The 141015-nt window shown below is 47.9% G+C and overlaps 4 protein-coding genes across 8 annotated transcripts; 3 read left to right on the top strand and 1 right to left on the bottom strand.

Annotated features, from left to right (window-relative positions):
• The first annotated feature begins 46560 nt into the window (after positions 1-46560).
• Positions 46561-63923, top strand: IMPDH1 (inosine monophosphate dehydrogenase 1). Of its 2 annotated transcripts, XM_019959036.2 has the most exons (16): positions 46561-46804; positions 51167-51265; positions 53417-53465; positions 56191-56292; positions 56437-56511; positions 56776-56982; positions 57134-57221; positions 58035-58234; positions 58852-58942; positions 59193-59288; positions 60614-60757; positions 60851-60995; positions 61546-61689; positions 61818-61901; positions 62455-62471; positions 63159-63923. In XM_019959036.2, exons 1-16 carry the CDS (start codon positions 46635-46637, stop codon positions 63260-63262), a joined length of 1815 nt encoding a protein of 604 aa, XP_019814595.2. In that variant the 5' UTR covers positions 46561-46634; the 3' UTR covers positions 63263-63923. The 2 variants fall into 2 exon arrangements, with proteins under 2 accessions (XP_019814595.2, XP_019814596.2); XM_019959037.2 differs by lacking the exon at positions 62455-62471 and having other exon boundaries at positions 46562-46804.
• LOC109557600 (uncharacterized) lies at positions 60176-68289 on the bottom strand. 4 transcript variants are annotated; one of them, XM_070788105.1, is made up of 4 exons: positions 67522-68289; positions 66308-66773; positions 65631-65781; positions 64234-64366 (listed from the first exon to the last, which is right to left on the bottom strand). In XM_070788105.1, exons 1-3 carry the CDS (start codon positions 67882-67884, stop codon positions 65675-65677), a joined length of 936 nt encoding a protein of 311 aa, XP_070644206.1. In that variant the 5' UTR covers positions 67885-68289; the 3' UTR covers positions 64234-64366; positions 65631-65674. The 4 variants fall into 4 exon arrangements, with proteins under 4 accessions (XP_070644204.1, XP_019814597.1, XP_070644206.1 ...); XM_070788103.1 differs by lacking the exon at positions 65631-65781 and having other exon boundaries at positions 60176-64366; positions 67522-68285; XM_070788104.1 differs by having other exon boundaries at positions 64260-65781.
• Positions 68290-86642: 18353 nt separating this feature from the next.
• On the top strand, positions 86643-96735 carry PRRT4 (proline rich transmembrane protein 4). The gene is made up of 5 exons (XM_070788102.1): positions 86643-86907; positions 88118-88821; positions 88908-89012; positions 89900-90019; positions 94355-96735. Exons 2-5 carry the CDS (start codon positions 88170-88172, stop codon positions 96178-96180), a joined length of 2703 nt encoding a protein of 900 aa, XP_070644203.1. The 5' UTR covers positions 86643-86907; positions 88118-88169; the 3' UTR covers positions 96181-96735.
• A 5062-nt stretch (positions 96736-101797) lies between these two features.
• RBM28 (RNA binding motif protein 28) lies at positions 101798-134153 on the top strand. Its single transcript, XM_019959035.2, has 19 exons — positions 101798-102030; positions 105523-105681; positions 105978-106072; positions 106502-106577; positions 106992-107084; positions 107859-107930; positions 108567-108732; positions 108901-109043; positions 113537-113609; positions 115749-115858; positions 118444-118517; positions 119520-119655; positions 120671-120735; positions 122461-122619; positions 125977-126126; positions 126447-126521; positions 128946-129202; positions 129767-129866; positions 132324-134153. Exons 1-19 carry the CDS (start codon positions 101913-101915, stop codon positions 132456-132458), a joined length of 2256 nt encoding a protein of 751 aa, XP_019814594.1. The 5' UTR covers positions 101798-101912; the 3' UTR covers positions 132459-134153.
• Positions 134154-141015: the final 6862 nt, after the last annotated feature.

Below are 141015 nucleotides of genomic sequence, written 5' to 3'. Positions count from 1 at the left end.
TTGTGCCTGAGCTGTTTCATTTTTTTTTTTTTAAAGAACAGCTGCTCAGCTATTGGTTCTATATATTTGTATTTTTGTGCAGCGGCATTTTAACAACGATCATTTCTGGGTAATATGGTTATGAGCTTTATTAATTTATAAATTAATTGCTTGTGCAACATTGTGACAACGACACAATAAGGGGAAAACAGCCAAGTGAGTTTGGATGGGGAAGAGGGTAAAGAGCCCTGGCAGCTGTCGGGAGTGGGAGGGCCACGGCAAGGCAGAGCTTCTTCGTCCTTATCTGGGCCTGGGATCTTACCCTGAGTCTGCTTCTGGTACTAACTACCACTGATCTGGGGCAAGTCGCTTCTCCAGGCCTCAGTTTCCCGTTCTGTGGAATGCAGGGCTGATAGACATGAACCATCTCTCTGCCTTGCTACCTCAGAGGTTTGTAGTTCCAGAACCTGCACTTAGAGGCTACAGCCTAGACAGTGTGTGTGTGTGTGTGTGTGTCTGCGTGTGTCTGTGTGTATGAGAGAGAGAGTCTTAAAGGCAAAATAGTCCTCTGTCTCCAGTCTCCACTTGGGAAATGCTGGATGAATCATGCAGAGAAAAAACAGTATTTAAAACTATATGGGCCAGAAACCTCCCTGGCTGTCCACTGGTTAAGACTCCAAGTTTCCACTGTAAGAGGCATAGGTTTGATCCCTGGTCAGACATGCTGCACTGCCGGGAGAAAAAAAAATACACAAAACATATATGGGCAATGTAAGTTAACTGTGAAAAATTTATATATATTGAGGTCCTGGTAGGATATACTGTTAAATGCTAACAGTAACATTATTTTTCACTAGGCAGACCCTTTTATCCATTAGTCACAACAGGCACAGTGCCTGGGACCTATAGACTATATAAAAACTCAAAAATATTTCAGATGGGTGGTTTGCTGGCTGTGCTCGACCTGTGACCAGCTGTGGGTTTCAGCTCTGTGGAAAAAACAAAGCCAGCCTGGGAGGTGCGTGTCCTTGGACTGGACTCACACTGAACAAAAAGGAAAGAAATGTTCTCACACTCTTTAATGAAAGCTCTCACCCTTTCAGCCTGTGAGAGAAGAATAGTTTAAACCTCTTTCTTTGAAGATGTTATCCCCTTAATGCGACCTGAAACTCACTAAAACTTGCTATGGAGTATGTTACGGTTAAGCATCTCCTCAGGAAGTGTTCTGTGGATCTCCAGGAGATTACAATATCGTACAGAAGTGTACTGACAATTTATTTTCGCCCCAGGCATTTTAAAAGTGTTAGTCACTCAGTTGTGTCCTACTGTTTGCTACACCATGGACTATAGCCCACCAGGCTCCTCTGCCCATGGAATTCTCCAGGCAAGAGTACTGGAGTGGGTAGCCATTCCCTTCTTCCCTGGTGGCTCAGACGGTAAAGAATCTGCCTGCAGTGCAGGAGACCAGGGTTTGATCTCTGGATTAGGAAGATCCCCTGGAGAAGTCTTCTTGCCTGGAGACTTCCATGGACAGAAGAGCCTGATGGGCTACAGTCCATGGGGTCACAAAGAGTCGGGCACAACTTAAGTGACCTTAGCATGCAAGCGTTTTACTGTTAGGCTTTTAGTGGCTGGCCATTGAAGAGCAAACTTTATGCTTCTTGAAAACAGTGTCCTTGTCAAGTTTATAACCTTGAAAATAAATCTTCAGATAAGTTTAGGCAAGTGGTGGGGAGCTATCTTCCCAACACATCTAAGAGCTCCATTAAAAAAATAACATTCAGATATGGAAAACACTATATATTGGCTTCAAAAAAATTTTAAGGCAAATTAAGATGACTAAACATTTAATCAAAAGTCTCCAAAATATAATATTATCTCAGCTAGACAATTTCATCTCAACTTGATAACTGTTGATGTGGGCTATGGGTGCATTTTAAGTGATGAGGTCATTGTGTGGAAGGCATGTTGACAGTCTGTGGAAGATCTGTGGGTGGAAGATAGATTATGGATTCATTTTATAATCCCCTACAGTTTCCAATTTTCTACTATAAGCATATATTGTAATAATAATAATAATTCAGTGAATGTTTTGAAAAAGCATGTTAGTGAAAAAGTTTAGGAAAAGTTTAGGATGAAGAACCTATGTTTCCTCATCTCAATAAAAGCTTGTGGATGGCCTAGTCCTTTCTTCTGTAGGTAATCAGAATCAAAGAGGAAACACTCAAAGCATGTATTTAAGAACGTTTGGTCTTTCTGGGCTCTCTACCAAATTATGTCCATCCAAGAGTCTGGGATAAATCTGAGTATTGACTTGGCTCTCTCCTTCCTTCACAGAATCCTAAAATGATTAAATGTGAAAACTTAGATGAAATCTTTTCCTCTCCTGTCCTCTTGGCTCGTGAGCAGAGTGGGCTTCTTGAGAACAGGGAAGACCAGGCCAGCTGTGACCGAGCCAGGCATGGAGTGAGCTTCCTCTCACCTGACAAGTGGCTGTGGGAGCTACAGGAGGGAGCAGGTATCCTGCCGTCTTACCAGTGAGGTGGCAGTTGGCACAGAGAGCTTGGGAGGCAGTGGGGTTCTCCTGGTTTCTGTGCTGTTTTCGTTCATAGTTACAATACCACTTCCCCCTCTTCTTATACGCACATGCCCCATATTCACATGTATGTGCACATGTGGGCATATTCTCCCCCTTCCTGGCTGGCTGGTACCTTTCCCCCAGACGCAGATGCCCAGCTATTTCGGCTGCCAGCCGACTAACTCCTCGGCTCTGCTCCAAGTCGGCTATTGAAGAGGGTGGGAGCTGCCCTGCTGCCTCGTATCCCAGCTAAGCTGGGGAATACGTCCAGCCAGAATCCGCGTCCCTCTCTTCTCCTCAACGTTATGGCCCAGTCCCTCCTGAGCCTGCCCCCCACTGTCCCCTGGCCTGACGGATCCTGAAAAGCAACTAAAACTACTCCCTATCTCAGGCTCCCAGCTCTCTCTTTGGCTCTGGAAACCTCATCAGACCCCAACACCTGTTTTTTGTTTTTTTTTTTGCATATTCAAGTATTGCTTACTGATGTCATAGCATCCAATGTTTATGCTTCTTAATTGATAAGCATAAGCATGTTCTGTCTAAAAATTTCTTGTACTGTTCCTAAAAATTATCACAAATATTTTACTTATTCATTTATTTCTTCTGTTAGATTGTAACCACTTTGAGGGAAAGAGTTATTTTAAGACTTAAAGAGGATATATCATCTCCTTCATCTATGCCTTGTATAAACCAGATACTCAGGGGTTATCTGTTGATCAGTCTCCTATCATGTGGAAGCACTAAAGGTCAGTAAGTCTCCTGAGCCCACCAAACCCTTTAGCTAAACTGAACCTGTACTCTCTGCCCATCCCACTCACATCACCAAACAGGCTCAGCCCCTCTTGGCCAGAGCAATCTCTTTCTTCTTCCAGCCTCAGGGTCTTCACCAATAAAACAAATGGACTGAGCTCTGTAACGTTCCTTTCAGCTGATTACATTCTATAATGGAGTGTTTTTAAGAGGTCCTGGTGCCTCCTGTTCCCAGGCTTCTGGAATGAATTCATAGCTGTCCCCTGCCTCTTCTCTCTCTGCTAAACAGAAGAAGTCAAGGAGAAAGAAGAGGAGAGGGATGTGGACAAACTCCTTTCATAGTAAAGGAACAAAGCAGCTTTGGGACTTGCTCAAAATGGGGGCTACGCAAAATAATAAGCTTGGTGCATGGCAGGATGTAGAATACAGGGTGCTGTGAGTGTGCATACCAAATGGGTGTGTGTACATCAGGGCAAGCGTGTGCACACTAGGAACCTTTGCACTGTCAGGGGTTCCAAGCCTGTGGATATCACTGTTGGTGTGACTTCTGGTGCCCAGAGTGCTTGGGCTAGCTTTCACAGCGTCTTTGTGCTGGTCACTTAATCAGGGGGCATGCGACTGTTGGTGTTTCTGTGCACCTGACCCTGTGTGCTGGGCTTATCACTGCAGGAAGTTGAGGTTCTTTAGCTGGATTAGTGGATCACCGAATAATAGTGGACACAGCCTGAAGCTCCATTACTTCTTCCAAGCCAGGAAAGGAGGGAAGTCCCCACAAGCTCCAGGGGTCAGCACACCTGAACAGCCCCTTCCCACAAAGGGGATGTATTGTGAAAATCATCCTTATCGAAGGGCAAAAATGAAAGTCGTTCCAGGATCTGGGCCTGGAAGCAAGCTCAGTAATCAACCCTGTAGCTGCTAAGCCCCAGAGTCATATAACCTCACCTGGTTTCTCATAAGGAAAAGGCATTTTCACATGCCAGACATGTTACTGCTATCATCAGAGCCCAAGTTTCAATAGCTCCCAAAGCTGGTGTCCTGTGACCTGTCAGGGCAGGACAGACCTGGCCCTGCTCCCCTCGAGCACTCTCCCCAGGACTGCTGTCCACCTGCTAGAGTTGAATTTCCTCCCCAGAGGGTAACCTCACCCTCCAACTCCTTTCCAGTAGAAAGCCACATTCCTGCTTCCAAATACTTCTGATTTTTTTGGCTTCCTTCACCAACTTGGGACATCCGATCACCCTGTCGGGCCACAGAGCACTTCCTCTCCTGTCCTCTCGCTTGTCTGAAAGAGGTCTCACTCAGCCCCTCCGCGAAACGTTATGCATTTTCTTATCAATTCCCTCTCCTCACCTTCCTGAGGGGCGGTGTCTTATAAAATTAAAGGTGCTAAGTTCCAGGAGAGGCATCGTTCCAGTAGCTCCAAGCCAACTATTCATTCATTCGGTGTTGTCATTTTTCTATTAAAGATTTCCTATTTTTGGTATCAGTTTTCCAAATTATTGACATATTAAGAATATACTGAGCCTTCCTTGACCTATTGAGCCCTTTCTTATTGTATTTATGAACTATTTCCCTATCTGCTCGCTTTTAATTTTGTTTATGATTATTTTTCTCCTTTTTACACCCATTTATTCAGAACTGTTTATTAAATGTCACTAGAAATTAACATCAGGTGAAGCATTTGGGAGACAACTTAGGACTCTTTCTCCTTCCTACTCCCAATTAATCAAATTACAGATCTAGAAGTTTGATAGTATAGCCATACTTTTAGTTGATAAGATTCTGATTTTCTTTAAGGTTTATCACTTAAACCTATATATACAGCTCACTTATATATAGCTCTATATATAAGGTCACATATATATTAGCTATATATATAGCTCACTATATCAGTAATATAAATAGCTCACTTATATCAGTAATAAAAATATATTAGTAATAAAATGTATTAGTAATATATTAATATATTAGCAATATAGTAATTACTAATATAGTAATACATTAGTAATATAATAAAATATATTAGTAATAAAAATTTCAAATTAACTTAAAAGATAAAATATGTATTATGTAGCCAATATTAGTAAAACTCATGTGAAATTGACATATAAAGGCGTATTAATTGACTTCCATTTTTAAAATCACAGTGAAGAGTGCTTTCTTTCCTCTCTACAAAAGTCCACTTAGGGACTAAAAACATGACAGCCAGTAGCTCAGGACGGTAGAATCCGAGCTGGGCAGCTGGGGGGCATCTTGGGATGAGCATCACAAGCTCCATCAGTCTGTTATCCTCACTGTCCCTCCATGAAGATACACAACAGGAGCGGATTTCTCATGTGGATGTTTCAGGGTTAAGAACAGTAGCCTCCAAGACAACTGGACTTGAGTTGCAGCTCAGCTTCATGACTGAGGGACTGGATGACCGTGGACAAGCTCCTTAATCTTTCTGAGGCTCAGTTTTCTCAATGGGAATAATGATACCTACCATCATAGGACTGTTTTGCAGATTAAATGTAATTATGTAGGCAAAGCATTTTCTACAGTGTTTGGCTCAACTGACGTTAGTTATATTTTGTTATTTTTGTCCTTATGTTGTGTGCCTAAGGTGGTATTGGGTGCTGGGGACGCAGCAATGAACAAGACAGAGTCCCTGGGACACCTCCCCGCCCTGCCCCCACCCCCAGTCCAGTGGTTAAGACTCTGCACTTCCATTGCAGGGGCACAGGTTTGATCTCTGGTCAGGAAACAGAGATGCCACTCAGTGCAGCCAAAAAAAATAAATAAATAAAAAACATTTAAAACCTACAGGGTCCCTGCCCCTCACCACTCCCAGGGATCTAATACCCTGATTCAACTCCCGCTGCCACACTTGATCAAATGAGACTTGAGTTTTCCAGCACCAAATTCAACCTCCATTATATGCATGGCCTTCATCCCTTCCTGCACTGCCTTGTTGAGAAAAGTAACTTTAAATCAAGTAAAATCTTAGATTATAAATTCTTTGAGGGCAAAAATTTAACCTACTTATTCCACTAAATAGCACAACAATATATGTTTGGAAAAAATGAATTGTAATCATCCCTTACATATACAGAGGACTGTTAGTTGTGAAAGCACTTTCATACTTATTTCATTCTGGATAATAACTGGGTGAGTTAGAGAAACAGATGACATTAGAAAAAATTTCAAGGTATATTGGGTCATGAGGTAAGGGATGGGAACAATTTCATGATAGAATAATTTCAAATTATTTCAACAAAATAATCTTAGAAGTTGCAGTGCCTAGAAAAGCCTATAAACCAGAATTCAATTAGAAATCTCTTTGTTTAACTTTTTGTTATGTAAAATTTTTATCATACACAGAAGTCCATCTAGTCAACAGAGGTCCATCTAGTCAAAGCATGGTTTTTCCAGTAGTCAACAAAGGTCTGTCTAGTTAAAGCTATGGTTTTTCCAGGAGTCATGTATGAATGTGAGAGTTGGACTATAAAGAAAGCTGAGTGCCAAAGAATTAATGCTTTTGAACTGTGGTGTTGGAGAAGACTCTTGAGAGTCCCTTGGACTGCAAGGAGATCCAACCAGTCAATCCTAAAGGAAATCAGTCCTGAACATTCATTGGAAGGACTCATGCTGAAGCTGAAGCTCCAATACTTTGGCCACCTGATGCGATGAACCGACTCATTTCAAGCAACCCTGAGGCTGGGAAAGACTGAAGGCAGGAGAAGAAGGCAACGACAGAGGATGAGATGGTTGGATGGCATCACCGACGCGATAGACATGAGTTTGAATAGGCTTCGGGAGTTGGTGATGGACAGGGAAGCCTGACATGCTGCAGTCCATGGGGTCACAAAGAGTCGGACATGACTGAGTGACAGATCTGAGCTGAACTGAAGAGCAGAAGAGCCTCCATGTGTCCAGCACTCAAGGGCTTCCCTGGTGGCTCAGATGGTAAAGAATCCGCCTGCAGTGCAGGAGATGCAGGTTCGATCCCTGGATTGGGAAGATCCCCTGGAGAAGGAAATGGTAGCCCACTTCAACATTCTTGCCTGGAGAATTCCATGGACAAAGGGGCCTGGCGAGGTATGGTCCATGGGGTTGAGGAATCCAACACAACTGAGTGACTAACACTTTCACTTTCACAGGACGTTTATACTTTTTAATATTGTAAACAAAGTTGCAATGAATATCTTTATGACTTTGTACACTTGCTCAATTATTTCCTTAAGAGTAAATCCTAAGAGTGAAAAGAAGAGATCATACCTCTTTCAGGTTCTTGTTACATACTGTTCAACAGCCCTCCCGTCCACACTTCATGAAAGTGTCTGTGTTCTAATATTCCACGCACACACAATCCAAATGGTATTATATCCATTTGCAAATGATGGAAATGGGAGTGGGGAACCAGAATCCCTTCTGAGACAGGTAGGGCTGGTATCTCAACAGAGGATTGAGGTGACTCAGATTAAAGAACATGGTCCTCAGTGAGTCAGGGGTGAGGCTGAGTCTGGTTGTGAAAGGTTGTTGTTGAATCACGTGAATACACCAGGATTCTTGGCCCCCGGAGGAGAAGAATTCAAGCCGGGGCCAGAGACGAGGCTTGATCGCTCAGAGCTTTTGTGTAATAAAGTTTTATTAAAGTATAAAGGAGATAGAGAAAGCTTCTGACATAGGCATCAGAAGGGGGCAGAAAGAGTACCCCCCTGCTAGTCTTCAGCTGGATGTTATATAGTCACTAGCAGTCTGTTAATGAAAGAAAGGAATGTCTTAAAATTCAGAATGGCACCAGGCCCCTCACCCATAAGATGCATTTTGGGATAATCTTGGCACCAAATGGTTTATCCTGGGCCATAAAACGATTAACTTGAATCTTGAAGAAGAGCAGACCACCATACAAATAGTTTCATTTACATAGATTAGGGGAACAATATCTGAGTATAACATACTGGTTTGTCAAGTAGGTTCTGGGCCAAGAGGCGGAACCGACTTGGAGACAGAGTTTGGGGTAAAGGCATAGTATATTAGCATAGCTTAAGACAAACATTTCCATAAGAAAAAGGCATTGGTTATCTCTAGGCTCGAGAATAGCTAACTTCAAGCGAAACCGGGTGTCATTATGGCAACACAGTATTTTAAGAGAAACCTCCCTTTAAATTTGTATAGAGAAGGAAAAAATATTGCTAGTTTGTTTCCTCCTGCCACTTAAGAGAGATAAAAATGTCTGACACTTGCAGGCTATTTCCTCCATTTGGAGACCCCTGGCCTTCCTGCTTGTTACCCTCTCAGTTGCACTATCTTCTGCCATTTCCTGGGTGCACGACCTTTGCTGGTGGTCATATGTGTGTGTGGTCGGGGAACGCCCAGGGCAGAAACTGAGCCAGTGAGTCAGAACCTCTATGAAGGGTTGTGGTTAGGGCTTGGCACTCTCATTGCCAGGACCTGAGTTCAGTCCCTGGTTGGGAACTAAGATACCACGAGCCAAGACAAAAAACAAAAAACACCTCTAGGAAGTCACTGTCAGTCCTCCAGAGATTTTGGGCAATGTTAATTCTAGTAATGGCAGAAAATAAATTAGTTTGGTATTGTGGGTTGAATTGTGTCACTCCAAAATATATGCTGAAAAAAAAATTTTTTTGTTGAAGTCATAACCACTGGGACATATGACTGTAACCTTATTTGGAAATAGGCTCTTTGAAGATGTAACCAAATAAAGATGAGGTTGTACTGAAGTAGGGTAGGCCCTACTCCAATATGACTGTGTCCTTTATAACTCAAGGAAAATTTGTATGCAGACAGACTGAGGGAAGATGGTCATGTGAAGATGGAGGCAGAGATTAGAATGATGCTACCACAAGTCAAGGGAAGCATGGGGCTACTGGAGCTGGAAGAGGCACAGAGGTCTTCTCAGAGTCTTCAGAGTCAGCCTGGCCCTGCTGACATTTATAGACTTCTGGCCTCCAGAACTGTGAGAGATGAAATTTCTGTTGTTTTAAGTCACCCAGTTTGTGGTACTTTGCTAAGCAGCCCAGGACACTAATACTGATGGGGTGGAGTGGTGTGTATACAGGGAATGAAAAGGATTCTAACAAGAACTGACATCATTTACAAAGCTGCAGGAATTTGGCAGATTAACTCATTTTAGGATACCAGAAAGCTATGCTGGATCCTGGGGAAGGGGATGGGAAGAAGACAGTGGGGGTGAAGGGAGGTGGATGGTGCTATGGGACTCAAGGCTTGTAGGGGTTGAGGATATCTGAGGTGAGACCAGAGATGAGGGGAGAGACAAGCTCCAGGGGAAGGCACAGGCCTTATAAGTGAAGTTTCCCATCATTATTACCCAAGGAGTAACTCTGGGAACAGGCCACACTTCTGGATTCCCCAAAGGCAATTTCCCAGGTTTCTCACATCAAGGATTCCTGCAACTGTCTTTCATCTATGAATTCACATTTTGATTTTGTGTCCTCCTGAAAATTTGCCAATCAGAGATTCTGATTAACAAGTGAGAATTAATAATTATTTATTCATTCACTTCAACATTTACTGTATGCCAGGTTTGTGCTACTAGATGAAATGCATTCTCTATTCTTAAGCAGCTTAAACTTAAATAACTCAAGTCAAAATTAAATCACCTGACATTACAGTTAGCATAGGAACCCTAATGAGAGGGAGTGTATGGGTTATATCAGAAGTTTTAAAACATTAAAAATAGCCCTGGGGCCCTTTTTAGTGTGGATAAAGCTGATTTCTTAATTCCAAAAGGTGAAGAGAGAGAAAATTTCCCCCCTAACCTTGCGACCCCTACACAGAGATCACAGACCCTATAATACAAATAAACTAAAAGCAAGATCTGTGCCATTTCTAATAGACCTTCAGATCCAGAGGCAATAAAACTAAAACAAAAAAAGAGGATAACAATCATTGACAAGGATTTGGAGAAATAGGAACCTTCATAAACTGCTGGTGGGAATGTAAATGATGTTGCTTCTTTGGAAAAAGTTTGCTTGTTCCTCAAGAAATTAAGTATAATTGCTGTATACCTGAAACTGATACAACATTCTTAACTATACTGTAATAAAAACAAATATACAGAGTACATCATGAGAAATGCTGGGCTGGAAGAAGCACAAGTTGGAATCAAGATTGCCGGGAGAAATATCAATAACCTCAGATATGCAGATGACACCACCCTTATGGCAGAAAATGAAGAGGAAATAAAAAGCCTTTTGATGAAAGTGAAAGAGGAGAGTGAAAAAGTTGGCTTAAAGCTCAACATTCAGAAAACGAAGATCATGGCATCTGGTCCCATCACTTCATGGGAAATAGATGGGGAAACAGTGGAAACAGTGTCAGACTTTATTTTTTGGGGGCTCCAAAATCACTGCAGATGGTAACTGCAGCCATGAAATTAAAAGACGCTTACTCCTTGGAAGAAAAGTTATGACCAACCTAGATAGCATATTGAAAAGCAGAGACATTACCTTGCGAACAAAGGTCCGTCTAGTCAAGGCTATGGTTTTTCCTGTGGTCATGTATGAATGTGAAAGTTGGACTGTGAAGAAGGCTGAGCGCCGAAGAATTGATGCTTTTGAACTGTGGTGTTGGAGAAGACTCTTGAGAATCCCTTGGACTGCAAGGAGATCCAACCAGTCCATTCTGAAGGAGATTAGCCCTGGGATTTCTTTGGAGGGAATGATGCTGAAGCTGAAACTCCAGTACTTTGGCCACCTCATGCGAAGAGTTCCAATTCATTGGAAAAGACTGATGCTGGGAGGGATTGGGGGCAGGAGGAAAAGGGGACGACAGAGGATGAGAGGGCTGGATGTCATCACCGACTCGATGGATGTGAGTTTGAGTGAACTCCAAGAGTTTGTGATGGACAGGGAGGCCTGGCATGCTGTGATTCATGGGGTCGCAAAGAGTCAGATACAACTGAGTGACTGAACTGAACTGAACTGAATAAAAACAAAACAAAATAGAGCTACTATATGATCCAGCATTAGTATACTTAAAGAGGTGAATTTAATTGTATGTAGTTGTACCTCAATAATAACAACAAAAAAAAAAGGTTTCCAGCCCATCTCTGGGCTCTATCCATGCATCTCCCATCTCCAAAAGAAACCACTTTCAACAGTCTCTTATGCATTCTTCCCCAAAGACCTAGCTATCTATAGATGTATAGATACATAGATTTGCAGGGGTATAATTTAAAGCTTCTATATCTTCACTTTCACTTTTCACTTTCATGCATTGGAGAAGAAAATGGCAACCCACTCCAGTGTTCTTGCCTGGAGAATCCCAGGGATGGGGGAGCCTGGTGGGCTGCCGTCTATGGGGTCGCACAGACATGACTGAAGCGCCTTAGCAGCAGCAGCAGCAGCATAAGGGAATATTATTCTGGATATTTCATATATAAATGAATCATGCAATAGATGATCTTTTGTGTTTGCCTTTTATTTAGCATAATGTCTTCAAGGTTCATCCATGCTATAGCATGTATCAGAATTTCATGTTTTTTAACTGAAATATAATTGATGTACATACAATATTATATGTTACAGATGTACAATATAGTTATTCACAATTTTTAAAGATTGGGATTTCGTTTCTTTTTATGTCCAAATAATTTCCATTGTACAGATATAGCACATTTTGCTCATTCATTTGTCAGTTGATGGACATTTGGGTTGTTTCTATTCTTTGGCTGTTGTGAATGACGCCGATATGAATATTTGTGTACAAGTTTTTATATGGACATGTGTTTTCAGTTCTCTTGAGTGTATAACTAAGAGTGGTAACTCTGTTTGATAGTTAGTTGGAACGGCCAAAATGTTTTCCGAAGTGGCTGCATCATTTTACAGCCCCACTAGCAACGTATAAGGACTCTAGTTTCTCCACATTTTTGGCAAAACTATTTATTGTCTTTCTTATTTCTGCTGTCCTACTGTCTGAAGTGGTATCACATCATGGTTTTGATTTCCCCAGCAGCAGCAGCAGCAGCAGCAGTGACTAATGATGTTGAGTGTCTTTTCATATGTATATTGGCTATTTGTATATCTTTTTCTGAAAAATGTCCATGGAACTCCTTTACCCATTGAATATATTCAACTTGTAAGTTGAATATGAGTTCTTTTATTTATTGGTTGTGCTGCACTAAATGAGGGATCTTAGTTCTCTGATCAGGGATGGAGCCTGGGCCCTCAGCAGTGAGAGCGCAGAGTCCTAGCCACTGGACTACCAGGGAATTCCCTAGATTTTTTTTTTTTAATTTGAGCCTTACTTGTTCAAACTTTCTATGTGGGAATCCTATATAGCCTGGGGTGAGGGGGAACTCCTCCAGAGAAGCTTTGTAAAAAGCTCCTTCAAAGAACCAACAATCCATTCCTAATTTTTGTTGATGTTCCCTCTTGCATTTTCCCAGACCACATATAGTATACATTCCATTCTCAAATTCACAGAATCATAAATTCTCACTGGAAACTGTTTACTCAAGTCAAGAAAGCAGGTAGAGACAAACACTTATCACTGACCCTCCCTTTGCTGATTTCTCCAGGCCCGCCCTCCCTGAAGAGTGTAGCCTCGAGGGTCCTGCTCTATGCTAGGTTTTGATTATCAAGACTGGTCAGCACCCTCAGGACAGCCGTGGCTCTAGGGACAAACACTTAAACAACAGCACTGGTTTTCAGGCTTCTCTTTGTTCTTTGCTTTGCATGTTTGTTTGTCTTTTGCCCCTGTAGACTTCCCTGTCTTTATTTTCTCTTTTTCTTCAAGCTGTGCTGTGCATGTAAAAGAATGCTTGCTATGTTTTAGGTGTCTTGTTTTGGGAAGATTGTCCCGTTATCTAGCTGTTACCTCACCTGACATAGAACTTCAAGGGAGAAAAGCGCACACATTGACAAACCACGTGATTTCCAGTGTTCACTGCCGCACCAAAGCCTTTTATGGATCCATTTGCTCCAGAAGATTAGCTAATCAGATAATGGATTCCTTGCTGCTATTAGATATCGAATGTATGACCTTTCTGGGTAACCTAAAACTTTGACCCACTAGAATGCATCACCCTTAAGAAGGGGTTGAAGACATGAAAACAGTGCTGAATCTTTCGAGTAGTCAGGAGGAGAGAGGTTGGAGACAAAAGTTTTTCTGAGACCCTTAAATCAATCACCCTCTACCTAATTCTCTGACATGGGGCTTTAGGGGAAGATGTGTGAAACATGATGTCTGTTGCACAAGTGCTCAATAAACACTTGCTGACTGAATGCTGAATGTGTAACTGAGTCATTGTGTCACAAGACAGCTCCGATTTTCTGTAGTCAACTTCCCTCTATTGAGGTGACAAATTCCCCAGGCTAGTGTTAGAGAATGAGTCTGTTAAAATGTTGATATCCAGAAATGAAGTACACTGGGGTGGTATGCAACAGATTGTCATTTCAGATTAGTCAAAGAAAGTTTCTTGTACAGGATGTACTTGGGTTGAACGGTGAAAGAAAAAGGTGGGCTGCTCCAAAGCTTACCTATGAATTATGAATGGTAAATCTGATAATTATGAAACATCTGCTATGTACCATCACTATTCTAAGTTCTCTCCATGTATCAATTTATGTAATCATCCCAACAACACTAAGAGCTGGGTATTACCATAATTCTATTTTATAGATGAGGAGCTGAAGCACAAAGAACTTAAGTAACTCTTAAGTAAGAGAGTTACTTACTTAAGAGAGCTGGAATTTAAACCCAACAGCGTAGCCCATGAATTCCTGTGCTAACCTCTTACGCCATAGCGCCTCAGTGGGAACCTAGATTGTATCACACAGAGCACGTGTTATTCCACAAAACATGTCCTGGGAAGCCTCAGAAGCTTGCCTGTGCTTGTGTAAACTCTTGGAATGACCTATTCTCTCTTTATCTGGTGAACTCATTCATCTCTCCAGACTCAGCTTAGATGTTTGGTGCCTCCAGAAACTGACTCAAGATTAGACAATGGTAGCAAGGACAAATGGGAGGGAAAAAATCTATAGTCTATGATTAAAAAGCCAAATACTGGGACTTCCTTGGTGGTCCAGTGGTTAAGATTCCAAGCTTCCATTGCAGGGGGCACAGGTTCGATCCCAGGTCAGGGAAGATCCCACATGCAGTGCAACATGGCCAAGAAGTTTTTCAGATCAGATCAGATCGGTCGTTCAGTCATGTCCGACTCTCTGCGACGCCATGAATCGCAGCACGCCAGGCCTCCCTGTCCATCACCAACTCCCGGAGTTCACTCAGACTCAAGTCCATCAAGTCAGTGATGCCATCCAACCATCTCATCCTCTGTCGTCCCCTTCTCCTCTTGCCCCCAATCCCTCCCAGCATCAGAGTCTTTTCCAATGAGTCAACTCTTCGCATCAGGTGGCCAAAGTACTGGAGTTTCAGCTTTAGCATCATTCCTTCCAAAGAAATCCCAGGGCTAATCTCCTTCAGAATGGACTGGTTGGATCTCCTTGCAGTCCAAAGGACTCTCAAGAGTCTTCTCCAACACCACAGTTCAAAAGCATCAATTCTTCGGCGCTCAACTTTCTTCACAGTCCAACTCTCACATCCATACATGACCACAGGAAAAACCATAGCCTTGACTAGACGAAACTTTTTTGGCAAAGTAATATCTCTGCTTTTCAATATGCTATCTAGGTTGGTCATAACTTTCCTTCCAAGGAGTAAGCATCTTTTAATTTCATGGCTGCAGTCACCATCTGCAGTGATTTTGGAGCCCAGAAAAATAAAGTCTGACACTGTTTCCACTGTTTCCCCATCCATTTCCCATGAAGTGATGGGACCGGATGCCATGATCTTCGTTTTCTGAATGTTGAGCTTTAAGCCAACTTTTTCACTCTCCACTTTCACTTCCATCAAGAGGCTTTTTAGTTCCTCTTCACTTTCTGCCATAAGGGTGGTGTCATCTGCATATCTGAGGTTATTGATATTTCTCCCGGCAATCTTGATTCCAGCTTGTGCTTCTTCCAGTCCAGCATTTCTCATGATGTACTCTGCATAGAAGTTAAATAAGCAGGGTGACAATATACAGCCTTGATGAACTCCTTTTCCTGTTTGGAACCAGTCTGTTGTTCCATGTCCAGTTCTAGCTGTTGCTTCCTGACCTGCATCTAGATTTCTCAAGAGGCAGGTCAGGTGGTCTGGTATTCCCATGTCTTTCAGAATCTTACACAGTTTATTGTGATCCACACAGTCAAAGGCTTTGGCATAGTCAATAAAGCAGAAATAGATGTTTTTCTGGAACTCTCTTGCTTTTTCCACGATCCAGTGGATGTTGGCAATTTGATCTCTGGTCCCTCTGCCTTTTCTAAAACCAGCTTGAACATCTGGAAGTTCACGGTTCACATATTGCTGAAGCCTGGCTTAGAGAATTTTGAGCATTCCTTTACTAGCGTGTGAGATGAGTGCAATTGTGCTGTAGTTTGAGCATTCTTTGGCATTGCCTTTCTTTGGGATTGGAATGAAAACTGACCTTTTCCAGTTCTGTGGCCACTGCTGAGTTTTCCAAATTTGCTGGCATATTGAGTGCAGCACTTTGACAGCATCATGTTTCAGGATTTGAAATAGCTCAACTGGAATTCCATCACCTCCACTAGCTTTGTTCATAGTGATGCTTTCTAAGGCCCACTTGACTTCACATTCCAGGATGTCTGGCTCTAGGTCAGTGATCACACCATCGTGATTATCTGGGTCATGAAGATCTTTTTTGTACAGTTCTTCTGTGTATTCTTGCCATCTCTTCTTAATATCTTCTGCTTCTGTTAGGTCCATACCATTTCTGTCCTTCCTCGAGCCCATCTTTGTATGAAATGTTCCTTTGGTATCTCTAATTTTCTTGAAGAGATCTCTAGTCTTTCCCATTCTGTTGTTTTCCTCTATTTCTTTGCATTGATCACTGAAGAAGGCTTTCTTATCTCTTCTTGCTATTCTTTGGAACTCTGCATTCACATGCTTATATCTTTCCTTTTCTCCTTTGCTTTTTGCTTCTCTTCTTTTCACAGCTATTTGTAAGGCCTCCCCAGACAGCCATTTTGCTTTTTTGCATTTCTTTTCCATGGGGATGGTCTTGATCCCTGTCTCCTATACAATGTCACCAACCTCATTCTATGGTTCATCAGCCTCTCTATCTATCAGATCTAGGCCCTTAAGTCTATTTCTCACTTCCACTGTGTAATCATAAGGGATTTGATTTAGGTCATACCTGAATGGTCTAGTGGTTTTCCCTACTTTCTTCAATTTCAGTCTGAATTTGGCAATAAGGAGTTCATGATCTGAGCCACAGTCAGCTCCTGGTCTTGTTTGGTTGACTGTATAGAGCTTCTCCGTCTTTGACTGCAAAGAATATAATCAATCTGATTTCAGTGTTGACCATCTGGTGATGTCCATGTGTAGAGTCTTCTCTTGTGTTGTTGGAAGAGGGTGATTGCTATGACCAGGACATTTTCTTGGCAAAACTCTGTTAGCCTTTGCCCTGCTTCATTGTATATTCCAAGGCCAAATTTGCCTGTTACTCCAGGTGTTTCTTGACTTCCTACTGGGCGGGTCATGGTGGAGAGATCTGACAGAATGTGGTCCACTGGAGAAGGGAATGGCAAACCACTTCAGTGTTCTTGCCTTGAGAACCCCATGAACAATACGAAAAGGCAAAATGATAGGATACTGAAAGAGAAACTCCCCAGGTCAGTAGGTGCCCAATATGCTACTGGAGATCAGTGGAGAAGTAACTCCAGAAAAAATGAAGGGATGGAGCCAAAGCAAAAAGAATACCCAGCTATGGATGTGACTGGTGATAGAAGCAAGGTCCGATGCTGTAAAGAGCAATATTGCATAGGAACCTGGAATGTCAGGTCCATGAATCAAGGCAAATTGGAAGTGGTCAAACAAGAGATGGCAAGAGTGAATGTCAACATTCTAGGAATCAGCAAACTGAAATGGACTGGAATGGGTGAATTTAACTTGACCATTATATCTGCTACTTCGGGCAGGAATCCCTCAGAAGAAATGGAGTGGCCATCATGGTCAACAAAAGAGTCCAAAATGCAGTACTTGGATGCAATCTCAAAAACGACAGAATGATCTCTGTTTGTTTTCAAGGCAAACCATTCAATATCACGTAATCCAAGTCTATGCCCCAACCAGTAACACTGAAGAAGCTGAAGTTGAATGGTTCTATGAAGACCTACAAGACCTTTTAGAACTAACACCCAAAAAAGATGTCCTTTTCATTATAGGGGACTGGAATGCAAAAGTAGAAAGAAGTTTTTAAAAAATATCAAAATCAACTAATTATTATAATCTGATTATAGGCTGATTATTATGCTGCCAACATGGAGACATCTATGTTGCCTCTTGGCCTGTAGATCTGGGGGACTGGGCTGAGATCTTGTGTGTGTATGTGGGGGGTTGGGTGGGTGGTGGGGGTGGCAGGTAGGAGGATTGGTTGTTTTAAGAATTTTAGGAAGGGCTCTTTGCATCCTATTCCCTAGCTTGCCTTTAATTAGGACTGTTTTTGTTCCTGAACCAAACTTGGGCTCCCTTGGCTGTCTGCGGTAAAGCTAACCTACTGACACCAGTTGTGGTAAAGGAAAGTGCAGCATTTATCACAGGGCACTAAGCAAAGAATTCAGGGCAGCCAGTGCTTGACAGACTTCCCCAAGGCTTCAGGGAAAGGTTTTTAAAGACAGTGCGAGGGAGGTGGCTTGTGGGATGCGTGATCACCTTATGCACATTCTTCTGATTAGTTGGTGGTGAGGTAATCAGGAGTCAATATCATCGGCCTTCTGATTCCAACTGGTCTGGGGTCTATGTGCTTGCGAGGGGCATACAAAGAACTTCTTAAAACAGTTCTAATGACAAGGCTCAGAACATTACCTATTGTCCTTGAGAAGGAACTTAAAGGACCTTGACTTTATTGTGCTTGACTGTTTTCCTTTCTGCATTTTCTTACTTCTCTGGTTAAATTTATTCTCAGACTAAAGTTTTTCTACAGATGAAAGGTAGGTGCAAGACATGGTGGGGGGCATGGTGGGGTTGGGGGGGGCAGTTCCTGCTCCAGGAAGGCCCCATAGGGCCCTGCTCAGTTACATTTCATCTGAGAAAGAAACTGAAGTGGCTGGTGGGAAGCACGCTGCAGTCGACTTAATGGGATGTGGCGGCCATACAAAACCTGCCTGCCCAAATATGTCTTTCTTCTGTGTGAAACCTCTACACTTTGGGGCTTCCCTGATGGTTCAGATGGTAAAGAGTTCGTCTGCATTGCAGGAGGTGTGGGCTCAATCCCCGAGTCAGGAAGATCCCCTGGAGAAGAGAATGGCAACCCACTCCAGTATCCTTACCTGAGAAATCCCATGGACAAAGGAGCCTGGTGGGCTATAGTCCATGGGGTTTTCCAAGAATCAGAAATGACTTAGCAACTAAACAACACAACACTTGAGTTGGTACAATGTGCTAGGCACCATGTTAAGTGTGTTTCCACGTTTGTCTCATTTAATCCTTATAGCAATCCCAAGAATGAGAATTATTACACATTTTGCAGATGAGAACAACTGGCCTCTGAGAAATAACAGACATTCACCTTGGTGGGCTCAAAAAATGGCAAAGTCAGGACTCAAGTCCAGGTCAGGATGCTAGAACCCATACTCATTGATGTTTTAATTGCTCTGGCATGCAGAATTTTTTTAGATGTGGCATGTGTGATCTAGTTCCCCCTGAGATCAGTTCCCAGACCAGGGATGAAACCCAGGCTCCTTGCTTTGCAAGCATATAACCTTAACCACTGGACCTCCAAGGAAGTTCCTAGAATCTATACTCTTAACTATTTCTTACACTTCCTGTGTAGATAGCCTTTCCTACTGCTTCTTGAGAGTGAAAGGGGCTCTCAGGGGCAACAATGACTTTACTAGCAAAGTCCTGATGAGGGAAATAGCACTTTTCAGCGCATGGTATGCTTGAAGGATACCAACTTTGTCCCAGGAGAGAAGGGAAATCTAAGCAGAGTCTCTGATTTGCTGGGGTCAAAGAGTCCCTTCTCTGGCCAGACAGTGCCAGCTTCCGACAATCCGAGGGGCCCAGGACTGCACGCTCGCCCGGCCTGCTCCTGGCTCCCCTCCAGCAGGCTGGTGCTGGAGCTTTCCCAAGGCTGTCTGTCCTTCTGCCCGTTCACCAACCAGGGGCCAAGGGGCACACCGCCGGGGGCTGTCCAACGCCAGAGGAAGGGAGTGGGCAAACACCTGCTGGCCAGCCGAGCCAAGTCTCGAGGGGCTGGATCCGCTCTCCCCTCAAAGCTGACTCAGCTGGAAACTGCTCTGGGCCACCCTCACCTTTACTCTGGAGCAGGGAGAGGCCCATGGCCAAGCCAACAAACCGACCGCAGGGACCAGTATTCCTGCTCGCTGGGCGGGGCTCGGTGGGAGAGTTTGGAAGTGACTTGGGGGCACCAGGCCTGCGGGGACTCCAGGGCACCTCAGAGGCCACCCTCTTCCAGGTCTTAGTAGAGGGGTTTGTCTGTGAGGTCCTTGGGGTCCTGTCTCAGACTTTGTCTCATGTGGAGGGGCCTCCAGCAGGCAGTGGTCCCAGAATTCCATAAGGCAGCTGCTCCACCTTCCCGAGATTGACCACAGAGCTACCCATGTCCTGGGAAGCGCCCCAAACCTGGGCGGGCCAGAATCGTAAACCTCCCTTTGGGTCGCAGACTCCTGTCCTGTGTCCAGCACACCACCCTCTCCCCACCCTCTCACCACGCCCCCCCCCCCCCCCCCCCCCCCCGCCACACACACACACATATCAGAGGAGTCAGGCTGCCTGCGGCAGCTGTCTGTCTGCACTCTTCAGGGCTCTGGCTGCAACAGGGACTGCGAGGGCAGGAAGGAGGTGAAAGGTCTCCCTAAGCCTCCACCTGCACTCATGAGGTCACCAAAGCTGGATTAGGCAGGGAGATCCAGAGTGACTGAGTCTTTCCAAAAGCTGGGAAGGGAGCAGGTCATGCCCTGGTTACAAACACGTCAAGACCTGAGCAGTCAGGTCTGACGCTTTGAGTGGCTTCTCAGAAGCACTCTCTCCTTGGGGATAGTATCTATCATGACTGATCTTGCTTTTATATATATATAAGATGGTGTGTTTTGGGTACTGGGAGTCCCAGGGTAGGTGGTGGGCATCATGATTAGCCTGGGACATCATGCCCAGAAGTGGCCACGTGGACGTGAAATAGCAAGCATGTTGAGACTGGCTGTGCTGACAACACCCACCCTAACCTTCTGTCTTGCACAACCTGGAAACTCCAAAGGTTTAAGAGAATAAGCCAAACCCTGTCCTCAGCTGTGGTCAGAAGGCTGGTGTCCAGCCCTCAGCCATCCTTGTAAATATCACCTTTGCCACCTTTCCTACTGTTTACGCTTCTGATAGAGCAGTGAGATACCTCCAGGCCTCTCAAGGTCAGAATGGGTTCAGTGCCTCTTAGCTTTGTCCCCTCACTTCTGACTCATTGCCTCTGGAAGCTGAAGGGTGAATAAATACAAGCCCTGGCTAAGGCTGAAACTTCTCATCAGGGCTGCCAGCATCCAGAGCATGTCCATAGCTAGGACACATGAGAATCAAGACTCAAACCAGGCTTGCCATCAATGTAGGATGCCAGCCTGGGGTCATGAGTGTCTTCAGAAGGTGGTATCCAGATGTGGCAAGATAGGGAAGGTCAATATGGGGCTCCTACTGTCATGGTATGTAGATTTCCTTACTCATACACAGACACACACACATCCCACATCAGCAAAGACTCTTTTCGTGTGGTGGGAGTCCAGCAGATAGTTGTTAGATGAAAAAATTTCCCTGAGCTTTGGACTCAAAAAGAGTCAAAAGTAGGTCATAAACAAGTGCAACTCTTTGCGCGATTGGAGGCAACTAATTCTCACTGTGAAGCTTCCCAGGTGACTCAGTGGTAAAGAATGAATGCACCTGCCAATGCAGGAGACGCAAGAGGCACAGATTCAATTCCTGGGTCAAGAAGATCCCTTGGAGAAGAAAATGGCAATCCACTCCATTTTTCATTGCCTTGGAAATCCCATGGACAGAGGAGCCTGGCAGGCTACAGTCCATGGGGTCGCAAAGGAGTCAGACACGACTGAGCACACACACAATTCCCACTATGCTTTTCCATCACTGGACCTTATCCTTAGTGTTCCTGCTTCCTCTACCTGGAATGTTCCCCATTTTTTACTCGGCTATTTCCTTTTCATCCTTTTAGTTTCAGTCTAGATCTCACGTCTTCCAGGGAATCTTTACTGATTCTTTGAGTCTGGATTCTGTCCCTCTTATGTGCCCCATCTGCCTCTACTTCCTTCCTGTATTAGCATCTACCACATGGGATTTGTAATTACCTGTTTCCTAGCCTGTGTCCCTCCTTAGACCATGAGCCTTGAGGGCAGTGACTGCACCTTGTTCATGCCCATGCCCCTGTGCTTAGCATACAGTAGATGCTCACTAGATATGTATGAGAGGAATGTCTTAGGGACACTGATTCTTCTTCCACTTCCTCCCCAGAAGCTGACCTGAAGTTCAACCACCTGCCTAGTGAGACATAAGATTTAACCTCTTACACAGAGAGGTCTATTGTATAAAAAGTCTTCAAGCCCAAAGAAATCATATCTAAAGTTAGAAGCTCAGGTATCTTGGCTGGTGTAGCAGTTTCCTCCTGCAAATGATAACACATAGGGGAGGTGGCCATCTGTTCTGGGGCTGACACAGCTAAGAACCAATGTCTGGGAGAGTGTACATGTGTGTTGAGTTGAAATGGAAGACATTTTTATATCCTGAGCAGCCCTTTGATCCAGCATCATGTACCGTGATATATGGGACAACTGCAGAGGAGGGTGGTGTGGGTCTGAGTCTACACAACACCATGGAGCCGGCAGAGATTTTCCATAGCAGTAGTTATCCATGGACAATGGACGGAGAAAGGGGAGTGAGCTCAAGAAAACTAAGGGGACTTCCCTGGTGGTTCAGTGGTTAAGAGTCTGCCTTCCAATGCAGAAGACTGGGGTTCAGTCCCTGCTCAGGGAACTAAGATCCCACATGCCCTGGGGCAGCTAAGCCCGTGTGCCCCAACTACCGAGCCCATGCTCTCTAGAGCCTGTTTGCCGAAACTAGAGAAAGCCCACAAGCCGCAACAAAGACCCAGCACGGTGGAAAAAAAAGTAAGAACTTTATTTGCTTCATTGTTTTATTAGTTTAGTTTGTGCTGACTTAATTGCCAAGATGCTGTGATTATAGGTATACATGCACGCATACATTAATACAGTGTACTTGAGGTTGACAATTGGGTACAGACAAGTGGTTAAATACATGTGTGGGTTCACACCTCTGTGGACACTGGTGTGTCCCTCTGCCTCCGGGTCTGTCGTGAAAGTGAGGAGGGGAGAAAGGAAAAGAACACTTATTGGGTACCTGCTCTATACCAGATGCTTTACAATGTTTGTCTTTAATCCTCACAACTCTGTAGTGTGGATGTTGCAATCTCCATTTCACAGATGAGGAAACTGGGACTCAGGACCTTTGGTAACTTGCCAAAGCACATTGATATAACTTGTGTTCCCAATGCTGCTGCTGCTAAGTTGCTTCAGTAGTGTCCAACTCTGTGCGACCCCATAGACAGCAGCCCACCAGGCTCCCCCGTCCCTGGGATTCTCCAGGCAAGAACACTGGAGTGGGTTGCCATTTCCTTCTCCAATGCGTGAAAGTGAAAAGTGAAAGTGAAGTCGCTCAGTCATGTCTGACTCTTTGAGACCCCATGGACTGCAGCCTACCAGGCTCCTCCGTCCATGGGATTCTCCAGGCAAGTTCCCAATAACAATGTTTACTTTGTGTCTGTGCTACTGTTTCCAACACAGGACACAGAAGTAAAGCAGGACTGAGTCCAGTTAAGGAGAAACATTAAGCGATCAGACTCTGGGTCGGTTCAGACTGAATCCGTTCAAATCCTACCTCTGTGTCTTCACTGTGTAACTTGACATTAGAGTGGATGCCCTGGGTGCATCAGCGCCTTTTTTTCAAAAACGTTACAAATTTCCCTTTACTAAGCAGTCAAGTCCAAACAACTTAATATTATGTTTGAATAGTATAGCCATTTGAGAAAAACAGTGTATATAAGTTGAAAGAGAAAATATATTAACTCATTCTTAAATCACCACAGTTACTAATGGGGTATCTGTTGACTGTTGGGCCTTGCATTGCTTCTCTGTGAAATGAGTGAACATCACTAGATTCATTTCCTGTTCCACATTAATTTCATGTTGAAAAATCCAGTTTTGCAAAAAAAAAAAAAAAATGACATCATTGGAAGGAATGTAGCACCATCTACTGTGAGAATGGTGAACTGCCTGAACTAATAATTCACAGGATGCCTGACTGAGGTCAGGTTCTATTGGATCCTTGAAATTTTTCAAACATCCTGTGGAATCTCACTGTGGCAACTTAGAGCACTGTGGCATATAGTCTTTGCAAAATTGTGGTATTAGGGGCTATCCAAGGTCAGTTGGACAATTGACTTATTTTTTTCTATGCTTTGATCTCCTGTAACATGGGGAATGACATCTAGCTGATGGGATTGTAATGAGGTATTTTTGTACTATTTGTTTTTCTTTATTTGGCAGTGCCGGTCTAGTTGTGGCACACAGGATCTTCGATCTTCGTTGCTGCGTGTGGGGTCTCTGGCTGTGGCATGCGGGATCTAGTTTTCTGACCAGGGATCGAACCCAGGCTCTCTGCCTTGGGAGTGTGGAGTCTTAGCCACTAGACCAGCAGGGAAGTCCCCGTTATGCTGTTTAAATGAGGTGTTTGTAATGCACCTATACAATGGGACTTGACATTCTACTTTGGAGTCACCTGGGAGAGTCAATAAAACTCATGGTTTCCTGGAACCCTACCCACAGAATCTGATGTATTTGGTTGGGGTGGGGCCCAACATGTGAGTTAATTTTTAAATACCCCAGGAGATTTTAAAATTTAGCCAAAGCTGAGAATCACTGACCTAGAACATAGTAAACAGGCTCTTTTAAAAATAAAAGTAGGTAATTCTCTGGTGGTCCAGTGGTTAAAACTCAGTGTGTCCACTGCAGGGGGCCTTGGTTCGAATCCTGGTTGGGGAACTAAGATCCCTCAAACCTTGTGATGTGGCCACACACACACACACACACAAAAGGTAGTATTCTTATTATGGTTAGGCAGAAAGAAGAGAAACCTAGGTATTCAAAGGCCTGAATTCTAGAACTTCTTTCCCATTTAGAGTCTGTGTGTTTTTGGGCAAATTACTTGCTATCTCTTAACCTCTATTCTTCCATGTAAAATGATGAAAACTTTTGTCCAGCGTTAATTCACAGGGTTATTATGATGTGTGAAGTAATGTGTGTGAAAGTGCTCTTTAAAGTGTACAATGCATATCAATGTGAGGCATTGTGGGGATGTGGAACATGTGATCTCTTTCCTCAATGAGTAACAAAACTCCAGGACTCTTGAGGGCCACTGCCCTCTGCTGGTCTGTGCACCATGGTGTTAGTCATTCAGTTGTGTCCGACTCTTTGGGACCCCATGGACTGTAGCCTGCCAGACTCCTCTGTCCATGGGATTTCCTAGGCAAGGATACTGGAGTGGGTTGCCGTTCCCTTCTCCAGGGTATCTTCCTGACCCAGGGATTGAACCCTGGTCTCCTGCACTGCAGGCAGATTCTTTACTGTCTCAATTCAGTTCAGTTCGGTTGCTCAGTCATGTCCTACTCTTTGCGACCACGTGGTCTGCAGCACGCCAGGCCTCCCTGTCCATCTCCAACTCCCAGAGCTTGCTCAAACTCATGTCCATCAAGTTGGTGATGCCATCCAACCATCTCATCCTCTGTCATCCCCTTTTCCTCCTGCCTTCAATCTTTCCCAGCATCAGGGTCTTTTCCAATGAGTCAGTTCTTTGCATCAGGTGGCCAAAGTATTGGAGTTTCAGCTTCAGCATCAGTCCTTCCAATGAATATTCAGGACTGATTTCCTTTAGGATTGACTGGTTGGATCTCCTTGCAGTCCAAGGGACTCTCAAAATTCTTCTCCAACACCACAGTTCAAAAGCATTAATTCTTCGGCGCTCAGCTTTATTGAGCGCCAACTCAATATAGTCCAACTATATTGTGAGAGTTTATAGTCCAATTCTCACATCCATACATGACTACTGGAAAAGCCATAGCCTTGACTAGATGGACCTTTGTTGGCAAAGTTATATCTCTGCTTTTTAATATCCTATCTAGGTTTGTCATAGCTTTTCTTGCAAGGAGCAAACATGTTTTAATTTCATGGCTGCAATCACCATCTGCAGTGATTTTAGAGCTCAAGAAAATAAAGGCTGTCACAGTTTCCATTGTTTCCCCATCTATTTGGCATGAAGTGATGGGACTGGATGCCATGATCTTAGTTTTTTGGATGTTGAGTTTTAAGCCAGCTTCTTCACTCTCCTCTTTCACCTTCATCAAGAGGCTTTTTAGTTCCTCTTTACTTTCTGCCATAAGGGTGGTGTCATCTGCATATCTGAGGTTATTGATATTTCTCCCATCAATATTGATTCCAGCTTGTGCTTCATCCAACCTGGCATTTCGCATGATATACTTAGCATATAAATTAGATAAGCATGTGACAATATACAGCTTTGACGTACTCCTTTTCCTATTTGGAACCAGTCCATTGTTCCATGTCCGCTTCTACCTGTTGCTTCTTGACCTGCATACAGATTTCTCAGGAGGTAGGTCAGATGGTCTGGTATTCCCATCTCTTTAAGAGTTTTCCACAGTTTGTTGTGATCCACACAGTCAAAGGCTTTGGCATAGTCAATAAAGCAAAAGTACATATTTTTCTGGAGTTTTCTTGCCTTTTTGATGATCCAGCGATGTTGGCAATTTGATCTCTGGTTCCTCTGCCTTTTCTAAATCCAGCTTGACCATCTGGAAATCCAGCTCAGATCACACAATGTTGAAGCCTGGCTTGGAGAATTTTGAGCATTACTTTGCTAGCATGTGAGAAGAGTGCAATTGTATGGTAGTTTGAGCATTCTTTGGCATTGCCTTTCTTTGGGATTGGAATGAAAACTGACCTTTTCCAGTCCTGTGGCCACTGCTGAGTTTTCCAAGTTTACTGTCTAGGCATGGTCAGAAGCTGAGACAGAGTGAGTCGGTAGTTACCAATGCAAACATATAAATGCAGTTGATTGTGGTTAAAAGGAAAAACAAACAAACAAACAAAACAAAACACTGAAAATAGAAAGAATTAGAATTGATTTAGGGAAATATATCATCAAGGACCAAGGTGATACTCAATTCAAATTGCATTTTGGGAATTATGCTTAATAAGGAGTCTATCCAGAGCTTTAGAAGGGGTCTTTATAAGATGTGTGCTATTTGAGAGGGAGGCTGGGCTGCCCTCTGAGGAGATGGGAGACCAGCTTCTGCTTGTGGAACAGGAGCAGCTGTCAAGGTGTTTAATGGCTGGTGATTTTTCTTCAAGATTATTTCACAAAATCAGTTCCCCCTCCCCTGAGAGAAGCAATGATCTAAATAATGAGTCTTATTTTAGAATTTTCTTGGGAGTAAAGCATTTGAATACATTTTCATAGAAACTGGGGTGTGGGTGGTGGTGATTAAATATGACCACACGAGACAGTTCTGTGTGCTGTGCTCCATAAGGGACTTTAGACCCACAGCTGAGAGGGTTGAAACACATGGGCCCCTTCTCAGCAGCTGTGGGAGGCCCACAGCCTGTCTCTTTATGGAATCACTGCAGTACTGGAAAATGCCAGAAGGGAGCAGCCTTGTCTCAGCCCCATATGGGTTTGCATGTCACCATCAGACAATTTGTTTTGGAAAAGTTGAAGTGAATGTTTTCAGATTTTATTTATTTTTATTAGCCACTATACCACAATGCATAAAGTAATTACAAACTCAAGAACTAAAATCCTAACAACAATGAAAAAGACATGAAAGCTAAGTTTTACTTGTTTATGGTTCTTGGGTATAGATCTTAGCAAAAAGTTTCTCTAGATCTTTTAATCATAATTTGGATTTTTACTGATAGCATCTATATTTATACTGGGCTTATATATCAACCATGCAAATTAGGTGTGCATATGTTATTAAAACAATAACATTGAAATAGTTACTTCTTTAGGAGACAAAACACTGGTTTTAGCCAGTTTGCAATAATACTTTATACTTTCACTCTAAGCATACCCCAAGGTCAAAGGAAATCAGGTCCCAGGCCCTCAGAACTCACTCACTGTAGACTCAGTATGCAAATGCACAGAGCTTCTTTTTAGATCCAAGTATCATAATGGGGCTTCCCTTGTGGTTTAGCTGGTAAAGAATCTGCCTGCAATGTGGGAGACATGGGTTTGATCCCTGGATTGGGAAGATCCCCTGGAAAAGGGAAAGGCTGCCCACTCCAGTATTCGGGGCTGGAGAATCCCATGGACTGTCACATGTATAGTCCATGGGGTCGCAAAGAATTGGACACGACTGAGCGAATTTCACTTTCACTTTCATCATGATAATGGGCTTCTCAGGTGGCTCAGTGGTAAAGAATCTCCCTGGCCTGTCTATGTAGTAGATGCAGCAGACACTGGTTCAATCCCTGAGTGGGGAAGATCCCCTGGAAAAGGAAATGGCAACCCACTCCAGTATTATTGCCTGGAGAATCCCCATAGACGAAGGAGCCAGTGGGCTACAGTCCATGGGGTCGAAATAAGTCTGACACAACTGAGCACACCTACTCCCACACCCATTACGATGATAGCTACCATTTATCAAGCAAGTACTACGTGCCAGATGCTTCTTTTACAAACTGTTCCTCATAGCACATTAATGGAGGTTATGATCATCCTCATTTTCCAGATGCAGAAACAACTCAGAGAATTTCTGCCCACATCCACACAGCTGATACGGGCGGAAAGAGGGAGGCCTACTGTCTGCCCAGCTCATGATAATTCATGACACGACGTAGCTGTTTTAGTCCCAGTAACTTTGTCTTGGAGACTCTTTGAGGCTTAGTCCAAGGCCTCAATGCAGGATGGTGTAGAGGAGGTATCCTTTCCCACAGCTCCTGCTCTATCTCACATGAGCTGCCCTGCAACTTTATGACCCTGAAGCTCAGTGGGTACCTTGCACCCACTCCCAGAAGGAAGGGCCTTGTCCATAGTCACAAATCAAGGGGAATTAGGGCAGGACTGGAATAACAATATGAATCTGAGAGATGAAGTAAGGGGCAGAAGGACTGGATTTTCAGTCTACTGCTGGACCTTAATGAAAACTATGTTTTTATAAGCCGTGTGGGCTCTTACTGAATCCAGGGAAAATATTAGCAGAGGTGCCTGCCGGTATAGTGGCAGGGACTCTACCCAGCCAAGGCTTTCTGCAGCACCTGTGGAAAGCATGTTGAAAATCTTGGATAAGACTAGCCTTTAGAATAATGTGATGCTTTATATGAACCCCATTTCATTTACTGTTACCCTGCATCGTCTAAATGATCAATAAATATGTGTTATACATATAGTAGGTATTGAAGCTGTTCACCAAAAATTTCCTCCTTTCTACCTTCTGGCCACATGCTAGGATTGCATTGCCTGGTCTCTGGTCCCTAGTGGCTGGGAGTGGCTATAGACAGGATATGGCCAATCTGGTAGAAGTGGAAGTGATGGTGTCACTTCCAGGCTGGAGTGTTTAATTGCCTTTGTGAGCCCTTCTGAGCTCTCTTCCCCTCTGCACAGCGAGTGGCAACACTCCAGATAGTGGCTGCTCCTTCAGCCTGAGTTTGGCGTGAGGAGAGCTTAGATTAGAGGTCCCATTTGATCCACAGAGAATATGCAAAATAAATGAGAAAGAAACCTTTGCTATTTGAAGTCACTGGTGATTAGCTTTTGTTCTTACTGCAACATGGTCTATGCTGTTCTGACTGGCAGAGTGGATTCACAGGCTACTTGTTTTAAGTAAGGGTAGAGGAACTGGCTTATTTAAGGAGCGGTATGTGTACAAGAAGAGGAATGGATTTTTGGAGACAGATAGATTACAATTCAAATGTGGTGTGGTGGTAAAGAATCCATCTGCCAATGTAGGAGACACAAGAGACACGGATTCCTTCCCTGGGTCAGGAAAATCCCTTGGAGTAGGAAATAGCAACCCATTCCAGTATTCTTGCCTGGAAAATTCCATGAACAGTGGAGCCTGGTGGGCTATAGTCCAGGGGGTCACCAAGAGCCGGACACAGCTGAGCACACACATGCACACATCAGTATGCCACTCAAAGTATGATTTTAAGCAAATTTTAAAGCCCTCTTCATACATATTCATATTAGAATGGCAAAAAGATAAGCAAGCAAAAACCCCTGACCATATCTAATGCTGGCAAGCATGCAGAGCAGCTAGAACTGGGGATGGAAAATTATATGGCCACGTTGGAAAACGATCTAGCAAACAGTTTAATTTCTTATAAAATTAAACAATGGTTTTTGTTGTCTATTAGTCAATCTAATCACACTAGGACCACAGCCTTGTCTAACTCAATGAAACTAAGCCATGCCCGTGGGCATGGGGCAACCCAAGACAGGCGGGTCATGGTGGAGAGATTTGACAGAATGTGGTCCACTGGAGAAGGGAATGGCAAACCACTTCAGTATTCTTGCCTTGAGAACCCCATGAACAGTATGAAAAGGCAAAATGATAGGATTCTGAAAGAGGAACTTCCCAGGTCAGTAGGGGCCCAATATGCTACTGGAGATCAGTGGAGAAATAACTCCAGAAAGAATGAAGGGATGGAGCCAAAGCAAAAAAGAATACCCAGCTGTGGATGTGACTGGTGATAGAAGCAAGATCCGATGCTATAAAGAGCAATATTGCATAGGAACCTGGAATGTCAGGTCCATGAATCAAGGCAAATTGGAAGTGGTCAAACAAGAGATGGCAAGACTGACTGTCGACGTTCTAGGAATCAGCAAACTGAAATGGACTGGAATGGGTGAATCTAACTCAGATGACCATTATATCTACTACTGCGGGCAGGAATCCCTCAGAAGAAATGGAGTGGCCATCATGGTCAACAAAAGAGTCCGAAATGCAGTACTTGGATGCAATCTCAAAAACGACAGAATGATCTCTGTTCGTTTCCAAGGCAAACCATTCAATATCACAGTAATCCAAGTCTATGCCCCAACCAGTAATGCTGAAGAAGCTGAAGTTGAATGGTTCTATGAAGACCTACAAGACCTTTTAGAACTAACACCCAAAAAAGATGTCCTTTTCATTATAGGGGACTGGAATGCAAAAGTAGGAAGTCAAGAAACACCTGGAGTAACAGGCAAATTTGGCCTTGGAATATGGAATGAAGCAGGGCAAAGACTATTAATAGAGTTTTGCCAAGAAAATGCACTGGTCATAGCAAACACCCTTTTCCAACAACACAAGAGAAGACTCTACACATGGACATCACCAGATGGTCAACATCGAAATCAGATTGATTATGTTCTTTGCAGCCAAAGATGGAGAAGCTCTATACAGTCAACAAAAACAAGACAGGGAGCTGACTGTGGCTCAGATCATGAACTCCTTATTACCAAATTCAGACTGAAATTGAAGAAAGTAGGGAAAACCACTAGACCATTCAGGTATGACCTAAATCAAATCCCTTATGATTATACAGTGGAAGTGAGAAATAGATTTAAGGGCCTACATCTGATAGATAGAGTGCCTGATGAACTATGGAATGAGGTTCGTGACATTGTATAGGAGACAGGGATCAAGACCATCCCCTTGGAAAAGAAACACAGAAAAGCAAAATGGCTGTCTGGGGAGGCCTTACAAATAGCTGTGAAAAGAAGAGAAGTGAAAAGCAAAGGAGAAAAGGAAAGATATAAGCATCTGAATGCAGAGTTCCAACGAATAGCAAGAGATAAGAAAGCCTTCTTCAGTGATCAATGCAAAGAAATAGAGGAAAGCAACAGAATGGTAAAGACTAGAGATCTCTTCAAGAAAATTAGAGATACCAAGGGAACATTTCATGCAAAGATGGGCTTGATAAAGGACAGAAATGGTAGAGACCTAACAGAAGCAGAAGATATTAAGAAGAGGTGGCAAGAATACACAGAAGAACTGTACAAAAAAGATCTTCACGACCCAGATAATCACGATGGTGTGATCACTGACCTAGAGCCAGACATCCTGGAATGTGAAGTCAAGTGGGTCTTAGAAAGCATCACTATGAACAAAGCTAGTGGAGGTGATGGAATTCCAGTTGAGCTATTTCAAATCCTGAAACATGATGCTGTGAAAGTGCTACACTCAATATGCCAGCAAATTTGGAAAACTCAGCAGTGGCCACAGGACTGGAAAAGGTCAGTTTTCATTCCAATCCCAAAGAAAGGCAATGCCAAAGAATGCTCAAACTACAGCACAATTGCACTCATCTCACATGCTAGTAAAGTAATGCTCAAAATTCTCCAAGCCAGGTTTCAGCAATATGTAAACCATGAACTTTCTGATGTTCAAGCTGGTTTTAGAAAAGGCAGAGGAACCAGAGACCAAATTGCCAACATCCGCTGGATCATGGAAAAAGCAAGAGAGTTCCAGAAAAACATCTATTTCTGCTTTATTGACTATGCCAAAGCCTTTGACTGTGTGGATCACAATAAACTGGAAAATTCTGAAAGAGATGGGAATACCAGACCACCTGATTTGCCTCTTGAGAAATCTAGATGCAGGTCAGGAAGCAACAGTTAGAACTGGACATGGAACAACAGACTGGTTCCAAATAGGAAAAGGAGTTCATCAAGGCTGTATATTGTCACCCTGCTTATTGAACTTATATGCAGATTACATCATGAGAAACACTGGACTGGAAGAAACATAAGCTGGAATCAAGATTGCCGGGAGAAATATCAATAACCTCAGATATGCAGATGACACCACCCTTATGGCAGAAAGTGAAGAGGAACCAAAAAGCCTTTTGATGAAAGTGAAAGAGGAGAGTGAAAAAGTTGGCTTAAAGCTCAACATTCAGAAAACAAAGATCATGGCATCCGGTCTCATCACTTCATGGGAAATAGATGGGGAAACAGTGGAAACAGTGTCCGACTTTATTTTTTTGGGCTCCAAAATCACTGCAGATGGTGACTGCAGCCATGAAATTAAAAGACGCTTACTCCTTGGAAGTAAGGACCAACCTAGATAGCATATTCAAAAACAGAGACATTTCTTTGCCAACAAGGTCCATCTAGTCAAGGCTATGGTTTTTCCTGTGGTCATGTATGGATGTGAGAGTTGGACTGTGAAGAAGGCTGAGCACTGAAGAATTGATGCTTTTGAACTGTGGTGTTGGAGAAGACTCTTGAGAGTCCAGGTGAATTGAGGGTCTTCCTGGTGGTCCGGTGGCAAAAACTGCACACTCCTAATGCAGGGGGGGCCTAGGTTCAACCCCTGGTCAGGGAACTAGATCCTGCGTGCCACAACTAAGAGTTGGCATGCTCCAAATAACTAACTAAATGAATGAAATCCCGTATGTCACAACTAAGAATAACCTGCATGCTGCAGCAAAGATTGAAGATCCCATGTGTCTTTGGGACAACAAAGACCCAGTGCAGCCAAATAAGAATATAAATAGATAAAATATTTTAAAAAATAAAGCAACTTGAAAGTTAGACAGAAGAGGCCCCATGTTGTTTGATTCCATTTATATGCAAAGTCCAGAATGGGAAAATTTATACACTGAAAGTAGATTAGTGGCTGCCAGAGGCTGGAGGGAGAGGGGAATGACTGTTAATGGGTGTGGAGTTTCTTTCGGAGGTGATAAGAATGTTCTGGATTTAGATAGTGGTGATGGTTGTATAAGCTTGTGAATATACTAAAACCCACTGAATCGTAGACCTTTTTACAATTAATTTATTTTATTTGGAGGCTAAATACTTTACAATATTGTTGTGAGTTGTAGACTCTTAAATGAATTTTATATATGAATTACATTTCAGTTTTAAAAAGTGAACTTAACCCTTCCTAAGCCAGTTTCCTCATCTATCAAATGACTATTTATACCTGATACGTAGTTGTGTGGAATGACTCCATGTAAATAAAAAATATAGCATAGTGGATGCTCAGTGGACAGTTAGCTCCTGCCAGGATGCTAGATCCAGCTGAACCCCCTCCGTGTAGTCTTGGAAAGACCAGTTCACTGCACTGAGCCTCACGTTTCTCATCTGCAAAGTGAAAGAGCTGGATCAGATGAACTCTTAATCCCTCCCAGTCTGGCGAGGACTTATGACACTCTTTGATGGATGGAAATACCAAGAATAATAATGTGTTTGTGCAGCTTTTGACATTTGTCAAAGCACTTTCAAGTAACTGAACTTCATTTGTTATCTCACCTAGCGTTTAATGTCTTCCATCACAATGACAATCAAGCTTCAGAAAAACAAATGATGAAGTAGCAGGAAGCAGAGGCCAAGATGTGGTGGCCCGGGAGTGGACATACAGTTGTGCAGACAGGTCCCAGTTCAGCATGGCTGCAGCAGCTCCCACCTGCTTAAACTGTTAGCGGCACACTGCCCGGGGCTGGGACCAGGTGCCAGGGCCTGACTCCCCATGCCAGCCCCAAGCTAGGCAATGGCAGAGCTGTCAGTGAGCTGGCCACAGGCAGAAACCCACTCTGCTACCGATCAGTGCTGATTTAAGTTTTCGAACCACTTCCTAAATATGCTCTTGGTCTTGGGAGAGTTCTTTTTGTTGGCTGGAAGCTAAGCAGAGCCTCTCCAGGCTTTTTAGGACCACAGATATGATGCCCTTTTCCCTTTCTTCAATGTATATAGGGAGAAGAAGCCTAGAGCATGCCAACTCAACTTCACCCTGGCCTGGGGTCCTCAGGCCACCTCTGCACCTTTGAGAGGAGAGGGCTGCTGCCTCCCCTTTTCACCCCAAGCTTGCCTTCTGGTCCTCTGGTGCCTTAGCCCTCCCCAGCCAGCGGCCCCTGGCTGAGCTGGAGGCTCACCTAAGGGAAAGGAAGGCAGTGCTGTGGATACAGGGCCTGCCTGGAGGTAACCAGGTGAGGCTGAAGCTTGTGCGGGGCCCTGGGGATTTGCCAAGGGGCCCAAGGCTCCAGAAGGGACCTGGGCCATCCTCACCATGAGGAGGGAGCTGGGGTGGGAGCTGGAGCGCTTGGGGGGAGGGGTGGAAGCAGGAGGCCAGATAACCTCTCCAAGCATCCCCCAGAGTGTCAGGGGGTGAGTGGGTAGGGCAGGAGGGAGTCCAGCCGGAGGGAACCAGCAGGGTCTCAAGGCCTGAGAGCAGGATGAGGGAGGGGATGACACTCTCAGATGTGCCCTTGGATGAATTAGGCAAGTGGGAGGCTATGCCTGGGGATGGGGGGGAGGCTTGGGGAGGCGAGGTGGGTCTGGGGCTACCACTCCTGTGACAGAGCCCTCCCCCGCATCTTCTTTCCCCCCAGTATCCAGGCCTTCCCCTCAAGGAGTAGGTGGAGGCCCCATTCGCCTCTCTCCCCTGCCCTCTGTGACCTGGCAGGAGGCAAGAGGCAGGGGCTGGCAGGCAGGGAGGCCAGGGTGGGACTCTTTTGAAACTTGGGAAAAGTGGGCCCCAATTCCCCACTCTCCATGGAGAGGAATAACCTCCCCCTCCTGCCTTCAGTTCCCTCGGGGCACCATGGGGACTGACAAGCACCCACAGTAGCCATCCCTCAGGCCAGGCAATGCACTGAACAGGGTGGGGGCTTGCCCTGGCGCCCTGGGCCCACACTGACCCTACCAGTGCTCTGGGTCCCTCTGGTCCAGCCTCAGGCAAGAGGCAGGAGTGGGCTGGGGTGAAGGCCGGGGTTTGTTATGGTTGTGATAATGTCAAGGCCTCCCAGGCAGGAGAAAACTGCGGTTTGCACATTGCTTACATTTTTCTTATGCAGCCAGGCTGGGAAATAGTTGGAAATAAAAGCGTAGGAAGGTGGACAGACTGTCCTCAAAGAAAAGCTTTTGGTGCCACCTGTGCCCCTTAGGGCGAGGGCATCTCAGTGGGGGATCTTGTGCAGAGGATGCTGTGGGTGTGGGCATGAGGAGTTGCCATGGTTTTGGCGTAGATATTTACTGGCCCAGTGACCTCTACCCACCACCGCAGTTCACACTCCATGCTCACCCATACACCAACCCTCCGCAACCAGAACCTCATCCTCACTGGAGATGCAAAGGCAATCAATAACTGGGTGACATGTGGCAAAGCTGTCAAGCTATTTAAGCCCTGGAGGCCAGGGCTGGGACAAGGAGGGATGAGGGAAAACAGTCATGAGACCATGTGGGTCGCGCCTCCTCCCATTGGCCCCATCCTTGGATGTGGGTAGCTGGCAGGGGTGGGAGAGAGACCCAGGTCTGGACCTCTAATCTTGCTAATCTCCCGGGTGCGCCTTCTTCCCTGACCTCAGGCCCCTCCTTCTTAATATCTAGGGCACAGGTAGATGATTCCTTGCCATTGCAAAGCCTGCAGTTGCCCCTGGCAACCCCCATGGTGTTTTCTCCAAGTCCAGGTGGCAAGCCATCTCAGCCAGCCAAGAACACCTGCCTTCTGCTCTCCTTTCCACCCTCTTCTGCCCCTGCTCCTGATGCTTTGCCTCCAGATCTTTTCTTCCCTAAATGTAGATTGGAGAAGAGAGGCTCCAGGCAGTTAGATCAGACTCAGGAACAGGCTTTGTGATCATGCCTGGGGACCCTGGAACCTCTGTCCTTAGATCAGTGTCAGCCATCATCCTCATGGGACATTTGTGGAGTGTCTGAGTGCAAAACTCATGGTCCTCTCCCTCCGCCAGGTGAAATTTCCTTCGCATTTCACTTGCTCTGACAATACGGAAGACCTACCTGTCCCTATTCCTCCCCGCCCTGCCCCTACCACCTTATGGTGACCACAGCACAGCCAGCCCAAAGTTTCTCTGTTTCTATTGAACCTCTGGCTTCTCTTCCCCCTGTTAGTCTGTTGACTGACAGTTAATTTTGCGTTTGTGTTCTTTAGAACCTGATTCTATTTTCTACAGTTCCTTTCTACAAGTCTTTCTCTCCTTTTCTGGCTTGAGAAGCATAAGAGTGTGTGTGTATTTAGATTCCTATAGGGAGTCCTTTCAAATAAAGAAATAATGATGCTCCAGAGTAGGACAGCTGGATTCAGGACAGAAGGAAGCTTTTCTTTGAGTGATGCTTCTGATGGCAAATCCCAGTTCTGGGTGGGACGATGGCTCAGGGAAGGTGGACTACAGTGGAGACAGCCCAGGACCCGGGCAACAGGAGGACTGGCTTCTTCTCCAACTCAGATAGACCATCCCAGGATCTGCTCTCAAGTTTTCTCTGCTGCAGTTTTCTCATCTGTTACATGGAGATGTGGCACCACCAGCCTGACCCAACCCACAGACTGGGGAGTGGAGATAATGCTCCATCAGAGATGGCCTGCTCACTGTTCCAGAAACCTCCTAGCTCTCTTCACCTCAGCACTTTCACCCATGCCACATTGCTTCCTTGGGATGTCCCTGCCAGGCCCCCTCCCTTCCTAAATCCTAACTTCTTAAAAGACCCAGGCAGGAACTTTTTTTCTCTAGGAAATTGTCCTTGATTACCCCAGCTATAGTGCTGGGTCTCTTCTTACAACTTCTGCAAACTTAACTGGCATTACCAACGAGCATGTAATTCCTTTATATTGAGGATTCTCAAATTCAGAGCTATTGACATTTCACTCTGGATAATTTTTTATTTTAAGGGGTTAGCCTGTGTGTTTTAGGATTTCAGCAGCATCCCTGGTCCCTACCCACTAGATGCCAGCAGCACCCCTCTGGTTGTGACAACCAAAAATGTCTTCAGACACCCCAAAAGGAACCCTGGGCCAAGACTGTCTCCAGCTGGGAACCATTACTTTATATTACTATTTAACTTTTAAAATTTCGTTTTCCTTTAGTGCCCTAACGTGCCTAACACACTGTTATATGCATCAAGTGCTCCACAAATTTCTGTTGAACAAATCAATGCACACTTTGCAAATGTTAAAAGTGCAAGTAGGGAACTCTGCTCAGTGTTGTGTGGCAGCCTGAATGGGAGGGAAGTTTTGGGGAGAATGGATACATGTGTGTATATGGCAGAGTTGGACTGCTGTGTACCTGAGACTATTACAACATTGTTAATTGGCTATACTCCAGAATAAAATAAAAAGTTTTTAAAGAAGTACAAGTAGAATCATTATGATAGCTACCTTTAGGATTAAGTTACACTTTTAGGAAGTTAGGAAAAGCTACACTTTTATGGGATGGAGATATTCATATTTGCTTCCATAAGGTCAATCCACTCTCTTCCCACCATTAGATCTTTTTTTTTTTTCCACCATTAGATCTTGAGGAACAATTGTTAGCAAGGAACTGCGCTATGTTGACTGCAGAAACTTTGTTACAATAACTGGGACCCACGATAAAAATATTTCCAAGTTAAACTCCACTTATTTCAAAGTGATATCTGACTCAAAGCCTGAATCACAAAATAATCTAGATTATCTGTTGAATTCCCCTGCAATGGGCTATATACCTTGTATTAGATTCTCCACGGGTGGTGTCAGGTTCTGTACAAGAAGATGAGAGTTACTGGGAAGATATTTAAAAGCTCAAGTGTTGGAATAAACAGGCCCACCATCTTTCCTGGACGCCAGCAATCATCAATGTCTTCTCTGCCTGTGGACAAACTGCTTAGCCTCCCTGAACCTCAGTTTCTTTGCCTGAGAAATAATAAATAATGGGAAGCAGAATTAACGAGAAACATATGCAAAGCTCTATTCTAGTGTCTGATGCAAATATACTCAATAAATACTAGTCTTCTCCCCTCCATTGGATTTGGTCCCATATTACAGTTATCCTTGCTTTTTCTGCCTTCCTCTGTTGTAGGTAACTCGAGGGTAAGTGCTCTATCGAATTTCTCTTTGCACATCACTCTAACACCTAAGCACAGCACCTTGCCCATAGGAGGTGTTCCACATATTTTTTCTTCTTTTTTTCTCTTCTTTGCCATACATTTTTGATGAATGGACTATGCACCTGACTATAGGAAATCTGGAAGGTAAAGAAATACAGACACACTAGTACCTGGACTGACCGCCATCCTTCAATCTTATCAGTTCAGTTCAGTCGCTCAGTCGTGTCCGACTCTTTGCAACCCCATGAATCGCAGGACGCCAGGCCTCCCTGTCCATCACCAACTCCCGGAGTTCACCCAGACTCATGTCCATCGAGTCAGTGATGCCATCCAGCCACCTCATCCTCTGTCGTCCCCTTCTCCTCCTGCCCCCAATCCCTCCCAGCATCAGAGTCTTTTCCAATGAGTCAACTCTTCGCATCAGGTGGCCAAAGTACTGGAGTTTCAGCTTCAGCATCATTCCCTCCAAAGAAATCCCAGGGCTGATCTCCTTCAGAATGGACTGGTTGGATCTCCTTGCAGTCCAAGGGACTCTCAAGAGTCTTCTCCAACACCACAGTTCAAAAGCATCAATTCTTCAGCGCTCAGCCTTCTTCACAGTCCAACTCTCACATCCATACATGACCACAGGAAAAACCATAGCCTTGACTAGACAGACCTTTGTTCGCAAAGTAATGTCTCTGCTTTTCAATATGCTATCTAGCTTGGTCATAACTTTCCTTCCAAGGAGTAAGCATCTTTTAATTTCATGGCTGCAGTCACCATCTGCAGTGATTTTGGAGCCCAAAAAAATAAAGTCAGCCACTCTTTCCACTGTTTCCCCATCTATTTCCCATGAAGTGATGGGACCGGATGCCATGATCTTCGTTTTCTGAATGTCGAACTTTAAGCCAACTTTTTCACTCTCCACTTTCACTTTCATCAAAAGGCTTTTTAGTTCCTCTTCACTTTCTGCCATAAGGGTGGTGTCATCTGCATATCTGAGGTTATTGATATTTCTCCCGGCAATCTTGATTCCAGCTTGTGTTTCTTCCAGTCCAGCGTTTCTCATGATGTAATCTGCATATAAGTTAAATAAGCAGGGTGACAATATACAGCCTTGACGTACTCCTTGTCCTATTTGGAACCAGTCTGTTGTTCCATGTCCAGTTCTAACTGTTGCTTCCTGACCTGCATACAGATTTCTCAAGAGGCAGGTCAGGTGGTCTGGTATTCCCATGTCTTTCAGAATCGTCCACAGTTTATTGTGACCCACACACTTAAAGGCTTTGGCATAGTCAAGAAAGCAGAAATAGATGCTTTTCTGGAACTCTCTTGCTTTTTCCATGATCCAGCGGATGTTGGCAATTTGGTCTCTGGTCCCTCTGCCTTTTCTAAAACCAGCTTGAACATCTGGAAGTTCACGGTTCACGTATTGCTGAAGCCTGGCTTGGAGAATTTTGAGCATTACTTTACTAGCGTGTGAGATGAGTGCTATTGTGCGGTAGTTTGAGCATTCTTTGGCATTGCCTTTCTTTGGGATTGCAATGAAAACTGACCTTTTCTAGTCCTGTGGCCACTGCTGAGTTTTCCAAATTTGCAGGCATATTGAGTGCAGCCCTACGTTACTTGCATCCTAATCCTATAAACCGGCGCACTAAGCGCGGCCGAGAGGAGCTACCCCGCGTCCGAGGTCAGGGGTGGCTGCCGAAAGGAAATACCCCGCGAACCAGCTCAGGGGCGGAGGCCGAGAGGAGCAACCCCACGCCGGAGGCCAGGGGGGTCGTCTGGGAGGACCAACCCCACGTCCAAGGAGCGGTGGCTGCGCAGGTGCAGGAGGGCCTAGAGGAGCTATCCCACGTCGAAGGTCAGGAAGGGCGGCGGTGAGGAGATACCCCTCGTCCAAGGTAAGGAGCAGCGGCTGCGCTTTGCTGGAGCAGCTCTGAAGAGATACGCCACACCCAAGGTTAAGAGAAACCCAAGTAAGATGGTAGGTGTTGCAAGAGGGCATCCGAGGGCAGATGCACTGAAACCATACTCACAGAAAGCTAGTCAATCTAATCACACTAGCACCACAGGCGTATCTAACTCAATGAAACTAAGCCATGCCCGTGGGGCAACCCAAGACAGGAGGGTCATGGTGGAGGGATCTGACAGAATGTGCGCCACCGGAGAAGAGAATGGCAAACCACTTCAGTATTCTTGCCTTGAGAACCCCATGAACAGTATGAAAAGGCAAAATGATAGGATACTGAAAGAGGAACTCCCCAGGTCAGTAAGGGCCCAATATGCTACTGGAGATCAGTGGAGAAATAACTCCAGAAAGAATGAAGGGATGGAGCCAAAGAGAAAACAATACCCAGCTGTGGATGTGACTGGTGATAGAAGCAAGGTCTGATGCTGTAAAGAGCAATATTGCATAGGAACCTGGAATGTCAGGTCTATGAATCAAGGCAAATTGGAAGTGGTCAAACAAGAGATGGCAAGACTGACTGTCGACGTTCTAGGAATCAGCGAACTGAAATGGACTGGAATGGGTGAATCTAACTCAGATGACCATTATATCTACTACTGCGGGCAGGAATCCCTCAGAAGAAATGGAGTGGCCATCATGGTCAACAGAGTCCGAAATGCAGTACTTGGATGCAATCTCAAAAACGACAGAATGATCTCTGTTCGTTTCCAAGGCAAACCATTCAATATCACAGTAATCCAAGTCTGTGCCCCAACCAGTAATGCTGAAGAAGCTGAAGTTGAACGGTTCTATGAAGACCTACAAGACCTTTTAGAACTAACACCCAAAAAAGATGTCCTTTTCATTATAGGGGACTGGAATGCAAAAGTAGGAAGTCAAGAAACACCTGGAGTAACAGGCAAATTTGGCCTTGGAATACGGAATGAAGCAGGGCAAAGACTAATAGAGTTTAGCCAAGAAAATGCACTGGTCATAGCAAACACCCTCTTCCAACAACACAAGAGAAGACTCTACACATGGACATCACCAGATGGTCAACACCGAAATCAGATTGATTATGTTCTTTGCAGCCAAAGATGGAGAAGCTCTATACAGTCAACCAAACAAGACGGGGAGCTGACTGTGGCTCAGATCATGAACTCCTTATTGCCAAATTCAGACTGAAATTGAAGAAAGTAGGGAAAATCACTAGACCATTCAGGTATGACCTAAATCAAATCCCTTATGATTATACAGTGGAAGTGAGAAATAGATTTAAGGGCCTACATCTGATAGATAGAGTGCCTGATGAAGTATGGAATGAGGTTTGTGACACTGTACAGGAGACAGGGATCAAGACCATCCCCATGGAAAAGAAATGCAAAAAAGCAAAATGGCTGTCTGGGGAGGCCTTACAAATAGCTGTGAAAAGAAGAGAAGTGAAAAGCAAAGGAGAAAAGGAAAGATATAAGCATGTGAATGCAGAGTTCCAAAGAATAGCAAGAAGAGATAAGAAAGCCTTCCTCAGCGATCAATGCAAAGAAATAGAGGAAAACAACAGAATGGTAAAGACTAGAGATCTCTTCAAGAAAATTAGAGATACCAAGGGGACATTTCATGCAAAGATGGGCTTGATAAAGGGCAGAAATGGTAGGGACCTAACAGAAGCAGAAGATATTAAGAAGAGATGGCAAGAATACACAGAAGAACTGTACAAAAAAGATCTTCACGACCCAGATAATCACGATGGTGTGATCACTCATCTAGAGCAGACATCTGGAATGTGAAGTCAAGTGGGCCTTAGAAAGCATCACTACAAACAAAGCTAGTGGAGGTGATAGAATTCCAGTTGAGCTATTCCAAATCCTGAAAGATGATGCTGTGAAAGTGCTGCACTCAATATGCCAGCAAATTTGGAAAACTCAGCAGTGACCACAGGACTGGAAAAGGTCAGTTTTCATTCCAATCCCAAAGAAAGGCAATGCCAAAGAATGCTCAAACTACCACACAATTGCACTCATCTCACACGCTAATAAAGTAATACTCAAAATTCTCCAAGCCAGGCTTCAGCAATACATGAACCGTGAACTTCCAGATGTTCAAGCTGGTTTTAGAAAAGGCAGAGGGACCAGAGATCAAATTGCCAACATCCGCTGGATCATGGAAAAAGCAAGAGAGTTCCAGAAAAGCATCTATTTCTGCTTTATTGGCGATGCCAAAGCCTTTAAGTGTGTGGATCACAATAAACTGTGGACGATTCTGAAAGACATGGGAATACCAGACCACCTGACCTGCCTCTTGAGAAATCTGTATGCAGGTCAGGAAGCAACAGTTAGAACTGGACATGGAACAACAGACTGGTTCCAAATAGGACAAGGAGTACGTCAAGGCTGTATATTGTCACCCTGCTTATTTAACTTATATGCAGATTACATCATGAGAAACGCTGGACTGGAAGAAACACAAGCTGGAATCAAGATTGCCGGGAGAAATATCAATAACCTCAGATATGCAGATGACACCACCCTTATGGCAGAAAGTGAAGAGGAACTAAAAAGCCTTTTGATGAAAGTGAAAGAGGAGAGTGAAAAAGTTGGCTTAAAGCTCGACATTCAGAAAACGAAGATCATGGCATCCGGTCCCATCACTTCATGGGAAATAGATGGGGAAACAGTGGAAAGAGTGGCTGACTTTATTTTTTTGGGCTCCAAAATCACTACAGATGGTGACTGCAGCCATGAAATTAAAAGACACTTACTCCTTGGAAGGAAAGTTATGACCAAGCTAGATAGCATATTGAAAAGCAGAGACATTACTTTGCGAACAAAGGTCTGTCTAGTCAAGGCTATGGTTTTTCCTGTGGTCATGTATGGATGTGAGAGTTGGACTGTGAAGAAGGCTGAGCGCTGAAGAATTGATGCTTTTGAACTGTGGTGTTGGAGAAGACTCTTAAGAGTCCCTTGGACTGCAAGGAGATCCAACCAGTCCATTCTGAAGGAGATCAGCCCTGGGATTTCTTTGGAAGGAATGATGCTGAAGCTGAAACTCCAGTACTTTGGCCACCTGATGCGAAGAGTTGACTCATTGGAAAAGACTCTGATGCTGGGAGGGATTGGGGGCAGGAGAAGAAGGGGACGACAGAGGATGAGGTGGCTGGATGGCATCACTGACTCGATGGACATGAGTCTGGGTGAACTCCGGGAGTTGGTGATGGACAGGGAGGCCTGGCGTCCTGCGATTCATGGGGTTGCAAAGAGTCGGACACGACTGAGCGACTGAACTGAACTGAACTGAATCCTGTAAAAGTATTTGATTCATATACTTTAGAACTTGAAAAGACTTTGTAAGAAATCAAATCCAATATTCTCATTTCTCAGATGAGGAGACCCAGTAATGATACATAGTTCTTTCATGTAACCAAAACTGTCCATTGTCCTGTGGCTTTACGAAAATTTAGTAGTTTTCCTTTAGTTCTGGTGTCTTCAAATAGTTCCTCTGAATTGGGGTCTCTCATTATCAGCACTACTGAATTTGGGACTGGAAAATCCTTTTTTGTAAAGGGCTGCCTTTGCACTGTCGGACTTTCGCAGCTTCTCTGGCCTCTACTCACCAGACACTAGTAAATCACTCCTACCTCCTTAGTCATGACATTCAAAAATATCCCCAGACATCACAAATATCCTGAGAACCACTGATCTAGACTTTACTACAGGTAAAATCCCTTCAAATGACACACTGAGGCCCTCATGTTATGTGGTTGTCTTAATGAATAGTTGGCTGACAAGCTTCACTTGTAGCCTACAAGCTCCGGAGAAAGCCAGAGCCACTCTGTGATGAGCACCGGTCTCAGTCCCCGGGGGGACCCACTCCTCATGTATGTGTGGCATTTATTTTTTGTATTCTGCTGACTTCCAGGGACCTTTGAATTGAACCCTGACATTTCTTTCTCAGAACAGCTGGCTATGTCCTGTGTGTTGCCCAGGAGTCTAGACTGTGTGAAGGGCTGTTCTGCCCTGCCACAGCCCTTCTTACATTGTACTCTCACTGCCTGTTTATCTTTCTGCCCCAGTGGACGTTAAGGTTCACGGCAGCAGAGACAATGACCATCTTGTTCACCACGTATTCTCAGCATCCAGTTGGCACATGGAGGTGCCCAATAAGCATTTATTTAATGAATATATAATAGAAATTACAACATATTTCATTTAGTTGTGGGTCAAAAGTGCAGAATTTTTGTAACCATAGCTTGGTCAGCTTAAAATAACACAGGAAGCTTACCTGTGTTATTTCACTAATGGCAAAGCAACCTTATGAGATATATATTATAACTCTATTTGTAAGATGAAGAGAGATGTACCAGGTAGTCCAGTGGTTAAGACTCCAGGCTTCCACTGCAGAGGGCATGGGTTCAATCCCTCGTCAGGGAACTAAGATCCCATAAACCTCTTGGCTCAGCCAAAATAAATAAATAAATAAGGAAACTGAGGCTCAGAGAAAGATTGACTTAGGTAATTATATAGTAAAAGCCTGGATTTGGACCAAGGCTCACCTAACTGCCAATCCTAGTCCTCTTTGATATACTACCTCTCCTGTTCAGTCATAAACCTGTGTGTTGGCTCCTCCTATGTAAAGAATGATCAGTTCACAAATAGGGACCAGAAAAATGACTTCATCACTGTGTACAATTCAGATTAGTCTGCTCTTGCCTCTTTGAGAAACCTGTAGGAACATGGTAATAATCTTGTTATACAAAATGGTCCTAGTCCATTCAGGCTGCTGTAACAAAAATACCATAGACTGGGTGGCTTACACAACAGCATTTTCCCCCTCAGTCTGGAGGCTGAGAAGTCCAAGATCAAGGAGCTGGTAGATCTGATGTCTAGTGAGAGCACACTTCCTGGTTCATAGACATGATATACTTTCATGGCAGAGTGAGTGAGGGAGCTCTCTGAGATCTCTTTAATAAGGACACTAATCCCACACAGAAAGGTTCCACCCTCATGACCTAACCACCTCCCAAAAGTTCCGCCTCAAATACCATCTCATTGGAGATTAGGTTTTAGTATGTGACTTTTGAAGAAATACAAACATTCAGTTTATAGCAAAAATAATTGTCTTTAATGGCATTCACAGTGACAAGATTTCATGTCTGGCTCAGTGTCAGAGAAACTGTGCTTTGATCTTGAATCTGGGGAGCAGGTGAGTACATGTATAGGAAAAGGTACCAGGCAGGATAAAATCCAAAATCTTTCTATTGTGTAAATTCAATTTCCTTTGTGAAATAGTTGCTGAAAGTTCTGACCTTTGACTCTGCCTCCTTTAAATGCATCTTAGCCCTCAGCCATTCAGCGTTTACCATTTGCTCCCTCAGACTGCCATGTTTTTGTAAAAATATATTTAATAAAACAGATTTTTGTCAATTGCTTATGTTCTATCTATTCTGTCTCCTTAAAGAAATTGCCTGAGACGAAGGACGCTTATTTTTCCTTGCCAACTCTGCTAGGTGCTCAATCATTGCTGACAATGATGGTAACAATTTTGAAAGAGGAAAAAGTATTCTTTTTAGTCAGTAGATGAACAGAGGTTTGCACACCTGTGTGCTCAGCCCCACTTCCTGGTTATAGGGTACCCCAGGCGAGGGAAAACAAGGTCCTTTTTCTTAAGGAGCCTGCAGTCTTATCTATTCCTTCCTCAGACAATGACAGGTAAGGGCTAAGGGAAACCTGTTTTCCTCCTAAGAGAATCTGTTGAACAGGTGAAGGGCTCGGTAGGCAAAGGCAGATGGATAATCTCCCAGCCTATCCTCCAGGAGGGCATGGCAACCCACTCCAGTATTCTTGCCTGGAGAATCCCCATGGACAGAGGAGCCTTGGGAGGTCCACGGGGTCGCAAAGAGCCGGACACGACTGAGCGACTAAGCACACACATCTTGCTCTAGCAAGGTAGGTCTGAGGCTGGCCGGTAGGAGGCGCTTCAAAGGACCGAGCCTCGGTTCCCAAGAAGAGGAACCGACGTAAGACGCGAAGTAAGCCCCGGCTGCGCTCTTTTTTGATTTTCCCTTGGAAGGGGCCAAGAAAAACTAGAAGGTCCGGGCAGTGGGGAAGGGGTGGAGGTCTTCTGCAGTTCAACTTCCATCTCCCAGCATCCTGTGGCGGATCCGGGGATGGGAAAGACAGGCTGAGTTTCGGTAGATGGGCTGGTGGGACAGTTTTGCCAGCGCAGCGGACTCCCTCCCCGGAGCAGCCCCGCCCACGGCACTGGAAGCCCGCCCCCGGCGCGCAGGCTCCGCCTCGGCGGCCCCGCCCCTTCCCCGGACTCGACTGGGCTGCACTCACTCCCGAGCGGTGGCCCGGGAGCCTCCAGGAGAAGAGGCTCCCGCCCGCCTCGAGCAGCGGCCTCCGCATGGAGGAGCCACGCGCTCCGCCAGCAGGGTCGGCGCCGTTCCCGGTGTCTCTGCAGGGAGGCGGAACCGCTGATGTTCCGGAGCCCGGAGCCCGGCAGCACCCGGGACACGAGACGGCGGCGCAACGGTACAGCGCCCGCCTGCTGCAGGCCGGCTACGAGCCCGAGAGGTGACGCCCAGGGCAGAGCGCGCGGGGCGCATCCGGGGCGGGCGCGGTGGCCCTGGGAACCGGGCAGCGCTGCTGGGGAGGGAAAGGGCATATCCCACCACTCAAGCCCTCTTATCGCCTCAACCTGAAACTTCCTGAAACTGGGCTCAGATGCCACACACCCGGCTTTGTTTGGGGGATGCAAGCGGGCACTGTGCCGAGGGCTCAGTGCTGAGTTGCACCAGGGAGCAGGTCGGGAAAACAACGATCCCTAAAATCTGAGCCCGGGGTCTGACCTCAACTACACACCCGATAATACCTGGTCCAAGTGGCTCCAACTCAGGGGGTTCAAACCGAACCTGTTGGAGTCCAAGTCCAACTTGGCTTACTCCTCCTTAGCTGTCTCCTCCTAGAACTATCTTCAGAGTCTTACTGTCAGGGTGGGTGTCCAGATGGATGACCCTCTCAGAGCCTGGTAAGGACACAAGCCCCTCCTCCCCCATTCACTGAGGTCTGATGAGACTGCCAGTGCAGCTCACCCCAGGGTCTCTCTTTTAAGATTCAAACCCGGCTCTGCCCTTACCCTGCTGGGGTCTGTAAGGGTCATTGGAGGAAGAGTGGAGGTGTTGATCTGGGCCCCAGGGGACTGACTGAAAAGGAGACAGTGGCTAATCTCTGGATTGTACCGCAGCTTGAAATGCAACCCACTGTCCTTCTGGTCCAGAGGATTTGGACTTCTTTCTGTGTCCCATCTGTTGGTGCTCAGCAGCTTGGGGAGGTGACCTGGAAGCTGGGTTTTTTTTGGGGGGGGGGGGTGGTTGGTGGTCTGGGGGAATTAGCTCTGCCCAGGGGCTGGCCGCTATTATGTAAGAACTTTTAATGGCTTAAGGGGCTGCTGGGTGAAACTGGGCCCCTCCTGCCCCGGAAGGCTGGCTCTCTAGAATTGACTCAGTTTCGGGCACCTGCATCCTTGCCATCCTAGAAACCCAGCTACTGGGGCTCAGGGTCTAGGGTGACAGAGAGAGGCCATAGGAGGAGAGGGGCCCAGGGGGGCTGGATGGAGGCAGTGCCTTGGTTGGGGGCAGGTGTTGCAAGAGTGTCATTTTGGAACTCAGACCAGGGCCATGCAGGAGCATCCTTTCTGCAGACTGTACTTCTGCACCTGTGCTATCGCCACCCCCACCAGATTCTGAAGAGCTGGTGTCAAACCTGAGACCCAGCCAGGTGGCGTAGTAAGATTCAAAACCTGCTGGCTAGACCTCCATCTGCCGGCTCTAGTTTAGAAACTGTGGGAAGAGGACAGGGTTCCATGAGAAGTCTAGGTCTGAGGCCAGAGTTATTGCGCTCTGGCTTGAACCTGGACAAGCTAGGTCCCCTAAACAAGCTCAGCAATGTCAGTGTTAATGCTCCTCCCCACAACTCCCACAAATCTCCCCTTGGAAGTGTTTTGAAAGCTTGTCCCTTCAAAATAGCCCCAGACTAGAAAGAGACCTCCGGGTTCCCTGCCTGGATGTGGGTGCCTGGCTGGGCACCATTCCCCTCCTTTTGAAGGAAGGGCCTTGATGGGGCTTGGCCTGCTCTCCTGCTCACAGCTGATAGGTGTGGAGCCTCAGGGGACCATTGGCCCTTCCTTGAGCTGGGGAGGCCCACTGGTTGCTTGGTGTCTCCTCCCCAGGGAGGAAGCAGCTGGGGAAGATCAGGAAAAGGGAGGAGGAAAGCTGAGGGTGGGGGTGGGAGGTGGATTAACAGTCTCTGGAAAAGGACAGCCTAACCCAGGGCTGAGCCCAGCAGCTTAGAGTAATGAGATGCCCGGACACAGGTCAAAGCAGGAGGAGGTGGGGGGGGCGGTGGCGGGCAGTGGGCAGCAGAAAGGGAGTGGGGTTGTGAGGTCTGTCATGCTGGGAGGAGAACTCTCCCCACAACTCAGCCTGATGGCAGCCCTCCTCTCCTGGTTCTGAGTTCGAGGCCGGGGCAAATGTCATACTGAGGTCACCTGAGCTGGCAGACCCCAGCTGCTGTCCTGGGCCCCAGCCCTGGGGGAACCCTAGCCATCCATGGCCCACGTTGCAGGAGACAGTGACCCAGAGCAGACCACAGGGGCAGCCTGTGTGCTGTTCCTGCCATGCCCTTCTAGCTTCATCTTTCTGTGGCTAGAAAGGTGCCCAGGAAGCAACTGGCGCTGAATGGCCAGTTGCTTCCTCTAGCCAGGCTCACTGCTCTGCCTCCAGGCGGCTACTAGGAGGTCCTTATGCTGGTGCCCTCAGGATAACCCCTTTCCCCATATGGCTCAGATCCTCTGCATGAGTCTGTGAGTGCTGAGGTATCAGGTACACCCTAGGTATCCCTGGCAAGCTGGCCCCAACTCCCACTCAGCAGAGAACCCTAGCAGGCCCTCCTCAACACCAGAGGGCTTCCAGGGGCCCCCATCAGGAGCCTCCTTCAGACTCCCCAGTTGGAGAGGGAAGTTTGGGAATCTGTGATTTTTCTGGTGCCCCGCAGTAAGAAAGAGGGCACAGTGGACATCTGTGAGTCCCCAGCAGCACTCTAGCCTCATGGGCCTCATCGTTCTAGCTCTGTGGGAAGCCTCCCCTTCCCTCTCACACAGATGGAACAGCTCTGTTTTCCTGGCAGGGTCCCGGGGAGTCACTGAGGGAGGCTGGGCATCTCAGGGAGGCTCCCTTGGGCTCGGCTGCCACCACACTGGTGAGAGGTAAACAAACCCAGCCTCCAGGGCTGGGAACAGGGGGAGGACCACAGACAGCTGCCCTGCCAAGGAAAGGACAGCGTCCCTGGCCCACTTGTCCCTCATCTCACCAAGGGACTAGATGAGGACAGAGGGAGGAGAGGGTGGCATTTGGGCCTGGGGCAGGGAAGGGGCTGACATCTGCTTTCCGGCTTCTCGTCAGGGAGTAGCATTAGCAGTTCTGGTCACATGAAGGGGAAGGGCCAGCCCCAGACACCCCACCTCCTCCCATGGGAATCAACCTGCTACCTAATCTTACTACCTTCATGTAGAAATCTGGGTCTTGCTGGGCATCCAGGGCCACCAAATGTCTGCTTGCGGAAATTCTCAAGACTTCCCTAGCCTCTGTCCTAATCTGTATGTATATTTACTTGCCTAAGTCAGGCCTGTGGTTCCCCCCCACCCCCAGCTTCCCACCATGCTACCCTCCGAATAAAAGCAAACTTTGCTCTCTGGGGCTAAACCTCCCTGGTATCCACAATACTCTCTCAGCTGAGGATAACACAGGATGTCAGATTGAAGCATTAGATCAGGAACCAGGGGTAGTGCCTGTCCCCAACCCCTCCCGAACTGTAGGTTTTGCATCTATAAAGCAGGGGTGGGGGGGGAGGACACCTAATAATTGGCAATTAGTAGGAGTTGGACACGACCGAGCAACTTCACTTTCACTTTTCACTTTCATGCATTGGAGAAGGAAATGGCAACCCACTCCAGTGTTCTTGCCTGGAGGATCCCAGGGACGCGGGAGCCTGGTAGGCTGCCGTCTCTGGGGTCGCACAGAGTCGGACACGACTGAAGCGACTTAGCAGCAGCAGCAGCAGAGTAAATGTGATCATTTATGAAAAATGCCTTGTAGACGGCAGAGGGCTCCAAAGCCACACAAAGGTCAGGGATTGGCATTGTTCAGATGCCTGACCCCTAGGAATGATGCCCGGTTGTGGGGAGCAGGGTGGGGGTGCACTGCAGAGAAGGTATACAACCTCAGACTCCTGTGTGTTGGGCAGCTGCCGGCCCAAACCAGTTCCTCAGGGCTCCGGGCCCTGATTCGAGTCTGAGCCTTAGTCTTGGGGAAGATAAACCGTGTGAGAGGTTACCCTGGGACTAGGCAGCAGGGCCCCGGGGAGACTCATGCCCGCGGGGTCGGTGGCCTGGGTGGCCCGGGATGCTGGCCCTGGCGGAGGCGCTGCGGGGAACCTAAGAGGCGGGACTTGGAGCGGCGGAGGGGCCGTGTCCCGACCTGGCTCCGCCCCCTCCTCCGGTGAACACACGCCCTCCGCCGCCTCGGTTCCCAGCGGCCGCTGTGCCACTGCGGGTGGCCCTGGGCGTGCGCGCGGCGGCGGCGGCGGCGGCTGGGCCGGGCTCCGCGGGGCTCTTTGTGCTGCTGGGGGCGGAGGCGGCGGGCTCCCGAGGGAGGGGCGGGAGGAACGGGGGTGCGAGTGAGGGCGGTGCCCGGGGCCCGCCCCGCGGCTGCCGCAGCCCCCGCCCCCGGCCCGCCCAGCCCGCGGCGGCAGCGTGGCCGTGGTGCGGCGTCAGCAGCAGCAGCAGCAGCAGCAGCAGCAGCCTCGGCGGCGGCGGCAGCAGCAGCAGCGGCGGGGCGGCCCGCGCGGGTGTTTATGTCGGGTCGCGGTGTCTCCTGGCAGCATGGCGGACTACCTGATCAGCGGCGGCACCGGTTACGTGCCCGAGGATGGGCTCACTGCGCAGCAGCTGTTCGCCAACGCCGACGGCCTCACCTACAAGTAAGCGCTGGGGGCCTCAGCCCCACCTGGGCGCGCGCACTAACGCGCCGCGATCCTCCCAGGCCCCGGCCCTGCAAGTGCGCCGCTCGCTCCTGGGTGACGCCCGTGTCCCCGGCCCGATTCGAGCCACTTGGGCTGCGGCGGGAGCGAGCGGGGGGTTGGGGGTGGGCGGGTACGGGCAAGGCCGGGCCAGGGAAGGAAGGCGGCCCGCGCCGAGAGCAGACGGACGGACGTGGCACAGCGACATCGCGGCCCTCAGTGCCATGCCCTGTTTCTGGCTAGATCCGGGTCCGGCTTGCCCCCTTCCTCTTTCCTCGGGGCATCTTGGCCGCATGAAGGGGGCACTGGGGGCGTGTGAGAACAGGAGATGTGGTTCTGGAGACTTTCCCCAGACCTTGGTCCAGGACACTCTCACTCCCAGCGTCACCACGAGGGCAAGAGTCGGTGCAGGGGGTGAGGGGGGGAGGTGGTGGTGCTCAGGCAGCTGCTTGGGTGTTGCCCCCAGGATGTGCCCAGCTGGGCAGTTGGGATGGCTCTTTTTTTCCACCCTCCAGTCCAGCCCACTTTCCACGTGTGCCCCTGCCTGCCTACAAGTTAGTACTGGTGTTCCCCACTTGGCTGGAGTATTCTTTGACGATCACCCACCCAAGCCCTCCCCACCCAGGATTTTTGAAGAAGACAAGACCATTTGCCTCTGGCTTAGTGTGTTTTTCCATGGGCCCTGGGCGAGTTGTCCTGCTGGCTGCAGGCCTGGCACTAGCTCTTCTCTTGGCTGCAGGACTGTGTCCATGCCAGGAAAGAGCATCAGGACCTGGGACTAGGGTGGAGTAGGGATGCTCTGAACCAAGAGCATCCTTGCCCTGTCCCCTGCTAGCTCCTGCCTTTGCCTATAAGCACTCCTGCCTGGCAGGCTGTTTCCCTGGACACCAGGATACCCAATCATTCCTGAGGAGTGTCTCCTCTTGCTTGTCTGCGTAGCTGAGATGTGGGCCAGGCAAGGGGTATGTGTGATACCTAGAAAATGCCAAGGGGCCCAGACTCCAGCATTTCTTTTCCTGCCTCTAAGTGAGCCACAGAGGCCTCTTCACTGTACAGAAGGGCCCCCAGGGGACAGGGGCAGTTAAGATTATTTCTTTGGTGGTCTTTGATGAAGTGGGATAGAGTATATATGATATATTTTTCAGTGGTGTCTCCCAGGAACACTCCCAGGGAGTCGTTCTACACCCTGGGGCAAATTAAAGACCCCACTCATCCCTTCCACCCTGTAGCTTCTCCTTCTGGCCCTGGGGTGCCTGCTGCTTTGCTTAGTCTGGTTGGGAGTGTTCCTGAACACCCTGAGACGTTTACTTTTGGGCGTGTCTGTCAAGGCCCTGAGATTGCAGGCTCGTCAGGCCTCCTGGGCTGTGGCCCTGTGCTTTGCGGCACCTGGGCAGGCCTGTACCCCTCTTCTGGGGATTGCTGGGACCATGGCCCAGGTTAGTGTTGGCCACTGCCAGGCTTTGGCTGGGCCTCCTGTGTTGTGGTCCTAACCATAAGGCCCCTTCCTCTTGTTTCCCATCCCAGACCGTGTCCGTTGGTTGCTCCAGTCCAACTGGGCAGAGCGTTAGGGATGCCTGCTCTATTGGCATGTACCCCGTGCTCAGCCCCCTGGGGTCCCTTGGTGCCATTCTGAGCCCTGTGTGACTCAGCAGCCCCAGCACTGGGCTGAGCAGCTTGCTCTGTGCTGTGTGGTGTTCATGCTGGGTGGCGCTCCTACACTGTTCTCAGGTGCCTTCCGTGTTTATTTATCATCTCCCCGCCTCCAAGACTGAGAAGTTTTCAAGGGCAGACCCTGTATCCACTGGGTGCAGCCTTATGGGAATGTCTGGGTCCCTTGATGAACTCTGAGCCCTAAAGGCAATGGGTGTTTGGGGCTAGCTGCCCTGGTGGCGCCCCAGGACTACAGAGTTTGTGCCACATTTGGCTCTAGCTCTCTGGGCTGAGGTTGACAACTATCAGGGGGCACGAGGGTGGTTCAGTCCTGAACAGGTCACAGGGTTCAGATACTCGGCTCCTTTCCCCAGCTACACACTGCTTCCCCTGGAGTGGCAGGCCCTGCCCCTTTCAGGAACCCCCTCCTCACCCAGTAATGCTCACTTCCTTTCTTCACAGCGACTTCCTGATTCTCCCAGGATTCATAGACTTCACAGCTGATGAAGTGGTGAGTAAAGGGCGAGGGGCTGTGTGTGTGGTATAGTACACCGATCTCTGGCTCAGGGGTGTGGGAGAGAGATTTTTCTGGGGAAGGTGGATGTAGCCATTTGTGCTGTGGGCAGTGGATTATGCCTGATGGGTTAGAGGCAGTGATGGGGATTCAGTGGGATCCTGAAAGGTGGGTCTGGCCTGGGGCCTGCAGTGAAGTTCAGAAAGGCCCAGGGAGGGTGTGGGGTGGATGAAGGTGTGGCTGCTTTATTACTTACTGGATTTCTTCTGAAGTGCTAAACAAAGATACCCTAGAAGCCAGTAAAATTATGGAAACTTTGGAAGAGGTGGACAGACTTGTTTGTGGATCCATGACTTAGATGAACTGGTGAGAAGATCTGAAGAAGTTAGATTGTGGTCTAATACAAGGAAACAATGCTTCTCTTAACCGGTGGGGCTTAGAAATAAACCGAGTCAATGACCAATATCCTTTATACTATTAACATGAAAAGTGAAAGTGAAGTCGCTCAGTCGTGTCTGACTCTTTGTGACCCCACGGACTGTAGCCTATCAGGCTCCTCCGTCCATGGGATTTTCCAGGCAAGAGTGCTGGAGTAGATTGCCATTTCCTTCTCCAGGGGATCTTCCCGACCCAGGAATTGAACCCGGGTCTCTGGCATTGTAGGCAGATGCTTTACCGTCTGAGCCACTAGGGAAGTCCTACTATTAACATATGACAACCCAAATTTCCCTGGTGGCACAGTGTTTGAGAATCTGCATGGTAATGCAGGAGACACAGGTTTGATTACTGGTCTGGGAAGATTCCATACGCCTCAGAGCAACTAAGCCTGTGCACCACAACTACTGAACCGGCGAACCACAACTACTGAGCCTGTGCACCTAAAGCTGTGCTCCGCAACAAGAAAGGCCACCGAAATGAGAGGCCCTCACACCACAACGCAGCGTAGCCCCTGCTCACCACAACTAGAGAAAGCCCATGTGTAGCAAGGAAGACCCAGCACAGCCAAAAAAAAGTTTTTTTAAATAATAAATAAAATTTTAAAAATACGCAACAACATTATAGGAGCCAAGAGGCTAAATGCTAATGGGTGTTAGTCATTTCATGGAAAAGTTATCCTATGATGAATTAGTATGCATTTAAAAAAAAGTTTTTCTGTTGCTGTTATCATTTATATTTATTCAGGTTTGATTCTTATGGAACGCCAGAGGGCCTGAGTGTGCCCAGATCTTTTATATGTTGGGGAAGCTCACATCCAGCTTGTGTAGTCAGTGCTGACCCAGACAGATTGTTAAGGGGACATTAGGACTATTCTGGATATTCCCTTTGTGATAGCAACCTGGAAGCCTTCTTGGTTTGGCTGTTCAGTTTCACAAAGTGAAAGTGAGCAGCCTGGCCTTGTGCTGGTGCTTCCCTGGTGGCTGAAATGGTAAAGAATCTGCCTGCAATGCAGAAGTCCCAGGTCCAATCCCTGAGTCAGGAAGATCCCCTGGAGAAGGGAATGGCAACCCCCTCCAGTACTCTTGCCTAGAAAATCCCTATGGACAGAGGGTCCCGGTGGGCTGCATGGGGTCCACGGGGTCGCAAAGAGTTGGACACAGCTGAGCAACTAACACTTGACTTTGTCCCAGATCCTGGGCAGAGTGCAAGGAAGAGAGGGATGGAAGAAGCCCACTGGCCATCAAGGGTCTCCTTCCTTTGGTCTATGTCAGGAGGCTGTGGCTCTTCTGTGCTAGGATAAGCGAGGACAAGGCAAGTTTTCTAGACTGCAGGCCCAAGGTTCTCGGCCTGACTCTGGGAATAGACTGTAGGGGTCCTTGAGTCTCCAGGAAGTTATGTAGCAAAGTCTGTGTCTGGGGGTTTGGGGGGCTAGGATCCACAGCTGTTAGCCTGAATCTCGGAGGCGTCTGCAATCCGGCCTTATCTACTGCTCACAGGCAGATGCTTCCTGAATACCCTTGCCATCTTGACCTCTCCTTTGAGCTATGGACAGGTAGTCACCTTCTCCCCGGATGGGCTGCCTAGTAGACTCCTTCCCATGCCTCCATCTCACCAGGCCCCAGAATCGCCCACCTGGACCCGTCAGCAGCCTCCCTAGTGGTCTCTCTGCCTAGACCTTGTCAACCAGAATCCCGTCTTCACATTGGAGCCTGAGCGAACTCTTTGAAACACAAATCAGATCATGTCTTTCTTCTTCTTGTGGTCCTCCAGTGGCTTCTCATCGCAAAATCGAATCCAAGCTCCTCCCCAAGGCTTTCAAGGCTACACATCCTTGCCCCCCTCCCCTCCCCGTCTCTCTCCCTTCCCTCTACTCTGCTAGCTTTTTCTTTCTTAAATGCACCTCAGGGAGAACTGGAATCAGAGGCAGGGTTTCACATACAGTTCCCTTGACCTGGAAAGACTCCTGGACTTCTACTTGACTAGTTTCCCTTTGTCATCCCCTCAAGAAAGGTTTTACCAACCACCACATTCTTCCTCCAGTGGTCATTCTGCCTCTTGCTTTTCTTTGGAGCCTTCACCCCAACCAGAATCATCTTGGATATGTTTCGTGAGTGTCATTTTTCTTTCCAAGTAGAATGTAAGCTCCAGAGGACGTAGCAGAGACGTCATTCGCTTTGCTCACTGCTGTATCCCCAGGGTCGGTGCCAGGCACACACAGGAGCTCAGTAAGTGTTTGTTGAATGAATGATAACACTTTTCACGTAGACCATGTCTCCACCCTCAGGATCTGACTTCAGCCCTGACTCGGAAGATCACACTAAAGACGCCACTCATCTCATCCCCCATGGACACTGTGACGGAGGCTGACATGGCCATTGCAATGGCTGTGAGTTGGGCACGTGGGTGGAGACCCCAGGGCCGGGAGGACTGAGCAGGGTGGGCCGGACGTCAGGAGGAATTGGAATCAGAGGTGGGGTTGGCAGAGTGAGGACGACTGGCTGACTCTAACTGTACTTCCCTTCTACCCCAGCTGATGGGCGGTATTGGTTTCATTCACCACAACTGCACTCCAGAATTCCAGGCCAATGAGGTGCGGAAGGTCAAGGCAAGTACCAGGCCCATTCCCAGGAAGAAGATGCCCTCTGGTGGTCCCCTGCCTCACAGACCCTCGCCCCTCCCCAAACCTCCATTGCCAAGTCTGTGGGCCCGTGCGCTCCCTGGCTGATTCCTGCGGGGTCTTGTCTGCCCTTCCAGTGAGGGCACAGGGCTCACTGGCTTCCTGCCCCAGTACATTCTGTCCCCTGTGGCCAGACTGTACACCATCTCCAGCTTTCTTCCAGCCTTTTCCTTCCCCTGTCTCTGCCCTCAGAAATTTGAACAGGGCTTCATCACGGACCCCGTGGTGCTAAGCCCCTCGCATACCGTGGGTGACGTGCTGGAGGCCAAGATCCGGCATGGCTTCTCAGGCATCCCCATCACTGAGACGGGCACCATGGGCAGCAAGCTGGTGGGCATTGTCACCTCCCGAGACATCGACTTCCTTGCCGAGAAGGACCACACCACCCTTCTCAGTGAGGTACCTATGGGGCAGGGAGGGTATGGCTGGGGGCAGAGAGGACCCCAGGTCCGGGGCCTCAGGCTGGTGCCTGTGACCAGGGACCAGAGGGAGGCCTGGCTCCCTTCTCTCTCACCTGCCAACCTGCAGGCAAATGTTCCTGGCCCCACAGGTGATGACCCCACGGAATGAGCTGGTGGTGGCTCCAGCAGGTGTAACATTGAAAGAGGCAAATGAGATTCTGCAGCGCAGCAAGAAAGGTACCAGGGAGCAGGTGGAAAATACAACCCACCTCCCCACCCCCGCCTCCCATCAGAGCCCCCTTTTGCTTCACAGCTTTGCAGGTTGTCCCTGCAACCAGGCTGGGGACAGGTCTGAATAACCTCAGACTGGAGCATGATTCCTGAGGTCTCTTTCCTGGCTTAGGAAATCCCATCCCTTATTTGGCGTCTTCACAGTATGTTTCTCAAAACAACTCGTTCTGTGAAACGCTCATCATGAAGAAAGGGCACTGTGGTCCTAGAAAGCCAGAGAATGCTTCTGTGTCCCCATCTTGCATAAGGAATGGTTCATTACTTTATCAAGGGCTCTGAGAAGTCCTGCAGTTAAATTCATTTGCCAGTGGGGTAGTTGACATAGTATTCATTAGGCCCCTATGGGAGCCACTGGGAAATGCCCCCGTGGCCCAGGCTGGATCGTCCTCAGGGGTGGCAGTGGATGGGACATATGTTCCCCCCGGCAGGACAACCTCACGTTTGTGCCCTGGCTAGGAGGTTTTGACCACTGTGGCCTGTGGCCCAGCAGGTGAAGGGCTGCCAGTGCGCAGGGGCTGCCCACGGAGCCCGGCCTAGCCACAGGGCAGGAAGAGCTCCAGGAACTGGGTTTCTTTGCTTCCTGTTCCCTGGGCAGAGGGCCAGGTCCCTAGGAACACTTCCTGGGTGGGTGCTGTCACCTAGTGGTGGCATTGGGTACTGCAGGGGAATCTCTGGCCTGGTCTATTTTCATCCTCATTACCCATCCTACCCGACCTCCAGAAGCCTGCTCTTCCATCTCACTCCTGCGTTCCTTGTCAGGAAAGCTGCCCATTGTCAATGATCGAGATGAGTTAGTGGCCATCATTGCCCGCACTGACCTGAAGAAGAACCGGGACTACCCCCTGGCCTCCAAGGATTCCCACAAGCAGCTGCTGTGCGGGGCGGCTGTGGGCACCCGTGAGGATGACAAATACCGCCTGGACCTGCTCACCCAGGCGGGCGCTGATGTCATAGTGCTGGTAGGGGCACTGCCCTGGAGAAGGGGCTGTTCAGTGGAGTCTACTTTGGAAGACCCAGCTTCACCTCTAATTAAGCCCAGTGTCAGAACTGGGAGGGTCACTGGGACAGCTTAGAACTAACTGAGGAGCCGCCTGGGGCACTCTGCATGTACATAACATGACCTTGATGTTTATCGCGCTCATTGAGTTCGATGGCTCACCAGGTGCCGCACTAAGAACTTTATGTAGGTGAATTCAGTTAATCCTCATTGATTATAAAGCCCATTTGTCAGTTGGGGAAACTGAGCTTCAAGAGGTTAAGTAATTTAGTTAGTGAGTTGGTGGGAATAGAATGTGACTCCAGGTCCCATCTCTTTGCTGTGAGGACTGGTCCATATTGTGGGTATGAAGGGGCTTTGTCTGCTGTGCAACTATCCATGAGTAGTACTTACCCTCTGGGAGAGAGGCAAGCCCCTTTGAGAATCTGCTGAGAGTTGTCTAGTGACTGCCCAGAAACAGACAGGGGCGCATTCTCATAGGGCTTTCATTGGTTTGTCCACTCAAGACTCCCCAAACCCCCCTCCCTCAGTGAGGGCCCTCAGCCTCCACCCTCAACTTTCCTGGTCCCCTTCCCACAGGACTCATCCCAAGGGAACTCTGTGTATCAGATCGCCATGGTACACTACATTAAGCAGAAGTACCCCCACCTCCAGGTGATTGGGGGCAATGGTGAGTGCAGGGTCCCTGCTCACATCCTGGCCCTCGCCCCCTCACCGTGTAACCTCTCTGTGTCACTTGGCATCCTCTGGTGGTGGCATTGCTCCTGGCATGGGAGGTTGGGGGGGGGGGTGCAGGAATGGGCTTTGGTCACAGTAGGTTGGTGGGGGGTGGGTATGGACTGGAGTCCCAGGACGCCCTTGGGCAGGGCAGGGGCAACCCATCCTGACACTCTTCCTCCCCTCTGACTGCCCCTCCCCAGTGGTGACAGCAGCTCAGGCCAAGAACCTGATTGACGCTGGTGTGGATGGGCTGCGTGTGGGCATGGGATGCGGCTCCATCTGCATCACCCAGGAAGGTGAGTGTCAGGAGGAGCGTGAGTGGCTGCACTTCGAACGTCCCCCAGCCTTTATCAGGCCCCAGGGCCTCACTCTCCTGCCACGAGTGTGTGCAGAGCGCTCACTCAGCCAGGCCCCTTCCTGGGGTTCAGGAGTGACCCAGGCTCAGACTGACTGTTTAGCCCACTGACTTGTGGGGAGACAGGTATCCGAGGAGGTGACTGTAAATTTTTGGTGTGTGTCAGTCTGCTTCTCGGATTCTGGTCTGGGAAGCCCAATTGGTGGGCCCAGGACTGAGGTATTTGGTCCCTTTAGTGAGGGTCATGTCTCCCAAATGCTGCACGACCTGTTTGGTCTTTAAGCCTCTGCTTTTAACTGTCTGGGCTTCCCTGGTGACTCAGATGGTAAAGAATCCATCTGCAATGTGGGAGACCAGGGTTCAATACTGGTTTGGGAAGATCCCCTGGAGGAGAATATGGCAATCCACTCCATTCCACCTCTGTATTAGCTGATCCCTGAGGTAAGATGTAGGCCTCTTCTATAAATTAAGGAATGTTAGTTGAGCACCTCGGAGAAGGCAATGGCACCCCACTCCAGTACTCTTGCCTGGAAAATCCCATGGACGGAGGAGCCTGGTAGGCTGCAGTCCATGAGGTCGCTAAGAGTCGGACACGACTGAGCGACTTCATTTTCACTTTTCACTTTCATGCGTTGGAGAAGGAAATGGCAACCCACTCCAGTGTTCTTGCCTGGAGAATCCCAGGGACGGGGGAGCCTGGTGGGCTGCCGTCTATGGGGTCGCACAGAGTCGGACACGACTGAAGCGACTTAGCAGCAGCAGTTGAGCACCTGCTGTGTGTCGGGCGTTGTTCTAAATCTTGGGGATGTGAAAAGAAAAAAACAGAGGTACAGGCACAGGAGACTTCTTTCCTCCTTTATCTAGCTTTGCATCCATTCCCTAGATATGTGCCGGTTTCTTAGAATTCTCACTTAGAAATCAATACTTAAGAGTCTTGGACAATGAAACTTAAAGAAATACAAACCAATATCCCAAAGGAGGCTGTGAGTACCTAACCCTAGTAATGGTGAGGGGTAGCTAGTGTGTGGAGAGAGGCGAGGCTGAGGTCAGTACTGATGCAGCCGCTGGTGTCCCCATAGGGCTCTTGTAGGTGAGGAGGTGCAGGTTCCTGGAATGACATTTACCCTACTGCTGTTGTTATTTTTATTTGCCATGTGAACATCCAGAGCAGTCCTTTTCCCCAAGTGGAGGTAAGGCGCAAGAGGCCTGTCCTTGGCCCCTATTGCTGTTGACACTGTTGACACCTGTCTTGTGTACCGTCCCCAGTGATGGCCTGTGGTCGGCCCCAGGGCACTGCCGTGTACAAAGTGGCTGAGTATGCCCGGCGCTTCGGGGTCCCAGTCATAGCCGACGGCGGCATCCAGACCGTGGGGCACGTGGTTAAGGCGCTGGCCCTCGGAGCCTCCACAGGTGAGGGGGCCGGTCCGCTGGGGATGGGGCAGGCCGGCGAGGGGTGGTTGGAGGGCCCAGGGGCTAGAGACCCTGACCCCCCAACTGCTGCAGTGATGATGGGTTCCCTGCTCGCGGCCACCACGGAGGCCCCCGGCGAATACTTCTTCTCGGATGGTGTGAGGCTCAAGAAGTACCGCGGCATGGGCTCGCTGGACGCCATGGAGAAGAGCAGCAGCAGCCAGAAACGCTACTTCAGGTGCCTGCCCACCCCACCCCTCCCCAGCCTTGGGCCAGCACATCGGCCTCCAGTCCTTTAGGTCTGCACCTACCCTCTGACTTCCCACGGCGGCACCCAGTCTCCATATTACAGCTTGGAAACCGAGGCACAGGGCAACGAGTCACAGGCCCGAGACAGTGCCGGGGCCACAACTAGCAACCCACGCTTATTTGCGCTGTTGCACAGAGAGTAACAGCTTTAGGAGTCGTTCTGGGGCTTCCTCGGGGGTGCTGGTGGTAAAGAACCTGCCTGCCAATGCAGGAGACATAAGCAACAGAGGTTCGATCCCTGGGTCGGGAAGATCCCCTGGAGGAGGGCATGGCAACCCACTCCAGCATTCTTGCCTAGAGAATCCCATGAACAGAGGAGCCTGGAGGGCTACAGTCCATGGGGTCGCACAGAGTCAGACACTACTGAAGGACTGAGCATGCCTGCTGGCTAGTAGCTCCTCTGCCAGTACCCTCGAGAGGTGGAGTGGGGTGCCCTGAGCCCTGGGCAGTGGGGCTCAGTCTTCCTGCCCTCCACGCAGCGAGGGGGACAAGGTGAAGATTGCGCAGGGCGTCTCAGGCTCCATCCAGGACAAAGGCTCCATTCAGAAGTTCGTGCCCTACCTCATAGCGGGCATCCAGCACGGCTGCCAGGACATCGGGGCCCGGAGTCTGTCTGTCCTGCGGTGAGTGCGGCGACTCAAGGGCCGCAGGTGGGAGGCGAGTGGGAGGTTCCTGGCACCCCCCTCGCTTCCTTTCTCTGTCTCTCCTCCCTGCTTGCTGCCTCTGACCGGTGCCATCTCCCCGCTGGCAGGTCCATGATGTACTCAGGAGAGCTCAAGTTTGAGAAGCGGACCATGTCGGCCCAGATCGAGGGCGGCGTCCACGGCCTGCACTCGTAAGTGCGGCGGCTTCCTGGCCCTGGCTGGCTGGCCCTGGGTCGGGCAGGCGGGGCCGTGGTTCAGAGGCTGAGCCGAGGTTTCAGGGATGGAGGCTGCAGCAGGGTGACCCCAGCACCCTCTCCTTCAGGGCCTGGCCCACTCTGGAACCCCGCCCTTTAGCCCCCCATGCAGGCAGGCCCTCCCCTCCCCTCGGTGGTCTCACCCCCCAACCCCCGAGCTGGGCACGGGAGATGTGACCATTTGTCCCTCCCAGCTTCCCAGCCCTTGCTTGCTCAGAAGCTTGGTGGCTGGTCGCAGGGCTGGCGGTGCTGGGCTCTCGCTGGTGGTGGCATCAAGCAGGCCAGTGGAGGCTGGGGGCGCAAGCCCTTGGTAGGGAGAAGGGCAGAGAGACCGATGCCAGAGCTGGTGCTGGGGCGACCATGGGTGGGGGTAGCGCTAGTTGGCAGCAGTAGTTGCAGGCATGCAGCCCCGCCCTGATCGAGAGGGCCCGTCCCCCCAGGCAGAGGCGGGCATCTAACCTGTGTCTCTTTCTGCCCCATCCTCCCATAGCTATACCTTTCTGCCGTGTAAGTAACTGCGCTGCCCGGGGCCAAGCGTAGAGTAGAGCAGGGGGCAGTCTGGGTGGGGCCTGGGCTGGGGTGGGGGGCGCTGGGCTGGAGGTGGAGCTGGGGTGTCATCATGGGACTTGGACCCTAGGACTACATCCTGGTGGGGGCAGCTGGCCTTGGCCTCCCCTGCAGGGGAAGTGTCCCTTCCTGGGGTGCAGAGAGGCGTCCCTGACCACAGGCCTGAGGCTGTCCTGTCTGGGACCGGACCCAGTGACCACAGGGGGCTCAGGCCACTGCGCCTGCATGGGTGGGTGGAGATGTGAGCGGCAGAGCCCCGGCTTGGTCTGACCTCTTCCTGTGAGGATGGGCCGTGCTGTCCTTAGCCACCTCCACCCCGGCCCTGAGGACAGACCCTCCACCAGCTGTGGCCCGAGGAGCATGGCTGTCTCTGGGCCTGGCCTGGCTCTTCTGGGAGCCTTGGCCTGAAGTGGATGAACAGAGGCACTGGGCTTGCTTCCTGTCTCTTCCCACCCCCGACCCCCCACCGTGGCTGAGGGGCAGGGGCTTCAGCAGCAGCTTACTGCCTCCCCTGAGTCTGGGGGCCACCTGGCAGCCCAGGGCCAGCCTGGGCAAGGGGCTCTGGGAAGGCGGGGCCCGCTTCCCGCACGCCCACTCTGGGTTTTCGCTCTGCCTTTGTGCCCGCAGTTACGAGAAGCGGCTGTACTGAGGACGGTGGTGCCGGCGGCCCAGGCAGCGGAGGAGGCGTGCCCCAGGGCTCGGCTTTGGGCGCAGCCTCCCTCCGTAACTGAGCAGTCCTCAGACTTGCACTGCTGCTTCCCCGGCTCCTTTTCCAGGGAGAGAGGCGGGGGTGGGCCCTGAGTGTCCACTGCCCTTCCTTGGGCCTCCCCCTGCCCCCTACTCCCCAGCCCCAGTCCCCTCCACCCCTGCAGAGTCAGGACTGCTCCTGGGCTGGCTTGCCCTGGGAGTCCTCCCAGGTTCCCCGTTCTTCAGCACCCCTCTGAGCCCAGCCAGCCTGGACTCTCAGGCCCTGTGCCTGCCTCAGGTCTTTCTCGCTGCAGCCTGCTCCGGCCCGGCTCCCACCCCTGGGACCAGTGGCCCCTCCTGGCTTCTCCCGTAGGGCACCCCCCCACCCCAAAAATGGTGCTCTCCTGGCCTGCCTCCGGCCCCTTCCCAGGCTGCTGCGCCCTCAGCAGGCCTGACCTAGGCCGGAGGGAAGTCTCTGCCCCCTTCCCCTTGCCAGGACTCCCCAGCCCTGCTCCTCAGGCTGCCCGTCCCTGGCCCTGGGGAGGAGGCTGCCCACCATTCCCGACTGGCCCCCATGCCCGGGTGTACCGTCCCTGCCCTCTCCTCTCAGCTGCAGTTGAAGGCTTTAACTTTGCACACTTTGGGGGCCACAGTCGCGTCATTGTATGTTAAAATAATCTGAATAAATCAAGAGGTTTCAGCGCCTCTGCTGTCCTGTCTCCGTCCCCTGTCCACTGGACTGCTGGCCCCCATCCCAGTGGGGAGCTGGAGCCCAGAGTGCCATCAGAGCCGGGCTGCGGGGGCCACAAGGCCGAGCCTCCCCAGGAAGGTGGCGAGGGTGCTGCTGTACTCCAGGGGGTGCTGGCGCAGGTGGGCCGCATGGCGCGAGGTCTCCCAGGCCTGCACCCACACCGGCATGCCCAGCCGCTGCCAGGCGGCCAGCAGCTCCTGCAGGCAGGCACTGTCACAGAGGGGATCATCCAGACTATAGTAGACAAGTGTCGGGGGCCTGACGGGTGGCTGCTGGAACGCGGCCACCGCAGCCTCATAATGCCGGATGGTACAGCTGGGACACAGGTGGAAGTAGAACATGGCTGTGGCCCTGACCACTGGGCCCAGGGCCTGTGGCTTCATCAGCTGAGACACACCTGTGGGTTCCAGGAGGAGGAGGTTAGCACCTGTTGTCATATGCGGCTCAGGCCCTGCCTCCTGGGAGTGGGGGACAGCACTGACACACGGACTGCTGAGGATCCCTAGAGCTGGGGGTCCTGGGACAGAAACACTGCCTTCTCTGCCTTTGTTGTAGTTGGTCAGTGGGCACCCAGCTGTCCTGCCTGGTACAGACCCCATTCTGGGCAGAGGCAAGGAAGGTGGCCTGGGAATGCTCTAGTGACAGGAAGGAGCAGAGGGCAGAAGGCCCTAGTTGTGAGTAGTGGAGAGCTGGAAACAGCCCCATGACTGCCAGGGAGAGGTGGCCTCAGCCCACACTTGGCCTGCTGGTCCCTGCCCTTTCCCAGGCCATTCCTAAAAGAGCCACGTGGTCAGGACCCAGCCTCTCTCTCTGGTATTTTCCAGCTTTGTGACATCTTCAGGGACGAGAAGGAAAGATCAAGGTGGTAAGATGTTGGGTGGGTTCAGAATTGGTTCAACAACTGCTCCTGGAGTTGCAAAGTGACCGGGTCATTGAGGGTCCCCTGAGGCCTTATGCCCTGGAATCTGCGGTCTTGGTGAGCACCTTGGAGTCTGAGGTGACCTGACTGGGTGGGAGAAGGAAATCCAGGTACCCGGGGATGGTAAAAGAGAAGAGAGGATGGACCAGAACAAGGCCGTGTTTCACAGATAGTCTTGCACATTGCTTTACAAAAACCATACAGGAAGCAGTTTGACCAGCAATTGAAAAGGCAAAGATCTAAGGGTTTTTAGAGAAATGCCAAGTCACTCTGCATCAAGGGTGAATTCTCCTTTTGAGTTAGACCTAACTGGTCAATTAGAACTGACCCATGGGATGTTTTTTTTGGTTGTTGTTTAGTCGTTAAAGTGAGAATGTTAGTCGCTCAGTCCTGTCCAAGTCTTTGTGATCCTATGGACTGTAGCCCGCCAGGATCCTCTGTCCATGGAATTCTCCAGGCAAGAATACTGGGGTGGGTAGCCAATCCCTTACTCCAGGGGATCTTCCCAACCCAGGGATCTGACCCAAGTATTCCACATTATAGGCAGTTTCTTTACTAAATTGTGTCCAATTCTTTTGTGAGCAGTTACTTTGTTACTTGAGGTATGTTAGTTTGGTCCTTTAGAGGAAGGAAGAGCACAGTGGTCCTGAAACTAGTGTGTAACAGAAACCACCTAGATCTAGGACCCACAGGCCCAGGCTCCTGGAAGTAGGATTCAGCACGAGGTGATTCTGAGACTCACCAAAGTTTCAGAATCACTGTTTTGGAGGAAACCCGTGCACCCAATCACAGTTGGCTCTTGAACACTGCAGGGTTTAGGGGTGCTGACCCTTCACGCAGTTGAAAATCAGAGGTAACTTCATACTCGGGCCTCCATATGTGCAATTCCACATCTGCAGATTCAACCAGCCTCAAATTGTAGTGCTATAATACGTATTTACTGAAAAAAACCCCATATAATGGACCCACATAGCAGTTAAAAAAACCCTGTTCATGGGTCAGCTGTACATGATTGCTGAGACTCTTTCCAAAGCTTGTGTCGCAAGAAAAGAATTTCAAAAGGCACCACACCTATTTCATGGTCCCAATGTGGGGATTATGTGAGTATATACGGAAAGTTACAGGTGCTCAGTAAATTAGTCTTAATACAGGCTGGAGTTAAAGGCGTGCCAGGTTGGACCCAGGCAGCACGCTCACTCTGGGTTGTATTTTCAACCACAGTGGGGAAGGCCCAGGTGGGACAAGACGACCGACACTCCAGGTAGGAAGGCCACATCAGGTGGGACTGTCAGAGACTCGAGACACCTCTGGGACACTTAGATCACAGGCCCATTGGTCAGCAGACCTGTCCATCCACCTGGAGTCCATCCTGGCTTGTGTGGCCCAGGTGCCCCCTCACCCTTGCCCCAGTACACTCACCCAGCGCCATGCGGTCCAGGCTGCCCACCACCAGGCTGTCGAAAATATGGCCCTTCAGGCGCTGGGCCACGCTGCCGTGGCGCCCCAGGTCCTGGCCCATGAGCAGGAGCATCTGTGCAAAGGTGTAGCCACCCAGGGAGAGTGCGTGCACCACCAGTGGGCGGCTGGCCAGGGCCCCAGGCCCCTGCAGCAGTGCCAGCACGTGGGCAGCCCACCTCAGGCCCTGGCGTGGGCACAGGAAGTGGCTCAGCGCGCTCTCCACGGCCAGCACGTCGAAGCCGCAGGCCAGGTACAGCTGCAGGTACTTGCCCTGGGCAGCTGGCCTCGCCCCCAGCCACGGCAGGAGCAGGAGCAGTGGGCGGGGCCCTGGAGACCCCGCTGGGCCCGGCCTGCAGTACAGGTGGATGGAGCGGGAGAGCTGGGTCACCGTCACATCGGCGGGGAGCAGCGGGGCCATGGCTGCACCCTGGAGGCCATAGGAAGGAGGAGTGGTAGGTGGGCCTCCGCTCGCCCCCGCGTTTCCTCCACACACATCCGCTCTCAGATGGCTGCGGCTGCGGCTGGGATTAGCTCTCAGAGGGCCCTTTAAGCTTCTGCGGTTCTAATGCTCTTCCGGGAGCTGGGCAGTCAGCCCGGAGAGGAGGGGTCAATACCCCAGCTGCCCTCAATCTCTCCCTCAATCCCTTGTCCACCCCTGCCCTCCGGCTCTCCTCATACCCAGGAGTGGGGTCTGGAGAGGAGGAGGGACCAGCCATGGGGAGTGGGGGTAAGGCAGCATCTCCCTCGACTCTTCAGAAGAGCATTGAATTCCCACCCCAGCCTCTCTGATTGCCTCTCTGCTTTACACGCACACCATTTGGAAGTTGAGGGGCCAAGTCTATCCACCCCAGCCTCTCTGATTGCCTCTCTGCTTTACATGCACACCATTTGGAAGTTGAGGGGCCAAGTCTATCCACCCCAGCCTCTCTGATTGCCTCTCTGCTTTACACGCACACCATTTGGAAGTTGAGGGGCCAAGTCTATCCACCCCAGTGCACTCCCAGCAGCCCTTCTGCCATCAGCTGAGGGGAGTTTGGAGTCAGAGGGTAGTACCAGAGTCAAAGCATGCAGGCCCCCCTACCCCATAACCTCTCCCGGGGCCCTGCTCCCTGACTCCGCTCCCCATACCTACTGTCCTCAGGGCAGCGCCCCTCGCCTGCAGGATGTGGACTCACCTCCATCAGCCTCCTTTCCCTTCCCTGCCACTCAGCTCCGGAGGGAAGGTGGGAGGGGTCTGTGACTTGGGAGACCTTGGTCCCCAACTTCCTGCTCCACCCCTGGGAGACCTTGGTCCCCAACTTCCTGCTCCATCCCCCACCCTTCTTAAGCACATTGGCAACATGAGCTTCTGGGCTGGGAGCCAGGGTGTCTGGCTCACAAGTCAGCGACATCCCCAGCCCAGATAAAAGTCTGGGGGGAGGCATGTGGGTTGCAAGGTGCAGTATTCCCCTGGGACAGGTAGGTAGAGACCAGCCTTTCCTAAGTGCCTCTGCCTCAGTTTCTCTGCTTGTGATCCTAACCAGGGAAAGAGGAGCCATCCACAGGCACCCCAACAGCTTCTTGTCTTTTTATCACCCCCCAACACACACACACACACACACACACACACACACACACACACACACACACACTCAGCAGCGGCTCCACCTCACCCTTCACTTTTCAGGGCAGGCTGACCTCAGGATGGCCAGGTACAGGGGCTGCCCCAGGCAGGAATCCAACTCAGGAGACCTGGTCTGCACTGAGGATTCCCTTTGAAGTAGGGTGATCGGAGGCTCCACGGTGGGGGTTGGGAGGTGGGGTTGGTCTGACATGCTGTCAAGGTAGGTAGGCAGTTTCTCCCCAGGGAAGAAAAGCGAAGTCCACACTAGAGCATCAGGGGCTGAGCGGCTGGCAAGGAGGAGGGAGCCAGGAGGAGATGTTGCGTAAGGACCTGGCTGTGACCTTACACGTCATTCTCCCACCCCATGTTAACCTCTTACTCCCCACCCCGCCGCTGCTCTCGGTGGGAAGCGAACGAAAGAGAAGCGAAACGTGTGTCTGCACTGCGGAGTCGGAGCTTCAGGAAGCCTATTAAGGGGAGGGGTTTCCTTCGGACCCCGCACCACCGGGAGTCCTGCTCCTCGATCCTCGCCGTTCTCCAGGAAGGACACTGCTCCTCCCACCGCTCCCCGTGGTTCACAGTGCTTCCAGCTCCTTTCCGTTCTTCTAGTCTCTGGGAAAACCTAGGGACAAGAAGTAGGAAGGACTTTTCACGGTGGAGATGCTGGGGCGAGAAGAGGGGCGGGGCAGAGGGTGTTCCCTGCCCGGGGATGGGGGGACTCCCGCGTGTGGATGCTTTAGGAGCAGTGTGGCACAATATCCAGCAGGTGGCACCAGAATCCATCGACCTGCTGGACCCCAGGGAACCAGAGTGGGGCAGTTTCCTGGGCGACGGGCAGCCTTTCAGAAAGCCCTGCCCTTGGCAACCGTTCCCTGGTTGCCCGTGTCCCTAGTAAATATTTGGTTTCTGAAGGACAGGCTGGGGGTTAAATAATCTAATCTCAGAAAGGATAGAGGCTGGCTGAGGATGAGAGAAGACTCGAAAGACCTGTTCTCTGCTGTCATTTTGCTAAGGACAGGTCACTGCGGCAGGTGCATCCCACCCTCAGCTATACTGTAAGGCACTCACATGTATCCCTGTGTTGTGGATGGGGAGAATGAGGCTCAGAGAGACAAAGTGTCTTGCCCAGGTCACCAGTAATGAGAGGTGTGCCCAGTTAGGAAGCTGGACCTGCCTGGATGACCCTTCCCTTCCACTGCACCTCCTGGTCCTGTGTGAAGGGTCCAACCCCACAAGAGAAGCTGGCGTAGGGGGTGCTTCTGGGGCCCAGACCTGTTGGGAGAACAGGAGAGAGCAGTGAAGAGAAGCCCACCCCCTCCAGCCCAGCTGTTCTTGCCTGGTGTGGGTGTGGTAGTTCTCTATTCAGGGCTCCCTCATCTTGTAGGGCCCCTCTGTCAGAGGACCGCACAGTTGGAGGGGAGGGGATTTAGGGCTTCTTGGGGGTTATGTGAACCCTCTAGGGAAACCAAAGACAGGTGACTCTCTAAGCAGGACGCAAAGCTGGAGCCCAGGACTATTCTGGGGAGAAGAATCAGGAAAGGATGCTTCAGCAGCTGTGCAGAGGAGAAAAGCAACTTCCGCTGGGTCAAGGGACAGAGACTGGGGGACTTCCCTGGTGGTCCAGTGACTAAGACTCCAAGCTCTCATTGCAGGTTCAACCCATGGTCAGGGAACTAGATCCCACATGCCGCAACTAAGACCTGGTGCAGCCAAATAAATAAATATTGGCGGGGGGAGGACAGAGATTGGGAGGATTCAGTTCAGTGATCGATTCGGCTCTCACTGCCTCGTGATCTCGTATCTCTGCCTACTCCCCATCTCCTTCAGGATACTGAGTAGGATCTCATGCTGAACAGAAGCAGCACCCCAACTTCTGACTCTGTTGTGTGTCCAATGAAACAGAACCAATAGGACATATATACACAATATTTATTTACGCCTGAGAACTGGGAGAGCCATCCAGCCTGAGTCCAGTTCCAAAAGCAGGAAGAGATCTATGTCTGAGTTCAAGGACTTAGGCAGAGGGAGCAAATGCTCTCTTAGCCTTTTGTTGTCGTTGTTCTCTTCAGGCCTTCAGCAGATTGGATGAAGCCCACCCCCACTGGGAAGGACAATCCACCTTACCCAGTCTTGCAGATTCAGGTGTTCATCCCATCCAGAAATACATGCACAAACACCCAGAATGTGTGACCAAATACCTGGGGACCACATGGCCCAGTCAGGTTAACACATAAAATTAATCACCACACTCCCTCACCGTCCTCCCAGACCTGGTTCTCCTTAAACTTGCCCCATCTCAAAAAATAGCAATTCTATTTTCCTAGTTGCTCAGATAAACAAATAATAACAACCCGCATCCAAACTGTTGGAGCCACCCTCAATTCCTACACCCCATGTTTAATCCATCAGCAAATCCTGTCTTCACTGTATTCATAATATATCTTCAGTCTGACCGCTTCCTCCACTCTCTCCCATAGCAATGCTGGCCCAAGCCATCGCCATCTCTTGCCTGGGTTCCTGCAGTGAGCTCCCGTTCTCCCAGCCGCCCGTGTTGTCTCCCTACAGAATCTTCCCAACACAGCAGCCAGGTGATTCTTTTATTTTTTAAAACAGTTTTTATTTTATTTATTTATTCGGCTGTACCAGGTCTTAGTTGCAGCATGAAGGATCGTTAGTTGTAGCATGCAAACTCTTAGTTGTGGCATGTGGAATCTAGTTCCCTGACTAGGGATCGAACCCGGGCCTCCTGCATTGGCAGTGCGGAGTGTCAGCCACTGGACCACCAGGGAAGTCCCAGGTGATTCTTTTAAAACATAAGCCAGCGCAACTCATGCCTCTCTTCAAAGCCTTCCGGAGGCCAGGCACCCCTGGTGCCAAAGTAAAGCCCAGTCTCTCTTTTTTTTTTCCATTTCTTATAAATGTATTACATAATAATATTATGATTATTATCAATAATAATATAAGAAACATAGATGACTTGGGGTGTATCACGTAAGGTTCAGGAGGCCTTGGGACTGAAGCAGGAGGTGAAATCCCTCAGATGGAACTCCATACAAAAGGAGGGGCAAAGCAGAACTGACCCTGTAAAGTTAAAAGGCCCAAGTGAACGGAACCCAAAACCCACAGGTGAGTGAGAGTGTGCGTGTGGCAGTCTGTTACAGTGCCACTGTGTGTGTGACCTGGTCTGTTAGTGAAAGGGTTCCTGGGTGTGAATCTGCCCAGGGAATGGGGCCAGCGGGCCAGGGCGGGGCAGGTGGGCACAGACAAGAGTGCCAAACCCCTGGCACACTTCTGCGCTGTGAAAACTTCTGCTTTCTGTATTTAAAAAAATTTTATTAAAAAAGCTAAAAATGTAGCCAGAAACTTGTGAGTGACATGGATGGAGCTTAGTCCAGAATCCAAACCCTAGGTTTAAAAACATCCTGGGTCCCCCAGCCCACAGGTCATTTCTGAGTGTGAGGAGTCACAGTAAGGGGGGCTGGGGTGCGCACTAGGGTCTTTGCCTCTCCTCAGGCAGTGGCCTGACTCTAGGGGTGCCCCTATGATCCCCTCCTAGAAGCCCAATGGGAGGCGGAGCACTGCTTCCCAGGGCCCTTGGGGGCCTCTCCCAAGCAGCAAGGCTTCACCAAGAAGGCCCCCTCAGGCTCAGCGAGTAAGGCTCAGTCTACTGTGGCCTACAAGGCCCTGTGTGATCCAGCCCCTCTATGCCAGACCTGGTTTTCTCTCCCTCTGCCCTCACCTGCTCTGATCCCACCTCACAAGCCTTGCTATTCTCCAGTGCTTCCACCCAGCCAGAGCCCTCCATTTCCCCAGAAACCCACGGGGCTCACTTCTTCACGTCCCTCGAGTCTCTACTCCAGCTGCCTCTTGTGAGACAGCCTTCTCTCTGACACCCTGTATGAAGCAGCAAACCACCACCCTACCCCCACTGCTGGCATTCCCTCTTCTTCCTTTGCTGTTTTTCATAACAATCACAAACATACTCTCTGCGTGAGTGAATGATTAAGTACAACACATATGCATCGCCTAATACACACCGGTAAGTAGAGCAGTGCTGAGATACAAAGATGGACAGGACACCATGTTCCCCTGGCGGAACCTGGCACCTGGCTGGGCAGATAAACTTGATGTTCTATCTGTGGGCAGTGGCATGTATACATATGATAACATATGATGCCTTTGGAGGGTTTGCCATATGCTGGGCACTGTATTGGCCTGTGTTATGTCATTTAATATAGCCCCATGAAGTGGAGACTGTGTCCTCAATTCCAGAGGAGAAAACAGGCCCAGAGAGGCAAAGGGATTTGCCCAAGGTCACCCAGCTACTCAGCCACTGAACTGAGATTGTGACACCATCGCTTGCTCTCTAGGCCCCAAGTCCCTCCTCCTCCCACTTTCCCAGGGGATTCCAGGGGTGGAGAAGGAAAAAGAGGAGAGGAACGGAGAGTTTTTTGCCCCGCAGGAGAGAAGCAGAGTGGGACTGAGCCGGCAGGGGGGCCTGGGTGTCCGGGCTCCTCACCAGCCCCTGCTGGCCTCTCCCCACCCCCTTTACTCGTGTGGCCTCTGCAGCCCTGGGGGTTGATGGGGCTCCCTCCCCTGGCACCAGCCTTCTCTGCCACACCCCCACCCTTGCCTGGGGCCTGGCTACACAGGGATCCCTTTCTGGCCCAGTGAGGCATGTAACCCCGGGCTGACAGGCGTCCGGATGCCAGGGCAGCTTGGCTGGCCAAGGGTGAGGTCACGGGCTGAGCACTCGGTGCCTGGCCCCTCCTCCCTCCCATCAGAGTCTCACTCCTCGCCCTGTGGGCTGAAAAATGCCCCCTGCAACCTCCCTCCTGCATCACAACCGGATCTGGGCTTCCCCGGCAAGGCCTGGTGTATTAGTTTACTGTGGCTGCTGTAACAAATTACCACGAGTTTATCTTCTAATAAAACAACACAAATGTTCTATCTTATAGTTCTGGAAGTCTGAAGTTGAAAATGGATCCTCCAGGCTGTGTTCCTTCTGGTTTTTCTTTTTTTCTTTTTGGCTATGCTGCATGGCATGTGAGATCCTGATCGGGGATCAAACCTTTATCCCCTGCACTGGAAACAGGGAGTCTTAACCACTGAACCACCAGGGAAGTCCCTGGCCTCTGTTCCTTCTGGAGGCCCTAGAAGAGAGAAAACTCCCTTGCCTTTTCTAGCTTCTAGAGACCACCTGAATTCTTCAGCTCTGGGCCCCTTCCTGCATCCTTAAAGCCAGCAGTGCGTCATCTTCAAACCACACTGCCTTTCTGACCTCGGCTCCCACGGTCACATCTGCTCCAACTGATACTCCTGCCTCCCTGGAAAGTGAAAAGTGAAGTCGCTCAGTCGTGTCTGACTCTTTGCGACCCCATGGACTGTGTAGCCCACCAGGCTCCTTCGTCCATGGAATTTTCCAGGCAAGAATACTGGAGTGGGTTGCCATTTCCTTCTCCAAGGGATCTTTCCAACCCAGGATTGAACCCCAGTCCTCCATATTTCAGGCAGACGCTTTACCATCTGAGCCACTAGGGAAGCCTCCCTGGAAGACTCTTATAATCATCACTCCACCTGGATAATCCATAATAACGGCCCGCCTTGAAACCTTTGATGTAGTCTCATCTGCAGAGTCCCTTTGGCCGTGTGAGAGTCACAGGTTCCAGTGACTAGGACATGGGCATTTTTGGAGGGCCGTCATTCAGCTTACCATACCAGCAGGATGCTCACCTCCTCTGTGTTTATGGCCCTTTTACCTGAACCCTGCTCTCTGCTAAATACCACAGACAAGGGACTTCCCTGGTGGTCCAGTGCCTAACACTCCCCGCTCCCAATACAGGAGGCCCTGGGTTCAATCCCTGGTCGGGGAATTAGATCCTAAATAAGAGTTCACATGCCACAGCTTGAAGCTCCTGTGTGCCTCGGCAAAGATGGAAGACCCTGCATGCTACAACCAAGACCCAGCGCAGCCAAAGAAATACATATTGAAATACAGTAGACACTGTGTACCACACCATTCCTAAGAGGTGGTTCCAGATCCCCACTGTATGACGGAGAGCTTGCGGACTCCAGAGCCTGTGGGCTCGCTGTGCTCCCAAGGTTGCTTCCCCAGATTGGAAACGAACCCCTCCCTTCTGGGAATTCCCACCGGCCACTATGCTTTAGCTCTGAGCCCCTTGGGTTTGCATCTTGGTCTGGCCCACAGGCTGCCCCGAAGCAGGGGGTTGTGTCTTAGCTCCTGGGGCGCTGGCATGGGGCGTGGAGGAGTAGGCACATACGCAATGTCAGGATGGCAAGAAGAGAGAGGATTTTGTGGGCTGGGTTTTGTGGGCTCTGGCAGACCCCCGCCATGCATGTAAGGTTGTCTATTTTTCTGGGCTGAGGAAGCACCAGATTCTTAGAAGGGGGTTGACCTCCGAGGATCAACAAACCCTGCTCTGGCTGGTCCTCACCCGCCTTTTCTGGGTCCCTTCTCTGAACCAGCCTTCTGCAAAGATTCACCCAGCACCAGGGGCCGAGGCCAAGGAGGCTGTGAGGAGATGCTGGGATGAGGGTTGGTTTGTATTGCACTCTCCCCTGTATTCAGTCCACGATTCAGTATTTTCTGCACTTCCACAGTACGGAAGTGGTGGCTTCCTTGGTGGCTCAGACAGTAAAGAATCTGCCTGCAATGCAGAAGACGAAGGTTTGATCCCTGGGTTGGGAAGATCCCCTGGAGAAGGGCATGGCTACCCACTCCAGTCTTCTTGCCTGGAGGATTCCATGGACAGAGAAGCCTGGAGGGCTACAGACCATGGGATCGAAAGGAGGTGGACTCAACTTCGTGACTAACACTTTCACTTTCACACAGGATGTCACTCTCTGCCCTCCTCCCATGTCACCCCCACCTCTCCCCCACTCCCCGTATCTCAGTGTCCACTCTGACTTCCCTTATCACCTCCCGAGCCCCTGCCTGCCCCAAGGCTCCTGGCGGTCTCCACCCTTCAAGTTTTTCCTGTCCTTACCCTGCAGACATGACTTCACCCTCCTATCAGCATCAACCCAGCCCAAAGGGAAAAGTGAGCATTCCTCACAGCTCTGCCCGAGCCAGGACTAGAACACTGCCCTCCTGGTTCCCCAGTGAGGCTTCTTCGGACACATTATTAGTTGTTATTATTATTATCACCGTTACTGTTAATGATAGAGTTTGATGAATCGCTTATTTCACATTGTGAAACAAGATACTTGTTATAAACAATCTGCTCCAACTGCCTGAGGCAACAGTATTTCTGATTTGCCCCTCACCCTTGTCTTTCTTCCTAGAAAAGTTTTGCAAGAAACCTCACCAGCCCCCCTCCCACAGGCAACCTGATCAGAGGTTACACCTGTGCTGGGAGTAGGGCCCAGAGCACAGAAACACATAGACCATGGGCCACTTGTACCCACAGCCCATGTTTCAGGGTGAGGGGACCCCAGGGCATCCAACCGGGCAGCCCCAAGCCTGGAGCCTGTCCGCTCCCTCCTTCCTCAGCCAGCCAAGGTGCTGTGGCAGGTAAGGTAGAAGTGAGTCCCCGGTGTCAACTTCGCCATTTACATAATGAAGGCATCAGGTCTCAGGAAAGGAAGAGATCTGAGATGAGGACAGGAGATTGCTGTGAGGTTCCTCAGCCGGCTGCAGGAGAAGCTGGCTCCAGGTTGGGGCTGCTGGCTTCTCCTCTGGCAATAGAGGTTGAGTATGGGGCCTCCCCCCATCTATGCCCTGGCCAGACCTCACGTGGGTGCTGCTGCGGTGGCTGTGGTCATCCCCACCCCGGCCCCATGGGCCCCTCAGCTGCTTCTCTGTTCCTCCCAGCACCTGAGGGCTGGGGGCATCGCCAGGAGGTTGGAAAAGTGACAGACAGAGGCGCTTGGGCTGCGGGTCTCCACTCCCCTGCTGCGGAAAACGACTGGGTTCTCCTGGCCCTTGTGGGGAGGCTTTCTGCTGTCAGAAACCAAAGCCCAGCTGTGGTTTGCTCTAACCCCTGTTTGTGTGGGAGGAGGGGCCGAGCCCCAGTTTCGGGTCTCAACCTTTTGCCCCCACTGCCCTCTGATCCTAATCCTGGGTGGTCCCAAGGTCTGGGTAGGATGGGAGGGGCAGAGTAGGGACCTTAGCCCTAAGCAGGGCATGTGCTTTTACACTGGGATGCTAGAACCAGGACACTTTTCCCTGGGGCCCACTCTGCCCTATAAAACTTAAACAGATCAACCTCACAGATGGTATCACTGCTCCTACCAGCCGCAACCTCTTTACTTCTACCTGCTGGGGAGAGTGCACCTTGCCGTCCCTTCCTGGGTAGGAATAATCCTCCTCTCCCAGCCACTTCTGTCTCTTACTCGTCCCCACCTGCTCCTGGTACCCCATCCCCCTCCAGTCTCTTCTGTATGCTCCCCCCAAACTTCAACCCCTCCACTCACCCCAGAGGCTTTGTCACCCCTAGAATCATAACACCATGGTAATATGGCAGCAAACAGCTCCATAGTATTTTGTGTGCCATTTCTATGTATCCAAAGCATTTTGGGGGCTTCCCTGGTGGCTCAGTGGCTAAGACTCTGCCCTCTCAATGCAGGAGGCCTGGGTTAGAACCCTGGTCAGGGAACTAGGTCCCACATGCTGCAACTAAAGACTCAGCGCAGCCATATATACATATATACATATACATATATATATATATGCATTTCATGTATATAGACTCATCTAGTGGTCCCAGTTACTAGTTACTCTGTGGAGGAAGGGTTGTTGTTATCCCCGTTTGGCAAATGAGGAGTCTGAATCACTGGAAAACAGTAAGGTTGAGTTAAGTGTAGGGACTGCAGAAATCAAGGAGCTAGAGAGCCCCAAAGCAGACATTTGGCAACAGCTGTCCTTGTCAAAAGATGAAAGCACTCTTCTTTTTTAAAAAATTGCACAGTAATGTGTGCAGCAGACCTTCCTGACCCTTGTCCCAGTCACTCCTAATCCCCAAGAGCTAAAGACACAAAGAGATGAAATGCAGAGACTCGCTGAGGAGGATCTCTGCCAACCTGCCCCAGCTCCTCCACCCTGGGGGCCAGCTTGGTTCCTGGAGCCTCCTTTCTCTTACCATGCTGCTTCTCCTTTGCCCCTATTTGTCTTCATCTCTCTTGGAGAAAACAGGCAATCAGCCGCAGGCACTGGCCTTCTGGGTGCTGGGGAGGTGTTCTGACCTGCTGAGCAGAGGAGCCCCTACCCCAGGCCTGAAACCTGACTCTTCTCAATGGTTCCTGCTGTGGCCCCTCCACCCTTCTGCCTCTGAGGGTCAAACCAAACTCCACTCCCAGGTGGTTGGCTCATGGCTGCCAGGGGCATCCCTGGAATGTGACCTCATCTTCTGTCCGCAGAGAAGGGGTAGGAAGTCTCAGAGCAAGGTTCAGAGGGAGTGTTAGAGAACAGCCGGGCTCAGGAAGGCTGGATAGGGCAGTGTCTGAGGGAAGACGTTAGCCAGGCCACTGGGAGGAGCTGAGAGGGGTCCTAGTGTGGGACTCAGGAAGACTGTAGGATTCTTGGGTGATGGAGGTGTTGAAGGTGTTGAAGGTGTTGAAGCACTTGCCTGGGTGATGCATGTTGTACTGAACGTGAAAAGCTCTATTTTTCTGGTTAAAAAGTAAAGTTTGGACATATCACTGAGTTTTCACGGAGGGAAAGTATTTGCAAAAGACGTATCTGATAAAGGACTATCATCTAAAGTATACAAAGAATTCTTAAAACTCAACAAGAAAAGGAAATAGCTCAATTTTAAAATGAGCAAAAGAATTGAAAGACATCTCACTGAGAAGATGGCAAATAAGCAAAGGAAAAGGTGCTCGACATCCTATGTTATCAGGGAATTCAAAACTAAAAAAGCAATGAGATTCTGTTACATATTTATTAGAAGGGCTAAAATCTGAAACACTGACATCACCAAATGCTATTGAGCATGTGGAGAAACAGAAACTCTCATTCACTGCTGGTGGGAATGCAAAGTGGGGAGACTGGTTGTTTCAAAACACTTTCTTACCATATGATCTAACAATTGTGTTCCTTGATATTTACCCAAATGAACTGAAAACATATGCCCATACAAAAACCTGCCTATGAATGTTGTGGCAGCTCTATCATAACTGCCAAAACTTGGGAGGTAACCGAGATGTTCTTTAGTAGGTGGATGGATAAGTAAATGTGATAATGTGAGAATGGATAACTAAACTGTGGTTCATCCAGACAATGGGGTATCCTTCAGCACTAGGAAGAAAAGAGCTATTGAGCCATGAGACAAGGAGGAAACTTAGACACATATTTCTCAATGAAGGAAACCAGTTTGAAAAGGCTACATACTATATGATTTCAACCAAATGACATTTTTGAAAAGGTAAAACATATTTGGCCACCTGATGCAAAGAACTGACTCATTTGAAAAGATCCTGATGCTGAGAAAGATTGAAGATGGGAGGAGAAGGGGATGACAAATGATGAGATGGCTGGATGGCATCACCAACTCAATGGACATGAGTTTGAGTCAGCTCCAGGAGTTGGTGATAGACAGGGAAGCCTGGCGTGCTGCAGTCCATGGGGTCACAAAGAGTCAGACATGACTGAGGGACTGAACTGGACTGAATGGAGACAGTGAAAGGATCAGTCATTGCTGGGGGCTGGGGAACAGAAAGCAGTAATCTAGGTGAGACAGTGATGGTGACAGAGGGTGGTAAGGGGTGACTGAGAAGGCTTTTACAGATAAAGCTCCCTGGGTTTGTTGATGAATTAGATAGAAGGATGAGGGCAAGAGAGGAGTCAGGAAAAACAGTTAGATTTTTGGTTAGTCAACTGAGGAGGGGAAAGTAGTAGCATTACACAAAATAGGAAAGAATGAGGGAGACTGAAGGGAAAGTTCTCTCGGTGGAGAGGTTGCCTGGTGTTTTGTGGGAAATGACTGGGGGATAAAGCTGTGTTTTGGACATGACAAGAAGCATCTCTTAGCTGAGCAGAGATGTCAGGTAGGTGGTTAGACAATAGAAGTCTGGAGCCCAGAAGTCAGAGTTGGTATTTAAAGCCAAGTTACTGGATGAGATTGCCTAAGCAAGACTGTATACCATATGTGGAGGAGGCTGAGCAGCAGAGGAGGGGAGCCGGGCAGGCACAGCGTCTCCAGAGCCAAGAGGAGTGAGCAACAGAGGAAACAGCGATGGAGGGTGTCTACTGTTTCAGGGAAGTCAAGAAAGAAGATTCAGGTCCATTGCACTTGGTCTTGACAGGAGCTGTTTCAGGACTGCAGTGGGATGGAGGCCATGCTGGAGCAGGAGGTAAGGAAGTGGAGATGATGGGGCAGACAGCTGGAGAAGTTCTGCCGTGAAGAGCAAAGCAATAGGCCAGTTGCTTGGCTAGTGCTTCTTACCACTGCTTTCCCCTACCTGTTGATTCTTGTGCTCTGTTGAGTTACATTTAAAAAAAGAAATCATTGTCTATCGCTTATATGTGGAATCTTAAAAAGTTCAACAGGGATCTCCCCAGTGGTCCAGTGATTAAGTGGATTTGATCCCTAGTGAGGGAGTTAAGATCCCACCTGCTTCTCGGCCAAAAAGCCAAAATATAAAACAGAAATATTATTGTAACAAATTCAATAAAGACTTTAAAAATGGTCCATATAAAATGTTCTTTAAAAAAATAAATAAAAATTAAAAGTACAACAAACCAGTGAATATAGCATAAAAGAAGTAGACTCTCAGATATAGAGAACAAACGAGTGGTTATCAGTTGGGGTGCAATATAGTGGTGGGGGAGTGGGAGGTTCAAGGTACTGGGTATAAGATAGGCTCAAGGATGTAGTGTACAACAGGGGAAATACAGCCATTACTTTGTAATAACTGTAAATGGAAAGTAACCTTTCAGTTCAGTTCAGTTCAGTCGCTCAGTCATGTCCGACCCCATGAATCTCAGCACCCCAGGCCTCCCTGTCCATCACCAACTCCCGGAGTTCACTCAGACTCAAGTCCATCGAGTCAGTGATGCCATCCAGCCATCTCATCCTCTGTCGTCCCCTTCTCCTCCTGCCCCCAATCCCTCCCAGCATCAGAGTTTTTCCAATGAGTCAACTCTTCGCATCAGGTGGCCTAAGTATTGGAGTTTCAGCTGTAGCATCATTCCTTCCAAAGAAATCCCAGGGCTGATCTCCTTCAGAATGGACTGGTTGGCTCTCCTTGCAGTCCAAGGGACTCTCAAGAGTCTTCTCCAACACCACAGTTCAAAAGCATCAATTCTTCGGCGCTCAGCTTTCTTCACAGTCCAACTCTCGCATCCATACATGACCACTGGAAAAACCAGAGCCTTGACTAGATGGACCTTTGTTCGCAAAGTAATGTCTCTGCTTTTCAATACGCTATCTAGGTTGGTCATAACTTTTCTTCCAAGGAGTAAGCGTCTTTTACTTTCATGGCTGCAGTCACCATCTGCAGTGATTTTGGAGCCCAAAAAAATACAGTCTGACACTGTTTCCACTGTTTCCCCATCCACTTCCCATGAAGTGATGGGACCGGATGCCATGATCTTCGTTTTCTGAATGTTGAGCTTTAAGTCAACTTTTTCACTCTCCTCTTTCACTTTCATCAAGAGGCTTTTGAGTTCCTCTTCACTTTCTGCCATAAGGGTGGTGTCATCTGCATATCTGAGATTATTGATATTTCTCCCGGCAATCTTGATTCCAGCTTGTGCTTCTTCCAGCCCAGCGTTTCTCATGATGTACTCTGCATATAAGTTAAATAAGCAGGGTGACAATATACAGCCTTGACGTACTCCTTTTCCTATTTGGAACCAGTCTGTTGTTCCATGTCCAGTTCTAACTGTTGCTTCCTGACCTTTAGAATTATATAAAAATAAGTCATTGTAGCTTTGTAATATAGTTTAATATTTATATAAATAGATACATACCACCCGAGGAGCAAGTTTTTACCATACATCCCATTTGCCACTCTTCTGTCCCCAAAAGTTCTTAAGTATTTTTGCCTGTTATTCTTACAGCTGAGCTATAGAATAATCATTTCAAAATTTTAAAAAATCTCATTGATATTTTAATTGGAATAACACTCAACATATAAGTCAAGTTGGAAAGAATTAATGATCTTATAAAATGGTGAGAAGTTCTACCCAGAAATGAGATTTGTTTCTCCATTGGTCAAGGCCTTTTTCAATTTTTTCAGTTTTATTGAGGTACAAATTGACACACAAAATTGTAAGATAGGTGAGCATGTCATGTGATGACCTGGCACGTGCACACATGGTGGAAGGATTACAGTCTCTTATCGCTCTCATATGGTTCTGTTTTCTTCACCTAGGTTTCTTTCATTTCCTGTTAAGTTTCTTTCTTTCCTTAATGCATTTTGCCTATATCAAATGGGATATTTCTCCAAAATCTTGTATAGAAAAGCTATTGATGGGGATATTTAGCTTTAACCTAATCACAGTTTTTTCTTATGGTTTTCCAAGTGTTTCACAGTGTAATGCTATTTTGGCATTTCATTTACTCTTTCCCAATATTTCATACTCATGTTTTTTCTTCCTCCTTCTATTCCTCTTCACCTTCCTCCTCCTTTTTCTTCTCACATTTTTACATCTCAATTTGGCTACAAATTGCAAAACAAAATCATGTTGGAGAAAGCATTGATAGAAGAATCTCTACTTCTAATTTTAATGAGAATTTCTCTTGTGTTTGACAGTTAAGTATGGGGTTAGCTGTTCTTTTGAAATATAATTTTTATCAATAAAGATGATATCCTCCCATTATTCTTTTTTGAGTATCTTTTGAACATCTAATAAAATGAGAAAATATATTTTTTGTAGTGGGCCTGTTGATATATTATTTAGTGCATTTAAATTTTTATTGAAAAAGGTATTGGTATCATGCATTCAAAAGAGTTTATAAAATTATATGTAAAAAAAGAAAAAAGTACATATGATATTATAAAAATATACTAAAATGGACACTCATATATCTACCACATAAGGTAAGAAATAGAACATGACCAGCATCTCATCTTTTATTTTGTTTTTTAGCCAGGGATCAAAGTGAGGCATGTGGGATCTTAGTTCCCTGACCAGGAATCAAACCCATGCCCCCTGCAATGGAAGTGTAGAATCTTAACCACTGGACTACCAAGGAAGTCCCTCCTTTCCTTTGGGAGGAAGGGAGTGTGTTAGAAGCCCCCTGAGTTCCCTTCATCCAGTCTTAACCAGTCCCTGGTTATGTCCTCCCCTCCCCTAGGAAATGAGTCTTTTGATGTTTAGGCTAATCCCTTCCTTGCTTTTGTTTATGGTTTCACCGCATCTGTGTATTTTCCTGAACAGGGCTGAGAAGGAAACATAATCCTAACTGTGAAACAAAAGGCCAATCTTGCACTCTTCCAGGATGAGAGATGCTGAACAGAGCTTCTGGGTTTTGGTGTGACTTTGGCTTCCCTGAGAGTTTACAAGATCCTTTGCTGGGAATAACTGTGGAGCACATCTCGAGGGAGTCCTGAAAAACACAGAGCTCACTGCAGTGAGAGCTGCAGTTGTGAACTAGACCTCGGACATCTGGATGGAATATGGTCAGGGCAGTAGGCTGTGCTGTGCTCTCTGCTTCTTCTTCTTTTTAAAAACTTTTTATTTTATATTGGAGTATATCTGATTCACAGTGTCATGATAGATTCAGGTGCACAGCAGAGTGACTCAGCCATGCATACATGTGTATCCATTCTCCCCTCAGCTCCCCTCCCATCCAGGCTGCCACACAGCAGTGTGTGCTCTCTGCTTCTGAGCTCACTCCCATCTTCTCTCGGGAGCAGGTCACACTGGGACCCTTCCTCAGCAGGTGTGGAAGGGTGAACAGCAGCCTCATTGTACTCAGACAAGACAAGGCAAGTACCGCAAATACCAACCGGAGCAGGCTCACCCAGACATTCTGAGCTGAGAGTCTGAAGACGGTGCCAGGATCTGGTGTCAAGGATCTTGGTGATAACTGTCAACATGTCCATCTCTTGAGTCCCATGTCCCTTTACACGAGGCACACAGCCGATGCCCTGGAATCCCCCTTCACCATCTTCCCAGGAGATCCCTTTGCCTCTCTCCCATGACGGATTTCCTATGCTTTCCAGAAAACCTGCAGGAAAGATAAACTTTTTGAAATCTTGTGTTTCTGAAAAATCTATATATTCTATCTTTTTACTTGATTGATAACTTGAATGAATCCAAATACAAAGCCTTTCTTATATGTAACCCTTTGTATGTTACTTTTTTTTTTTTTCCTTTTTGAAAGTTTCTTGGCTCTTCTCTTTAATTTGCCTGGGTATGGGTTTATTTTCATCCAACCAACCCTTATAATCCAGTAACTCATATCCTTCTGTTCTGGAAAATTTCCTCCAATTAGTTCATTGATGATTTCCTCCCTTTCATTTTTCTCTTTTTAGAATTTATATTATTTCTATTATCCTGAAAGTGTCCTTTAAAGTTCTTATCAATAAGAACGTACCGTATAGCACAGGGAACTCTACTCAACACTCTGTAATGGCATATTTGGGAAAAGAATCTTAAAAAGAATAGACATATGTATATGTATAACTGATTCACTTTGCTGTACACCTGAAACTATAATAACACATTGTAAATCAACTATATTCCAATTTTTAAAACGCTCTCATCTTTCCTCTCCTACATTCCTACATTTTCTCTCTCTCTGTACGTTTGTTTTACTTTCCAGGGAGATTCAATCAGCTTTACCTGCCTGTCTTTCTGTTGATGTTTTTGTTTCTGCTGTCATGATTTTATTTCTCAAAACATAATTGTTGCTTTTGCTATTCTCTGGATGTTTCTTTGTATAGCACATTGTTCTTGTTTCATGGATGCAGATCTTATCCCTCTAAGGATACTGTGGTCTTTTTGACCCTCTCTTCTCTCTGGGTAATCTGTTTCCTTGAAGTTACTTTTTCTGACTGTTTTGTTACTCTCTTCTGCATTTGAAAATTCCCTAGATGTCTGGCAATCTTTGGCTATGATTAAGATTGTGGGGATGGGAGGGAGGCTAGTCAGAAACTCTGAGCTCAGAGAGAGGCTGGGTTTGCCACTGCAGCGTGGGCCAGCTGGGCTGTTTCTTATATCAGTAACTTTAGGTCTTTCCTCTTGGTCTGGTGAAATACCCCAGAGTAGCGTCATCCAGTTTCCTGTCTAGGTCCTACTCCCAGCACTTGGGGAGCCTGATGGTGGCAGAAAGCTCAGCATCTCTGCATTTCACCATTCCATGTGGCAAGGTCAACTGATCCTTTGGATTTCAGTATTTTTCAGTGTGGTATCTCCATTGACAACTGTGCTCCAACCCAAACATCGTCTATCTCATCTTCAGAAGAAAACTCCCCAGACTCTGGCTGGGATATGAAAGGGGCTGTTGCCCAGGAGTTTGGAGCTGGGGGAGAGATGGAGGGATCTAACTGCCCATTCTGGTCCTTATCTTAGCAACCTCTTCCACCTTTCACTTCTAGGAATCCATAGGTACCACGGAGAGGTTCTCTATGCCTCTGAGAATCTTGCAATGCAGATCCAGTTAGTTCTCAGCTCCCGTCAGCCGTGACAGCTGACATGACTCCTTGGCGCCGATAAGTCAGTGCTGGTCTGCCATTCTGCTTCAAAAATGTGGCTGTTGTCTTTTTCCATGTTCTCTCTATCTTTGTAAGTTTATCTCTTGATTTAAAAAACCTCTTTATTGAAGTTTTAGTGGGGTTTTGGGAAGGAGTGAAAGTAGATATACACATTCAATTACCATCTTAACCCAGAACCCTAACATCCCTTTTCAGTATGTTTTTAAAAATATAATTCCTGGGAATCACCTTCCTTGGTCATGGAGGGCTGTTATTTTAATGTACTGGGGTATGTTTATTTCTGTCTTTCCATTTAGAAGTCTTTCCGTGAACATGATTAGCAGGAAATGAGCCTTTCTATGAGGAAGATTAAAGGAAAATGTCTCTAGTGGGATAACTTTTATTAAGTATATGAGAGAAGCCCAGAGGCTGGATCTCAGTATGCAGTCTCCAGGCAGCCCCTAAATGACAAGGTTGTGGTGGGGGGAGGTGGGCGGGCAGAGTTTTACTACTAGAGGAAGGACCCTATAGCAATCCCTGAGGGTGCATCCAGGGAATGCCCTTGGCAATGTTTTGTTTAGAGACTCAGAATAAATCCCAGATTTCATCAGTGATGTGCCCTGGAAGGGTGGGGGGTGTTCAGTCAGTGGCCTGATTTTATCTTACATCAATTGGGGGGATTCTGTGATAAGAAAGTGAGCCGTGGATGCCTTTCTGAAATGCTACCCATTGCCCATTTGGGCCCCAGAATCGTTCATTCGTTATTCACTTTGCTAATACATGGTGAGCATGCCCCTGGGCCAAGTGCTATGCTGGCCATACCTGAGACAGACCTGCCCTAGGTAACTCTTTGAGCACCCACTCCCCAACCTTACAGAGCAGCAAGTTAGGGGGATCAGGGTAACATCCAAGGCTGTAATCTGGTGACACATTTTCTCCCTATGTGGCTTGTGATGAGGACTAAGTGAGGAGATGCCTAAGCACCCAGCATGGTAGGATGTCTGGGTTTTTCCAGGATAGCTTTATATGGGGCAGAGAACCCACTGTGTTTTATGTTTTCCTGATACTTTCAAATAGGAACATTTTGGGGATTTAGAGATTCAAGTCTGCATAAACCAGCCAGAACTACTTAAATCAGTCACTGCAACAGAACCACAGGGTCCCTGAAGTGTCCACAGTAACTGCCCTGCTCTTGAATAATCTTCCACACTGGCCTGGGTGCACTTATATTCCTGGGCTAACATTCTTTGACTTCACTGTTCTCCTCTTGCCCATTATTAGAAACAAGCTGTAAACCACTTCTCACAAAGCTCTTTAAGGTTTTTTTTTTTTTTTTTGAGAACTCAGTCTTAGCAAAAAGAAATGTTACACACAGATTGAGCCTTGGCTGTTCATCTATGAAATGTTGGAGGCACTTCCAACTATTGAAAGCCACCAGGTGATGAAGCAGACAGCAGAGAGACTGAGTTCAGGTTGCCAAACGGTGCCATCTTGGACAAATTCCTGAGTTATTTCCCTCCCCCCCCAAGCCTTAATTTACCTATCTGTGAAATGGGTACACCCACAGAGTTGTTGTCAGGGACTAATGAAACAAGGGGTGTGGACGTGCTTATTACACTTTCCACTCATCGCTTAATAAACGTGGTTCTTCTTGCCTGGGCAGGTTGCCGTGTGTGTGCACGCGCGCGTGTGTGCACACGAGAGTGCACGCGGTGCTCTAACCCGCGGTGTTTCCCGGGGAGGTCATGCGAGTGGATGTGTATGATGGGCCGCCCTGGGAGCGTGCGGCTGCCGGCACCAGGCTGAGAGCGCAGCACCGGCGCCCGCCCCGGCCGGCGGGCAGCGCTGAGTGAGTGAGCGCGCGTGGGGACGCAGGCACAGTGGCGGCGGCGGCTCGGGGCTGCGGTGCGCGCCCGCCTGCCGGCCGGGTGGGGGGCGGACCGCGGGCCGCGGGCCGGGGGAGGAGGAGGGGAGAGGGCGGGCGCGCGGGGCGGGAGCGCAGGAGGCGGGGAGGGCGGGCAGAGCGCGGCTGCCGCGGAGCCCGGCGCGGGCGGCTCTGCCGGGGAGCGAGGCTCGCAGCCAGGAGGCGGCGCGGCGGGTGGGAGCGCGGAGCCCGAGCCGGGCCGGGCCGCCCGCCTGGGGCCAGCGCTGCGGGCCGGGGCCGGGCCGCGCCAGACTGGGGGCCGCGCGTCGGCGAAGCCGCCTTGACCGGGACGAGCCGAGGGGGCGTCGGGCGCTGGGAGCACCGGCCAGACTCGGTGGAGAGTCGCCCAGCCGGGCGCCTGGGTCGCCGTGACCGCCCCTTTTCGGGGGACTTGGCCGAGGAGAACCGCCTGCGGGAGAGGAGCAGGTCTGCTGTCTGGGCAGGGGGAGAGGGAGGTGTGTGTGTGTGCGCGCGTGTATGTGTGTGTGCGCGTGTGCCTGTCTGTAGCGGTGGGTGTGTAGGAATGTGCATGTGGAGGGGGATGATGGGGTGTGATGTGTATCTGTATTCTGACTGTGCGAATGTGTATGTAGGGGTGTGTGTGCCTCTGTGTCTGTGTATACTGTGTGTCTGTGAGGTAGGGGTGTGTGTGTGTGTGTGAGACAGAGCAGGCTGGAAGCTCACAGAGCTTGGATCTGAACCCATGTAGGAGGGAGGGGGCTTGGCAGGACTGAATGTGTGTGTGTTTGTGTGTGTGTGCACTTAGGCGCAGGGATGTGTGAAGGGTGAGTAGGTGAGTGTGGGTCAGGGTGCTAGGTGTGGCCGTGTGTGTGATGTAACAGTGGTGGGTACACATGTGTGCCCCCTAGCTTCCCCTCCCCTTCCCCTTCCAGCTTTGTGTGCCTGGGGTGGGTCAGGCGTGTACTGCAGCCAGCCCTTGGTCCGGCTTGCCTGCCAGGCCATCCCTCCCCCCAGTACTTCTAGGGTTAAGGGATGGAGAGCAAGCCAAACCCCAGGCAAGAGGGAAAAGGCTGAAGGGGCAGAGCTTCTGCCAGCCCAGGGCACGCTGCTTCCCTGGCCAGAGCCGCTTTCTCCAACCTCTGCCATCACTCACTCTGTGCTTTATCCCTCCAGGGCTCCCTGGGTCTGAGTGAGAGTGAGGCTGGAGCAGGGGTGGGAATAGGGGTACACTCATCTGTGAGGGGAGCTTGTTCACAGTTCTGTTACCAGAAGGGTGCTCGGCACGTAGTAGGCCTGAACAGATACTCTAGGGCAAAAGGAGGAAAGAGGGAAGAAAGGAAGGGAGGGGATCAGAGGCTGGGAGTCAAGTCCATGCACTCAGTTATTAGTCAAGGGTGAGAGCAGCTGGATGCAGTCAGACCCCAGGCCTCGGACTGAGCAGGTGGGGGTGGGGGGGGTGGGCACTTAGGGAAGAGGAGCCTTGGCTGGAAGGGAAGGGGACTGCAGGGGAGAGACTGGTGCTGGGGCCTGAATGTTCAGCAAGAAGCTGGCCACTCTCCTTGGGCAGAAGCCTTTGTGTCTTGCCCCCACCACCTGCTTCTCCTGGATCCGCAGCCTCTCTTGGAGGCATCAGATTCCAACCCGGTAGGGCTCATAGCACCTCTCCTCTCTCCAGGACCTTCGTGCGCAAAGGTGCAGAAGACCCAAGCTCGCGGCCCTACCAGGCCATGGCAGGGTACGGCTATCTGGGGCTGGGGCTGTTCTGCTGGGTCCTGCTTGCTGTTCCTGTGGGCCCCCAGCCTGCCTCCTCTGTCCCAGGGGCCCCTCTCACCACTTTGAACCCCCCGCCCCAGAGTGAGGCCTCTATGCTGTCTCTCAACCTGGGACTTAACTTCAAATTCCACCTTCGGGGACCGGCTGCTGTCTGGGGGAACCCTGTCACGGAGACCCAGGCACTTTCTCCCAGGCCGAGCCGGGAGCCCAAGGAAGAGGCGGCCAGTGGGCTGAGGACTGACCCGCTTTGGGAACTGCTGGTGGGCTCTCTTGGAAACTCCCCCGCAGAGTGGGGCTCTGCAGAAGGCAGCTCTACTTCGTGGGCCTCCTCCCCAGCTCTGGAGTCCGCATCCCTTCTCTCGGGGCCCGCTGACGGGCCCACTGCACCCTATCGGCCCGGGATGGGCACTGTGACCTGGAACACTGCTCTGACAGCCACAGCGCCTCCATCCAGTGCACCCAGGCTCCACCAGAGCGAGCTGGAGCTGAAATTCGATGTGGCACTGAGAGCAGGCGCAGCCCCCACGCTCGGGCATCGAACGCTGCCCCTGCTGCCCAGCCTGCGGGCCAGCCTGGCAGAGATTGCTGGGCGCCTGGGACCCTTTGGTGAGTACCCACCCCCTCCCAAGGAGAGCTGCTGCTGGGCCATCTGGCAGGTAGGAGGAGGCTTCAGCATGGGGCTCCTTTTGCAGGGTTCTTTGGCACTACAGTGTCCCCGCTCCGGAACTTATCAGGCCCGAGCCCCCCAGGCCCAATTACATCCCCAGGCTCTGCCTCTGGAGTTTCAGATTCTCCAGGTGAGTGTCTATTTCACTGCAACAAACTTTTATAGAATGCCTCTAAATGACAGTGCTTCCTTTTTTCTCTGACTTAAGGGGAGCTTGCATTCCTTCTCCCAGGCCCTGGGATACAGCCACTGCTCCCATGGGGAAATGCTCTCTTTGTCATACAAAGTCTGATTTGGCCCTTGTAGTTTAGCTTCTGGTATACACATGGCTGGGCTTCCCTGGTAGCTCAGCTGGTAAAGAATCTACCTACAATGCAGGAGATGCTGGTTTGATTCCTGGGTTGGGAAGATCCCCCTGGAGAAGGGATTGGCTACCCACTCCAGTATTCTCGGGTTTCCCTGATGGCTCAGACGGTAAAGAATCCGCCTGCAATGCCGGAGACCTGGGTTCGATCCCTGGGTTGGGGAAATCCCCTGGAGGAGGGCATAGCAAACCATTCCAGTATTCTTGCCTGGAGAGTCTCTGTGAACAGAGGAGCCTGGTGGGCTACAGTCCATGGGGTTGCAAAAAGTCAGACACAACTGAGCAGTGAAGCACAGCACAGCACATACATGTGGCTGGGCTTTCTAGGTGGCACTGGTGGTAAAGAACCCTGCTGCCAATGCAGGAGATGTAAGAGACGGGGTAACCCTGGGTGGGGAAGACCCCCTGGGGAAAGAAATGACAACCAACTCCGATATTCTTGCCTGGAGGAGCCTGGCGGGCTACAGTCCCTAGGGTTGCAACGAGTCAGACACGACTGAAGCCACTTAGCACGCACACACGCATACATGTGGCTCCAATTCCTGGGACAGTGACTCCTTTTGGTCAAGCTCTGAGAAAGGACTTGATTTTCTCCAAAGTTCCAGAGGCCAATGCCCGGCTGGCACTCTGGCCCTAATGTGCTCCCTTTGCAGGATTCTTTGGCACCACTCTGTCCCCACCCCCATCCCCCCAGGAAAGAAAGCTCCCAAGTCCAAGGCCACTGGACCCAGCTGCTTCTCTAAGCTCTGCGTTAATTGCAACAGCATCACTAGGTAAGTGTCCGATTCATTTGAACTTGATGATTATTTATTGAGCACATAATATGTGCCAGCCATGCACTGACATTCTGGGATCCTTTTATTTGATGGTCATCATGATCATGATCACCATTCTCTTCATCATCACCATGGAGATGTATATTAATGGTCTGAGAGCAAGTGTTGCTGAGGATGGTCCCACAGAGTTAAATAGCAGTCCTCTGGGAGTTTTGTAATCATAGGCAGAGCAGGATGTAGACAAATGTATCAGGGCAAACAGACTCAGGAACTCCTTCCTGATTTCCACAGCCTCAGTACTAACCCCGCCCTCCACTTCAATCTGCCTGGCCTGCCTCCCACCCTCCCACTCTGAGCTTGGGGCTCTCTCCTTTGCTGTCTGATCTGACATGACATGCTGTCACATATGGGCAGAGCAGGGCCCCTCATTGGGAAGACATTGAAGAGAAGACCCTGAGCAGACAGACACCATCCTTGTCAAGGGAGCCTTTCAGAACATGCGTGGCGGCAAGCTGGTGGTGCAGAGCAAAGACCAGGGGCTGTGGGATCTTGAGACCTGGCTTTGGATCCCAATATACTTCCTAACTGGCCAGTGGCCCCACCCTCCTTCCCCTTCCTCAATGATGGCTGGATAGGCTATTTAAGTTCTTTGAGCCTTAATTTTCTCATATATCTAGGGTTTAGTAATAGTGCCTATTTTGCTATTGTAAAGCTTCCATGTAATGTAAATTTTGGGCATGAGGCTGGTCATGAAGTATTAGCTCATTAAATAGTATCTGTTAATGTGGTTTCCCCCCATCATGTTCCAAATACACTTCCAGGTATACCTCTCAGACATCGCAACTGTGGCCCCAAAATGTGATGGGACAACACATACTGTAAAAGGCAGAGGACAAGCTGCTTGGGGAGGGGTTCTGGGAGGTGAAGCCAAGGGAGCCATGCAAAGGGCTAACTGTGACTGGGAATGCTCTGAGCCACCCCACACCAGGAACTGGTGCAGCAAAGGAAACCACTGGTCCCCAAGCTTCTTCCAGCTCTAGACTTAACACAGCACCTGACTGTTGCTCACTCCCTAGAGGTCCCAGCACTCCCGGGCATGTGGGTGGGAAGCCTGCCATCTCTTTCCCATCCATCCCAGTGAGCAGCAGTGGCAGGATCTGCTGTGGAGCTGGGGGCAGCCTCTGTGGCCTCAAGGGAAGGAGGCTGGCTGGCGGTCTGTCAGCCTTGGTGACAGCACTGGCCAAGCAGGTTTAATGAGTCTGGACAGTATCAGAGGCAGCCTGGCCGGCTGGTGGCCCCACCCTCCTTCCCCCTCCTCAATGATGGCTGCAGGAAGCCAGTCTCTTCCTGGCTGTTCCTCCTGGATAAACCCCGGAGGGCTCCAGGCCTCCTGGAGAAAAGGCCAAAGGGTTTTTTGTTCACGCCAGTACCTTCTGAGGGGAGTAGTGCCAAGTAGTTAGGAGATAAAGGAATCTCTCTGTATCTTCTCTAGGAACTTTCTAACCTAGGTACAGTTAACCTTTGGCCCTAGGGCTTCTCTTCTCTAGTTCCTCTTTGGACCTGAAAGAGGAATGTGAAAAAGGTGGCTTAAAACTCAACATTCAAAAAACTAAGATCATGGCATCCAGTCCTGTCACTTCATGGCAAATAGATGGGGAAAAAGTGGAAGCAGTGACAGACTTTATTTTCTTAGGCTCCAAAATCACTGTGGATGGTGACTGTAGCCATGAAATGAAAAGATGCTTGCTTCTTGGAAGAAAAGCTATGACAAACCTAGACAGCGTATTAAAAAGCAGAGACATTACTTTGCCAACAAAAGTCCGTATAAAGCTATGGTTTTTCCAGTAGTCATGTAAGGGCATCTGAGGAGACCAAAACATGAGGGGTGAGGGAGAGTGTGTGTGTATTTGATCCCACTGCTGTCAGACTGGCTCTGCCCCACCCCACCCCACCCCACCAGCAAACCATCAGATCCAGCTGAATGATTCTCCATTTTAATTCACTGCTGTGTCTTCAGTAGGTATTTGGGAATGGTCAGTCTATCCAAATGGTGTTCTTCAAACAGGGTTCACAGAGTGAGACAATGTGTTGATGTTCACTGATTTGGCTAATTGTTGACTTTATAAGGGACAACAGCCTTTTGTTAGTTAAATCAAGAATGAGTTTGAGGCCCCAGAAATGGTCACACTCACACGGACACACACCAATGACTGATGGGTGATGAACATTAGCCCATAATGATGAGACCAACAGCAGTTGTATATTGAACGCTGATTATGCACCAGGCTCTCTACAGAGCTTTGCACACATTGGCCATTTATCCTCATCACAGCCCTGCTCTTATTTCAGACTCGAGGAATGTGATGGGACAGGAACCAGGGAACATGCTGCCACTGAGCAGGCAGCCTGCTGTAAATATGTAATGTTTTGGCAGCTCCCTCTCTGCCCTCTCCAGTTGCCCAGTTCTACCTTTCCCTCCCTTCTCTCCAGGACTGCTTTCAGGCCCCCTCACTCCTTACCCTTGTTCTCAGGATTGCTCAGTTTTGCATGTCCTAAGCTTAAGCTCGGAGAAGGCAATGGCACCCCACTCCAGTACTCTTGCCTGGAAAATCCCATGGACGGAGGAGCCTGGTAGGCTGCAGTCCATGGGGTCTCGAAGAGTCGGACATGATTGAGCGACTTCACTTTCACTTTTCACTTTCATGCATTGGAGAAGGAAATGGCAACCCACTCCAGTGTTCTTGCCTGGAGAATACCAGGGATGGCGGAGCCTGGTGGGCTGCCGTCTATGGGGTTGCACAGAGTCAGACTCGACTGAAGCGATTTAGCAGCAGCAACTCAAGCTGGCACTGCCTGGGGTGGGGTGGGGTTGGGGGGTGTTCCTGGAGCCTTCCTGTTCTGTCCCACCGAGGCAGGGCTGAGTATGGCCAGGCAGTTGGGGCAGGGGTCTGCTTGTCAAGAGATCCTCCTTGCCTCATTCTACACCTGTCTCCTGTGCACCTCCCCATCCCCAGCTGGCTCCCCCATCCTTCACCACAATCTTTCTGCCTCCATCCCTGCCCGCAGCTGTGCTTCTGCCCAGCTGGCTAGGTGGGGGAGGGAGGTTTAGCCTGAAACGTCTTCCCTTGCTGCCTGGCCAGGAGGAAAATCCTTGGGTCTAGCTCTTTCTCATTCCTCTCTTGTTCCAGGAGAGTAGCATGGGGGATCTTAGTCCTCAAACTCTCTTACCCGACTTTCCTTTCCCCAAGGGATATGTGGGGCTGGGAGCCCAAGTTAGCCAGAGCGCCCCAGAGCATCTGAGGGGCTCATTTGCTAAGATGGCATTTTATCCCACTATGACCCCCACAACTGTTCCTTTCTGGGAGTTCAAAGGTAGTCTTGAGACCTAGGGGAGTGATCTCAATGTCATCTTCTGTAAAAGGGGTGAAAACCAAAGGAGTATTAAGGGCCTCAGACTAATAGCTTGTAATTGAGTCAGGATGGGGACCATGGCCATTGGTAGGCTGAGGGTTGGAGGTATAGCAGGCAGGAAGGCCAGTAAATATGAAAGATTGCTGGCGACAGGAGGGTTGTATCACTTCCTCTGCTGTGTGTGTGCGTGCGTGCACATGCACGCTTGGTGGCCTTCCCTGAAGAGACTGGGAGAAGGGGGAAGCTACTGAAAAAAGGCTGGAGAAGCTCCTTCTAGCACCAAGGTGTGAGATGGGAGTCAGGGGTGCAGAACAAGAGACAAGCAAAGTAGTATTATGAGGTTGCTGTGCCATCAAGAAGAGGGGCTCAAACTGGTGCTCAGATCTGGATTTTAGATGCAGCTCTGCTAATGTGTAACCTTGGACAAGTCACTTTGCCTCTCGGCACAGCCTCAGTATCTTCACTTGGCATGTATTCAATGAGTATCTTCTGAACGCCAACTCTGTGCCAGGACGTTTTAGGGAGGAGTATTCAGATGTGAGCAAAGCAAACAAAAATCCTTGTTCTCATGACTCCTCCTTCCTGGCAGGAGGGTTCAGTTAGAGGGGGCTTCTATAGCTCCCTCCACTTGTAAAATTCTGTGACCTCTTAAGAAAAACCCTTTTCAGTGGAATCACAGTGTACTGAACAAAGCTGGGAGCCAGGCCTGGATGGGATGACCGGAGGGGATGAGAGCTGAAACTCTGGAGGAGTTTGATATGGGAGGGGCCGGTGAGTGGTGGCCAGGTCCCTGAGTCTCCTATTTATGACAAGTCCTTCCTGGATGTCAGAAGGACTCCCATTGGCATACAGGCTACTGGCTGTATGGTGGGTAGGGGGAGGGTTGCACGAATGCCTCAGACGAACATTCTTTGCCCACAGAGTCCACCACCCCCACCTCTGGCCTGGACGACCCCTCTCCTGCCAGCCTTGGGAACCTTTCGGTGCAGCCAGAGTGTGGGCCAGGGTCCTGCAGTATCAGAGAGCTGCCTGAATCCGAGGGGCAGCCGCCTGCGGCCCCCCTGCCCCTCTTCTTCCTGACGCTGGAGGCCGACTGGGCAGAGGCCAAGGCTCGCTGGGGTCTGGCCTGGGAGGCCCACGTGTACGGGGTAGGCGCGCTCTTCGGCCTGGTGGCCTTGCTGGCGCTGCTGGCGCTAGCCCTCCTGCCCTGGCGCTGCCCGCCCGGCGCTCCCTGCCTGGCGCTGCTGGACATGCTCCTGCTCTCGGCTGGGACCACGCGGGCCTTCCCGCTCTTCTACGACGCCTACGGGCACCGCGACCGGCTGCCGGCGCTGGCCTGGCTGCTGCTGCAGGACCTCCCGCTGCCCTGCCTGGCCGCCGGCCTGGGCCTGGCCTGCCTGCTGCTGGCCCGGCCGCGCCCGCCGCGCTGCCCCGCCGGCCTGGCCGCGCTGCTGCTCCTGGGGTTGGGGCTGGCGGCCGCCGCCGCCCTCGGGAGCGCCGCCCACCGCCCGCTGCGGGCTCTGCGGCTCGCCTCCCGCGGGCTGCACGCCTTCCTCGCCGCCCTTCTTTCCGGGCTCCTGCTGGCGCTCTCCTGCTTGGGGGGCCGGCGGCGGCGGGCCGGAGCGCCCCTGGGAGCGGCCGGCTTCAAGGGCGCCACGCCTCTCCCGCAGGCGCGCAGCCCCTTCGGCCCGCGTGAGTCCTGGCGGCGCGCGGCGCGCACGGCCCCGGTGGCGGGCACCTTTGGGCTGCTGAGCGGAGCTCTGCAGGGCTACGAGGTGCTGCACGCCCTGGGCTACGGCGGCCAACCTGGCCTGGAGGGGCCCTGGCCTTGGTGGGCCTTCCAGCTTGGCCTGCGCCTCGGCGAGGTGGGCGTCGCGCTCCCGTTGGCGCTGCTGGGCCTCTACCCGGCGCTCTGCAGTCCCCGCGTGCCGCCGCGCTGCTGGGCCAAGCTCTTCCGCCTGTCCCCCGGCCACGCCGCCCCGCTGCTGCCCGGAGGCTGGGTCACCGGGGCCCCGGACAAGAAGCCGTTGGGGAGCGCCATCGCGCGTGGCGACGCGGAACTGCTGCAGCTGTGCGCCCTGGCCGGACCGGGCCCCGACCTCCTCCTCCAGGGAGGAGGCTGCCGGAGCTTCGACGGCGCGGCCGCCCACCCGGCGCCTTCCCCGGCCTCGTCTCCCTGCAGCGATGACACAGTGGACTTCCGCCCGCCCTCCCCCATCAACCTGCGGCGCAGCATCGAGGAGGCCCTCTGCAGCGAAGCACTGCTGGCGCCCGGCCTCTTCCAGGTCCCAGCCTTCGGTGAAGCTCTGCCTAGCCTCGGCGTCTACCGCACCGCCTCGCTGGGGGCTCAGACCGGGGTCGGGCCCATTGGGAGGTCTGGGGAGGCCCCTGGCTCCCCGGCGGCCCGCGAGCTCCCGTCTCCCGGGACCTGGCCCGCGGGCAGCAGCGCCTCCTCCGGCTCGCTGTGCGGACTCTCGCGGGACAGCTCGTCCGTGCTCCTGTGCTCCAGCCCGGACAGGGCCCCGCGCTGTCCTCTGGTCTGTGTCCTCAGCCCCCCGCGGCCCTCAGGAAGCAGCCCCAGCCTCCCGGCCTCAGGATCCTACCAGGCCCTGTCCCCACCCTCCCGCGACTCCCCAGAACCTGCTCCTGAGCTGCAGGCCGAAGAGGCCTTGCTGCAGGAGCAATTCCTGGACGCCTGCAGACAGATTGACGAGCTGAGCATGGGCAGCGACACCATAGACCTGTGAAGAGGTGGCCCCCCAGCCACCCCCGATCGCACGCCCCCTTCTGGCGCCTGTTCTGCCCCCCCATCTCCCCACCCGAGACCTGCACACTGTAACCCTTCCCCAATCCTGCCTGGCTCAGATACCTCTCCCGGCTTCCTTTCCCATCCAGAGATCCCTGGATGGGTGGGTCAGCAGCCAGGCTCTGTTGATGGGGAACTAGTGCCACCTTCTCTGGAGCCCCGGGGCGTTGATGCCCTCAGCTGCAATTCTAGGCTGGCAGGGGTCCCACTGTCCTTGGCATTCACCAGCAATAAAGCTCCAAGGTGCTCCACTCCAGACCACCACTTCCCACTCTGGTGCTGAGTGAGAGGGGCTGTCCTTAGAAGACCTCAGGACCCACCACTGTCCCCAGACCCACCTCTGCTACGCCCAGGAATCCCATCCCTGCTGAGTGAGACTCCCATGTCCTCCACATGATCCTTCCCCGTAGAAGGGTCCATGGCCCATCTAGGAGACTCTGCAGCAGTTGGGTGGGAGGTGAGTGCTTTCAGAGTTAATTTATCAATAAAATATTTTCAGAGGAGAAAGGTCTGACCTTCTTGGAAAAGCCTAGATGAGGCAACAGCAGCAGTGGTTCTGTGAGAACAGAAAGAGAAGCAGTGTTTGGGTGGGGTGGGTCCATCTCAGACCCTAGTGACTCCTGACCCAAATGAGTCTTGTCCTCCACATGACCTTTCCCCATAGATGGCTCCATGGCCCATGGGGATGAGCGAAGGTCCTGGGAGTGGCCCCTTGAAGATCCTTCTGACTCCCCAGGAAGTGGCTTTTCAGAGATGGAACACAACCCTGAGAGGTGAGGCAGAAACTCTGCAGTAGTTGGTGGAAATGTCTCTATTCCTAGGGACCTGGCTTCACATCCTGGGGGACAACTGTTTAGGGACTAGTTAGTAGCAAAGTCCTTCATGGAAACGTTGATACGCATCTCAAAAGCATGATCACTTTGAGCTGGGATTCCCAGCAATCTCCCTGCCACATATCTAGAGGAATTCACAGAGGCCTTTTGGATTCACAGAAGAAATTGCTCGCTCCATCTACCAACAGGACCTCTTCAAGTCTGCACTCACAACCTTCTTCCCTGGAGAACATTCATCTCCCACAGGTGCAGAGCCTCCCTGGGGAAAGCCTGTCTTCCCCAAGCCCCAGCACCGTCCTACCCACCAAAGCAGAGCTCACAGTGCAGAGACTCATGAATACATCCAGCCACCAGGCACTCTGTAATCCCTCCCTTGTCCAGGGCATTTGGCTCTGAGCGCTGTAGTATGCATTTGTCATTTGGCTCAAATGCAGTAAGTTCAGAGTGGCACTAAAACAGAGTTGTAGATTTTAGAACAAAATTCTGGCAGTGTTTTGGCAGATGTCCTGCACATCACAGGGAGGCCCACAGGGGCACACATACTAGGCTTGAAGTGGAAAAACAGGAATAGGAATGGTTTTTTCTTCCAACTCTGCCCATCAGCTCATGAGGATTTGAGAAGGGAAGCAAGGGAGCAAGGAGGGAGGCAGGCTGGGAGGGGGCGGGGCGCTCAGCAGACCAGGTCTAATGCTCTAGTGGAAGAATTACAGCACTGTTCAGCTTGCCCCTGAAGCTCTGTCTTGGCTGAAGGGAGCATCCAGGGCTTGGAACCTCAGAAGGAGAAGGGCAGTAAGTGAGGGTCATAGTAGGGAAGAAAATGAGAGGAGGATAGGGCAGGTACTGCTGAGGGATGAGACCGAGTGGTTCTGACTGTGTCTTCTCCATCACCTGGCTCAGCTTGGCTCAGAAATTCCTGCTGCATCGTCACTCTGGGCTGAGGCCCAGAGAACTGCCATACTCCTAATTACAGGCATATCTCACTGGTGTCGTAGTGGCTGTAGTGGCCCCAGCCTCAGAGCTGCTTTGTGTCATGGAAGGAGTGCTTGCTGTTCTGAGAAATTGTTTCTTTTCTTCCCCACGTACACCTCCATCTGCCTCTGCTCACACTCAACTCCTCTCTGCTGTCTCTTCCTCATTGTAATGCTTGCCAGCTGCTCTCACTCACTCTTCCCACCATGGGTCCTTGAGTTCAGGTACACACCTCCCAGCAAAGCAGTCCAATACCCACGTACCTCCAGTCACTCTGTCTCTCTGTCTCTCTCTCTTTCTCTCTCTCTCTCTCTCTCTCTCTCTCTCTCTCTCTCACACACACACACACACACACGTACATACACATAGGCTCCTTTTCTGTCTGGACATTCTGAATGGGGCTGGTGAGTTGGGAGTGGGGTGGGGGAATAGAGCTTGGTGTCCATCAACTCCATCACTTCTTTGATTTTCCTCAGTGAGAATCACCTAAGCCCTTTGACTTGATCAAGAGACTGAGGCTTTGGTAAGACAACCCTTCCCTTTTATCTCATGCCTCAGCCCTTCCTAACCCAAAGCAGTTTCCCAGAAGAGCCTGGGTAGGCCAGGACGTAATATATACACCCTCGGTTCCAGTTCTTAGTGTTATAGGAGACTGAGAGACAAACTCATCTTCATTCATTCAATCTCTTTAAAATATTTTATTGAGTTCTTACAATGTGCTAGATGGTGAGAGTAAAAAGGTGACCTAGGTGGACAACGGGAGAAGGCAATGGCACCCCACTCCAGTACTCTTGCCTGGAAAATCCCATGGATGGAGGAGCCTGGTAGGCTGCAGTCCATGGGGTCTCAAAGAGTCGGACATGACTAAGTGACTTCACTTTCACTTTTCACTTTCATGCATTGGAGAAGGAAATGGCAACCCACTCCAGTGTTCTTGCCTGGAGAATCCCAGGGACGGGGGAGCCTGGTGGGCTACCGTCTATGGGGTCACACAGAGTCGGACAAGACTGAAGCGACTTAGCAGCAGCAGCAGCAGGTGGACAACAATCCTGAACTCGTGAAGCTGAAGCTCTTTGGGGGAAACCAGACATTAAAGAGCACATCATATAAGTAATTCCAATAACACAAATAATTAAATACAGTGGTGAAAAGTGCTAAGAATGAGAAGTATGCAGTATTATAAGAATGTTTAGCTTGCAAGCAGGAATGTAGCCAAAAGGATGGAGCTTGGGAGAGGCTGGCTGAATACAGCCCAGCCCTCTCCTACTTCCTTTCCAGGCTCCTGCAAGTGATGGATGAGAGAGAGTCTAGCAGTTTATTTCCCCTGGAAGCCACATTGCTGATGTGGTGCAGGGTACCACGACTCCTGCTATTTAATAAAGAACCCTGCATGTGTCCTGGATAGATAAATGAGCAAATATTCCTGATTGAAGAACCACATGGCCTTCCTGATATGAGTGGATAGGAGGGGATGGGGCTGAGGCTGAGGCTGGGAGACTGAGATGGGGAGCCAGGTCTGAAAGTTGGGAAGAGTACAAAGGGTCAGCTGCACTGTTTTCCTTCCCTAGGGGCATGGAGCTCCTCTGCACTGTGGGTGGCTGCTGCCCTCTGATGGGCACAGGACCGCAGTTTCTTTTTGTTCTGTAGGGAAGGTTTGGGTCCAAAGCAGCTCCAACTTAACACTGTAGGGGGTGTCCCAAAGGGATGCTGGAGCAGCCTTCTCAGGATTCTTTCCCCAGTGCACGCTGCAGCCAGGACTGGGAAGGTGTCCCCACAGCTAGGGCCCTGATGCTTGTCATTTAGACTTTGGGTATGAAATTTTGATTTCTAAGGTGGTGAGGGGCCGGAGAGGAGGAGAAAATAAAGGAGAAAAGTGGAATTCCAAACCAACTTTATTCAAAGGGTCCATTTTCCTTTGTCTATTTGTCTCTCTTTATCCTGGATGGAATTAACCCATTACCTTATAAATCTGTTTCATATTTCAATACTTCCTCCATTGAGTTATGTGTTTAAAAATAACTGTGGCTTTTTCTTTTAAGCATAAATGCTTGGCGTTAGGGTTTCATAAATCTAATGTTAAACGTTTTCCCTTTCCCCGCATCGCTATCAACCAGTTATCCACCAATCCAAAATATGTGGAAAGTAGATGGGGTTTGAGGAGAAAGGGGAACCCTTTTCACTGTACCTTTTGTACTTTTTGAATGTTCTACCTGCTCTGTGTTCAGGTTATACCGTTTAAAAGTAATTACTAAAAAGTCGCATTGGGTACTTTTGTTCTATACAAATGTTATGCAGGGTGCTGCAGTCTTGCACACAGGTCAGTTCCTGAGCCCAATGGGGTGGCAAACACTGTCTGTGTTCCAGGATCCAGGAGCACCCAGATCTCCTGGCCAGTGAGATTACACAGCCTTGGGTCCATCTAATAAGCTGACCTGAGGAAAGCTGTCTCTGGGAAGACCTGGGTTCTAGGTCTGTGTAAGCTGGATGTATTGCTTGTTCTGGGTGTGTTCTCTTGTGATCTTGCATGGTGCAGGCTTTGCTTTACTTGTAAGTTTTTTTTGTACTGATGTTTGTCTATCTCCCCAAAACTATTCTCCATGAAGGCAGGAGCCCTGTCTTTTTTTAGCTCATCAATTTTATCTTTAGTGCCTGGCACATAGTAGGAGCTCAGTAAATATTTTTTGAAAGAATGATTATGTATGACCTGTGCCTATTTGAACCTTAATAGCTTTGTCAGTGAAGTGTTAAAGGCACAGATTTAGTTATCTGTTAAAGTGTGACAGATGTCTCATATTCTCTGAGAACTGGAAATTTGTTCAAATGATATATGTGATTACTTGTTTTGACTTGCATTATGGCTGTGTTTTATGCACGTAATCTTGGGTCTCCTGGATCCTGGAACACAGGCACTTTAGAAAATATTTATTAAACATCCACTATGTGTCAGATCCTGGGTTAGACCCAGAGCAAAAACAGCTTCTCCTGCCTGCCCTGCTGAGTTTGGTATCGATCCCCAGCAAGTTAGATTGTAATAAGCCTAGAAACTGCTGCTGCTGCTGCTAAGTTGCTTCAGTCGTGTCTAACTCTGTGCAACCCCATAGACGGCAGCCCACCAGGCTCTGCTGTCCCTGGGATTCTGCAGGCAAGAATACTGGAGTGGGTTGCCATTTCCTTCTCCAATGCATGAAAGAGAAAAGTGAAAGTGAAGTCGCTCAGTCGTGTCCGACTCTTAGCGACCCCATGGACTGCAGCCTACTAGGCTCCTCTGTCCATGGGATTTTCCAGGCAAGAGTACTGGAGTGGGGTGCCATTGCCTTCTCCTGCTGCTGCTGCTAAGTCATTTCAGTCGTGTCTAACTCTGTGCAACCCCATAGACGGCAGCCCACCAGGCTCTGCTGTCCCTGGGATTCTCCAGGCAAGAACACTGGAGTGGGTTGTCATTTCCTTCTCCAATGCATGAAAGTGAAAAGTGAAAGTGAAGTCGCTCAGTCGTGTCCGACCTTCAGCGACCCCATGGACTGCAGCCTTCCAGGCTCCTCCATCCATGGGATTTTCCAGGCAAGAGTACTGGAGTGGGGTGCTATTGCCTTCTCCGAGCCCTTCTCCTAAGGGAAGCCAAATTTCCCTACAGAGGCGGGGGCGGTACTTGGGTTAGGGGGTGGAGCCCCGCTCAGGAAGCTCCGCCCTCAGGCGGCACTATTTTCCTTCCCTTCCGGAATGGTTTTTCCCTTTCCTCTACGTCTTCCTCCGGACTCTTTTGAGTGACGCGCACTTCCGGAGTCTCCCGGCAACTTTAGTAAGCGTGGTCCTCTTACTAAAGCCAGTTAACTTGACTCGCGTGCGCGACCTTGCGCGCCAGTTTCTCGGCCTCATGGCCGGACTGACCCTGTTTGTGGGCCGCCTCCCGCCCTCGGCTCGCAGCGAACAACTGGAGGAGCTATTCAGTCAGGTGGGGCCGGTCAAGCAGTGCTTCGTGGTGACCGAAAAAGGTAGGGGGCGGGGCGATCGAGAACAGAGTTGGGGTTCCCGGGAGCCGGATGGAGGCAGAGGACATTCTTCCAGCCTTAAGTGAGCCCTTAAATGAAAGGCCTTGGAAGTTGAATTTCTTTTCCAAACGGACTCTACACTAGATAAATCCATAGGAGCCGTTTCTGAAAGTCAAGTCAGCCCCTTAAGTTTATGTAGGCTTCCTGTTTATCATGCGCGCTCACATACAAGATCTCATTTATTAGTGAAAAACTTAATAAATGTGATGGACAGGGAGGCCTGGCGTGCTCCAGTCCATGGAGTTGCAAAGAGTCAGACACGACTGGGCGACTGAACTGGACTTAATGAAACACCACTAAGACTTACTGAGAAGCAGCTGATTGCCAGGTGCGGTGCTTGAGTTTCATCTGTTACTTCCTTTAATTTCCCCATCAGTCTTGTTGGGTGGAGAGTAAACTCCATTTTACAGATGAGAAATCTAGGGCTTAGGGAAATTTAGTAACTTCAGCTTAAGTTCGTACTGCTAGTAAGAAGTGGATTCAGAATTTGATCACCAGACCCCGAGCTCTTAACCAATATGTTATTCATTCACCCATTTATGTATTTCGTAAATATTAATTGAATGTTTACTAGGATCCAGGCAACTGTTGTAGGTCCTCGGGATACATTAGTGCACAGACCAAAAGCCTTGATCTGTGTTCAGGATGTGGAAGACAGCCAATGAGCAAAATATATAGTGATGATGGTGATATATATTGAGGAGGAAAAATAAGTCAGGGAAGAAAGATAGGGTGGTGGTGGTGGTGGTGGTGGTGGTGGTGGTGGTGGTGGGGAACCTGTAGAGGAGTGAAGAATAGACATGGGGAAACCTTACTGATGTGAGAAAGTGAACTTGGGTTTCTCAGTGCGAGGAACAGCTTAGGCAGAGGGAGCTCAAGGATACTGAAGAGGAGTGCGTATAGTATATTGGAGGAATATAGACGAGACCAGGCCTACTGGTGTGCACTGAGTGAAGGAAAGAGAATTAGCAGATGCCACCTGGTCCTTCCAGATCATGTAGGACCTTACAGGCCATCAAAAGGACTTTGACTTTTACTCTGAGATAGGAAACCACTGATTTTGAGCAGGGAGCAGTGAATATGATCTGCCTTGCATTTTGAAAGATTCTCATTAAGAATAGGACAGGAGACCAGTTACTAGGCTCTTGTGGTAATCCAGGTGAAAGCTCATGGGGTTGGACTAGGTGCTCTAGCAGTGAAGAAGGTAAAACATGATTGGAATATGGATCAGATTTGGGGTCTGAGAAAAAAAGTGTCAAATCTGACTCCAGGGGTTTTGACTTGAGCCACTGGAGGTATTTACTGACTTGTGGAATACTGCCATATGCCTCTCATTCTATTTGATGTTCATGGCATCACTATGAAGGAGGGTTAGCATGTATTAGAATGAGTAAGAATTGTAAGGGTTTTAATTGTAGAAGCATTTCTTCTTACCTAGACTATATTACATGGCACCTGATGTTGCCCAGAACACAAATTTAGCTTCCTTCCAAGTCATCAATCTGTCGCTGTAGGTGGCTGCTTTCTTGCCTTTCAGGCTAGCAACTGGTTTGAAGTAATATCTTGGGTACCCCTCTCTTCCCCCATGGTACCAGAGTATGTGAGTAGGCAGTCCTAAAACTGCGCTAATAATCATTCCATCCTTATCTTCTGTTTTGTTAGTAACAGAAATTAGATTTAAGATCACTGACATGGCTCTGATTGGTATACACACAGCTGGGGCCTTTATCATTTTCAGTATAGATATGGGCGAATGAGAGAATGAGAGTGCTGTACAGCAGTGTTTCTTAAATGGCAGATCATTGTTCATTTGTGGGTCTTGAGTGGTTCATGACTGGAGTTTTTTTTGTGTGTTTTTTTTTTTAATGAAATAGTAGTATATCTATATATGGTAAAGGAGAAGTTTTCATGAGACTTTTTTTTTCAGTATATAAACAACTGGGTCCACTATAAATCACATTTGTTACTGTAGGTCATCAAACCAGTCTGAGAAACATTGCTCTGCAATGCTTGGTTGCGTTCCAGGGAAGAGCAGGCCTTTGAATGGGAATTCTCCTTTGGGTCCTCAGAATGTAGGCTACGTGTACCTTACCTGTAGCTATGTACATAGTCAGCATCTTTAACAAAAGCTCCTATTCCCATTAAACAGCAACAACAAAAAAGTTGCTTTCCTGTCTAGACAGCCAAATGTATTGAGTACTCTACTTCAAAGGATGGGAGGGAGGGGATGGCAGATGAGGTCTTACCACTAGTGGTGACTTGAACTTGCCACTTACCCTCTTTAAGATGGGAATAATTTCACAGGATTGTTGTAATTGTTTATAACGGACGGTGTTTTTGTGACTGTAGGCTTTTTTGTGACTACATGCTTTTATTTTGTCAGCAAACTCCTTCACGTTTCAGCTGCTTTTTATTTTTGGTTGTACTGATCAAGAAGGGCCCTGATTTTTCTTGTTCTTGTTTTCTGAAAGGTGAGTGGGCAGGCTTTTGTGAGAAGGAGTTTCAAGGATAAGAAATATATATAGTATGCTTTCCTAGTGCCAGGTGTCAACTTTAACCAGTTTATGTGGCTCAGCGTCCCGTGTTAGAAGGCTTGCACCCTAAAGCAGGTAAGGGTGTAGTTGTAAAGGAGAGCGTGTGGAGTTTTGTTTCTTTTTCGGGTAGTAGGTCTTTTTCTGCTTGGTCTTTTTCTTTTTTGATGCAGTAAATTACTTAAAATTTTACTACACAAAAATATTAAACTAAAAAAAACAGCATACCAGAAAGGGCAAAGGTGAGTTACAGTTGACATTTGCAACTGTTCAACAATTCCTTTGGAAAAAAGCGATGATAATATTGGCTTTTCCCTTCTTGGTATGTTCTGACAAAATGAGATAAGAGATTTACAGCTGCTTTGGAAAGGTTTAATTTGATATTGATTTCTAAGGCTTGGTAATAACGGTAATAGTATCTGCAGGCTCCTGAAGCAGTGTTTATTGTTTGAGGTTCTTTTCTCAGGGCCCCCAGGATTCATTGCTGATCTGTCCTCTTTTCTGAGGAGGGGCAACTGAATTATTTCATTGTAGTTTTTGAAGCTACCATCCTTATCTTTCCTACCTTCTCTGGTGATGTTTTGTTCTGTGTGATGTTGAGTTCTTCTTTGGAGGTGTAATGCATATTATGGGTCCTCCATATTCTTGAGATTACCAGGAAAGATGGAAGAAAGGGAGCTAACAGCCAAGACACCACATTAGAAGAGGAAGCCTAACAATTTTTGAGGAAAAAGGAGATGGGGGGTGGCTCTCACGTTAATCTTGTCTCTTTCCCTCTTGAGAACTTTGGCCAACTGATAACTGGCTGGCCTGGCTGTATATCTGCCAGTTGAGGGCTGTGAGAATTGACTGGTTTAGAGATGTTGGCTTACTGTTAATCCCTCCCCACCCCATACTGTTCCAGGGAGTAAGGCATGTCGAGGCTTCGGCTATGTCACTTTTTCTATGGTGGAGGATGTTCAGAGGGCCCTCAAGGAGATTACCACCTTTGAAGGCTGCAAGATCAACGTGACCATTGCCAAGAAAAAACTGAGAAATAAGTCCAAGGAAAAGGGGAAAACTGGTGAGTTTCTAGTAACTGAAAGGAGTTTTCCCCCAGGATCGAGGGGACAGTGGATTGGCTGGGGGTAGCATCTAGACCTAAAAGCTTCCTGAATTTTCTTTTGATGTCCAGAATCCTCCAGTGTGTTTTTTACTCATTTTAGTCTTTTGTTTACTTATGAGTTTGGAAAACCTGGTGTTGCTGGGCATTGCCGTACTAAACCCTGAGATAAATGCCTTTTGTTGCTAGTACTTCTTTCCTGTGATATTCTGGGCTGAGAGGATCACAGACTTACTTCACTGCCTGTTATTTTTCAGAAAATTCAGAGTCCCCAGAGAAGGAGCTGAAGCCTAAAAAAGCCAAAGTGGCAGATAAGAAAGCCAGATTAATTATTCGAAACCTGAGCTTTAAGGTAAGAGAGAGGAAACAGTGAGTGTTCTGAAGGCTCTTGGGGCCAGGGCCTGCTTGTTGGTTGAACTCCCCGCCAGGGTGGCATAATTGGGCTTCATTCCTCCTGGGAATGACCTTTAGCAGTGTTGAATTCAGAAAATGGGCCTGTATAAACAAGAATTTATTCAGGATAGACAGCATGAAGATGTCTTCCTTTTGTGGAAACCACTGCTGAGATTGGGAGAGGAGGACAAGCTCTCTCACGTCTGTCCTTTTTACCATTTAGGTACAAAGCAAGGTGTCCTCTACTTGGGAATGTTTGATGTCCTAGTCTCAAAATTTTAAAAGGAGTAAAAATACTCAAGCTCTTCCCAGTGAACTAATTTAATAGTTGATGTTTTATATTTATTTGCCGTGATAACATCTCTTTCTTTCTCACTTTCCGGTTCAGTGCTCAGAAGATGACTTGAAAACAGTATTTTCTCAGTTTGGAACTATCCTGGAAGTAAATATCCCCAGGAAACCAGGTACCTGCCAACCTTTATTTTGTGTGGATTAGGTTATTTTACATAATGGTGTTTTTCCATGTCACCTTTCAACTAAGCACTATTTGAAATAGAAATAGAAGGTTGGGGTCATACTCTCCAAGCCTCAGATGATATGGCATATATAAAGTATAGTGCTTGACACAGAACAATGTTTATTCCCCAGATGGTGTTTTTAGTTAGATCAGAACTCCTTTTAGGAGACGAGTAAAATGCATTGCTCTCCTGAGCCTGTGTCAGGCTAACGTCAACAGGATAAAGGCTCTTACTTTGGGCAGGGGCTGACTGGCTGGCAGGATTTGAGCCTTCTCGCCAGTCCAGGTTGCTGTATAATCCATCTTAGTGTCTGTTGGTTCCTTCTGCTACCTCTGATTTCTTTGTTATGTTTGCACACAGATGGAAAGATGCGTGGTTTTGCTTTTGTTCAGTTCAAAAACCTCCTAGAAGCAGGAAAGGCTCTCAAAGGCATGAACATGAAAGAGATAAAAGGTAAGTTTTTTGTGCCCATCCTATTGACTCAGATATTTCTGGTGTTCATGCAGATTAACACAGTAACCCACTTTCTACATTTCTGAAAGGTGTTTGCCTTGTTGAGAGTCTCACTGCTAATATAGAAGTTGCTTTGATCTTAGGGTTAAACTCGACAGGACCCTTCCCAGCCTTCTCTTTTTCTTTTTTCAGTGATGAGTGTCCTTTAAATCTCTTAATGAGAAACCATTGCTGAAATGATCATTGATATACAGGCAGATTGCTGTCTAGGGGAATGTGAGATTAGCGGATTCTTCTCTCTTGATTATGATCCCTATTAAGCATATGTGGGCTCCTAAACTGACCTTGAGGTTACTCTGGGTATTGATTTACCAGGTACTCTGCCTAAAGAAGGGATTGGCTTGGAGACTTCCTAACTTCTGAGTAATGTGCAGATTATTCCAGAATGTCTGTTTTCCCTCTTGCTAATCTAACTGGAAACTTGATCTAACTGGAAGCACTGTACTAACGCTTTTTTTTTTTTAAGTCTATCTTATCCCAGGTGTTGTGACTGTGTAGAAAGGCAAAACTTCTGTTCATTGATAAAAAAAGGTTAAGGGTTAAAAGAATAGATACCTACCAGGAGTTTTGTTTTAGGACCAACAGCCTCTGAATCTGCAGTTTATATGCCTCCTTTGGTTCCATTACTGTCTTTGATGACTAAGAAGTTGTTTATAGGAAATAGGAATGTTAAAGAGAAGAACGCCTTTCTGATGCTACTTTTGTGTCTGACAGGGCGGACGGTGGCTGTGGATTGGGCTGTGGCAAAGGATAAATATAAAAGTACGCAGTCTGCTTCTGTCCCAGGTGAGATGCAGTGGTGTGGAGTAGGCGGGGTTGTGTGTCCTAACTGTGTGCAGGTCCGCATTGTACCATCTGGTGATCTGGTCCCAAAACAGGACCTTTTGAGTCCAAGCTCACTCCTCGATGTGGATGTGAGTAGTGGAGCCCAGGTTCATTGTCCCTACTACTTGCTGTCCTTCCCCAGTTTTCATAATACGGAGTGATGGAACATTATAAATAGGGACGCTTGAGACTTGAGTTTTATTTAGAAAACAATTGGCTTTTAAGCCACCAGGAGCTCAGAGAACAAACCCACAGAGGTTAAAGCTCATAGCTGGGCTCCAGAGTGTTCCCTGTGCTGGCCGTGGCACACAGTGGTGGGCTGTTTGCAGAGGCTCAGTTGCTGAGCCAGGTTTTAACCTTAAGGCTTCTGATGAATGGAACAGTCTCCAAGGAAACCTCAGGGATGAGGGGTTTTTGTTGTTTGTTTTTTTGCTTTTTTTTTTCCCTCATACTTTCTCCTGTTAGGTAGAGAAAGAAAAATATATGAGCGTCTGAAAGACCATAGGAACCAGTAACTTGGGGTGTTAGGTACTGTTGTTTAAATGACCTTGTTTTGGATACTCGATGAATTCCTAACTTTCTTTATCGACTATGAAGGTGAGGAGAAGAGGCCTGAACCTGAACATCAGGAATTGGATCAAGAGAATGGCAGGGAAGAAGAGGATATGGAGGAGGGGGAGAATGAGAGTGATTATGATGATGACGAGGAGGAGGAGGAGGATAAAGAATCAAAGCTGCCCAAACCTGTACAGATTCACAAGAGGTACGTGGCTCAGTGTGTTCTGAGACAACAGAGGAAGATTTAGGACTGTCTCTAAGAGGAAGGTGGTATCTTTCCCTGGCCCCAACATTGGAGAATTGGCATGAGTGGTGAAGTTGGATAGGGCCCCCTCTCAGCCCAGAACCTCAGTTCTGATCTGTGCCATTGCAGGGCGGTCAAGAGGCCAGCACCTGCAGAAAGCAGTGACGAGGAGCATTCTGATGACGACAGCGACCTGGAGGAAAGAGATAGTATTGATGGTGGAGAGGACCTGGCTCAGAGTGATACCAGCAGTGAAGAGCAAGAGGAGGAAGGTTTGCCTGGACTTTTTATAGACACTTAAATTTAAAATAGTTTGCTGAGAAGTGGGCATCAGTTCCACTCGGGCCTCTTTTTAAATAGGACCTTAGGATGTCCTGTCAAACTTGTGTTTAAATGCTGAAAGGGAAACTTTTATATTCCTTTCTTCTAAAGATATTTTTGTTTTTTAAATGAGTTTGGAGTGGTTTTGAGGATTAAGATTCTTAGGGAATTTAAAACCTAGCTTACTGCTGAGGTCTTGTCTCTCTCTCTGTCTGAATTATCCATGTTGAATGAATAATTGGATAAACAGGATATTGCATCCTGCCACCAAAGTAGGTCCTCTTTCATTAATCTGATTATTTTATTTTTGTACTAAAATTACATTCTATTAAATGTGACAAACTAATTTCCCATCCCTGCTGTATTATTCCATTCTTGCTGTTGTCTGTAAACAACAAATTATATGAAGTAGATTTGAAAACCCAAAGAGGGTGTTTTTTCCCCTCAGTGATTAAGAATATTATTTGAAGTGTCTACAGTGTTAGCAGTGGAGAAGGAAATGGCAACCCATTCCAGTATTCTTGCCTGGGAAATCCCATGGACAGAGGAGCCTGGCGGGCTGCAGCTCTTGGGGTCGCAAAAGAGTCAGACACAACATAGTTACTAAAACAACAACAACAGTGTTAGCAAACCCCAGAAACTCAGCTTAGGATATGCTACTCAAAATCAGAGGTACTTAAATCACTGACACCTTCCAAGATGGAGACTAACAGCAGCAATAAAGTAATCCATTATTATAGCAACAAACTACTGAATTCAGAATTTTTTATCTGGAAGAGGTCAGTTCTTTTTAGCAGTCATCTCTGCCTTTCATTGCGTGGGCTTAGGAGTCAAATCACGTGGGTTCAAGTCCTGACTCTTTCATTTGCAGCTGTATGGGCCGGTCAGGTCCTTGCCTCTAGTGTCCTCATTACTTCATCTGTGATTGGATATTAGAGGTCCTCATCTCCTGACATTTAGAAGAGTACCTTCCCTACAGTAGACTCTCAATGGTATTAGTTGCCTTTGTTGCTACTGTCTTTTTTTTAGAAAAGAAGGGCTTCCCTGGTGGCTCAAAGGTTAAAGCATCTGCCTGCAATGCGGGAGACCTGGGTTCGATCCCTGGGTTGGGAAGATCCCCTGGAGAAGGAAATGACAACCCACTCCAGTATTCTTGCCTGGAAAATCCCATGGACAAAGGAACCTGGTGGGCTACAGTCCACGGGGTTGCAAAGAGTCGGACACGACTGAGCGGCTTCACTCACTCACTCACTCCAACAGTCTTCTAAAAAATGTGCGAGTCTTATGAAGTTAGATGTGAGATGGCTGCTGATAGAATCTTCTGGCTTTAGCGGTAACTAGGATGGATGTAGAGGCAGTTTTTGAGTTCTGCTAACTAGAATGTAATCTTGGCATTCCACTACTCCATCCAGTTCAGCAAAACAAGTCCCCTCTCCTCTTCATTCACTTAAAAGAAACACTTATTGAACACCTACTAATGTTAAACTTTGAACTGAAAAAAAAAATCCTTGTTCTGGAGGTTTTGATCTGGCTCCTTGACTTTCAGTCCCAAAGAATTGGCAAGAAAACAAGCAAAGACCAACAAACACTTCTGCATTTGCAGAGTTTTTTTTTTTCAATGTAGATAAACAAATTTGGAACTGATGAATGAATGTTATTCTGTGCATACCCTTCCAAATTGTGTGCAAATAAATGCCCAGTGTTTGCTGTTTGAATTGTTGTAATAGATGCTGCATGTGACAGTGATTTTTGAACCTGTCAGGATAGAAAAATGTACCTTTTCTTTTTTTTTTTAAACTATTGTTCAGTTGCTCAGTTGTGTTTGCCTCTTTGCTACCCCATGGACTGCAGCACGCCAGGCTTCCCTGTCCTTCACCATCTCCCGGAGTTTGCTCAAACTCATGTCCATTGGTGATGCCATCCAACCCTCTCATCCTCTGTCATCCTCTTCTCCTCCCGCCTTCAATCTTTCCCAGCATCAGGCTCTTTTCCAGAGTGAGTTCTTTGCATAGGTAGCCAAAGTATTGGAGCTTCAGGATCAGTCCTTCCAGTGAATATTCAGGACTGATTTCCTTTAGGATTGACTGGTTTGATCTCCTTGCAGTCCAAGAAACTCTCAAGAGTCTTCTCCAACACCACAGTTCAAAAGAATCAATTTTTCGGTGCTCAGCTTTCTTTATGGTCCAGCTGATTTTTCTGTAGCTCAGATGGTAAAGAATATGCCTGCAATGCAGGAGACTTGGGTTCGATCCCTGGGTCAGGAAGACCCTCTGTAGAAGGGAATGGCAACCCACTCCAGTATTCTTGCCTGGAGAATCCCATGGACAGAGGAGCCTGGTGAGCTAGTTGGTGGGTCCCAAAGAGTCAGACACGACTGAGTGACTAACACTGCTACTACTCACATCCATACATCTGACTACTGGAAAAACCATAGCTTTGACTATACAGACCTTTGGCAGAAAGGTGATGTCTCTGCTTTTTAATATGCTGTCCAGGTTTGTCATAGCTTTTTTCCCAGGGAGCAAGCATCTTGATGGCTGCATTCACCATCTGCAGTGATTTTGGAACCCAAGAAAATAAAATATGTCACTGATTCGACTTTTCCACATCTGTTTGGCATGAAGTGATGGGCCCAGATGCCATGGTCTTAGTTTTGTGAATGCTGAGTTTTAGGCCTGCTTTCACTCTCCTCTCTCACCCTCTTCAGGGCTCTTTAGTTCCTCTTCTGTTTCTGCCATTAGAGTGGTATCATGTACATATCTGAGGTTGTTGATATTTTTTCTGATATACACACCTTGGTTTATTCAGACAGCAGATATTCAGAATGCCTGCAGTGCTGGATACTGGGTGAACAGGAGTGAATTAAGAAAATAAAACCCCATGTTTCCTAGAGATCACAGGTGTAGCTTGTTTAGCAAAGGGTTTCAAATCCTATCTCTGCTCCTTTCTTGAGGTATGACTTTGGGGCAAGTTACTTAACGTCTTTATAACTCAGTTTCTTCATCTATAAAATGGCTCTAATAACTACATAGAGTTGTGAAGATTAAATTTTTTTACTACTAATGACTTGATGGATGTGAGTCTGAGTGAACTCCAGGAGTTGGTGATGGACGGGGAGGCCTGGCGTGCTGCCATTCATGGGGTTGCAAAGAGTCGGACACGACTGAGCGACTGAACTGAACTGAACTGAATGACTACCAATATTATCATTGGTAGATAATGGTAGAATGACTACTACAATATTATCATTGTACTGTTCTGTGCCAGTAGTGGAGTATAAACCACAATTTTGAATTGAAATGGGGATAAAGGACCTCCTGGGGCATTTTGTAAAACTAACCAAACTTTCATCAAGAATGTTGGATTCAAACTCCACTTATTTATTGAGTGAGGCAGGTCATTACAGAATCAAGAGTGGTCAGTAAGTGGTCCTTTAGTTTCTTTGGAGGTTTTTATTCACTAATCAGGTCTCCCTTCTCCCTTTTTTGTAAGTCTGGCATGTTGATTTGACCATATGAGAAATCTGAGGAAATAAACTTTTTCTATGAGGAGAGAATGGTAGACACCTTAGAAGCAAAGAAGCTTTTACACTGAGAGAACTGAGAGACCTTTAATTCTACAACCAGATTCCGCTGTCTCTTCTTTGACTTGAAAAAATGACTGATAGACACTAATGAGAGAAAATTAATTTAAAATATATGTGTGGTGCACAAGGGTGTAATACAGAAACTAAAAGTTCCTCACCAGTCCTCCCAGTAGTCCCCCAAAGTAACCGCTGTTATTTCTTTTGTATCCTTCCAGAAATTTTCTTCATATATATAAGCATATATGTCAATTCTTAAAATCAGTGAATCTCCCTTAAACCCAAATCCACAGCCACTTAAGGCCCTTCCCCAGAGACAACCTGATGGGCTATAATCCATGGAGTCGCAAGAGTGGGATACAACTTAGCGACTGAACCACCAGACAGCCAGTGTTCTTGTGTATCTGAGGATAGTCAGTATAATACTTCTGTAAGCTAAAACATGAATGTATATGCACTGGTGTAAAGTGTAATGTATATTTGTCTATGTGAATGTATTTTTTTTTCTCTTCGGATGTTCTACATTTTACATTTCTAGAAAGTTTACCGTCAGACAGTGTAGGGGAATCTCTTTCTCTCTCATTTTCCCCCACACCCTTACCACAATGAATTTAATCTTTTTTGATTTTTGCCAATCTTTGGTGAAAAATAATATCTCATTTCTGGTGCTGTGTCTTTCTTTAATTATGAGTGAGTTTGAGGATTTTCATATATTTAGTTGCATGTCCTTTGTTCATTTTTAATTGGGTTTCTTCTTAATTTACGTAAGATCTTTATATATTTAACAACTTAGCTGTTTGTTGTAAGGCTTGCACTAGTCCTAAATTCAGTTTGTTGGTTTTCTTTTTACTTTGGATATAGAAGTCTCAAAGAAGAAGAGGAAGAAGAGGAAACTACCCTCTGATGTGAATGAAGGGAAGACTGTCTTTATCAGGTATGACTTTCTGTCTGGAGAACTGCTGTTTCTGTTGCCTTCGTAAGTTTTTCTTCTCTTCTTCCTCTCTCCCTTCTTCTTCTTCTTTTTTTTCCACTAATTCTGTTAGGTAGGCCAAAAAGTTAGATGCATGTAAGACCATCAGCACATCTGCCTAGGAACGTAGCACACGATGAGAAACGTGTGGGAGAATCGACTATACACAGGAGATAAACAGCGGGGGTCTTTGTATCTTGTCCTCATTTAGATTTCATTCTTTGTAATTGGGGTGGCGTCAATGGAACAAATGAATTCTTCAACTGTTATTAATAGAAGCATCTTGCTTCTGGCCTTTGTTTTAGGGTGAGTGCTGGGGAGGGATTGTACCTCTTGTCCCGAGTTGATTCTCTCCTCACGCCTGACTGATCTAAAGTCACGTCCATAAAGTGAAGCATCCCGTCTGTTTCCTGGAAAAGCGAGAGAGGGGGACACCGTGTCATGTTGCCTTTGCTGTTTCAGTTGCACTGACTGCGTAGGTTGGCATTTTCAGGAAGTCGGGATGTCCTTGGCACACCTCAACGGCCTTTTCGTCCTTTCTTAAGTACCATTTTTGCTAGGGCTATTTGGGTCTTATTTTAGAGATTTCTGTTTTATTCTCTTGTATAGTCTTTTAAAGATGGTTTTCATTATGCAAGTAATTTATGTTTATTGTGGGAAATTTAGGAAATGAATAGGCAAAAAGACATACACACAAAATTAACTTTCATCACTACTCAAGGAATACCCTTGCATGTGTTCATATCGTAAATACTTAACAAGGATGATTTCAGCTTATACATGCTGTGCTGTAGCCCATTTTCTTCCTTTATAGCACGTCTCTCCATTTTTTTTTTTTTTTACTGTGTTATTTGGAATTTCCATATAAACAATTTCATGTTTGTAGAGAATTCTGTGTAATAGGGATGAAGAATGTCACACTTAGAAGCCTGTGACCTCAGTACCAAGATTCCCTTCCTTACACATCTTTTTAATTTAAAGAGAATTTAGGAAAGTAAAGGGATGAAAGAGAGAAGGCTATGAACACGATGAGGCAAATTAGAAGCAATAATGTAGCTAGGATGTGTCTTATTGCAGAAAATCTTTTTTATCTTGGTTGCTCAATAAGATGAAACTGTTTATGGAGCTGTTAATTGAGCAAAAGAGAAGTAAAATTGTAGATATTTATTTGGAACTCTTTTTCTTGCCCCTGGAAGGCTGTGCGTAACTGGGTTAAGAACCTTTACACTATGTTGAAGTTTAGTAGAACAAAATCTCCTTCCAACATTTTTTAATCCCATCAAGGGAAATAGTAATTTTCTCTCTCTCTTCCTCTTTTTTTTTTTTTTTTTTGTACTTAGCTAATAAACTTTACCATGTTTGGTTTTGAGTTACTATTTTGAAGGATTTTCTGACTTTTGTAAACTTTTAACTGAAACCTAGATTTCATAGGAATACAGAGGAGACATTGAGATGTTTGATTTCTCATTTGCTGTCAGTCTTTTGGTTCTCAGGGAAACTAATTTTGGCCAATTTAAGTGAAAAACCTGGTTTGTTGGATGAATGTTAGGGTAGCTCACAGAATCAAGGTTGTCAAAGAGCAAACCTCAAGAAGGGCCCTTTGCTGGGTCCTTTGCTGTGGAAGACTGTGTGATCCTTTGTCTGAAGACACTCATTCTTGTTTTATCCCTTGTTGAGGTATAACATGTATTCTGTAAAGTATGTGTACAACCCAGTGACATTTTTCATGTATATAGCCACAGATATACATATACCTTTATATGTGGAGATACATATATATGTTACAGAACATTTTCAGCTCCCCACACTGCTGTTTTGAGGTGAATCTGTGTCTGCAACTTCTGATGTTTGTATATGTGTGTTCAAGTTTTATATTCCTGGGAGAGAGAATCTGGTTAACAGAGGAAGGTCAGTCAGTTATGGCCGATGGGCAGAGTCATACATCAGTGGCCTGGCTAGTGGGGGTCACCCCTTGGTGCTGTCCTTGGGGAGGGTGGTTCCGAGGAACCACTCCAGATGATGTCTGACTCACTCACCTGGTACTGGAACACAGGGTCTCACTTTTGTAATTGACCTCTCTTGTGACCTGATTGTCCTCCATAGAAACCTGTCCTTTGACTCAGAGGAAGAAGACCTTGGAGAGCTCCTGCAGCAATTTGGAGATCTTAAATATGTCCGCATCGTCTTGCATCCAGACACAGAGCATTCTAAAGGTATTTGCTGTCATCTGGTCAGGCCCAAAACGATTGAGACCACTGTCATGGGTACTGATTAGGCTACATGAGAGCATAATGTGTGCCCTCCCAGGGGTCCACCGTCATCCAGGTTTCTGTGATCCATAGAAGCACCAAGGACATTCTGAGGTTGTCTTCCAGTGATGTCAGACTCAGCATCTGTCATGGTGTTGCCAGCCGTAATTTTGTCTAAGCTTTTTAAGCTCTTGCTTATTTACTTTAGGGTAATGAATTCCATTTGTTGTTCTTTGAATTTCAAATGTGATAGCATCTCATGGGTATTAATCATTCCACAGTGCTTGAAATTACCTAGATATTTTTCAGTTGCTTTTGTTAGTGAGGGAAGCTGATGGAAACTTTGTTGCAATGCCAACAGTCAAAAGGAAAAGCAGAAGTGCTGCCTTAGTGGTGGTGCTGGTTTTTTTTTTCCCCCCTAAGCTATTTCTTTTGAGCTTAAAGATTGACCACTCCTCATTCTAATATACTGTTGTTAGATAAGCATCTTTTCAACCCATTCATAATCTTTGATTTTTATCAAGTGCAGTTGTTCTGCTAAAGCAGTGACTTTTTAATTCATTCTGGTTCTTGATCCCTTTGAGATCTAGCAAGAACTCTGAACCCTATCCTCATAAAAATGCCATTTCTGAGTGTTTTGGAGCTCTCTGGAGCCTATCTATGGATTAATTACCTCCATTCTAAGTCTTATTTTCCAGTTTGATGAAACCTGATCATTTTTGGTTTTTACTTAGCTATAGAAGATGTAAAATGAGGTAGTGTAATGGAAAAAAGACTAACCTGCTTTCTGGAGGTTAGGGGTCTAATCCCAGCTAAATCACCAGCTGGGTGATTTTTTGGCACCCATTTAACCACTGTGGGCTTCCGTTCCTTATCTGTACAATGAGTGGGTTCAACTAGAGTAATCACTTCAGGTGCTTTTAGCTCTGATACTCAATTATACTTCTTGGACCTTCTCCATTTTTATTTTTCTGAAAATGGGCAACTAGAATTGCATAGAATGTTGCAAGTACTGTCTGATACTGCTTGACTTTGGTCATCTCTTTTATCTCTTTCTGAGTGCCCTAATGTATTGGGTTGACATTTTTAGAATGGAGTCTGTGGTTGAACTGCTCAATCTCTTTCTTGGTCTGTTAATGTTAGCTGAGAGTTAATGGTTTTAATAAGCATAGTTTTTGTTTTTTTTTCCCCATGATACGTTGTCTTTCCCTAGCTCATATTAGATTTTCCTGGCACTTTTTCTGCCTACTCGCACAGCCTTGGCTGCCTCCTACCCCTCATCCCTGTCAGCTGCTGTTTTGCTGCCTGGAAGGGCTAAGTATTATCTGAAGACTTTTGGGGAAGTGTTAAAACTGACCCAGTAGATGCCCTGGAAATTTCCATGATAACATTCGTACCCATTCAGAGAGAAGAACCCACCTCATTTTCTGCATATTGGACTTCTTTCTGTATTACTTGTTGCTTCCTATTGATTATCTGTTAACGGTGGATGTCATGGTAGGTGCTTTGGATGTAGAAACAGCCAAGAAACATGAGCTTTCTTCCTGAGACGTTCAAGTCTTTTAGGGAAGATGCTCCCTGACATCCATAATAGAAATGGGAGTGGAGGATGGCCTGGGTGGAGTGTGGGGCAGGGGAGGGATGCAGGGGTACTTAGCCCTGCCTGCAGGAGGCAGGGAAGGCAGGGAAGGCCTCACTAGATGTGGCCTTTGGGTTGGCCTGCCACATGCGTCCTTGCAGCTAGTTGGCTGCCATTCATTCTTACAGGGGCAAAGGGTCAGTGCCACAGTAGCTCTAGGAAATATGACACTGCCTTCCTCTGTGAGGGAAGAATTAAGGTTTATAGGAATGCTAACAAAATATTATGGAACTTAATTTTTTTTTAGTTTACTGTAAAGTGAACTTTTTTTTTCCCTTATAAAAGCTGCTTTTTATCAAAAGCAAAAGATTAGGGTAGTTGATAGGCCCTGCCTCTAACCAGTGAAAGGTATACCTGTGGAAATTCTATAGCAGGAGTCAAAAGTTGAGCTCATGACTTTCCAGTTCACCACTATATTCACAGGGTAGAGGCCAGGGACTTTTACTCCAGGAACTAGACCTGCCCTCACTTGATGCCTCCTTAGGGACTCTGATGACAGTGAGATCTGTAGTTTCAGGCTTAAGTGGTTGCTGCTTCATTTTTTTTTTTTTTTTTTAGTCCTCTAACAAGCACGTAGAAAGTAATACTGAAACATTAGCCTGGAATTTCTCTAGTATTTCTTGTGGATATTTCTCATTGCATGAGATGGTGCAACTAAAGTTTCTAAGAAGCATTAGAAAAGATGCAGGCAGTAATAATAAAATTCCATTATGAGCAGGTGTGCCATCTTGCCTGTCTTGAACCCCTGGTGTTGGACACAGTACTTTTTAGTTAAGTTTCATTGTACTTAACACAAGGATGCTACTACCCCTTCCACTTCAGTCAGGCTGCCACCGTGCGTAGTGTTGTCTTTGGCTTCCAGTGGGCCGTGCGAGTTTGGGATCTCACCTGGTTTTGTCTCTCTGTGCAGGCTGTGCATTTGCCCAGTTCATGACTCAAGAAGCAGCCCAAAAATGCCTGGAAGCTGCTTCTCCAGAGGCTGAGGTAAGGAAGACATCCTTTACTCTCTAATTTAGGTGATTGCCTCCCAAGGGCAACAGCTGATATTTCCACAAAACTTGATTATTATTATTGTCAATGATATGAAAACAATAAACCTAAGACTTACTGAATACATAGTGTGTGTTAGGACTTCCCTGGCGTCTCAGCTGGTAAAGAATCTGCCTACAATACGTGAGACCTGGGTTTGATCCCTGGGTGGGGAAGCTCCCATGGATGAGGGCATGGCAACCCACTCCAGTATTCTTGCCTGGAGAATCCCATGGACAGAGGCGTGTGGTGGGCTACAGTCCATGGGGTCACAGAGAGTCGGACACGACTGAGGGACTGAGCACAGCAGAGTGTGTGTTAGGCGCTGAGCTTTACACGCATGACCTTGTTAAATCCTCACCTCAGTCCTATAGGTGTTTGTAAGGTGAGTAATCCTTTATAGGTGAGGAAGTAGGTATAATAATCTATATTATGGGTCAGTTTCTTACATCAGTCTCTATCGTAGGCTGATGGCGTGAAAGACTGGGACAAGAAGGGATTAAGGCCATCTACGAAGTGGAGTAAATGAGAGAGAAAGTGTGTAGGTGATAGAAAATTTTTCTGTGTGTTCTATAACCAAGTATAGATTGTTTTGAGCTGAGTTACTGTGTATTGCCATTGTCTCTTAAATTCTCATGAGTAGAGTTATCAATACTATTTCATTAGCTTTCTTTAGCATACTAAAAATTTGCCTATTTACAGATCGTTTTTCTTAATTTGGTCCTACTTTGGGACTAATCAACTCCCTGAAAACAAATGAACACGTGGCCTTTGCACAGCTGTGCTAAATACTGTTCGGCTCAGTGATCCACTTGCATCCAGCTGGCCTAAAACACCCTAGCGGCGGGGTCCACACAACAGTGGGGTTTGCTGTTTTCCCTTTCCTTCGTGCTCCTTGTCAAGTGCTTAGTTTCTACTCATCATGAATTTTGAGAGAGAGGTCGCAATCTGTTTCAGGGTGGTGGACTTAAACTGGATGGCCGGCAGCTTAAGGTTGACTTGGCAGTGACCCGTGATGAGGCTGCAAAACTCCGGACAAAGAAGGTGAAGAAGCCAACTGGGACCCGTAACCTCTATCTGGCCCGAGAAGGCTGTGAGTAGTGGCAGGGAAAGGGGAACCAGGTTTCGGAGAAGCTGGCCACTTGCCATGACAGCAACCTGACAGTAGTGTGTTTGGAGCATGTTTCAAATTAAATCCCTGCATCCTCTTTAATGGTGGTATATTATTATTATTCTACTTTAGCAGATATAGCAGATTCCACTTTAACAGATGCACAGCTGTCTGTTAGGAAGCCTTCACCCAGTTCATGGATTAGCCAGTCCCCACTCTCCTTTCTGACTGATGGATTGCCTTTAGACCTTTTCATCAGAAGATTATCAGGGCAGAGAGGGAGGAAAAACCCAAATTACCTTTGTCCCTTGTCATCATTTCTGATAGGTTTTCTGAAGGAGTTGAAAATTATGACTAAAATTACTCTTTTGGATTACTCATGGATTTAAAATATGCACTGAGTACCTTTCCCTTAGTGTCAGAAAGATAATCAGAAATTAGCTTTAATTAAGATAAAAGAGAATTCCTTCCTTTAGGTCACACAATATTGCTACTTGCTGCACAGCCTTACTGCCCGGACTAGCAAATGGAAGGCCGTTAACCTTTGAGGCCGGGCCCGGTGTTATACAGTGTGGCTGTTCTCTTGGTTGGCTTATCTCACCGCTTAGAAATGGCTCCCAAATACATGAGCAGGGAGATTTCCAAGGACAGGTCATAGGTAGAGCATATTGGCATTCCAAATGCCTAAAATGTACTTATTTCCAAAACTTCCTTTAGGCCTTCACATCTGACTTTGGACACGACATGAAATTTTTTGAAGGGAAGGAAGAAGGAGAACAAAATCACAAAATGTTCAGTTTTAGTCCTTGAGAGCAGCTCATAGACAAGAACTTAGCCCTGTAGCCTATTTCTGGACCTACCCAGATACCACTGTGTCCTGGCCAGCATAGTCCTCTGGGCCCTCTAGAGAGAGCTTGCATCATTCACATCACATTCCTCTTATTGCTCAGTGAAAATTCCCTTGCTGATGTCTTGGCCTTTTTCCCTCTTTCTGCAGTGATTCGTGCTGGGACGAAGGCTGCAGAGGGTGTGAGCGCTGCTGATATGGCCAAGAGAGAACGAGTGAGTAGATTAGGCACCAGCTTCAGGTTCTGCAGGACTCAATATAAATCAATAAATAATAATGCTGAAGGTGCTCATCAAAGAGCCAAGCAAGTCTCGGTCACAGGTGCTACTTACACTATTGTTAGAAAACAGGTGTACAGGTGGAACAAACACTAGCCCAACATTACACATAATACCATGTCAACATTATGTACTGGGTCTTATTCTTTGTTTTTGGAATGCTCAACAGTATGTGTTTCCCAGATAGTATGCTTCTAGATCATGAAGTAGACACTTAAAGGCTCGGGCTGTATATAATTAGGTGTCAGTATAAATGCAGAGTAACATGAGAAAGGAAGGTCAGTGTGGGCTAAATAGGGAAGTGCGGATGTGGGTCTTGGAAGGGAGAGATAAGATGTATTTTGTTGGAGGGAGGGTATTTCCAGATTATGAAATCATTTTAGGAAAACCCCATATTATGGGATTTTTAGTGATAACTGGTACTGTTGAGTTCCTTTGCTGCTTAGCAGTCTTTGTTCCAATAATTTTTACTTTTGCCCGTATAGTTTACTTTAACAAAGCTAAGCCAGCCTAGAATGGTAAAGATGCATGATCATTAATAGAATTAGCTCTGGAACCTGAAAGTGCAAAAGATGACGGACAGAGACGAGAATGTAGTGAGCCCGGAGGCAGCATTTCTTTTCCATGCAGGCTCTAGACTGGTGTCCTCGACGGTTTTTGGTAGTGAGCATCTAGAGATTATGGTATGTGGGGGGCATTGGATGCCCTTTTCTGATCATAGTGCAATAGTGACACATTTAATTCTCCTTAAAGTGAATTTTTCTAGCAAAAGGCTCACTAGATTATATGTATTATAATTAAACAGCAGACACAGCTTTTCCTGGGAGAAAAATCGCACTGTTGAATTTAAGCATGATAACCCTTCAGATAGCGCTTTTCATATTTGTTTCCAGGGTATTTATTTTGTGAGTTGCTGTAATAGTACCTTTACCAAATAAGAAGTGGCAAAAATGAAACTTGATAAAAGTTTAACGTAAAACTTATTTCTGCTGAGCTGCTCTTAAGAAACAAGTCAGGAGAAGAAGGTCACCCTTTCACTTTAGAGATAGATTGTCCTGGGGCCAGTGCTTTGTGCAACATAGGTCAGGCTCTGGAAACTGTTTGTTTCTATTGACGTTTTTTTGCCTCAAGGTGGCAGAGTTGAGACAAGACAGTATTCTGTCGCGTATCCTTTAAGTAAATCCATTTCCTTTTGGAAGGACTAAATAATCAGTTTGAGTTGGTGGATAGGTAAGGACTTGGCACAGATGTTAACTACAGTATTATTTATTATTTGCTTTGGGCCAGATTTGAGCTTGGGATTTTATGCATATTACCTTATTTCAGCCTCACATCAGTACTGAAAAATCGGTATTATATTTTGATCTGCAGTTCTACCCTGTAGGTGAAATTATTGAGGCTTAAAAAGTGTTATGTAACGTCTCGAATTCAGCCTGACTCCAGAGCCCATGATCTTATCACCCACCCCCGCTCTTGCCTCCTCGAACCTTTCTTTCTCTGTGTGCTGGGCATCATCAAAAGGCTGCAGCGTGGGTGATTTCTATTATTTTTTCTAGATGTGTGGTTACTGGATTGGGGTCATGGTTCTTTTCCTGTTGGAGAATTATGTGCCTGTATCTTTAAAGAGTAGATTGTACTGTTAACAATTTGTTGTTCTTTCAGTTTGAGCTGCTGAAGCATCAGAAACTCAAGGACCAAAATATCTTTGTCTCCCGGACCAGGCTGTGCCTGCACAATCTCCCAAAGGCTGTGGATGACAAACAGCTCAGAAAGCTGCTGCTGAATTCCACCAGAGGGGAGAAGGCGGTGCGCATCAAAGAGGTGAGAGTTGGCCCTGCCCACTCGGGGCTTCACTGCTCATCCTGGGTCAGACCACATGTTTAGTTCAGGCTGTGGTGCTAGTGGGTTTCGCTGGTGGCTTCAGCAGTAAAGAATCCACCTGCATTGCAGGAGACATAGGAGACACAGGTTCAATCCCTGGATCAGGAAGATCCCTTGGAGGAGGAAATGGCAACCCACTCTAGTATTCTTGCCTGGGAAATCCCATGGGCCGAGGAGCTCGGCGGGCTACAGTCCATGGGGTCACAAAGAGTCGGACATAACTGACGCGACTGAGCACGCGTGCCCATGGTGCTAGTAGATTGACAGATTTTCTCTTGGGCTCATTGTCAGCAGACAAGACTGTGTTTGGTGATTTTCATGGTTTGGGGAGGTTTAAAAAACTTTTTTTCCCTTCTAAGAACTGCTTTTCACATCTGACCAGTTGCAGCAGAATGTGCAGAAGTATCTGCACTCATGACTTAATTTAGCAAGCATTTATTGGATACCTGCTGCATTCTCAGCATTATACCAGGTGCTGTAATGCTAGTTTTCTTGCAGAGAAAATAATCTATGTCCTCTGCTCCTTAGAGGAGCATTTCACTACCATTTAGGCTCTTGCACTATAGTAAGTTCTCAGTGCCCTGTGGTGGGCACAGGGAGTCACTCAGGTCTTCAGCAGTTGTGTTAGACAAACTCTGAGCTCACACCAAGACGTAGTCAGGCTCTGTGTGACTACAGGAACCGCTGTCCTGCCCCCACGGCGCCCCCACATGCCTGCTGTGGGATTTATTGCTACACTGTCCTGTAATTATTCATCAGTCATTTCTCCCAGCCACACTGAGCTCTTTGAGAGCAGGTGTCATCTCATTGTTCCCAGTTGTTGGCATAGAAACTGGCACATAGTCATCTCTTGATCAGTGTTTATTGAATAAGCAGCATAGCCAGTATTATGAATCTACTTTGCTCTGATTCATCACCATAAACTATTTTCCTACTCCTGGAAATCCCCTTCAAAATGTATGATATTGCTATTCAGGGAATTATAGGAGAGAATGTGAGCATAGCTGACACCACTGTTAGTAAAACCATTCAAAGAGTTACTGTCATAGGAGTCAGTTATGTAATTTCTCATCAGCATCTGTGGTACTTAGTAAGAGTCTGTATATCTAACACCTGTCATCGCTTAGAGACATGTATGTGAGTTTTATAGTATTTGCATTATATTGAATTTTCTCTTTAAATCTTTCGTATGTGTAAGTATAGTGTTCAGCTAAGATAGTAAGCTTTTTGAAGATAAGAGCCTCATTTTATGCTTTTCTTTTTTTAAATGAATACCTGAATCATTTTACTATACACTGAAAGTTAACAACATTGTAAATCAATTATACTTCAATAAAAACTTTTAAAAAGCCAAAAAATCAGTTATATTTTCTTTTGAAATACAATCCAAATTTCTTAATCACTAAGAAAACTAAGGAAAAAAAGAGTATCAAGACACAGTTTCTATGGCTCTGTTATAAAGCATGCCAGACTAGCCACAGGTTGCTGCTACTGCTGCTAAGTCGCTTCAGCCGTGTCCGACTCTGTGTGACCCCATAGATGGCAGCCCACCACGCTCCCCCATCCCTGGGATTTTCCAGGCAAGAATACTGGAGTGGGTTGCCATTTCCTTCTCCAATGCATGAAAGTGAAAAGTGAAAGTGAAGTCGCTCAGTCGTGTCCGACTCTTAGCGACCCCATGGACTGTAGCCCACCAGGCTCCTCCATCCATGGGATTTTCCAGGCGAGAGTACTGGAGTGGGGTGCCATTGCCTTCTCCAGCCACAGGTGAATATAATGTAAATGTTCAGCTCAAAAATAAAAACAACCCACCAGTAGTGCCGAGGGATGGAGTATTTAGTAACATCCCCACTGAGGATGAGAATATTTCCACATTGTTTTGAGTGTACAATTTTAATGTTTTGCTAAGGTGAGTCTTCATCACATACCACTTCATTGATGCTGTGCCCAACCAGTCTGCCATCCGCAGTGGGACAGTATCTCCTGATGGCCCCTCCTCTGGCCATGGGTGGTAATCACTTCACCTGCTCAGTACCGTCCTGACTCAGTCCTTTCATTCTTCTACTGTGTTCAAAAGACTGTCAGCTTCTCTGCCTTGGGCATCACAGTCGTTAACTCTGAAGGTCCAGAATAAATCTGGATCCAGGCGAGTAAATTCTCAAATTGGCAAAAGCTGCCATTTTTATGTAGGTTGCTAAATAGCCATGGTCCCGCCAGGTGTGCACTGACTCCGTCATCACCTGCTCCCAGAAAATGGACTAGAGGCCTTTGGAACGGTCTCACCATCCAGTGGTCTCACTTTGGCTCTTGAGCATGAAGTCGAGGGTGCTGTGCCATGCTGCATCGAGGCGAGTCCCTGGGCCAGGCCTGGGGGCAGCAGCTGAGGAGACTGGAGGGCTGTGCAGCGTGTCCGGCTGCCTATATGCTTTTCTTGATTTCCCTGCAGTACATGGCACCGTTCTAGGCACAGAGTAGATACTGGGCATATACCAAATGCGGCATCCACATGTCCCTGATACCTAGACTTCTCCATTACCCGACAAACACAGCTTCCTGGGAGTGAAACCATGTAAATGATCAGTTTTCCCAAAATACCCTGCCATTCCTTGGTGCCCCAAGATGCCTGGTACAGCTTAAAGTTTTAGGAAAAAATCATTCAAGAGAAGATCTGAGCTCTGAGCAAATATAGCTGAAGCTCCTTCCTGTATTTCTGAGGCTATTTGTTGGTCAGGATCTTCCTCATGCCAGAACTTTCTTATCTAAAGCCATCAGGCCTTCATCCTTCCCTTCTTCAGTAATATTTCTTCTGAGTGGTTTCTTCAGTGAGGAGACCTGCAGACAGCACTTCAGTCCCGGTGCTGATTTATACCACCCCAAGTACCACATACCTCTCAGCTTGTATGTGCTGTCACATCAGCAGTTAGCCATTAAAATTCTTCTTGGGAAGTTTATCTGCATGCTTATTTGGAGGTCTGTGTGGATGTTTGTAAACCCTTAGAAAGCAAGAAAATACCTATTTAATGTGTTCTGTGCTCTCAGGTGTATTCTAGTAAAACAGACATTCATAAGTGTTAACTCCAGTAAAACTCTTGTGATGGTGATATAGATGAAGACTGTTTCAATAACCTAATTTCTTGTTGAAGCTGTTAAGGGTCTTTATCCTCTAACTATGGCTGATTCATGTCAATGTATGGCAAAAACTACTACAATATTGTAAAGTGATTAGTCTCTAATTAAAATAAATAAATTAAAAATAAATCCTCTAACTACTGATTCTTTTCCTCACTCTACTGGTAGTGTCGGGTGATGCGAGACCTGAAAGGAGCTTATGGGAAAATTAAGGGTCAGTCCTTGGGCTACGCCTTTGCAGAGTTCCAGGAGCACGAGCATGCCCTGGCGGCCCTGCGCCACATCAACAACAATCCGGAGATCTTCGGGCCTCAGAAGGTGAGCCTTGTCCTGTGGCGGGGGGCCTGTCCTCCGGGGGCCATTTATGGGAAGCCCTCTGACACTTGTGTGATGGATAAGAGTGGCAAGGCCTTGGAGAAGTGAGCGGTGACTCAGGTGACGGGATGATTGGAGGGAACTCTAAATTGGGTAGTCTGCTCGCAGAACTGGCCCCTTGCCTCTAAGTAGAGGGAAGTGAGCAGCACCCTCTGACTTGCAAGCAAGAGGGTAGTGGGGGCAGGGGTGGCGAGCATCTCAGCTCCATTGCATGCTGAGATTAAGAAATCAAATGAATGATAATCTGTTTCCTGCTGCTGCAGAGACCAATAGTGGAATTCTCTTTGGAAGATCGAAGGAAACTTAAAGTCAAGGAACTGAGGATCCAGCGCAGCCAGGTACAGAATTGAAATTTTTTTCTTTTCTCTTTATTTTTTTAGTTGTGGTAATATATGCATCACATAAACTCTACTATTTTAAGCATACAGTTCAATTTTTTTTCAGACCATATTTAAGCTCCTGTTTTGTTCAGTTGTGATTCTGTTCCCTTAAATTAGGGCTCTGCCTTGCTAGGTTCTTGGTTACGCTTTCCTCTTAGTTTCCTAGAACTCTGCAGGCCGTCTCTCCTCCACTGGCCTGGCTGGTGGTAGCTCCACAGAAGGAAAGGGCGAGGAGAAGCAGCCCGATGGCAGTCAGCAGTGCTTGTACTGCAGTGTTTGGTGATGGTACATGTCAGAATTAATAACCAAGGTTAAGTTGTCCGTTACCTGTAGAGTTCAGCTATCTCTTCCGTAATTCTCTTTTCATCTTGTACGCTCCAGAGGAGTGATTCCTGGTAGTTTTAGTACTGTTTCTAATCTAGTGTAGTGTAGAGGAACTCTGGGAACAGGAAGACTCATGTTCAAACTCAGGCTCTGCCCCTTTCTGAGTTCCTTGGCAAGTTACTACCCCTTTCAGCTTCAGCTTCTAGTTTATAAAAATAGGTTTAATATCATCTGTGTTAACATGTGTAAGTTGTCTCACAAGCTACATGGTCAGTACACAGTCAGTACTCATTCTCTCATCCATCATGCCACAGGACATAGAAGACCAGATTATTCTTGATACCATAACTCCTACAGATCTCATCGATAGTATACCTTGACTTGGATATATACCAAACATTTGCTGTGTTCTGGGTCTTTCTGGTGTATATCATGAGCATGACCCATAGAAGAGGAGTTTCAGTGATGCATACCATGACCCTAGATTGGAAAAATCTGGGTTCTGCTTATTATTTAAGGCAGCTTTGTTATTGTAGTTATAGAATTATTTACTGCCTCAATCAGAGGTGATTCTGTAGCTTCTGGCTTAAAAAAAAAATTCAGGTGGCCTTATTTGTTATCTACACTTACGTACATACCCGTCTTTCTGTGTAAAAGTGCCCCTTTCCCATGACTCAGGGATCCTTCTCAATTTCCATGCTCATATTCCCCAAGTGACTTTTCCCCACCTCTCTCAGAAGAGAAGAGACTTTATTGCTTGTGCTTTCATGAATGTCCTTAGGCTCTTTTTCAGTTTTTTACTTGGTTTATATCTCTTTTCTCCACTGGGCTGTGAGTTCTAAAAGGTAGACACTTCTTTCTTTCATCTGCACCCTTACCACTTAGAGACTGGCACATAAGAGGCATAAAATAGATCTTTGTTCTCCCACTATGCCTGTTTAGATTTCTGAGGTGAAAAGGACAGAATAACATTATTATTACTGCATTGATTTCACATGAATCTTCTTTGTCTTCCCCCACTTGTGCAAAATAAATATGTAACATACTTTATGTCCTCCTCCTCATGTCTTTTCCTTATCTTCATTTCATTTATTTTTTTCTCTAAGGTTCTTCCTTTTTTTTTTTAATGTGGATTTGAGTTTCTAACCTGTCGTTTTACCTTTCTTAGTAAATTCATTTAGTATTTCTTGCAATGAAGGTCTACCAGTGATAAATTTCCTTAATTTTATTTTGGAGGTGGGTAGGTGCCTCACCGAGCGGCTTGCAGGATACTAGTTTCCTGACCAAGGATCAAACCTAGGGCCCTGGCTGTGAGAGCACCAAGTTCTAACTCCTGGGCCCCAGGGAATCCCCATATTTCTTTAATTTTTGTTTGTCTGGTAAAGTTTTGTTTTTCCTTCACTTTTGAAGGATAATTACATGGATATAGAACTCTAGGTTGGTGATTCCTCTGCCACACACACATACTTTTAAACACTTTATTCTGTTTTCTTCTTGCTTACATGGTTTCTGAAGGGAAATCCAGTGTAATCTTAACTTTGTTCCTCTGTGGGTAATGAATTTTCCCTACCTCTGGGGAAAGATTTTTCTCTTTGATTTCTTGCAATTTGATATGATACGCCTAGATGTACTTTTTTTTTTTTAATCCTGTTTGGTGTTTGTCTGAGCTTTCTGAGTCTGTGGTTTAATGTCTGTTGAAGTTTGAAAATCTTCAACTCTCATTACTTCAGGTATTTCTTCTCATTCCTATTACACCTGTGCTCCATGCTGCTGGCCCTTTCTTGTTTGTTTTCTGCTGGCTTTTGAGTTTGGGGCGTACCTACACTTTCTCCTCGTTTCTGCATGGGAAAAGGAAAATGGTTGTTTTGTGTCCCCTACCCAGTAACCCTCTGTTATGATGTCAGGACCTGTGAACTGCTTGTGTTCATTTTCTTAAAGTCTCTAACTATTTGGGGGAAGAATTCCCCTTCTCTCACCAAACTCAGTCCTCTTCTGCTGCGTGTTTCCAGCAAATAAATCTCACCTAGTAACCAAGTAGCATTCTCTCGTCTTTTGCAGCAAAAAGTGAAATCCAAGCCTGGAACTGGTGAGCCCCAGCAGGTACCACCAGAACCTGGGAAAAAGCAGCAACAGAAGGCAGCTCAGAACCACATGCAGGAACAAAGCCAGGCCTCCGTGCGGCAGAAGGGGACAGCAGACTCTGTCTCGTGGGCAGGGTTCCAGACCAAGGCCGAAGTGGAGCACGTGGAGCTGCCTGATGGGAAGAAGAGAAGAAAGGTCCTGGCGCTCCCTTCACACCGAGGCCCCAAAATTAGGTGAGATGTGGGATGGCTTCTCAGAGGGTTTGTCTTACTTCGCCATTTTTCCTCCTTGGGGCTTTTGTGTGGATGAAAGGGATGCTGGTTGCTCCAGTCCCGCATGCAGTATCTCTATGCCGGCAGAGTCACTCTTGCACCAAATGGAGGCCAGAACAGGACTGGCCTTGGGCCCCTCAGAGGGGCCTTCCAGGGTGGGCTCTCATGCCGCTTTTCTCCTCCTCTGAAGCGCTTCCTCTTGTCTTGATGGCTGTCTCTGAGGCCCACCTACTTGAGGTTTCTGTCCAGAACAACAGATTAATGCTGTCAACAAAAATCAATCTTTACGAAATTTTTGTTAAGTAAACAATGGTTTTTAAAAGTCCCTTGAGGTTTTTAAACCAAAGCAAAAGACAAGTATACAAATGTTGAGCCCTAGGACATTCTGTTGCAGTATCCCTTGATTTCTCAGGGGCTTAGAAAGAGCCAGTGTAAGAAAAGGCCTTTTATCTTTTGGGCTGAGAAAACCTCAGGAGTGCCAATTAGAGGAAGAACTCAGGGTGACACTTGACCATGTTGTTTCAGGTTGCGGGACAAAGGCAAAATGAAGCCTCTCCCTCCCAAGAAGCCAAAGCCCCAGACAAACCACCAGAAGCAAGAGAAGCAGAAATTATCTTCCAAGCAGGTAAGTTCTGTAGGCCCTGAGGCTTTGGTATGGCACAGGTCTGCCGGGGTTGGCAGCCATTTGAGCCTTGATTAGTTAAGCAAAGGAAAAGACTTCTTCTAGATTGCAGTTCTGTACAGGGCTGCAGATGTGGAGGTACATAGTTCTAAAAGTAGGGAGAAGAATACAATGGACCCCATGATTTTGTTACTGTGCTTCAACAATTATCTTGTTTTACCTACCCACCCCCACCCCATCCTGTGAGTATGTTACAGTGAACTCTACCTCACTTGTGGATGTACCCCATGTAGAAACATATCTCAGGATTTATCTCCAGCTGATCAGGCCTTACACACATATGGTGGCTCATATGGTAAAGAATCTGCCTGCAGGGTGGGAGACCTGGGTTTGAACCCTGGCTTGGGAAGATCCCCCTGGAGAAGGGAATGGGTACCCACTCCAGTATTGTTGCCTGGAGAAGTCCACGGACAGCAGAAACCTGGCGGGCTGTAGTCTGTGGGGTCACAAAGATTGAGACACGACTGAGCGACTAACACTTGCTTTCACTTTAAACACACATACACACAGACACATGTTATGCGATCATCACATCTAATGAAATTAATAAGAAACCCTTACTAGCTAATGTGTGGCCCATATTAAAACATTCCCAGTTACCTCAAAAATACATATTTTTAAGTTGGTTTGTATAAATCGGGTTCCAAACAAAAAGCCGGTTACTTCCTTGACCGGGGATTGAAGCAGTGCCTCAGCAGTGAAAGTGTTGAGTCCTAACCACTGGACCACCAGGGAATTCCCTGTATTTGGTTTTTAAATCTCTTAAATCTTTTTTCCCCTATAATATCCAGTCTTCCTTACTACACCCTTTTTTCCATGCTATTAATTAGCTGGATCAGCCAGGTCCTTGGCCTTTTAGAATATATTACCTTTTGAATTTAGCGGCTTTCTTCCTTGTTGCTGTCATTTAACTTGTTCCTGTAGTACCCCATGTTGCTTACAAACTGGACTTTAGGTCCAGAGCCTTGATTAGATTTAGGTCCAGTTTTCTTGGTGAGAGTATTTCATAGGTGGTGCTGTGTGCTTTCTGTTGTACCGTGAGGTGCATAGTGTCTGGTTGCCTCTTTTTTTTTTTTTTTTTACTTTTTATTTTACATTGGATTATAGCTGATTAACAATGTTGTGATAGTTTTAGGCGGACAGCAAAGGGACTCGGCCATATATACATGTATCCATTGTATACATGGGTCTAGGTTGCCACATAACATTGAGCTGAGTTCCCTGAGCAGTGCGGTAGGACCTTGCTGGATATCCATTTTAAACAATACTGCAATGTGTGCGTGTCAGTCCAAATTCCCTAACTGCCCCGTCGCCCCATTCTTCCTCCCTTGGTTGCCCCATTTTTAGTGATGCTCTGATTCATCAGTAGCCTTAGAGATTGTCTGCTTCATCCCTCCATTTGAAAGTCTTAGCACCCATTGATGATTGCTGTTTATTTAGATATGTATTTCAGTACGAGTTGCAGAATGGTAATTTCTTAATTTTATCAATCCTTATGTGTTTTTTAAGTAAAAGTCTAGAAAAAAGAGCCTTCCCTTATCAACTGTTTGGCTACCACAGAATACCATTTGTGTAGGAAAAGCAAGGTAATTGCTAGAGTTTTTTTTTTTTTTTTTTCCTTTTTATCAGTTCCCAGAGTAATGAGTTGTTTCCCTACCAACCTTCTCTGAGAAAGTAAGGTTTTTGTAGCGTTGTGACTTTGCGAGCTTCTGTGTACTTGACATGTTTCAGCCGGATGCAGTCATCATTCTGTCCCATCGGAGGCCAGCAGAAGCCCCTTCAGGTTGACTCCTGTCCTGATGCAGCCTTGTCTGTGGTAGTGTCCTTGCTTCTAACACAGTGGGATGTCCCCACGCATCTGTTACTTGGTCAGTCCTGGCATTAGCTTCCAAGGGGCCCTGGCTCTTTTTAGTAGAAAGTGGTGGTCATGCGTTCTCGATCATTTGAGGTCAGGTTTTCTTTTTTCCTTGCCTAGTCCCTTTATTTTAAGGGTATAAGATGCATTTGCCGTCTCATCCCACTCAAGAAATCTGTGTCTCTGGGAAGCCTCTGACCCAGCAGACCATCTTATAGAGGTCTCTTTGAAGCCCTGTAATCCTTGGTGAAGAAAAGGGCAAGCGAGACCATCTGGACTCGAGGCTGACTCATCCTTGAGGAGATCTGTGTGAGCATTTGGGAGTTGGAGTGGGAGTGGTGTTTTAGCGGGGTCCTTCTCTTAAGCATTCCTGGTCTGTTTTCTCACCAATGGACAGTCATTTTGGGGTCACTCCCTGGAAGTCCCTCATGTGGTGGACAAGATCTCTGAAGCTAACTCTCTTTCTCCCTTGGCTGGCCCGAGGATAAGGTAATGCTTAGTGCTTGAAACTGATTATCTTATGTTTCCTTTCCTTTCATTTGTAGGTACCTAGGAAAAAAGCTAAAGGAAATAAGACGGAAGTTCGCTTCAACCAGCTGGTGGAACAATATAAGCAGAAATTATTGGGACTTTCTAAAGGAGTTCCTCTTGCAAAGCGGAGCAAATGGTTTGACAGTTGATGATGCTAGAAGACTGGGTAAGGAACTGGATTGTGTGCATCTTGGTAAGGCTTCCTCCCCCCGCCGCTTGTCACTTACGAGGGAAGAAGCCCCCTGAGAGCGCTGCCACTTTGGGATGTCAACGTTTGGACTTTGGTTCCTCCTGTGCGTGGTTAGCTAACCACAAAGAGGAATATCAGAAAAACATGGGACGCTTTTTACATATTCTGAGTGAAGTTGTGTCTATTAATTCTTACCCATTTTAATTGTGTTTCTCAAATGGAAACAATTATAAAAAGCATTCTTGACTGCCGAAGTTTTAAGATGTATATTTTGTTAAGTGTCTTCTCTAAATGAGATAATTTGTGGCTTTTTGAATAACAGACTCTCATTTTTAATATATGTGACTCCTTTATTATAATTTATAAATGTCTTTAATATTCCCAACTCTCATTCAGTCATGTAGGCCTACATACTGTAGGAATTAAGAAAGAGCAGAGAAAAATGATTTCCAACCTAATCTCTGAGGTTGGGAGAAACTTGGAAAGTAATCGAGGGCATGGGGCCTGGCCAGGAGCAGTGCTTGATAATCGTCTGCCAAGTAAGTGGGGAGTAGCTGGTAGTTAACTTGAAGTCATTTGCAGTGGCCCACAGACACCAGCCTGGCTGGTGCTAGCCTGCATTTCCTGTCTTCCAGCACCACCTCCTGTGGACTCAAGAGATGTAGTGGGTAGTGGAGAGAGCAGTGAGCAGGAGGCCAGAGAAAGAGTTGGAAATACAGCATAGAATTCTTAGTTCTCCAGTCCAGTCCGGTGCTATCATGAGAGATGCTTTCTTCAGAACCATTGCTGACCTAGGGATATCACTATTTCATTGAAGTATCTTGGGAAACCCGTGAATGCTCAGAAATACTCTTAAATGGCTTAATAATGGGTAAAAGAGAGACCATGAAAATGCTGAAAGCTTTTGGAGAGAACTTGTCTCCAGAGTTACCTTGAGACTGTGTGACCTGGGGAGTCCTGGCAGCAGCTTGGCAGCCCATCAACCCTAGGATGGGGTCAGACATGTTATTAAGGGTGTATTGATGCATAGAATATCCACAGCCTATCTGTCCTTTGCTCTGTTTTCCCTTCTCCAACTCTCTGCCCACCAGACAGTTTTTCCCCTGTTGTCCAAATATCTATAAATTAACCTTTAAAAATAATCTTAACATTTAGGACAGAGAACAGTTGGTGTTCATTCAGATAGCTTTGCCAGATTTTCTCAGATCCAGATGTTTCTCCTGACGGGTTTAGCAACCCGGTATGTTTAAAACATCATTCAGTTGCCCTAAAAGTTCTTTAAAAAGTTCTAGGGTGAATCATCCACTTTCTCAACACCCAGATTCCTTGTGTGACGTCCTCCTGGGGGGCACGTTACCACCGGTTATCTGGGAAGCCTCTTAGCTTGCCTTGGGAGTTTTAATGCAAGGAGAATTGTGCCCACTTCTGCACTTCAGAGCCTGATGTTTCATGAAATGGAATTTTCTGAATTAAACATGAAAGTGGACTTACGGGCTCCTTGGTTCAAAAACAACATCAAAACAAGCATTTCATTTAACTTCCAAGACTGAAGGCTGTCGGTCAGAACTGTCAAGTGTAGGTAGATTTTCTGGCTCGATTATGTAGCAGCTTGACTCAGAGATACTTCTTGTAAATAAAGAGTCTTAAGATTGTGTACTGGCTGTTTCTTTGCTTTTTTTTTTTTTTAATAAGAGGGTGGTGTAAGTGGGAGACTCGGTCGATGTGAAGTCTCCGCTTTGATCCACAGTGTACAAGTCCCTTCCTCTAGACTTCGCCTGCGGCAAGGATTCTGCCTCCACTGTCTTGAAGTGAGGTTTCCAGCTCCCTCTATTACAAAGTCAGGGCATGTGAAGTTGTTCTTGGAAATACTTCCAAATGTCCTCTGGTATGTTTTTGTCTTGAAAAGAGGTTTTCCAGCTAAAAATTCAGCGTACAGAACCTCAAGGCTCCAGAGAGCTCCTTCTCAGCATATATTTGACCTTCAGTCATCTGAGGAAGCAGGAGGTCACGTACGCCTCTGTGAGTGCTGACCGCTCAGAATCTTCGGTTCACAGGCCCTCTGGCTGACCCATATAGCCAGTTCATTGCTTAATATTCTTGTCACTCACTTTTTGAGAAGTGACTGATGGGCTTCTGCCAATTTTGTCATGGAACTGGCAACACTGCCCACCCACCTTGGAAAGTTCCTGAGACTCCTCCATGGACTGCTCCCTCATGGCAGTAGCCATATCATCAGACTGAGGATTCCCGAGGTAAGATTGCATTTCCGTTTATCTCAGATGATGCTCAGCTGTGCTTTCTCTCACTCAGTCCTCACTGGCGCTTAAAGGACCAGGATAAGGTTGCTTTGTTACCTTCGGGCAGAGTAAAAATTTCCAAACCTCCCTTTGCCCACGGTTGACTAATTTAGAAGTTACACAGATGCACTGTCTTATTTTGGTTCTTTTGTTCTTGTCCTGACGCCTCTTCCTCTCCAGGATTAATTGCAAAGTCCGAGACTGCTCATTGATTGGGATGTTATTCAGTGGCCCGGCGGTGGATGAGTTATAAGTACATCTACAGTGACTTTGGCTTTTGATTCTGAACTAGTGTTTGGCTGCAGACGGGCTTCTGTGTTTGTGGAGTAATATAGTGGGAAGAATGTGGAGGACAGACTGACTCGAGCTCGGTAACCAATTCTGAGAAGGAAACTGCAGAGTCACCAGAATAACCTTTTGGACCACCCCCAAATGGAGCATCTTGATGGATGGTAAATCCAATTTTCCTCGGGCTTGTCCACGCCACCCAGAGCCTGCTGCCTTTTGTCAGACATAAGACTTCACTGCTGCAGAGTCATCCTGGGATCTCCTTCCCTGGCCTTTTGACAGAAGGGAAATCCTTTTTGTCCTTGAGGGCAGGGACTATATTTTACACTTTTCTATATACCCTGCAATACTTAACAATGATTTACCCATAGTAGGAATTCATTTAACTCCATTGAACTCCCTGGAACAGAAGGCCATCTGTTCCAGGGTTTAGCGGGGTTTGTGAAGGACAGCAGAGTCATTTCCTGGGGTGATGTATGTGAAAGGGATCCAAAATACAAAGTGATAGAAAAAGAATAATAAATTGTTGGTCACAGTCCCTTGAGCATGCCACCTGTGTTCTCTCTGCTGTCCCTTGTCCATGCCAATTTGTCCCTCTCCACTCATATCCACCATTTCTCCCTGGGAACTTCATCCACCGCAGGGCATTGCAGTCCCTTCCCAGGTCCCTGACACTTTCTGGTTGGTGTCCTACTCTTTCGACAATATATGCAGCTAGCTGACTAGGCATTTCGTTGGGTCTGACCTCCCCGAGTAGACTGAACCCATGATGGCCATCCCAGCCCCAGGGCATGGCCGATGGTGCCCTTAGTGATTGCTAATAAGGATGATGAAGATAAGGGGTACAGCAGTCACCTGCTGTAGTGACCTCTCCCCAGCCTATCATTTGAAGTATTTCCTTTTTTCTTTCTAGTTCAACCTTGTTCCTCATAGTAGGTGTTCAATTAATGTCAGTTCCTGTCTCTCATTTTCATCTTCCCTGGACTACTGTCTGAGCCTCAGTCCACCAGCAACTTCCCTCAGATATTGCTCAATCTGCCTTGTGTCTGGCGCCCATCCCATTCCTGTCTCCCTCTGCCCGAGGGACTCCCAGTCCTTAAGTACAGGGCTGTACATTAAAGGCTGTGTGCAGAAACCTTATTAAGAAGCTGATTCTCAAGTGTCACCTTCTCACTCTCAGCCTCACTATTTTCCCCTCTTACTTTCCTCTGTCCGGGGTCTGCCACTCCATTGTCTGCATGCATTTTTCAACCAAAAGATACTCAGGTGCTGGGCTTCTGATGAGGTTTTCCCCTTGGAAGCTACTGCAGGACAGATGCTTTCTATTTTAACCTGTGTTGGGGAAGACCCTATCGTGGTAGTTGGCACCTCAGATGGAGGAAGAAGTCCAGAACATTGTTCCTATGAGAGGATTTAGGTGTACCCTTCTTATAAGATAGTGTAATATTGTGATTTATAATTTGAAATGTATATTTGATCTTTGTCCCTGTTCGTGGAACAGAGGTCCTAAAACTCTTGGAACTTCCTGTGCAGGGAGCAAAAGAGGTGTCTTGTTATAAGGTGACTTTTGGAACATCCCTAAAGATGCCCCCAGCGGAGCCAACCCAGAGATCGGAGGGTTGGAATTTTCAGGCCTCACCTCCCATCTCCAATGCAGGGAAATAGGCTGAAGATTCCATCGTCAGTGGCCAGGGATTTAATCAATCACACCTCTTTGAGGAAGCCTCCATGGAAACCTGGAAGAACAAGGTTCTGAGGACTTCTGGGTTGATAAACGTGAAAGGAGATGGAGAAGCTGGCTCACTTAGAGAGGGCATGGAAGCCCCCTGCCCCTTCTCAGTGCTTTGTCCTGTGCGTCTCTTCCATCTGGCTGTTCCTGAGTTACATCCTCTTAGGATTAACTGGTAATCTAGTTTCTCTGGGTTCTGTGAGCTGCTCTAGCAAATTAGGAGGGGGTCACTGGAACCTCCGATTGGTTAGAAGCACAGGTAACATCCTAAATGTGTGATTGGTTTCTGGATTTGGGGGTGGGAAGCAGTCTTAGGGGACTGGGCCTTTAACCTGCAGGATCCGATGCTATCTCCAAGTAGATAGTGTCAGAATTCAGTTGGAATGTAGGACACCCAGCTGGTGTTGGAAAATTGCTTAGTATGGGGAAAAAAACACACCCTTTGGAGTTGGATGCAAAATTGTAGTTAGAATTATAGATAATATTCTTTTAAAAGTGCCCCAACAAACACCCCTCCTCCAGGAGTGCAGTGGCCATCAGTTGCTGGAGTATATGTGCTTGTCCTGCCCTCACGATACCGCCGCTGCAGGGCCCTAGGGAACAAAGTAGGCCTGTATCTTTAGAGGGGGTAATGCCATGAAGCAAGCTCCGGGAGATGGTGAAGGATAGGGAGGCCTGGCGTGCTGCAGTCCATGGGGTCGCAAAGAGTTGGGCACAACTGAGCTACTGAACAACAACAATGCAGAGGAAAAGAACAACTCCGAGGCAGAGTGCTCTGGCTCCTCCCAAGCCAGCAGGGTCAACTCTGGTGTAACTCCCTCGTTACATCAGACCCCAGACCCACCTTATGTGTTAGGCAGGCCAGAGAGCACTATCTCTTTTGGAGACGGCAAATTGAGGCCCAGACAGAGGAGCCGGCACAGGACGGGGCTGGGATACAAGCCCAGATCATCTGATACCCAGACCAGTGCTCTGTCCTCCTCTGATCTCTGCTGCCACCTAACCTGCCCCCCTCAGGGCCTCCATGTCCCCCTTTGCATAAAAAGAGTTTCTTGAAGGAGCATGGGCTTCACTTGTTCTGGCTGTCACCAGCTATGGCAGGATGTGGCCCCAAAGAGCCTATGACTGTTGAGAGGGACGGGGCCACAGCCACACTGGCCTCTGGATCAAAATAGTGGAGTGTGGGCAAAGGCAGGGCTGAGGGGTGGCCAGTCAACTTCATCCTGGGGCTCCAGACTTTCTCGGGGCCACCCACCCATGGGAGTGTGCAGACGAAACCCTGGGGTGAAGTAGTGGGCAGATGGTGGGCCCCTCCATCCCCTCCTGGCTTGAAGCTTTGCTAATGATGGGGAAGACACCATGAAGAAAAACATCTGGTTTTTTTGCTCAAGCCAAACAGCAGGTGGGACCCTAGTTCCCTGACCTGGGATCGAACCTGTGCCCCTGCTGCAGTGGAAGTGCAGAGTCTAAACCACTGGAATGCCAGGGAAGTCCAACAAAAACAGTCACAACTTTTTTTTTTTTTTTTTTTGCCTGCACCACATGACATGTAGGACCTTAGTTCCCCCACCAGGGATTGAATCCACACTCCCTGCGATGGATGCACAGGGTCTTAACCACTAAACCAGCAGGGAAGTCCACACTGCATTTCTCATTTCCCTTTCCGGCCCTTCCCAGGCAGGCTGAGGACAGCCCAGTCATGTGAGAATAGATGAAACTTGCCTAAGGGAAGGTGGTCTGGCTGTGACAGGCATTTAGTTCAGTTTTGCAGCCTTGTGATCATGGCCCCCTTGGTGGCCACTGGGTTTGAGCATTGCTCCTTTCTCATGAAGACTGGCTGGGCAGGGCTTTCATATCGCTCATCTCAGGTGATCTTCACAACAATCCTGGCTTGGATCACCACGGGGTGATTGTTCCCATCCCCGTCTTACAGCTGATGGAAACAGAATGACTCTGTCCTAGGAACCCTTGGCAGCTGAGATAGGACCAGAGCAGGTCTCTGACCTGGCCCAGGGCTCTGTCTCTGGGGACTCTAAAAGGAACTTTTATTTGAAAATACTTTTTCCCGGGTACACCATGTGTTTTTAGGGTAAAAAAAAAAATGGTTTCTCTTTTTCAAATTACATGATAAGAAAAGGAAGGACATTTTCATTGTCACACATTCTTTGGAAGCAGTGAACAGTTTAAAGTCCTTTGCTTCCCAGCTCCTTTCCCCCCAACCCCAGGCCAACAGACAACAGTCTTCACGTCTTTTTGTAGTTGTTTTCCTCTCTCTCCCCCCGCTTCTCTCTCTCTTTTTGGCTATGAAGCCAGATGTACTCATATACATCAAAACAGGTGAAGAGAGAATTTGAGCGCCTACTACACTTATTTTGTGATTTCTTTAGCAGTCGCCAGGGCTCCATACCTTCTGTTGGCATTGGGGCTGTAAATACCGAAAGGACAGATTGACGCTACTCAGTTTTATAACTGCCTTTCCGGGAATTCTGCAGACATCTCCATTCCCCTGGAGGTCAGATAATGGCTATTTATTTTCCATCGTATGAAAACCTCTGGGGAGAGCCATGGCAATTTGATGAGGACTATTAAAGGGACATTAGGATTGAAGTGGCTGCTCAGGAAATCACAGACCCTTGCTCCCGTCTGTGGGGACAGCTGCCAGCCGGGCTTTCCTGCCCACGGCCAGCTGTGCGCGGGTGCAGCTGGCGAAGGGGAAGAACCCTTTGCCTCTCTTTGTCTCTGCAAGAGGATGGATGCACTAAACTCAAATATATAAAGGTTCATAGCAGCAGCAGACAATTGGTGACCACGTACTCTGTGTCAGGCATGCACTGAGGATTATCCTGTTGAATACAATGCATATCCTGTCCCTACCCCCAAGGCCAGGGGCCAGAAGAAGAGGACAGAAGGGACTTAAGTCTGTATAGGAAGGCTAGAGGTCCCTTTCCCTCCACTTGCAGACCTTCTGGGACAGGGAGCTCAGTGTCTGCCACAAACACCCCATGCATTGTCACACAGCTTGGAATGCATGTTCACACTTGACTAATTAGCTGAGAACCCAGGGCACCTATGATGCCTTCCACGGTGCCCTTGAAAGTCTATTACTGGGCCAGCCTTCTGCGCTAGGGTGTGAGCTGCAGGAGGGTGGGTGGGGTGGGGTGACTTTCCTTCCATCTGCCCAACCCCAGGCATACTTGGTAGCTAGCAGGCACTTAAGAGAATGCATTGAGGGTGCCCTCCAGGGGTGGCCCCCAACAGGTCCTCTGTCTTTTCAGGAGGCATGAATTTTCTGGGGCTGGGATGGTATTGGGGGAGCATCCATGCAACTCCCAGGGACCCGCTGCAGGGCCTCTGGGGTTTGAGCTCCTTGGTGAGATTTAGGCAATTTAGGGTTTTAACAAGGGACCCATGTTCTACTTTCCCAAGGAAGCAGTGAAAGATCTGAGCAGTTCTAAGCAGGCGAGGGACAAAAGGGGAAAAGATTCGAGGGCTGCTCCCCACAGATTCCAAATTCTGGAGGACAGGAAGTGCTGGAAAACTCACCCTCTGCCCACCTTCACAGTCTCTCTTCCCAGAATAAAAGGCCAAGGGGCAAAGAGGTGGTCTTGGACAAATCACTCAGACTCTCCCGTCTTCTATTTGAAAGTGAAGTCTCTCAGTCATGTCTGACTCTTTGTGATCCCATGGACTGTAGCTCACCAGGCTCTTCCATCCATGGAATTTTCCAGGCAAGAGTACTGCAGTGGGTTGCCATTTCCTTCTCCAGGGGATCTTCTGGACCCAGGGATCGAACCCAGGTCTCCTGCATTGCAGGCAGATGCTTTACCGTCTGAGCCAGTAGAGGCAATAAAGCCACTTTGCAAAGTTGTTAGCACTAAGTGAATGAAAGTGCTGTTGTAGGGGAGTGTGGACGTTGACGGCGGGGACCCGCAACATCTGGGGAAGAAGGCTCTGGGAGGTCTTTTGCCCTCAGTGACCTGAGTGAATTCACAGGGATGAGGAGGAAGGATGATTGTCCCAGAAGGACGTTGCCCACCTCCAGAGGACTGGCTAATTTCCACCTCTCTCCTGCCTGGAGTCCAGAGCCCAGAGCCCACTGCCTGTCCTCACGGGAGGGGTGGCCTCACTTGTGCAGGGAGGCACAGATACGTGGGCGAGGCTCTGCTCTCGGGGCAACCTGCCCTCATTGGAGACAGTCCTGC

This window comes from Bos indicus, chromosome 4 (assembly GCF_029378745.1).
Source record: "Bos indicus isolate NIAB-ARS_2022 breed Sahiwal x Tharparkar chromosome 4, NIAB-ARS_B.indTharparkar_mat_pri_1.0, whole genome shotgun sequence".
Taxonomy (NCBI): Eukaryota; Metazoa; Chordata; class Mammalia; order Artiodactyla; family Bovidae; genus Bos; species Bos indicus.
Note: the sequence above shows the minus strand (reverse complement) of the source record. Positions and strands in the feature narration are given on the sequence as shown.

What these genes read in the sequence shown, in the direction of transcription:
- PRRT4 (XM_070788102.1), top strand. Translation starts at nt 88,170, where the DNA reads ATGGCAGGGTACGGCTATCTGGGGCTGGGGCTGTTCTGCTGGGTCCTG. An exon ending in TGGAGTTTCAGATTCTCCAG is followed by an intron (nt 89,013 to 89,899) that starts GTGAGTGTCTAT and finishes CTCCCTTTGCAG; the next exon opens with GATTCTTTGGCACCACTCTG. An exon ending in AATTGCAACAGCATCACTAG is followed by an intron (nt 90,020 to 94,354) that starts GTAAGTGTCCGA and finishes CTTTGCCCACAG; the next exon opens with AGTCCACCACCCCCACCTCT.
- IMPDH1 (XM_019959036.2), top strand. Translation starts at nt 46,635, where the DNA reads ATGGAGGAGCCACGCGCTCCGCCAGCAGGGTCGGCGCCGTTCCCGGTG. An exon ending in GCCGGCTACGAGCCCGAGAG is followed by an intron (nt 46,805 to 51,166) that starts GTGACGCCCAGG and finishes GTCTCCTGGCAG; the next exon opens with CATGGCGGACTACCTGATCA. An exon ending in TCTGCAGCGCAGCAAGAAAG is followed by an intron (nt 57,222 to 58,034) that starts GTACCAGGGAGC and finishes GTTCCTTGTCAG; the next exon opens with GAAAGCTGCCCATTGTCAAT.
- RBM28 (XM_019959035.2), top strand. Translation starts at nt 101,913, where the DNA reads ATGGCCGGACTGACCCTGTTTGTGGGCCGCCTCCCGCCCTCGGCTCGC. An exon ending in GAACATGAAAGAGATAAAAG is followed by an intron (nt 107,085 to 107,858) that starts GTAAGTTTTTTG and finishes TGTGTCTGACAG; the next exon opens with GGCGGACGGTGGCTGTGGAT. An exon ending in CTATCTGGCCCGAGAAGGCT is followed by an intron (nt 119,656 to 120,670) that starts GTGAGTAGTGGC and finishes CTCTTTCTGCAG; the next exon opens with TGATTCGTGCTGGGACGAAG.
- LOC109557600 (XM_070788103.1), bottom strand. Translation starts at nt 67,884, where the DNA reads ATGGCTCCTCTTTCCCTGGTTAGGATCACAAGCAGAGAAACTGAGGCA. An exon ending in GGGAAAGGAGGCTGATGGAG is followed by an intron (nt 66,774 to 67,521) that starts GTGAGTCCACAT and finishes TATGGCCTCCAG; the next exon opens with GGTGCAGCCATGGCCCCGCT. An exon ending in CCTGGACCGCATGGCGCTGG is followed by an intron (nt 64,367 to 66,307) that starts GTGAGTGTACTG and finishes TGGAACCCACAG; the next exon opens with GTGTGTCTCAGCTGATGAAG.